Raw genomic sequence first — 126857 nt, forward strand, 5'->3', positions numbered from 1 at the left:
AAGAAGAAGAAGAAGAAGAAGAAGAAGAAGAAGAAGAAGAAGAAGAAGAAAGGAGGAGGAGGAGGAGGAGGAGGAGGAGGAGGAGAGGGAGAGTGGGGAAGGGGCAGAGAGAGAGGGAGAGAGAGAATCCCAAGCAGACTCTGTGCTGTCAGCGCTGAGGCTAACATAGGACTCCATCCCACAGACGAACTGTGAGATTATGACCTGAGCAGAAACCAAGAGTCCGACACTTAACCAATAGCCACGGGTCAAGGTGTCCCTTGACTGGATCTTTTTGAACATTATAAACCACGCAATAAAGCAGGTTTGGATGGTACATATTTATTATACTATCAGTCTGTCTAATGGAAGGGTATGATACACAATTAGGGTGTCCTAAAAATTTTTAGCTAAATGATTCCTTAACTTTTTTGACTAGCAAATCAAGTCATATGCCCCTTCTTCATATCAGGTGGCTTCTAAACTGCTGGAAATAGGAGAGGCCCTCTGGAATCCATCTAATGTGGGAGAGAAGAGAACATCCACAGGCAAGTAATGGTAACATCATGTGGTAAAGCCACATTTGGATAGATGATAATAATGGTAGTGACAGTTACTGTTTATGGGGTTCCCACTGTGTGTCTGGCATAATACTAGTCAGTTACCATAACTCAATACATTTAATCGTTATAACAACTCTTTAGGAAAGGTGTTGTTACCCCAATTATGTAGATGAGAAAGCTAATGCAGTGTGGTTCAGGGTCACCCAGTTAGCAAGTGGCACAGCTGTTTTATCAACTTTTAATTTAGGTCTGCCTGACTTTAAAACTACTAATCCACACTGGGTGGCTAGGAGGCTGGGAGAGGTAAGAGGGTAAAGGTAAGCTAGTAAGAGCTGGTAAGCTGTTAAGAGGGTAGCTGAAGAGTGACTGATTGATTTCACAAGGAAGAGAGGTGAAGCATCACAAAGGAGATGAATTTGGCCTTCTAGAATGAGTTAGGTGAACAGGAAAGAAAGAACATTTTAGGGGTGCCTGGGTGGCTCAGTTGGTTAAGGATCTGACTCTTGATTTTGGCTTAGGTCATGATTTCAAGATTTGTGAGATGGATCCCCCTGCCACCCCCCAGTTGGGCTTTGCACTGATGGTGCAGAGCCTGTTTGGGATTCTCTCTCTGCCCCATCCTTGCTCTTGCATGCTCTGTTCCCTCTTTGTCTCTCAAATTAAATAAATAAACATTAAAAACAAAAACAAAAAAGAAAGCATTTTAGCAAGAGGCCATATAAGCAAAGATATGGAAGCATGTTGGATTTGGGAAACTGTGACAGACTGGCACAGTGTGATGGTGGCACTGAGCATATGGAATGGGGCTACAGTCCTTGTAAGTGGATTAGTGTGTCCCAGCACTGGTACGACCGCCTCACTTCACTCATAACCTCCACTGTGGACCATGCTGCCTTGCCCCATCTGACACTGCATTTCCAGTCTGTTTCTGCTTTCCTCAACTCCTGATACTGTGCCACCTGACACTTAATACTGCCCTTCTGAGAACCCCCCAGCTTCCCTTCCTGATCATCATTATCCCTCCAACAAGTCTACTTCCAGAAATTCCAGACAATTGACCCATCCAATCTAGCTTGAGACGAAGGACATTATCCATGTGCTATCTGCCTCCTAGTCCCAGAACTGGGCTTAGACTTTACCCTGTAGGTCAAGAATACTTAATGTGGGATACATGGACCAGATCCATGGAATCATGAACCACTAGAATTCTAGGAAAAATACCGTCACTGAAATATTAAAGGAAATTAACGCTTTCATTAGATTCCCAAAGGGAATACTTTCTCAAAAGATCAGAGACCAAAAATCATGCACTGTTCAATAATGTAGCCAGTAGCTACCCATGACTATTTAAATTATCTAAAATTAAATAAAATTAGAAATTCAGTTTCTCAGTCTCACTAACCACATTTCAAATGCACATGTGGACGTTAGTGCAGATTATAGGACATTTCCGTCATTGCGGAAAGTTCTATTGGACAGTACTGGCCTAGATAATGAGGTGCCACTGAGGGCGGTAAAGAGGGGAACCACATGTGGTGTAAAAAGCTAGCTAACAGCAAATGGAGGACAGATCGGGGAAGGGTAAAGCCATTAGTCAGGGAGGCTCTGGAAGGAATGGATTTCATACAGTAGGTTACAAGTGTGAGTAATGGAGAGGAGGTTACAAGTGTGAGTAATGTGTCTGAGCACTTGGGGAAGGTCTGGATGGAGGATAGAGGCAGAGAAAGAAGTCAAAGCCAACTCTAAGCTTTCTAATTTGGAAAATGCCCACACATGTTCCTCTCTGGCCTCCCTCTCCTTCTACTGCCCCCTCGTCCTCCTTAATACCCTGGGCCATATCCTGGGTCCGGACCCTCACCTCACCATCTTCTCTGCCTAGAATATTCTTCCTCCAGGAATCCAAATGTCTTCTTCCCTTACCAGCATGAGTGACTAGGAGATGGGGAGACAGTGACTGTCACAGAAGCAGGTGTGAGGGTGAAAAAGCTGATGAGTCATTCTGCTGATGTGAGTCTGAAGGGGCCAGTAAAATGCTGAGTCATCACAGATCAGTGCCAAATATTCACTGAGGAAGGGCAGACAGTCACTACCAGGGAAGCATCTGGAAACAGGTAAAATTGCTCTCTCACCCCAGGTACTCAAGGCCCTCAAGTATTCACCATCATCTCAATCTTCTCTCAGGAAATGTCCTGATAAACTCAGCAATACTAAGTGCTAAAACACTAATGTGTACAGTATGTTAGCCAACTCAAATGTTTTTCATTTGAATGTGGGAAAGGGTTCTAAGCTCTAATACTGAATCTCTAATGGTGGATTTTTATGCATTGCTTTCAAATCTAGTGAGAACACATTTCCCCTACGCCTTCTACTCCTGATGCCTCATAGGTGGCCTTCCTTATGAGCTGACTAAAGCAGTTTGTGAAGGGCATTTAGCAAAGGGTGGACAGACAAATTCTTTGTGACTAACTCTCCATTACTCAGAAAATGTAAATGGATCAGAAGTCCCATCCCCTCACCCTCTGAGCATGTTGGTAAGCACAATGTTACTGTATAATGCGAAAATTTCCAAATAGAACTAAACTCAGGTCTATAAATACACATGATTAAGGCTTCAAATATAGCACTGCTTTATTTTCATGGGGGCTATTTCTGTGTGGTGATTGCCTGGCTGATTTGCAATTTCAGAATACAAATGGCTTTTCTCCATAGCTAATGGGAAACTTGGCAGGGTGCTGTACAGCCAGGCCCTCCTGAAAAAGTCTGTTAAATAGTGGTAAGTGCTCTTCTTCTGGATTACATAAGCAGAGCTGACAAAAGGCAACAGTACAAACCCAGAGCCTGCTAAAATGAGATAGTGTTTGTTTGGTTTCTCTTCTTATGCTAGAGGAATACCAACTCATCTGGTAATAAATCATGAAACGATCACGAGCACTTATCCCTATGATATTCTAAACTGAATATACTATGGTACAAATTAGGAATAAATGCCAATGGAGATCTCTCTGACACTGCATTCACAAGTAACTAAAAAATGTTTCAATAAGAATGATGTAAATAAATTCATAACCATGGGGACTGAACCAAAAATCAAGTGCCTGAAAGCAACAAACTCTACGGCTGTTATAGGCAAAACACCGAGTAGATTTTATTATCTCCATCTAATAGGGAGAACAGTATAATTATGATCTATAGTGATCTCAACACCATGAAGCAACTTTTCTAATACCACCACAGACAGTACAACCTACCTCTGAGCCAGGCCCTTGTAGATAGATACAACAAAATGATTATATTTTGAAGCAGTTTAGAGAATGATGCGCTTTGGAGTCAAAGTTCAAATCCCAGTTCTCTCACTTATATATTTTCTGACTTCGGGGACACCTGGGTAGCTCAGTCGGCTAAGTGTCCGACTTTGGCTCAGGTCATGATCTCATGGTTCTTGAGTTCAAGCCCCACGTCGGGCTCTGTGCTGAGAGCTTGGAACCTGGAGCCTGCTTCAGATTCTGTGTCTCCCTGTCTCTCTGCCCCTCCCCTGCTCATAATCTGTCTGTCTCTCTCTCAAAAATAAATAAACATTAAAAAAATTTTTTTTAAATAAATATTTCTGACTTTGGATAAATAATGGTTAGAGAAGTTTTCTCAAATGTACATGGGGATCTTAAATACCTATGTCTTAGGGCTATTGAGAAAATCAAATTAGAAAGCATGTAAAAACACAGTATCTGGCATGTTGTAAATACCCAGTAAACATCTTTAATATATTGTCTAGAAGTCTACCTTCAGTGTCTCTCATTGATTTGTGGGTCTCCTCTTCCTGGCTCCATGGTCTCTCTTCTTGGAGAACCTTGTGTGAAAGAAACAGATCTAGCTAGAGTAGATTTTCTCATCAAGATACAAATTTAGGAAAAGAGGCGGAGTTAGTGTGAAGTAAATAAAGGTTAGGTTTTAAGACTCCTCTCTTGGATGGCCCCTTCTAAGACCTTATACCTAATTTTGTATTCATAAATTTGCATCTTTTTTCTTAAATATGCCCTTAAAATTGTATATGCTTTGGGCCCACCAAAACTCAGAAGTGCTCCTGTCTATTGCATAAGCTCTAAGCCCAGCTGGCAGCAGGTCTGACCCAAAGCTGTGGATCACAGGGCTGGCCCTGGGTGTTCTACTTTCACTTTCTGCTAATGAATCCCAGGATTGGTCAGAGATCAGGGATAAGGCCACACTTGCAGGCGGGGTCTAGAGGTTCCTTGATGAAGAGAAAAGCCAAGGGAGATTGATGTGGGAAACAAAGGCAAATGAAAAATTAAATTTCCTTACTGCCTACATCCCATTGATAAGGCCTTGAAACAGGCAGAGTGATCTTCCTCTGGGAGCTCAGCTACCTTGATGTTGACACTCTGGTAAGAACAAAAGGGAATCTTAGCCCAACTCTCCAGGATACTGTGAGTCTACTTTAAACATATAAAAATTCCTTTGGAAATTTTCTTTATGTCTACCCTCACAAGATATATGTTGACAATCATACTCCAAGCTTATGCCCCCCAATCTGAAGGGTCGCATGACTGAGTTTTTGCTAAATGGTAATTCATGGCCATTTCCTAACAGCAGCTAGCCCCTCAAGGTCCTGGAAACCTTGTTTCCAAATTCCTTAGAAACTTACTCTATCCCTAATTCCCTCCCAACCTGAAGGTATATAATCAGTCACCTGTCACAACCCCAGCGCAGCTCTTTCTGTCCACGGGTTCTGTCCCCGTGCTTTAATAACACTACCTTGTTGCACTAAAGATGTCTCAAATATTCTTTCTTGGCCATCAGCTCTGAACCCAACATTTCAAACCACATCAGTATCAGGAATGAGGCAGGGTGTGACCAAGCTGAGGATTAAGGATAATTTTTCAGCAGAGACTTAAAGTTTAGTAAAAGAAATAAGATATTACAAAAATAGGTACAATAAGGCCTTAAATCAATGTTTCTCAAATGTGATCCAGGCTGACTCTGATTCAACAGCTTGACCAATACAGAAAAAGCTAGATTAAAGAAAAATCTGCTAGCAGTTATTAGAAACCTGCTGAGATACCCAGGATTTGAGGGAAGGAGAGCTTACTGAGGTCATCCCAACTTTTGGCACATTATTTTACTCCTAGGGACATGCAGTGGACTGAATGTGTCCTTCCCAAATTCATATGGTGAAATCTGAAGCCCCAGTGCCATGGTGTTTGGAGGTGGGGGTGATTAGGTCATGAGGGTGGAGCCCTCATGAATGAGATTAGTGCTCTTACAAAAGGGACCACAGAAAGCATTCTTGCCCTCCTTCCAACATGTAAGGTCACAGTGAAAAGACTGGGTCTTCACCAGACCCCAATGTGCTGGCACACAGATCTTCGACTCTCTGGCCCCCAGAACTGTGAGAAAGAAATGTGTGCTGTTTGAGCCACTCAATTCATCTTATTTTTGTCATAGCAGCCCAAATGCAGTAAGATAGGGCATTTGGCAATTCTTGGTGCAGGGCAAACAGCTAAGAAGTCAGCAGGAACTTGATGGGACTGGGAAGATAAATACTGAAGTCTGAAGCTGCCAAGGCAATTGTAGAATCAAGATCCTAGACAAAAGTGGGATGCAAAAATGTGAGCCCACCACCAGCATCAGTTTTCCTCAGGCTATTTACTGATTAAGTCGTGCAGGACAAGAGGCTTGGAAGCCAAACAAATTGGGTAAAATAGCAAAGCAGAGTTTGGGGTTGTTTCATAATGCTACGGAGACAAAAACGGAGTTCAGAACTAGCCAGGGAAGACTGACTGAAAAAATATCCCAGGCCTTCACTTCTAGAGGACTACATCCTAATACTGAGGGTGAGACAGAGCTACTCTGATATTCCCAGAAACAGCAAGCCAGTCTGGGAGAGGTGTGGCCCCAACTAGATTGAGGCCATCTGTCCCCTGGCTGTGAGAGAAGAGGGTAAGCCCTCTCTGCGGGGAGAAAACACCAACCAGAGCCAATGCAATGTTTCATATACAATGTCAGTCACTCATTAGAGAGTTGTGTGTACCACTAAGAATTTAGTGTACCAGATACATTAAGATAACTATGATTTATATGTTACAGAAAAATACAAGACAGAGAGTTCCACCAAAGCAATGGAATTTGTTGGGGCACCTGGGTGGCTCAGTTGGTTAAGTGTCCGACTCTTGATATTGGCTCAGGTCATGATCTTGCGTTTGTGAGACTGAGCCCCACATCCGGTTCCATGCTGAGCATGGAGCCTGCTTAAGATTCTTTCTCTCTCTGCCCCTCCCCCGCTCACGCTTGCTCTCTCTCTCTCTCTCTGAAAAATAAACATTAAAACATTTTTTTAATTAAAAAAATAAAGGAAGACAACAAAATTCAAATATTCAACAATATAACATTTGTAACTTCCAAGATCCAATAAAAATTTACCAGGAATGTAAACAGTAGCAATTTTGGCCCATAACCAGGAGAAAGAAAACAATCAACAGAAAAATGCATCAATGCAATTCACCTCATTAACAGAATAAAGGAGAAAAGCTTACAATCATTTGGATGAATACAGGAAAAAAATTTGTTAGAATTCAACACTCATACATGTTGAAAAAAAACACTTGGCAAACTAGGAATAGAAGGAAACTCTTGAAATCTGATATTGAGTATCACAAAACCTATAGCAAACAATGAATAGTGAAATATTGAAAGCTTGGCTCCTAAGATTGGGAAGAAACAAAAATACTCATTCTGACAACCTCTATTCAACATTGTGCTGAAGGTCTTCAATAGGCCAATGAGGCAGAAAAGGGAAATAAAAAGCAGATAATTAAAAAGGAAAGAAAGCCTTAAGATTATAAACAGAAGCCAAACTACCATTTTCAGAAGTGACATAATTATGTATGTAAAAAATCCAAAAGAATCTATAGTCAAACTCTAAGAAATAATCAGTGAATTAAACAACTTTACTACATACTAGGTCAACATACAAAATTATATTGTATTTCTATATATTAGTAACAAACAATTAAAAACTGTAATAAAATGTCATCAAAAAGCACCATTTATAAGAACATACAAAAATCAAAAACCTAGGAATAAATTTAATAAAAGATGGTCAAGACCCTCTATAAAAAATTATAAAACATTATTGAGATTAAAAAGCTTAAATGTAAAGTAGTACCACATTCTTAGATTGTAAAGATGTCAATTTTCCCCCACATTGATTTATGGATTCAATGTAATCTCAGTAAAAATCCCATCAAGTTTTGTTTGTTTTTTTGTAGAATTGACAAGATGCTTCTAAAATTCATACAAAGATTAAGAAAGGCCAGTATCTTGAAGAAGAATATAGCTGCTGGATATACACAACCAAATATCAAGATTATAAAGTTAACAGTAATTAAAACAGTAGAATGCTGGCACAAGAAAACTGTAAAAATGAAATTTTAGAAATAGACCCACACATAAACTATCTTTTGATTAATAACAAAGATGACATTACTGTGTAGCAAGGGAAAAGATGGTCTTCTAATAAATAGTGCTCAACTGATCCCTATGTCATATCATACAGACAAACCTATTTGAGAGGGCAGACACATAAAGTACATTCTGTATGATTCCATTTATATAAAGCTCAAAACCAAAACTAATCATGGCAGAAGACAAAATATTTATTTGGATAGGGAATAATGATTGGTAGGGGGCTTGCTAGGGAATTTCTGGAGCTGATAATGTTCTGTTTCTTGATTTGGGTGATGATTACAAGATTATATTCACTTTATGAAAACGCATTGAGTTTGTTCACCTGACTTGTGTACTTTTCCATATGTGTAATATACCTCACTAAAAAGTTTACTTAAACAGAAAAAAGAGGTCTGTACATGGCTGGCATCAGAGCCAAAGAAGTTTATGCATTTCACAAACAAAATACCCTCCTTCTATTGTCATTTTTTCCTAAAAATAAATGTCAATATTTCACACGATGTTTCTAAATGTATCCCTTAGGATCCCCAAATGCCTACTGGTATGTAGCACTTTCTGCAAGGTCCCACTAACTTAGGAACTCCTCATAACTGATACTTTCAATCTGTTGTGAGATTGCCAAATGTGATGTCAGAGATCTTTGCATCCATTTGACCTACATTTGACATTTCAGACTAGCCAAGTCAAGGTCAGGTGATTCTTGTAACTTAATTCTAGACAAGGACCAACAGTTTCACTTCACATGCCCAATATTAATAGTACTATGGCAATTTAAGAGAACTATGTGACCAATTTAATTCCTTAAGTATTGATGACAGCTGACATTCATCACTTCAAAGCGAGGGCTATATTTCTACAGAGGAGACACATTCTCTACTTGCTCAGATGAGCCCATTCATCTACTAAGAGTCCAAGTAGAAGGGCACTTGGGTGGCTCAGTTGGTTGGGCATCTGAGTAGGCTCAGGTCATGATCTCACAGTTCGTGAGTTCAAGCCCCACATCAGACTCGGCTGCCAGTGCAAAACCAGCTTTGGATCCTCTGTCCCTTTCTGCTCTTCCCCTGCTTATGCTCTCTCAAAAATAAATAAAACTAGATCAAGAGTTGCAATGGTAGCTTCTAAAAACTTATCACAATTGATTTTGTAATTGTATAAGAGCGTCTTGCTTTGAATTATTTAATAGAATTTTACTCCTGGGAACTTCAATTCACATAGATTTTCTTACAGATCCCAAGTGCTCTAAGACTGGGTGTAGTAGGTACAGTTAAATTGGGAGGCTGAGCCAGTTGGTGTATAATGTTAATTGAAAGTGCAGGTTTTGGTAAATCTTATCTTTCCCTTTATTGTATGTTACACTTTAAAACTGTTATTTTACCTCTTCTGACTGTGCTTAAAAATAAAAAAAGCTTTAGCATTTCAGAGGCACAGATTATGTACTAGAGTTCCTTCCCATTTTATGTTTCTTATACCTTTTTCAGAATAAAACAAGTATTAATTTGGCTTTTACCCATAAATATAAACTTATAAACATCAAAGCATGTTTTCTATAGATCTCTCATCTTCTAGCCTGATTTTTGGCAACCTCATATCCTCTCTGGAGTTCTAACACGAGAGGAATTCTTTAATAAGCCTGCTTTACTTATGTGCGGGGTGTAGGTATTGCTCCTTCTACTTTGTCTCAAGCAAATAAGTTTGTTTGTTTATTTTTGAGAGAGAGAGGCAGAGAGAGAAGGGAGACAGGACATCATGACCTGAGCTAAAACCAAGAGTCGGACACTTAACCGACTGAGCTAGTTAGGTGGTCCTCAAGCAAATAAGTTTAAAGAACAGCATGGCACGGGATTTTCCAGAAAGTGGGAAGATGGTTCTACCCCAGTTCAATTAACTATGGTGTCCTAGGCAAATCACCAATGCCTTTGTGTTCTTACCTACAAATTAACGAGGTTCTTTCTGGCATTGGTGCCTATCACACAGTAGGCTCTCAACAGTAATGCACAAGAATTAAATTCTTTCAAAGACATCTTCCAGCTTTTTTGTATATTTAACCCAATTAATTTCTGTGAAAAGTAGTAAACCAGCAAAACAAAATGCAAATTAACTAGGCCTACTCCTGTTCCACTATTATTCTCGGGCCAGTCTGGGATTAGAAAACCACACTGGAAGGTACTCCGGAAGCAAAGGGGTAATGAGAATACAGTAGTACAGGAAGCACACTTATTCATGAACAACTGAACTAAAAAGGAAAAAAAAAAAGACCTTCCCAAATGGCCAAAATGAACTAATGAACCAAAGTAGAAAAAGATAGTATTTGATACAACCAATTCTTATCCAGAACTTTTAATTTTTTCAAAATGTCAGTAAAAGCAGTTTCTCAAAACAGCTGTTTATACTAAATCAGGCATCTCCCAAGAAGCAGCAGCTACCACTGAGGCTCTTGAATTTAAATGCACTTCAAGAAGAAGTGTTAGGTGAGTGTATTCTGTAAGTTAAAGACAGAGAGGAGAGGCATGGTGGGCACAGTCATCTCTGGAGATCAACTGAGAGGATTCAACATGTCTAATGCAAGGTAACTTTTGGGGTCCTTTATGTTAAATGTTCTCAGGAAGGAGGAGTTTTGTCATTTCCTGTATTTGCCTTTATTTTCTTGTATTATCTCTGGCCTACCCTTCTTGCCCATTCTTTTCCCTTCTCGAAACTTAAACTTTTTGAAGAAACACGCATTTAAAGGGCTGAGAAAACAAGACATATTGGAAATAAGAACTGTTCTTTCACTGCTCGGTAAGAAATGAGAAAGGTCTAGTGTGAAATACTGGAGTCTAAAATTAAAATCTAAACAGAGAATGCTCAGTGACCTTTTCTTAGGAGGCTTACATGAAAGAATGTCATGGCACACTGATCAGATTTGTATTCATTTGCATTTTCAGGATGTTGCTATTAATACATGACACTCAACAAATTACACAATATGACATTTTGTACCAATCACTTCACCTCTAGTTTTTTCTTCAGCTCTGTTACTTCAGCCTCTGGTTAATTAGGAAAAAAAAGTTAAGAGCCTTTTTTTGTTTTTGTTGTTTTTGTAGGGGAGGAAAAATTTTACCTTGACCTTTTTAGGGTTGGTGGCTGGGGCCTGTGAATTAAACCAACAAAAGACAGGTTAATAGAAGAGGCATAAAAATGTAACTAATGCTTTCAACTTTACATCCATTTTGGGTAAAAACCCCAAAGAAGCTGTTAGGCTTAGAAGTTTATATACCATCTTAACAAAGAGGGATAAATGCTGAAGCAAATAGGCAAACAAAAAGGGGCTTGGGGCTTTTAGAAGTGGCCAATTGAGGGCAAGTAAAAAATGCGGAAATGGATGAAGAGAAGGGTGATTTTAGTAAGGTTTATGCGGACTCAGCTGAGTGCCATCTGTTTCCAGTAATAAAGGTTACTGTCCTCTTCCTAGTACAGAAGAGAGGGGACACCTTGACAAATGAAAATTTATGTCTCTTTTATGAAGGGATATTTATGCCCTGAGTTTTGGCAGAAGCAGAGGACAGACAGTTCTTCCTGCATCTGCTGCTTCTCAATGGCCTTTAGCTCAAAATAACCCTTATGCCGAAATGGCACATTTCAGGGTGCCATATTATAATCCCCTTAATTTTCTAAGGGGGAAATCAAAGTTCAAATGCTCTGGCAAAGATATTGTTTCCCAAACCGTGTTCTGCAGTTAGTTCCCTAAGATGTCTTATTTAAAAACAAAAACAAAAAAGTTGTATGTTCAAAGAATTTGGGAAATGCTGAGTTAAACATGTTTTTTTTTTTTTTTTTTTTTTTTTCCAGCAGGAGTTCTCAGGACCTTTAATTAACTAACAATGCACTACGTTTCTGCAAAACGGGAATAATTCACTGTGTTCCTCAACCTTATTTGACCATGTAGCATGTTTTTCAAGACTAGTGTTTTCCCGTAACATATGTTGAGAAGTAATGGGATTAGCCACCTTCGTATGTAATGCAGAAGTTTGAACAGCCATGGAGTAAGTATAAGCCAAAAGATGGGAGAACTGAATAAAACTGGCACAGTATCAGTCAGCAGTAACCATGCTACATTCTGAGTCCTGCTCCAGGGGACTAAGCTCTGGTTTGTGTCCCTAGGAAGCAAACCAAAGTGTGCAAAGCTTCTGGATCCCATTGAATTAAATCCCCTCCTCGGACACTGAAGAGTACCAACGGATGAAGAAAAAATGGTCTCATGTGTTCATTCCATCCTTGGCTCAGTACAGCTCCAGTTGCATTATTCTTAAACATCTATTAACATGATTGCTTCATAATTACAAAGGCTAACTGCCAAGCCTTTTTCACAGGAAGCAAGGCACTGCTTATCTTTAACTGCTCTTCTGGCTCACGCAAAAGGGTCAGCTTTTTAAAAAAAATCTCATCTTATGTTAACCGAAGAAACATCTCTAAAAATGTCATCTGAGCTGCTGCAAGATAAAAAAGAAAAAGGACATTTGAGGCACAAAGCTAACTAAATGCAACAATTAGAGGATTTGGGGTGGGGTGTACAGGATTCAGAATTGACGGAAGTGATCAATACATCAGAAGCATGATGGAACCTAGTATCATCCCTCTGGTTATTCTGTTCTGTCAGAATTTTCATTTCAGCAGAGACCATCTTCAGTATTGTGATCCTCAATATACTGATTCTCACTCCCAATCAGTAGACTTGATCTTTGATCCTCAAATGTCAGCTGCTGCCACATGTCCCCTTCATCATCTTCCATGTTCTCAGAATAGGGGCAAAGCTAAGCACCCAAGTCAGAAGACTGGTTGGCAATTATCTTCTATTGTCTCAAAAATGTGTGTGTGGGGGGGGGGGGGGGGGGGACGGAGAGAGAAGGGCTAGTATCTGCTGAACACCCACCCAGGTGCAAAATATTTTCACAAATATTAACAAATAAATTGTCATTAACAGACCTTTTTTCAATTTTGAGAATAAAGAAACCTGGGGCTTAAGTTATAAAATGTATTCAAGGTCAAACCAAATGTTGATAAGCAAATGAGGTAAAATTTGAGCCAGGTCTGCTCAAGAGTCCAAAGTCTATTTTATAGTATCATGCAGTTTCCTGATCATAAAAAAACCTCCGTTTATATAGGAGCACAAATGACCCACTTATGCCATTTTTCTCGGTACCTAGCACAACATCTCAACTTTTATCATGACACTAACTTCAAGAGGCCTGATAATGTTTAGATCCTCTCATTCATTTGCCCAAATCAATGGAGCTATTTATTCTCAACTGTTGGTAATGAACTTTCTTAACTCAGCATTTTGTGGAAAAAAGTCTAAATACTTGAATTGCTTCATTTCATGCTCATTCACTTGCACACATCTTTTTGGTCTGCTTTTAAAAATAGTTTCCAAAATCATGACATATTCAGATATGGCAAACAGGATGGAGGGCAATGAGAACACTAGTCTGAAATGGTCACATGGCTAGAGTACCTGTGTCTGTTGTAATCCCAAATGGAAAACTCTTGAATTTATGAAGCAATCATGCTTGTGTTTTTGACTGAAAAAAACAAAACAAAACAAAAAACAATGAACAAAACACTGCCCTAGGACTATAGACTTGGATTCTAACCTGTTCTTCCATAGTTGCCACCTTAGTTAAGACTATCTGACTCAGTTTCCTCATTAATTAAAATAAAAATAGATCTCTTAAGTTCGTTTAAAAATTCCAAAATTCTATAGTCAACTGCAACTCACTGATCGTTCCTGTGAATAAACAATTTAAAATAATTCAAATCCTGGGGCACCTGGGTGGCTCAGTTGGTTAAGCGTCTGACTTCAGCTCAGGTCACGATCTCCTAGTCTGTGGGTTCGAGCCCTGTATTGGGCTCTGTGCTGACAGCCTGCAGCCTGGAGCCTGCTTCAGATTCTGTGTCTCCCCCTCTCTCTTCCCCTCCCCCGCTCATGCTCTCTCTCTCTCTCTCTCTCAAAAATGAATGTTAAAAAATTTTATTTAAGTAATTCAAATCCCAACACTATCATCCCTTCTAAAATTCCTTTGACAAAGGCAAAGGATTCACCCATCTTCCAGTTAAATTTTCTTTTTATCGTGACTGAAAATCAAGCAGCAGAGAAAAAAGTAAGTCACTAGCTAGACAGAGTGATATATAGTGTTTGCAAAATGGTTTACTTCATGAGAAAGCAGCCCAACAGTTTGCTTATTCTGGTTGCAGGTATCATGATTCACATCCTCTAACAGGTAGAGAGAAACATCAATCTTTTCCATGACACACAGTAATACAGTAAAGCTTCTTTCTCTCTTGCTTAGCCTGATACTAGATATTCACAGATGAAAGTAATTCTGTGAGTCCTATTCCTCATACAGATGCCCAAAACACCTGCTTCCAAATTCCTATAATCAGAGAAATTATGTAACAGACTATCTGGCTCATTCCTTACTCTGGTAACAAATAGATAAAGACTTTCCAGTATAGTTTCCTTGGCGTTTCCTTCCCCTCATCATCCCTTCCCTTTCCTTTTCTTGTGTTCTGATGAAGGAAGACACCGTGTAGTAGGAGAGTCTGACTCATCTCCACCACAGCCTGGGAGAGTTGAGCAAACACTAGTCAGTCAAAAAATCATTAACTTGACTTTCTTGGTTTAATTTCTTTATAAGAGTTCATTCCTTCAATACATCAGGATTAGAAGCATTTCAGTGGCAGTGTGTGGTTCTTGCCTATTTCCTCAAAGGTTCTTTGTACATGGTCAAACCTTTAGGTAGATGCACGACAGGGGATACTTTGGGGGAAATGCTCCGTGTTAGCCACTCTAGCAGACATCTAAATGGGGAAGAGAAGTAGTGGGCAAGTTCTCCCTACCTTATTCATCTCTCTTCTGGCCACCACGCCCAGGAAACTTCATAAGCAGAGGTCCCATGTCAGAAAACATCAGTCACACTATTAATTTTACCATCACAGAATCTATTCTACCTTTCATTCACATTGAGGACAGTATAGTAACCTCAGAACAATGCTTCTCAAACTACAAAGCGCATATAAGTCCCCTGGACACTTTGCTGAAATGCTGATTCACATTTAATAGATCTGGGGTAGAGTCCACACTGCTGCAATTTTAACAAGGTTCAGTGGATGCTGATACTTCTAGTTTGCAAATCACACTTGAGTAGCAAGGTCCTACTCTGCCCTCCCAAATCTAGAGCACATTTTACCTTAAGGTCTCCTTGTGGCTGGTTATCTACCAAGAAAACTAAACAGGGCAGAAGATTCAGAACCTCTGCATTGTGAGAGCTCTATCCTATATAGGGGAATTGGGTTCACTGACTTTCACTGCCCAGACTCTGGATCTTTCTTCCTGCCCAGACGGATTTGCCAGATCTTCTTGATCAGCTGAATGACATACCCTGGCTCAGCCTTACCAGCTTGATTTGATGCCACTCTGCCAGCAACTCAAACATTAGGAACACTTGCTAAAATACAAATGCCCAGTCCTAACCCTGAGATTCAGATTTATCAGGTCAAGAGTGGCCCCAAGAATGAACAGACACTCTAGGTGGTTCCAATACATTATGAGACTTTGGGGCAGGAAATACATGTAGCCTCTTTGATCAGAGAAATCTAGACCTATCTATGGCTGTTAATGCCTTTACATCAAGGAAGACAGCCAAGAAAGGTAAGAAAAAAGGAATCACAATTTGAGGATCTGATACTATAACAGAAGAAACAACTTCCTCCCCAATTTGAACACTTACTTAAGGGTGCTTATGGTTGATTTCAGTGTATTTGATCCCCTTCTTTAGAGAAGTTCACTGAAAATGTAAAGTATGTCTTATATATTCTATAGCAAATTCTTTTAATGTAGGTATGAATAAGATATATTTGGTTAATTATAAAAGGAATGGCTATTTGCCCTTCTGACTGAAGAAATGAAACTGAAGTTGCTCATACACATACAATTTTCTTTTAAACATATCCAAGAAGACAAGCACGGAGATCAATTAACAAAAATAAGGACTTAACATTAATTAGTACCCTTAAAATAGCAGAAGCAAATATAAAATACAAAAAGCAGCTTTACTTAGACTTTATGAATGAAATGTCCTCCCTAAGAAAGGCTACAGTTGGACTACTTGGTCTCTTCTGAGGCAGGTGTGACATGCTGGGGGGTGTTAGCCTCTGCTGGTACAGCTGCAGGTCCTGCCATAGAAACAGTGGTATCAGACACAGGAGGGACAGCTTCTGGATTGGAACTAGCTCCTGTGTGATCGGGGGTGGTCTCAGTCTGAGAGGCTGAGGATTCTTGACTGGAGCTGGCATCTGTGAGACTGGACAGATCAGCCTGGGGAGGATTGGCCTCTTCTTCTATTTCTAGTTCTGTTTCCTGACTTTGAACTTCCTCAGCTTCTTCAACCATAGCAGGTGGTAGCTGTAATAAAGTCTAATGAAAAAAAAGAAAACATCAATATGAACTCAAATGAAAGAAAAACACTGGCTTACAAAGCTAAACTCTCACATTAATGTTATTTTCTTAATAGATATCGTTCAATCTACAGTTTTCCAAAACACTCCTGGCCATATTATAATACAAACGTAACAACTCTGATGACAATGCCTAGGTCTTCCTGACTCAAAGATCAAAGTACATATTAAATCTTCAGAGAAGAAAATAATATAAAAATTGATAAGGTTAAAAAAGCTAAAAAGCAAAAATATCTGCTATAACACTTCTGCAAAAACACTGGCTCGTTAGGACTGACCGACAACAGCTCAAGAAAGGGCCAACTTTAATCAAGGAGCCATGTGAGGGGAGGAACAAAGCCTTCAGACAAAACCATGGCCAAGAGGGAACAGCATGGTACAAAGCTTCTGTCTCACTCCACCAGAACACTGGAGCAGCTCCACATGCTTAGCCTTCCCTTTAGAACAGCTACAATAAAAAAGGCCAACCATGACAAGTGTGGGTGAGGATATGCAGCTACAGCTCTCACACACTGCTGTTGGCAATATGGTGCAACTACTTTGTAAAAACAGATTGGCAGTTTCTTAAAGAGTTGGACACATAGGGGCACCTGGGTGGCTTAGCTGATTAAGCATTGGACTCTTGATTTCATCTCAGGTCATGATCTCACAGTTGGTGAGTTCAAGCCTCACGTCAAGCTCTGTGCATGGAGCCTGCTTGGGATCCTCTCCCTCTCTCTCTGCCCCTCCCCTACTCATGCTCTCTGTCTCAAAATAAACAAATAAACTTAAAAAAATTTTTTTAAAGTTGAACACATATTCACTCCATTATTCAGCCATTCTACTCCTAAGGAATTTACCCAAAAGAAAATACAAAGATTTGTGTAAGAATGTTCACAGGAGCTTTATTTGTAATAGCCAGACTTGGAAAGAACCCAACTGTCCAGCAACAGGTCAATGGGTACACTTGGTACATCCATATAATGGAACATTATTTGTCAATAAAAAGGAAATGACAGTATACCGATTGACAGGAAGATCTCTGGGGCCTGGAGAAGGTGGGAAAGGGACCGGTGAAAGATCAGAGGGGTTACCAAGGGGCACTAGGAACCTTCTGGAAATAATTAGTATGTTCATTATCTTGATTGCAGTGATGGCTTCACAGGTATTTACATATGTCAGAACATACTGAATTATATACTTAAATATGTAGAACTTATTGTTTGCCAAATTCTATCCACATAAAGGTGTTTTTAAATCTCTCTCTCAAAATAAATAAACTTTAAATAAATGGATGTTACATGAATAACAACAACCCTGTTTGGTTTAGCTGTTTTCCCACAGCAATCAAATACTTTAAAGGTATAATCTCCAAAGGCAAAGATTCTTTCTACAACAACAACAAAAATAAGACTGAATTTTGAGAAAACTCACCTGATGATAATGATGTGTGGTCTGTATCAAATGCATGTACATGTTATATACAAAGTTTGCCATCTGGGGCATATTCTTTATTATCTGTACTTCATGAGGTGGCCTCTCTCCATTCTAGAAGAAGGCAAAAAGAAACTTAAGTACAGTAAGAAAGTTAATATGCTAAAAGCGAACATTCTAGAAGCCCATGTCTTATGTATAAGCACTAGGGTTTGGAGGACATAAGAACAGTAACAGGACAGGGTGCCTGGGTGGCTCAATGGGTTAAGTGTCCAACTCTTTGTCTTTTCTTTTTTTTCTTTTTTTTAATGTTTACTTCTGAGAGAGAGAGACAGACCATGAAGGGGGAGGGACAGAGAGAGGGGGACAGACAGAACCTGAAGCAGGCTTGAGACTCTGAGCTGTCAGCACAGAGCCCAATGCGGGGCTCAAACTCACAAATCGTGAGATCATAACCTGAGCTGAAGTCAGATGCTTAACCAACTGAGCCACCCAGGTGCCCCAAATGTCTGACTCTTGATTTCCATTCAGGTCATAATCTTGTGGTCATGGGATCAAGCCCCAGGTTGGGCTCCTCCCTGGTTATGGAGCCTGCTTAGGATTCTCTCTCTCCCTTTGCCTCTCGCTCATGTTTTCTCTATTTAAAAAAAAAAAAAAAAAGGACAAGAAGGACAAGAATAGTCACAGGACATTAAGAAACAAGTGTGAGTGACTGGGGCGCCTGGATGGCTCAGTTGGTTGAGTATCCAACTTTGGCTCAGGTCATGATTTTGCAGTTTGTGAGTTCAAGCCCCACATCGGGCTTGCTGCTTTCAGCAAATAGCCTGCTTCAGATCTTCTGTCCTCCCTTCTCTCTCAAAAATAAATAAAAGATTTAAAAAAAAAAAAAAAGATGTTAAGTGTGAGAGTCCAATAAGGACTTCAGAAAGAGAAAGTGATTCAATTTAAATTTAGTAAAAGAGACTAGAAGAAAGCTAAGAGTTACTACCTTATAATACAATTTCAGGTTGGTAAGTAAAATTTATGAGTTTTGGTCTAATTCATGCAGAAGAGTAAGAGATAAATGATCAGTTGAATAGAAAGAAAAATCAACATTGTCTAAAGTATTGTCTCCAATACCTTGTATGCAACAAAGGCAATTTTCAATTTTGTTCAGAAAGAAAATATTAAACCTATTTTTCTATTTTTGTTTTTCTAAAAATAAGCTAATATTACTGGTATTTAATATATAGACTTGTTAGTCATAAGGGGGAATATTCAAGAAATTTTTCCCTAATAAAGCATATGGTCAAATGCTAGTCTAAAGTGCAAATTTTGTGGTATCTAAGAACTCTTTGGGGGAGACTTAAATTGTGGGAATCCCAGATTCAGTAGGTCTGACACAGAATGAGGTGATTCTGATGCAGTCGTTTCCCACAAAAATCTGAGAAACACTGCTCTAAAGTGGTAAAGCATGAATGAAGACAATAAAAAATGTGCATTTCTTCCTAAACCATCCTAGAATAAAGATGAACAACTTTCCTATTTATAGTCAACTCTAAAATATTTTATAAAGTCTCACCCTTTCTCACTGTAGAAGCAATTCAGAAGACTATAAAGGTAAAAAATTTTACCATAAAGTAACAAATTAAGGCATGTAACATCAGAAATATGAAGTGTATTAAATGGTATTTCTCAGAATTAGGCAGGACGGTAGTATTACATGTAAGTAGGTGTTCTTTTGATAATGGTCACTTTCTGCAATGGTTACCACTTCGGTGTGCCAAGACCGCCATGCCGTTACAACTATGAAATACTACCTTTACAACATGGAAGGCTTTTTGTTTGTTTTGTTTTTGTTTGTTTGCTTATTTTCTGGTGGCTCTGCTGGGAGCTGCCTCTTCTGAGACGCAGCACTAGCGGCACAGCCCCGCCCAGCTCCAACACTGATCTCTTGAGCAGAAGGTGGGGAGATGCTCTCAGGTAGTCGCCCAAGGGCTTGACTCCATGGTGTTGGGTAAGGCACTAGTTTTTAAGCCTTCTGTTCATTGGTACTGCCTGATCTCCTCCACGTGTCTCCAGGTGTGTCCCTGCAGCCTTTGGATAAAAAGACTGCCTCAGACCTTGTGTTAGGAATCTGCCTGTTTAATAATCAGCCCACAAAAGAATGAGAAGTTCAGAGCCATAGGATTGTGTCCAGACTTCAGAGGCTGACATTCAAGGCTTTACATGACTCCACCCCCTCATATCATTCCACCCTCATCCTTCTATTCCTCTACAGAAGCATTGCTTTAAAAAAAAAATGCAGTTAAAAAAAAAAGTACTCAGCCTTATTATAAAACAAACACACAGCATTTAATCTTTTCTTCAAGAGGGGGAGTAGGGGGGGCAAATAGGTGTACTGTGAACATTGAAAACAGCTTTATTTAAAACCCAAATGGATCTCTAAGACATTGCATTAAATGAAAAATGCAAAGCTCAAAAGTGACAACCTAAAGATTAATGAGTATGCTAACCTTTATGTAAGAAAGAAAACAATATAAAAAAATAATCAGGTTATTTGCTCCTTTATGCAAAAGGAATGTAGGAAGCATAAACCAGAAATTAAAGGGACTGGTCACCTTTTGGGGTGGGGGTGGAAAAGGGGAGCAAAGATGAGAGGTTTAACAATGGTAGCAGCGATGAGGAGGCAATGACATTTCTGAGCATGTCCTTTGTTAAGTGTATGTGCTTTTCCCTCTGACATTCTCCAAAAATGTAGGTAAGAAAGGGTTCTCAAGAGCTAAACCATTTATTACTCTGTTATCAAGTAATTAGTTAAGTTCTCCTTAAAAAGCTGAAGAGAGGCAGTACAGTACAGTGATTAACAAGGATGATTCTGGAGTTACACTGCCTGGGTTTTCAAATCTTGGATTCTCCATCTATGAGATGCATGACCAAACTACTTAACTTTGCTAACCCTTAGTTTCCTCATATGTAAAATGGAGTTAATAAGAAACCTTACTGAAAAGGACTATTAGATGAAGTGAGATCATGCATGTAAAGAACTCACTGCCTAGTACCTAGTGAGTACTCAATGTTAGCATGTATTGTTATTTTGTGCAGAAAATCTAATTCAGTTCCACAGTGTAAGGAGTGCTCTAAACCAGTGATCGGATAATCTATGTGATGATGTTCCTAGCTACTGTGATCATCTGTAAGAGAGCACTGCTCTATACAGCGAAGAAAGAGTCCTACCTTTCTACTGGTTGGGAAAGGTTCTGTTGGAATTATATGCAAATGAAGTGGACGGGCAGTGAGCTGGCTAAAAGCTGGCGTTAGCTCAAAACAGTTTTGGAAGAGGGATACTCTTGCGAAGATATACAGTCCAAGTCTGGCTCTAGACATGGCCACCACCAAGCGACGGACATCCCTTTGGAAAACAAACAATATTAATTAACATAGTTCAAGATTAATAACATAAGTATGCAGCTTGTTTTCTTGTTTTGTTTTTTTTTTTAACATATTCCACTCATTATTTCTGTTCAGCTATGGCAATAAAAAGTTAAGCTTCTTAAAAACTTAATAGAATAAACATTAAGTTAATCAGTGTCGTGTGACTAGTTAAACCAAGTAAAGTTAATGCTTTATCACTGACCTCTATGTTTTTGTTTTTGTGAGGGGGGAATCACGACCAATGCACTGATTAAAAGATCTAAGTAGATATAGTAGTATTATGGTACAAGAAGTCACGTCTTAAGAATGTGAAAAAGACAAAAGCACTAGACAGTAATAAAAAAAAGGTGGAGACTGCACGAGGCAGTATTCATGTATTCATACTGTGAGTTTTGGAGACATTTTAATTACGTAAATCATGATGATGCCGTATTTAGACAGTAGCTATAAATAAGCAAAAACAAACTATTTTAAAATGCAATAATTCTGAAACAATTTCTTGAAAATTACATCTTTGTTTACTCTTACATAAAAGTTATCAGTCTAATGGAACCTGATGAGCGGGGCTAAGCTCCAAGCAGATTTTGACTTAAATGACAACATTATGAGAGCTTGGAGAATTTTTTCTTTATATCCACCAAATAAAATAATAAAATGAACTCTCATTATAGTTTTTGCCACTAAGTCATATGAGATAAAAGTTTACACAAAACTAAATGGCTGCTTTGTAATAAGAAGGTATTATTCCCATAATTCTCTAGCACATAAATACATCACAATAAATGATAAAAATAGATTATTGTTTGTTTTGACAATTCTTAATCCTGGGAGAACAAATGGTTCCTTTATCCTCTAACAGTGAGGCTGAAAGACTGTGTGAGGAAAAAGTCAGAAATCCTATGCAATGAGAAATATACTCTGAAGACTATTTTTACCACCTTCTTAACTCTTTTAATTTCTGACACTGTTTCCAAAAAACATCATATATTAAGATTTTATAATAAAATTCTGTCTCTGCTACTGAAAATTAAAAAGTAAATGTACTAAATATATTAAAGATTCAAAAAATTCAGATGCAATGACAATAGTTAACTACATAAAGAATCTGATATTGTTACACTCCAACAAAAAGCTGCTAAACCAAAAGCTGCCATACCAATTAATTATACTTTAAACTTAAAAAAATTTAAAGCCACTTAGCTACAGAAGTTCAAAATTGAAGCAGATAGTAAAGTTTAATAATATAAACATTTTTCCTTATGTACCTCAGATGGCCCACTGCCCTGGTTCGTACTAGAGAAAGAAGAATATAATCATTCTGTTGACCTTGAAATCTGTCAACAGTTGTCACCTAGGGAGAAAAAAAATGGAAAATATGGTATCTTTTCAAATGCACCATAACAAGACTTTAGAGAGATCATTTAAATCATATGCCAGCACAAAAATCTTATCATTAGAATAATCCCAAGAGAAACATGATCATATACATGATCATATACTTGGAACTGAGAAAAACAGTTGATGAACACTATGAAATAAATCTCAGGAACCAGATTAGACTATGTCCCCATGTTATTTACACTTACAGCACTCATCTTTACCTCTGCTGACAACGAAGTAACTATCTGTAGAATTAACAGTCTTCCCCCACTAGACGACCCAAGTCCATGGACACAGGTCCTGTTTATCTTATTACCTGGTATACCAGTTTGATGCCCAGCAACATAACCTAGCATTCTCACTTAGGATTTAATGGTGTACAGCACAGTGATTTCAGAATTCTTCACATCACGCAGTGCTCACCACTGCAAGAGTACTCCTTAATCCCTATCATCTATTTAACCCATTCCCTCACCCTCCTCCCCTCCGGTAACCATTAGTTTGTTCTCTATAATTAGAAGTGTTTCTTAATTTGTCACACTTTTTTCCCCCTCCTTTGCTCATTTGTTTTGTTTTTTAAACTCCACATGAATGAAATCATATGGTATCTGTCTTTCTCTGACTTATTTCCCTTAGCATGGTACTCTCTAGTTCCAACCATGTTGCTACAAATGGCAGGATTTCATTATTTCTTCAATGGGTAATATTCCACTGTGTGTGTGTATGTGTGTGTACACATCTTCTTTATCATCAATCCATGGACACTTTGGCTGCTTCTGTATCTTGGCTATTGTACCTAAGTGCATATATCCCTTTGAAATAGTGTTTTTATATTCTTTGGGTAAATAGCCAGTAGTGCGATTGCTGGATCATAGGGTAGATCTATTTTTAATTTTATGAAGAACCTCCTTACTGTTTTCCACAGGGGCTGCAGCAGTTTGCATTTGGTTTGGGGCTACCTTGAATAAAGCTGCAGTTCATGTATAAGTAGATTTGTGAACATGTTTTCATTGCTCTTGAATGACTATCTAGGAGTGATATTGCTGAGTTGTATGGTAAGTGTATGTTTAACTTCACGAGAAACTGTCAAAATGTTTTCCAAAGGTGCTGTGCCACTTTACACATCCACCAGCACTGTTCCAGATTCAGAGTTCCAGTTTCTCCACATCCTTGCCGACACTTGGTATACTGTCAACCTCGTCAATTTTAGCCAATCTACTTGGTGTGTCATTGTAGTTTTAATCTGTATTTCCCTGACAATGAACGATGGTAAGCATTTTTCATGTGCTTATGGGCCATTCCTATGTCTTCCTGCATGAAGTACCTGTTCATTTGCCATTTTGTATTGGGTTGTCTTTATTTAACAATGACTGTCACAGGAGTTCTTATATTTTGGATTTAAGTCCTTTGCTCTTACACGTGGATATAACCCCTGGAAATGTGTTCCCAACCTGACCATGTGGAGAGCTTGTCTGAGAAATGGGTTCATACACTGAGAATGGCAGAGCAGAAGGATGGAATGAATCTTGGTCTTTGATGACATGATGGAGTCATTTCTGTAACCCAACCCTGGAGCCATTCCATTTTCGTCTTCTTGTGTGAGAGAGAGTAACTTTCTTCTATTATTTCAGTTAAGCTTTTGTGTTATAAATAATAAAAGGACTCGGATACCGATGTTCTACTTCTCAACTCTCTGTATTTCAAAGCTATTAGTTTCTACTTCCACGCTCCACATTCCTTATGGAGTGGCCGGTGTGTCCTTGTACTCTTTTCAACTGTCTCCATTTCTGGGTTTTTGTTTTATTTTCTTCCAGCTCACATTTCATCTCTTCCCGAGTTCTTCCATTTCTCTGCTTTGTAGCCTTCCCTCACAGAAATGATTACTTCATTAAGCATTTTAAAATCCACTGCCAAGTATGTATTTGATGTTTTCATCTGTTCCAGGACAACGCGTTATCTGAGGCAAACGTCTTGTCAGTATGCTTTGTGCTAGGTTCCTTTGTCTGACTCTCTCATCACTGAATAAGTGGATTTCTTGGATTAGCTATGTGCAAGAGGTTAAACTGGGGTGAGCTGGACAGTTTCCTAAAGGCTGCATTTTCACAACAGAAGGTTCTCATTTCCTCTGCTGCTGTAGAGACGAGTCTACTTTTTGGCGAACATGAAGGCTTCTTTGAACCAATCTGGGACCAGGAACACTTCTAATTCCCACATCTATTGTTGAGTAATAAGAAGGTGGCTCTTACACTTCAGAGTGTGCCACTCACCTTCAGAAAGTGCTTTCAAGACTGGTCCCCTATATTCTCTTCTTCCCACATTTTCTTTCTGTTCTTGGTCACCTGATCTATGTCATCTCCCTAACAATGGAGTTTGTCTTCTCCTTCCATTTTCCTGTTACTCTTGGATGATTTCCAAGAAAAAGTGAGAGCACTTTGATATAGCCATGTTTACAACCAAGGTCTTAATTTCATCATTAGTAATATATTTGTTATCCTTAACTTTCAGCCTTTTATTGATATAATCAAGTGTCTTCATATTTATTTGATATTACTCCATGCCACATAAAAAACTTAAAAAATATAAAAATAATTGTCAGGTCTGATGGTACTTTACAATCTTCTCTGATTCTCAAGAAAAAACACTCTCCCACACACATACAGTAAAAAGCAGTACAAATTATACCTTTGCAAAATAACAAAATAAAAAGTTCTATAATTTCTTTTTTCCTTTTTGAAGGTTTCAATTTTGATGAAATGCAATTTGTCAAAATGTTTTTTTTTTATGAAATTTATTGTCAAATTGGTTTCCATATAACACCCAGGGCTCATCCCAAAAAATGCCCTCTTCAATACCCATCACCCACCCTCCCCTCCCTCCCACCCCCCATCAACCCTCAGTTTGTTCTGTTTTTAAGAGTCTCTTATGCTTTGGCTCTCTCTCCCACTCTAACCTCTTTTTTTTTCCTTCCCCTCCCCCATGGGTTTGTTAAGTTTCTCACGATCCATATAACACTGAAAACATATGGTATCTGTCTTTCTCTGTATGGCTTATTTCACTTAGCATAACACTCTCCAGTTCCATCCACGTTGCTAAAAAGTTCTATAATTTCTATTTCTATTATAACGGTACATAAATAATGTCATTTCATTATCCTTCATTTTACCAACAAAAAGTTTCAGGATCATTTACTTCTGATTATCACCAACAAAAGTCTTTAATGTGATAGCTGAGACAGAAGTTCACAGTAAACCAACAACAATCTCAGCTAGGACTGCCAAAGAATTATTTATAGTTCCTATTATTTCATTTTCTCACATCATGAAAGGAGATAGCAAAGAGACAAAGTAGAACATAAATAACTCATAATAAATACAAATTTTTCCACTTGCCAACATGATGAATAAGAGAACATATAATATTCATAAAATTACCTTATTTGGTCTTCCAATCAATGGATTGCTTCCACATCGTCTATTGATGATGTCACGAATAAGATGCTTTTGCCCATTATATGTTGTTAGAATACTGATCTTGTCAGCAGGGTAACCAAGTAAACACATGTACATAAAAAGTGCCACTACATATTCTGCTTCTCCAAGATTCTGTAATGTAAACATAAACAGATTATGTCTTTATTTCCTTTCATTTCAGTGTTACAGAGAGAATGGCAAACTGGCACAACTGTTGATTTATTACAATTCAAGAAGTGACATTAACTTGGATAACTGAACACCTTCTGTAAAACTGAGGGATAATTCTATCCTACATTAATAATGATAAATAAAGAGTATATGGTAATTATTTCTCTTTGATATTTGGAATATATCAGTGATATATGGAATAATCATAAAATAATTTACCAACTTAACGGCTTAATATTTCTGGGACCACCACAATCATAATAAAGATCAATAATATTCTGCTACAATACACTGCAACTGTAGGTATGAATGAAATAGTAACACAAAGGAGCAAGGTAACCATCTAAGAAGCCAGCAGAAAAATCCAGTCTAATAGCAGTGGACTCTCAATTGGGGTGCAATGTTTTCTCCTTTTTCCTTATTATTTCCTTGTGTGTTTTATGTTTGGTCTCTTCTTATGGTTGCCACCTCTACCAGACCACTTTAAAGTGAGAAGAGAATGCAGCCTCAAATTGGTCAGTCTGGCTTACATTTATGCTAAGCTGAACTTGAAAGCGAGGAAGCGAACCCAAAGCTTTGTCCAGTTCAGTAGCGACTAAATCAAAAGCATTAGAAGACAGAAAAAAGTAAAATGAGAACATAAAACACAACATGAAAATCAAAAGAGAAAGACAAGAAGCTGGAAGCTGGGTTTCATGTAAAGGCAAAAGGAAAATTCTGGAAGACCTTCAGAAAAATCATTTATATTCTGATTCTGGGTTACACTCACAGCTTGAGTTACCTCTTTCATTTAACTTTTCTAGTTCTTTGGAAGACAGGAGGGAAGAGAAGCTACATGACTGTAAATCTGTTGTCTGTACTGATAGTAACTACATTTATCTAAACATCAGCTCTAACATAGGTAAAATCTTTTGATGTATATGCTGCTGGATCTTTAATATAGATTATCTGTATACACTCCTATGTTTTGTTGATCCTCTTTAAAAATAAAATGGGGGGGGGGGTGCGCCTGGGTGGCTCAGTGGGTTGAGCACCTGACTTCGGCTCACGTCATGATCTATTGGTTTAAGGGTTGGAGCCCTGGGTCAAGCTCTGTGCTGGCAGCTCAGAGCCGGGAGCCTGCTTCGGTTTCTGTGTCTCCCTCTCTCTCTCTCTGCCCCTCCCCTGCTCATGCTCTGTCTTTCTCTCAAAAATAAATAAACATTAAAAAACAATTACTATCACTTAAAAAAATAAATAAATAAAAATAAAAATAAAATGGGATCCTATACAACGTATTTTGAAACCTGACTTTTTTTCATTTAATATAGCATAAACATTTTCCCTGTCAGTAAACAAAGTTATAATCTTAGGATTCTTAATGCCTATTCATTATTTCATTATATGAAATAGGTAATAATGTAATTACTCCCCACTGATATTTAGGTTGTTTCTCTTTTCTAAAATACTATGCAGTAAAAGAAAAAAGATATGATAGATATTTTAGCATATAAGTCTTTGCAAACTTGTCCAATAATTTTTTAGGATAAATTCCTTAGAGTGAGAACGCTGCTTTTAATACATACTGACAGTTCACCAAACTGTTTTCCTACTAGCATTGCAAGAGTATAGAATTTCCGCAAACCAACTCCATGCTGAGTATTACTGGAGGTGAAAATACGGTCCGGTAACTTATAGCTGCTACGAATCTCTTTTTTTGCGTGAAACACAATATTCTTGTCCTTACTGCCTTTGTCTGTTTGGGTGTTGATTATTTTAAAAGGTGACTTATAGGAGTTCTGTATGTATGTTCAGAATTCAAATCCATAATTTGTTAAATCTTAAAAATAAATTTTATCTCCAATCAATATTTTTCTTTATGACGTCTACTTTTGGTAACGAGTTTAAGGCCTTTCTCATCCCAACGTTACGTATTCATCAGTATTTTCTTCTTTCTAGTGTGTTTATACTTTTTTTTCTTTGATGTATCTTTATCTGAAATTGAAAATTTTTGTGTTGTGTATGAGGCAGGGACCTAGTTTTCCTTTTTTCAATGGCTAGCCAAATGGTTTGGTATCACTGATTTAGGTAGTAATTCAGCTAGGCAAATGCAAAATAAACCTAAAAATTTTATGTTTTTTCTTACCTGATAAAAATAAGGATTAGGTTCAGACTCTCCCACTCCTTGAAAATCTTCTACATTGATGAGCTGGAAGTCATAAAGCAAGCCGGCATTTGCTGTACTAAACTCCGGCAAGAGCTGTACGTGGGGTAAGTTTCCCAGATTCTTGTATCGCCAGTTGTAGAGGTTACACAAGCTTCCGAAAGACAAATCCCACCCCAAACAGGAAACGTTAATAATGTAAAATCTTCTTCTAATATACATAAGGGGGTTCCTAAGGAACTGTGCTGTTCCTTTTAATTCTCATGTTAACCATTTTGCTCTCATCGTTTTAGCAATGATGCTTTTTCAACTTTGCCTCCCTGCTTCAAGCAACCAAGTCAGGTCAGACTTGGTGATACTATAGAGATGAAGCTCTATTGTGTACTCTGAGGTAAATGTTATCTTTAATCCTTAAATTAAAAAACCAGGAAAAAAAATCAGGGAAGAGCCTGTAACTTGAGGAATATTTTGAGGTAATTATGAGATGGGGCCTATATACTCAATATAAATAAGAACTGGTGTGTTTTCCTCGTTTACCTTTTGCTTTAGATTTCAAAATGATATTAACTGTATATCTTCTGGGGGCATAAAGACAGTGAAAGTGACAGAGAAAAGAAGCCCTCAGTTCACAAATCACATACATTAATCTTAGTGAACGAAGTGCAGGAAATTACTTAGTTCACATACCACGCTTTTAAAAGGCAATACAGGCACTTTCAGATTTGTAGACGCCAAGTTCCTAGACAGCTGGGAATACTAGAGTCTCTACAGAATATGCTATCAAATACTTGGATTACGGAACAGGGGTCCTTAAACAGGGAATACTTAAGGCTCCTTTACCTTGCTCTGGCTCGCCCTTGAGCATCAAGGTCCACAGTAGGAACTCCAACACGGACAAAGCGAGTGAACAGAGACTGCTCCATATTTGAATACTTCTGAAAGGCCATATTCTTAATGACTGGAGGTAACTGGTGATGATCACCAATCATAATCCAGCGTTTCAGTCGGCTAAAACCATCTTGAGGATTCTAGAAATGAAAAGTGAGGAGATAACAAAATACTCTGATTAATATATTATCCTATTAGTCTCCAATTTATCATACAAGAGTCCTATTTACAAAACAGCTTTATTAGCTTACTAATTCTCATTCACCAGCTCCACAGAGAGACATCTGGCAAATGTACAGAATGACTTGTGAGCCACAAACAGGTGCCATCACCCTCGTGGCTCACAGTGGGTGAGGGAGGGTGGAAGGATTGAGAGGGCAAGCATGAAATTAACTCTGCTTTACCAGGTAGGGCAATCCAAAGAGGTCTGGAAGACTCTGGTCAGAATTAAGCAAAGGGTACACAGAAAGAAACAGATGCCCAAACAGGGAAATGGAAGGATGTCAGAGTAGACACCTCATATCACAATTACGCTGAGAACCAGTTCTGAAAAACTCCAAAGCAGTAAAAATTATGTCTTTAATATTTCCCACAGTATTACTTACATTTCCTGCTTTATAGCTCTCCTTGTTCCTTGAAACATACCCTGACAAAATGCATTCCAAGTCCAAAATAATTTGGCTTATAAAACAACTTTTAGAACCCAATTTATCTATGAATTAAAGCAGTCTTTATTCTTAAACTGGGATTCCACATTTTGTTTTTAATTCTTCCATAGTAAAGACTATGGTACAGTAAGAAACATTCTTAAACATCATCAGTTGGCTAAAAAAATTTAGGCATAAAATAAAGAAAAGCAATGTACTCAGTGAACATCAAAAACAATTCTAGAAACAACTCTAACAAAAGAAATGAAAAAATAGCTCATCTACCCTCCAAACTGCATAACAACGTAATTTTCCTGATTAAAATTACTAAGCCTTTTCAAAACTTAAAGATAAACTATGAATTTTTAAATAGTACTCCCGGAAACAAAACAAACTACTAAATAACCACTGAACAGATTAAAGGAAGTTTACAGGCTTAAAATAGATTAGCAACCATAATGAAGTTAAAGAGAATATGTAATTATGGCAATTAGCACCCCAAAACTGTGTAGCTTTTTGACACCGCCCCCCGGAATTCTTCAAACTCTACTTTCTTTGTTTCAGACCTCAGTCTCCTCCTACCTGTAGAAGAAGAGGTATAAAAGTTTCTATCTCCAGAATCTGCGCAGCCTCTTCCATTAAAATGTTGTCATACTGAGAAAGGGAGAAAAAAGGAAATCTTGTCAAAAAGGCAGCTTGAAATCTAAACAACTACCACCATAACTGTAACAACTAGCCAAAAAAACCCCAAATAATATTAGACAAAAATAACATCATACAAATTATTCAAACATGATGCCCCTGGTTTTCTAGTTCAAGTCTTAGACCTCAGGGAAATCCTCTAAATAAACAACTACCTTGAGGAGATCTCACAGATCATTTCTTGCATTGCCCATCAACTTAAGTTATTTTCAATTCTGTTCTTTAAGTTCTACATAAGCAAGAATCAAATTATGATTATATATGAGGTCATTTCCATTGATACTCTTACCCTAGGTAGTATTTGGGAGCATTTATTTTTCCCTTATGAATTCTACCCAGCACATGATAATCCACCTCTGTTGTATCCCTGGCAATTTGTCACCAAAGCATGAATTTTATCTTCAAAACTCCCTCTCCATTTCTACCACCACGACCACTAAAATCCAAGCCACTTCTCTATTGCCAGAAATCTCTTTACTAGCCCTTCCCCTTCCTGGCTTGCCTCTCATAAACCACTGATACAACAGGCATCAGATCATGTCACCGACTGGTTCCAAATCCTTCAATGGCTTCTAATTGTCTTAGGAAAGAAATCCCTGAACATGGCCTGCACGAGATGTATTAATAAGGGCCTATATTCAATTTGGTCTCTGTCTTCCTCTCCTACCCTTCTCCTTACTAATTACACTTTAACCATGTTGACCTATTTCATTTTCTTAGAAATGGCAAAATGCTCTGACTTCAGGCCCTCTGTAATACTATTCTCTCATTTTTTTGTTTGCTTGGCTTTTTCTTATTCTTAAAGTACCAGCTTAAAACCCACTTTATCCAGGTCTTCTCTCACCTCCAAATCTAAAACTGATTTCACAGAACTCTGTCCATTTGTCTCACAGCACATCACGATTTGTAATTCTATCTGTATATTTACTTGTTTGGTATCTGTATCCTTCCACTAGCCCAGTTTCTGGTAACGCCAAGTACTGCACACTTATAAAATAATGAAAAATCAAGTCTTTCTCCAACATAAGGAATTTTCCTTCTTTCTTTCATGATTACTTACATCTGCCCAATTATCTGCTAGATCTATTCTCGACATGCTTTCCTTCCCCTCCACTTCTAATTCTGATTGTTAGTGTGACATCCCCTTCCTTGTCTTATTGGTAAAATACCTTCTTTGAGAATCTCACTAAATACAAATTAGAGTTCCTTTTTTTGTGTGTTTTTAAAGTTTTCTCCTCTTAGTCTGTTTTCTAGAGAGGCAGAAGGTAGGAACATATATTTACTCTTAATGATTAACTAACCCTCTGCTTTTAAATGGATTGTATTGTTTATATATACAGTACTAATTAATTTCTGTGCTATTAATTTTTACCAAACTCTGCTTGTACCTATTTGTTTGTCCAAGATAAGTAGCTAAGATGAATTTCCATTGGATATCCAATGATGAAAGTTAAGGTTCAATTATATACAGTTTTCTACTGAAAATGACTAAAGGGTTAGGCATGTAGATGGGTGTCTTCTCTAGCTCTATCTGATGCTGAATTTCCCTATTACAAGGATTAATTAGGTCATCCCTGTAGGAGCTTAGGAGGAGTTCTAAGAGCCACATTTTCTCACAAGTCTCTGCATGGACTCTCAGGATAATAGACATGATATGAAAAAGAGTGGGAGCAGCTCAAAGATGTTTTAAAGAGCCTGCTTTCTGAAAAATAACTGAAAATCTAATGCAATTTAACTTACCAAAAACATATCTATAGATTATACTTTGTAAAAGACGATTTTAATCACCAAGCAAGATTATGACATAACCGTATTGGGCATATTAAGGCAGGAAGAGAGTATATGACTGTGCATGCATGTCCCCGTGGGGACAGCACAAGGTCAAATGACAAAGTCTAAAAGGGAAAGAAGAAAGGAAATACTAAAAGAGTTGAAAGAATGGTTGATTATCAGGGGAGTAAGGGACTGACCTTTCTTAATGTTAAGTAGCTCTGTAAGGTTTTTAAATGTTTAAACCACATGCAGGTGTTTAAGTTTGATAAAAATAAAACTTCAAAATTGAAAATATAAAAAAATGTAAGGAATACTATTAGCACTCATGCTAACTACATACGAATAGCACAATTAAATAAATGATTAATGAAAATTTGATAAGCTACAAGTAATGCTTTTTAGAACGTGCATATGAAAAGCTGCATGACACCATAAAATGTTATTTATGATTTTGCACCATTTCCCTTGTTATTAAACTGATAGTATTTAATATCAAATAAAGCATATTTTATTTATTTTAACAATTATTTATTTATTTTGAGAGAGAGAGGGAGCGTGCAGGAGGGGCAGAGACAGAGGGAGAGTGTTCTCAAGAAAGTTCTGCCCTGTCAGCGCACAGCCCATGCCGGGCTTGAACCCACGGACCGTGAGATCATGCAAGAGTCGGACACTCAACAAACAGCCACCCAGGCACCCCAAGTATATAATGTCAGTCCCAGAAACAAAATATTTAGGTGAAAAATTCTCACTAATAATTTGCAAAAGGGTAAATTCACACCACTCGTGTAAGTTCACAGTACCTTTTCATAATTTATCGTACTTGTGTTACCTTGCAGCTGAGGAACCTTTTCATCCAAGATAGCAACTCTTCTATCACCTTGAATTTTTTTAGCACTTACCTTCCAGTGAGCTCACAACATTTAAAATTTCTCAGTTACTTTCATTAACAACAAATGCCTTGCTAACCTTGAATTCAAACCAGTACACAAACCCTAATTTTAAACAACAGATAAACCAGTTTCAGAGAAGTGAAATGATTTGCATTAAAATCAGAGTTTAGGCCTGTATCACTAGCAAAGTCACAAAGAGCCTGCAGATTCAAATTTACTGCTCATTTATTACATTCTACTTTAAATGAGTCATAGGCTATCAGGCTATGGTGCCCATTAACTCTGTCTTTTATCATATGATGAAATCATTTTAATAGCTCATCCTACAATCTAAATGAGGATCCCATATCCTTATATGGAAAGCTTTTCGTCTACTGAATGAACAAATAACTGGGAGTGAATGTGTACTCAAAACATGAATAATGCAAGCATATAAATGTCTAATAGGTGAAAAACATTGTCAAATGTTATTTTTATAGGTTTTAGTTCTGTTTGGAGATTTTTTAACATAGTGAAAACAGATGAATTTACCTTAACAGACATTAGAATTTAGTTAGACGATCATGGTCATAATGTTATTTAGTGGCCATAGGTCCAATAAGTAGACTTAGAAAAATTAGATTTAGAGTACACTAATCATGTAAACATCCGAGGTTATCATCATTTTCAGAAGAGACGTTTTTAAGTAATTTTGAGTGTGAACTTCAGTCAGAGGTAAGCAATCTCCAAGGAAAATGGCGTAGGTAAAAGAAAGGAAAGGGGAAAAAGGAAAAGAAAGGAGAGGAAAGAAAACACTAACAACTGAACAGATGATGAACTAAGGAACTAAGTCTCTACCTTGAAACCTAGCTTGACTAAATCATGTCGTTTTAAGGCAGCATGAGTACAGGTCATAGCAATGATTTTGGCTTCTTTCACCAAAAGGTATTTAGATCTGTCCAGTCCACTTCGAAGCAGTTCAGAAGCTCTGAATTCCTATGGGAGTGGGAGTCAGTGAGAGACTATGTTAGGAAGATAAACATTTTATGCATACATTCCTACAATCCAGTTTATCAGAATTAATTCTTGATGAGCTAATATAAATAAATCACAAACTAAGCCTAATGAATCATAATTTTATTCATTATTAGATACTAATTGTGTTCAAATAATAACTGATATTCAAGCTATAATTTAGGCTGTTTTTGTATAATGTAAAATATTTACTGTATCAATAAGATTACTGAATAAAACATCTATCTCATTATTTATTTTACTCAAGGTCCCTCCATGAAAACTATTTCAAGTATTCATAACAAAGGGAATTGAACGCAGGGGTCTGGTTTCACAGGTGAGAGAAGCCAGTCAGGGAATGGTTGAAGTAACCCAGAGATTAGCAATAGTACGAACCATTGTAGAATCTGACCATTCCTAGGCTAGGATAGACAAGGGAAGGAGGCAGTGTTGTCAGAGCCCAGGGACTGGGGTACCAGAACAATCATAGTGAGCCAGGCCAACTGAAACTGGAGCCATGGAAGAGATGAAATCCAAGGCAGCTGGTGGAGAAATATCCTAGCTTCTCTTTTTCTGCCACATTTTTATTGGCTGAACCGAGCCAGAAGTCAGCTGATAAGGGAGGGCAGGATCAGCCCCACCTCTGACCATGGCAGAGGATCCCCCACAGAGCAGAGTAGAGGATGGACAGCAGATGCTGAGTGAGGAGCAAACAAGCTCAAGCAGAGTACCTAATACAAAGTTTTTAAAATCTGAACATTATGTCATACTTACTTCCGACATTTTGAACATGTTTGTTTTTTAAATAATTAAAACGATACAGGTACAGGAGAGGTATGCTATTTAAATCTCTCCCACCCTCTCCCAAGACACCTACTATTATGAATTAAGTATATTTTTTCCTTTTACTTTCTGTTTATGTAATCATAAGCATACTCTAATATTGTTTCATAGGTTCTTAAAATTTATTATTATACTGTATATTTATTATTTTGTACCTCCTGTCCATCCACCCATCCATCGACCTACTCATACATATTTACTAAACATATACTATGTGCCAGATACTCTTCTAGGAAGAAGAGTATTTGTATCTAAAAGGTACAAATAAAACAAAGCCACTGCTCCTTTACCTGGAATAATCCTGAATCATCCTACTGAGGAATGTGAGCTTGAATGTGATCCCTTTATGCTATAGTCTTCAAATGATGTTTTCCATAGGGAATGAGAAAAGTAGGAAGCACAAGGGGGCTGGTATAGGTGCCTGGATTCCAGACATATTTTTCTCTTATTTTACCTTAATACTCAACATAAATCAACCTGGCTAACAAAGCAACCTCACTTTTTGCCACTGGTCAGAAGGCATAAAGAACATGCCTTTTGGCCATGTGGCAGTCTCAGATTCTAATTCAAAGAAACACTATTGAATCTCCTGAGGGAAGCATTCCTTTCTTAAATTAGAAGACTTTTACACGAGAAAAGTAAAAATAATGGGGATTCAATTCATATCTTAATTTTTACTCACTTCTTGAACTAAAACTATAAATGTTTTCTTTTTCTTTTTTGTTAAGGGAAAATTTATTTTGAGAGAGAGAGAGAGAGAGAGAGAGAGAGAGCAAGCTCACGAGCAGGGGAGGGGCAGAGAGGGAGGAAAAGGGAGAATCCCAAGCAGGCTCTGTGCTGTCAGCACAGAGCCCGATGCGGGGCTTCATCCCACAAACCATAAGATCATGACCTGAGCTGAAATCAAGAGTCAGAAACTTAACTGACTGAGCCACCCAGGCACCCCTATGAATGTTTTCAATAATCTCACTTAAAAGTAACAATCTGGTTTGTAACATGTGAATATTCCACATTTACTTCATTAAAAACAAAACCCGAAACCCAACTAAACTCAAAACCTTAAAAGGAAAGTTAAAAAAAAACTTGAGAATCCTTACCTCAAGCTGAGTAAAGATTTTCTTAATGTGCCTGAAACATCCTTCAGCAATTTCCATGTCTTCTTCATAAGATCGGCCTTTAAAAATGGGTTGAGGGGCATTTGCAAAGTATTCATGAAAAGGGAAGAAAGTGGAGACTTCCGTGACATCTGGCAGTGTATTACCTTTATTTTTCACTTTGCTGATATATTCTTCCCAACGAGACATGACCTATAAAAAAAAGGGACTTGACTTCAAATTTCTCAGCTAGTTATTATACTTTAAATGATAAAATAAAAGAGATATCTAATAAAAATAAAGACTTACTAAGGGAAAGAAAAAAAAAAAGCAGTCCTTGACCCAACAGGACTATTTCTTATCTGAGTCACTGACAGACTGCCCTTCTTTTATAAAAGTGACCTTTAAGAAAAAGGTTCTTTAATAAAAATGTAAAAGCTAGAAAGAACCTCAGGGTCATCTCATGGGACTTTTTGATCTTAGACATTTCAGACTCTCCATGGATGCTCAAAACAGTATTACTGACGCTTAAAAAACAAAACAAAACAACTCCTAAACAAAGAAATTTTTTATTTTTTCATCTCAGTTTCTCTCCATATATGGGAAGTCCCACTTTAGCACCATTTAAGTAAATTTGGCATTTCCAACCCTTCTCCCAGACCCTAATAATTTTTCCAATCCTCTTTTGTACATTTACAATGAACTTCTGTTAAACTGAGTATGTATCTGAAAACTCATTTTATGACTTTGTGATAGAGCTCGATTATATCCTGGTATGTTGTACTATGCCGCTACCATGCAGTTCCCGCTCTATCTCAATTTTGGTAATTCTCCTAGCCTTTTACGTTTATAACTTCAGGGTTTCTCCAAGTGTGGTTCTTAGGCAGAACATCTGAGAGGCAAAACAAAGATGTAGATGCCACCTCTTACTGAGAGAGAATCTCTGGAGACAAACTTCCCAATCCTCCCATCCACCTCCCCTCCTGCAATACACTTTGTTCTCTGCATTTAAGAGTCTCTTATGGTTTGCCCTCCTCTGTTTTTATCTTAAAATAACTTTCCCACTGTGATTCTTACGTGTTGAAAATTGTTAATCTATACTGTTAATTTTTAAAAAAATTTACAATTGTTAATCTGTACTGTTAATTTTTCCCAAGTCGATTACTTAAGCCTCCACAAATGTATAGATTATTTCTCCTACTTTTAAAGGTAGTTTTCACTGAGAGCCCAATGATTTTTATTTTGTGCCAAATATACATTTAGGCATGATCTTTATTCCACTATTCAAAGTTCTAAACTGCCTGAGTCTAATGCAGACAGACTACTTTGCAAGATGATGTATATCTTCTCTGTGTCACAAGGAACCATGAAATCTGATCATTTTAAATGGACTGAACTGGTTAGGGTGTCTACTTATGATGAACATACACCCATTCTTTCAAATACATTTTAAAATTTCAATGTTACAGTTGAGACTTAAAATATATGAGTAACATGAATACAAAAAGAACAAATAATGTTATACAAAATTCTCCATTATATGATTATGCCTTACTCTGCTTAAAATTATTAGCAAACCAACTGATTATTAAGGTTTATTTCTGTTCATTTTTTATTTAGCTTTCTATTTCTCAATGGTTCTCACACCCCAAAAAATTAACCCTAAGCAAAAAAAAAAAAAAAAAAAAAGCACACCTTTACACTGAAGTCAAAAGAATTTTTAACTTAAACCCCTACTTTTGAAACTGGCTGTAAAATATATTTCTGTAAATTTGAAAGGAGAATGTGTTTTTCTTCATTAGTTGATTAACGTGAAGAGTAAAAGTAGGTTACAGAACTGTACTTTGTTACCACTGGGTAGTTAGCATATTTAGTTGTCTTTCCACAGTAAAGAAAACAAGAGAGACTAGAAAATTTGTCAATAGCAAGAAAGAAAAAAGTAAAAAAATTAAAAAGTAGCAACACTGGCCTTTCAGTGAATGCGTCATCAAACAGTCATTTAGTCAAGAAAATCGAAGTTAACAGGAAATACAAACACTTAATATTCACAAATATAGCTTTGACAACAGCATAAATTTTAATCTACTCAACAAAAAAGCTTTCAGGAAGGACCTCAAGAACCTATCCCAGTTTCCAAATGAAGACCATATGATTTAAAAACTCTTAATCTCCTACCTGATATAAGAAGAAATAGCCTGCAGTTTCACAAGTATATGAAGCATCTCCTGGAACCCCTAGACTCTTTTGCAAGCGTTTGACTTCTTCTAAAAGTTCTATTCTTCGAGCCAGGACATAATTAACTCTTCCATACCTAGAAATTTCAATTAAGTAAAAAGCAAAATTATATAAAGAAGAGACTTTCAAGGAGACTGTCAGAAAAATATTTAAGAAAATCATAGTAAAAACCATAAATGGCCAAATAGAAAAAAAAAAACTGTAGAAAACACTGTTTTTATTTAATAAAAGTGGTAGTTCTTGGATCAGTGCTGATCTGCAAACATGTTAGTGCTCTGTGAGGAAGGAAAATCAACTACATCACTAAATGCACCACTTAATACACCATTCTTTTTTGCTCCCCTCACCTCCATAACAAGACCTTCACAAAGAAGTACAGTGTATTCTGGTGTTAGTTCATCTTATCACAGACCAAGAATACATAGTTTATGGAATGGCTGCTTTGAATAGCACTGTTTTACACTATCATAGAGATAGATTAGTTCTAAAAGCTTTGATAAATAATTTTAAAATGTATTTGAGGGCGCCTGGGTGGCTCGGTCAGTTAAGTGTCTGACTTCGGCTCAGGTCATGATCCCACAGTTCATGGATTCGAGCCCTGCATCGGGCTCTGTGCTGACAGCTCAGAGCCCGGAGCCTGCCTCGGATTCTGCGTCTCCCTCTCTCTCTGCTCCTCCTCCGTTAGCGAGCATTCTCTCTCTCTCTCTCTCAAAAATAAAGAAACATTAAAAAAAATTTTTTTTAAATAATAAAATAAAATGTATGTGAGTGGGGCGCCTCGGTGGCTCAGTCGGTTGTGTGTTTGACTCTTGATTTTGGCTCAGGTCATGACCTCATGGTTCGTGAGATGGAGCCCTGAGTTGGGCTCTGTGCTGACAGCTCAGAGCCTGCTTGGGATTCTCTCTCTGCCCCTCCTCAACTCATGCCCCTCTCTCAAAATAAATAAATAAAAACTTAAAAACAAAAAACAAACAAACCCAAAACTATGTTTGATCATTCTTTGTTGTCCCAGCATGTACCATTGCACCTGAATCTACTATGTTCATAAATATTTGCTAAATGAGTAAGAAAACTGAAATTTGAAAAGTACCTGGCCCAGAGGTATGTAGTTAAGGAAAAAAAGCAGTGTATCAGAACTGGATCCCAAAACCTGTACATACTCTTTCCACAATAACAAAGTGCCTTCTATAGCCTTTTAACATTATTAACAACAACAACAACAAAAAAAATTAACATAGTGTAAACACTGCTGTTCTCATTTTTAAAGACTGGTCAAAGGAAGAAGTCATGTTCCTGAATGCTCCACAGCTGAAATTCACCTGAGGAAGCAAGAATGATTGAGAATAAAAGGGCTATAAGACACAGTCTATGTTTAAAGAATTTCCCAACTCAGAAGGATATAAACATCACAGCAGGTAACTTTTTTCAGAAAGTTTGCTTATCTAGACCTTAAAGCATTTTCTATAATAAACACTTTAGGAATGAGGAAAAAATTGAAGATGCTTATAAAGGAGTCTGTAATAAAATGCCAAAGTTCTTGTGATATAGGGTTAAATGTAAAATAGACAATGGAATTCTATGTACTACTACTTATTCTATTATTCCATAAATCTAAAACTATACTAAAAAAAAAGTCTTAATTTAAAGAAGCAATGTATACAATTGTCAATAATAGCATGATCACAGCTGATTATTAAAAGGGTGAATACCAAAGAGTTGTTTTGGAGTAGTGGAATTATGTATGACCACTCCTCCTCTATCCCACAAGGTTTGAAAATTTTTCTTTAGGCAAAATGATATTACTTTTACTATGAAATGATACTGTTTTTCCTTTTAGTTATGAAAAAGGGAGAGAAATGAAAGAACATGCCCAATGCAGCAAGCACATACCTACTAATAGAGCCAGGGCTTGGCTTGTGCATCAGAAAGCAAAAACTATTATTTTCTTCGGAAAGTTGGTATTACCTGAAATCCTTTTTTAAGTTTTACTTCGGTTCTGTTCTAATATTCTTTAAAAAACTATAGACCCTACTGCAGTGTAATTATAATACCACCTTTATGTTCACTGAATGCTGGATTATTACATTTTACAGTCTAGCCCACTTCTGTAAGTTTAATATGAGGAAATATCCATGGCAAGAATTCAGAGAAGTAACTTTGGCTAATCCAAAATTAAGAATCTAGAGCCCCAAATATAACTTAGTGTGTGTTATTCTTTGCCCTATGACTTTTTAGAAGCTAACAAATGTTTGGTGAGCTCTGTAATACAAGAACTCAAAATAGATGCAACATAATAATTTAACACTCCTTTAGCTCTTTTGATGTCTATGATCAATTTAGTCAAAGGTCATGTTCAATAGCCAAAGGCTGTATTAAATATGTGCAGCTGTTTGTTATGACTATTGTCTGAAATCATGCTTTAAAAATGCATTTCAATATAAATGAAATGAGCTATTATAAACAAACTTTGAAGGGGAAATCTAAAATACTAACAGTAGGAGAAATTTCGATTTGTAAAATTTTAGTTACTTTGTAATATGTAATGTTAAACATAAAGTCCAGCTAAATGGCAATTAAGTACCTGTGATAATACTTAAAATCTCAAAGCTTATACTATCATTAATCTCTAATTGTGTTTCATTAAAGAACCAACTTCTTAATTGGTGCCTAAAATATATGCAAATTAAGTGTCTGAATGAAATGTGAAAAGGAATCACGGAAACTTGTACAGTTTGAGTTGGCAACATTAAAAATGACCTCAATAAATAGAGAACAAATGGCAATCTGCAATTTTAAAAAGATGAATAAGATAAGTCTCTTTACTGAAATAACTGTACTCTTCAGGGAAAAAATGGCATAAACAAACAGAACTGGAGCTGAAGGAGATGATGATGTTTAGGTCAACTATAAGTAGTTATGCTAGAATCTTTCAGAATTAAGTTTGATTATTCATGGCTCTTGTCCCCTCGCGTTTCTTCAATAAAGAAGAGGAAGGGAAGGTTAAAAATTGTTTTGTGTACCATTTCAAAACTCATCCCCGTCTGCTCACCTGCTGAAATCTTTCTCTGTCTCCAGCTCTTCTTCTCCATGACCGAGACGCAGCAGGTGGCGCTCATCAATGTCTAGAGCCATGATCTTCTCAAACAACTGGTTCAAGGCCTGGAGAATAAAACAAAAAGGGTGACAGTGAATTTTAATGAACTGTCAGCCTCTTTTAAAAGTAACAAAAACCAGGGGTGCCTGGGTGGCTCAGTCGGTTGAGCGTCCGACTTTGGCTCAGGCCACGATCTCACAGCTCGTGCGTTCGAGTCCCGCGTCAGGCTCTGTGCTGACAGCTCAGAGCCTGGAGCCTGCTTCAGATTCTGTGCCTCCCTCTCTCTCTGCCCCAACCAACTCACATTCTGTCTCTGTCTCTCTCAAAAATAAATAAACATTAAAAAAAATTATAAAAGTAACAAAAACCAACATTTAGAAGGACAGAAAAGAATGAACACTGCCTAGTCAGATAAGAATCAAATTCAAAACACAGAAGAAAACAAGTATTACACTAGGTTACTTACAATGTAAACAAAATAGCATTTTTCTTGATTTCTGATATTGCTGCCTACACATACTTGGCCAAATGAATGACTGAAAACCATCTAACCACTAAATCTCTGCTTCCACTAATTTATGAAAGAAAGAAAAACTATGGATCAGTTTCTATTCTCCCCAAATAGTAACAATTACTGAAATAATTAATAAACACACCAAGATTTCACTCCACAGAATATCCATGGGTTGTAGAAAACTGACACATTTTTGCAGCTGGAAAAGGACTCTCAGGCAGTGAGTGTGTAGAGAGAATATGTCAAGAAGACCACATAAGGGGAAGGTAAATTGCATCATTCAAATCTTAGGCCAAAGGTCTGAAGTTCTCTATACAACAATGAACAGAGCACTCATTAACTGCAAACTATGCTGATGGAGGCCATCTAGAAGCACTCCTTTCTACCTATAAAATAGTCGTGTTTAGGGCTCCCTCGAATCTTAGTATCAATTACCTGAACATCTACAGTTACAGCGTTTTGTAGACAGGCAAAAGTTTCATAGTATGGAAAGATACATTAAGAAAGACATCATTTAAAACTCAGCCAAATGTCTCTTTTAATTTACCATCACTCTAACCCTACCCATAAGCCAACATCCAGTCTCATAATGTAAATACAGATATCTTTTGCTATCAAAACTCTAACAATTAGAGCTCAGATTGAAGAAATGAACATAAATTTTCAGAAAAAAATTCCCCAATATTCAAACTCTTGATGCTCTCCATCCAAAACCTGAGATCCAATGAATCAGACCACATAGCATTCATCACTGACTAGCCAAACTCAGAAACCACAAAGATTTAGAGAACAAAAAATACTATCACACTGCACTCAAAAAACCCTGCAAGATCTCATTATGAATTAAAGTAATACTGAAGAACTGCTTGCATTAAGTATGCAGATGAAGATCTGACAAATGAAAAGCAACAAATCAACAACTGATATCAAGGATGATATGATTATCAAAGATCATTAGCAAACAACGAAGTCTTTGGCTACCTCTATAAAACAACCTCTATAATTGTAATATACAAGTCAATCATGAGTAGAAGAGTCTACAGAAAGTCATTATCAGGTTATGACAAAACTTACTAAAAATACTGTTAAAACAACAACACATGAATTATTCTTTATTCATTCTGAGTCTGGAAAGAGGTAAGATTATTACAGACTAAATTTCATTAAATAGAAGAAAAACGGCATAATTTGTAATTACATAATTTGTTTCTTTTATTAAGCTTCAGTCAGCTTTCTCCCCTGCACAATTTTAGTATACTGTACAATAATGTCACCATTACTTACAAACTTCAAAGATATAAAAACAAGTGAATGAATTGGATAGCATTAATTTTAAAAACCTATAGACTAAAAGTTGACAAATAATAGAGTAAGTGACATTTAGCATTCTAAAAATCCAGTGCTTCTTTGTAGACCAACTCTTAAAGAAGTGGTCAACTGAAATCACCCTTTAGAGAACCATAAGTACCTTTAGAGGTTAGACTATACTGCAAGTTTCATGATGTTCTGAGAGCTTCCTGTTACGTTATACAGAAGAGCTAGTAAAGGTCAGGTGTCTTACTCATTTCTGTGACACTGAGATTTAAAAAAAACTACCACAGCACACACATAGATGTAAAGATCATTTTTCAGACAGTATTTATGTAAAAAAGTTGGTTTTTATTACATTAACAGTTTATAATGCCTTATGTATTGAATCTACAACATAAAATAGTCCTTCCATGTAATACAGATATTTATATGTAGACTTCATAATGAAAGAAAACTTCATCTAGTGTTGATACATTTAAGCCTTAGTCTTTTGGTAATATTCATTCTACTAAAGGATGAAAAATGTTACCAGTAAGGGTTAATGCTTTCAATCTCAAAGTAAAAGCTTTAGCTTTGCATGGAAGACTGGGGGGAAGGGAGGCGTGTGGGGCAGAGGCAGCTTAATTTAATCCAAATGTTTGACCATATATCCAAGTATTCTTCTTAGCTTCCCACATTTTGACCTTCTTTATTAGAAATAAAAGATTGTTTTTATATTTTCCTCATATAATCTGGTCACGACCAGTAACAATCCAAGAGTTACTCAATAGGAAACACTATTTCAGTACTGTTGTCCCTATGATCGGGTTATCATACAAGTAGGAATCTCCATTGTGCCTTCATTCATCCCCCCACTCCTTCTTTACCTCCTCTACCATCCATCGTATCTATGCGTGTGCTCAGGGACACATACACACTTACCTGATTAGAATGAGTAACAATCAAAGTCCTCTGCTCTGGGAAATTATGGTAGATGTTGGATATGATCTGGACTGCCACATCTGTTTTTCCAGTACCTGGTGGACCCACAACCTAAAAAGGAGATGAAAACACAGCAAACTACTAAGCTATCATATTGTTAGAAAACAGACATTCTAAAACTGAAAGAGAAATTAAAAAAACTGCCAGATGAGTTTAGTAACAGAATGGACAAGAGAGTCAGTGAATCTGAAACAGAACAATAGAAAACACCCAACCTAAAAAATAAGCAAAAGAAAAGACTGAAAACAAATAAAGAAACAGAGCCTCATGAATCTATGGCACAATACTAAAAGGTCTACGTTTATGTCACTTAAGTCTTAGAATAAGAGTAAAAAATGTATAGTACAGAAAAAATATATGAAGAAACAATGGCTGAAAACTTCTCAAATCTGGCAAAAGACCAAAATCTACAGACTCAGGAAGCTCAGCAAACTCCAAAGAGAATAATTCCAAAGAAATCCAAGCCCAGACACATCATAATTAAATAGCTGAAAACTGAAGAAAAATTCTTAATAGCAACCAGAAAAAACTGATATATTTATGTATAGCAAAAGGATGTTTCAAATGACTATGGGTTTCTCTCACAAACCGCAGAAGCCAGAAGGAAGTGGAATAACATTTTGAAGAACTCCAGAATTCTATGTCCAAGTGAAAATATCTTCAAAGAATGAGGATGAAAGACATTCTCACATGAAGAAAAACAAAGATAATTCATTGCTAGCAGACCTGCTCTTAAAAGTGGTAAGAGTTTTTCAGACCGAAAGGAAGTGACATCAGAGAAAACTTAAAAATATCAGGAATGAAGGATAAACAGCAAATTTATAACAGCCTATTCATTTTTCTCTAGAGTTTTTAAAATATGTTTGCTTTTCTAACATTGCCTGACGGTATTTTCAATGTACGTATGTGTAATACACATAACAACTCTGACATAAAAGGGAAAAGGGAAAGGGACCTACATGGAGGTAAAGATCCTCTATTCAACTTAAGAGACAAAATACTGATTCTAAGTAGACTGTGAAAAACTAAGTATTTATATTGTAATTCTCTAGAGCAGCCACTAAGAAAAATCTGTGTAAGAGATACAAAAGAACACAATAGATAAATTAAAATGAAACACTAAAACTATCTAACCCAAAAGAAAGTTTAAAAAAAAAAAAAAGAGGAACAGGAACACAAAACAAAGGAAATAAAATAAATAATAAAGTGGTAGGTCTAAATCCAAACATATCAACTACATTTAATGTAAATGGTCTAAACACACTGATTAAAACACAGAGACTATCAGAATGAAGAAAATAACGTAGCCCAACTACATGCTGTTTACAAGAAACTCACTTCAAATATAATATGTAGGTTAGAAACAAAATATGAGAAAAGGTGTATCATGTGAACACTAATCAAAAAACTGAAGTTGCTATATTAATATCAAAGTATATTTCAGGACAAAAAAAATTACCAGTGATTAAGAAAAACATTACATAATAAGAAATGCATCAATTCACCAAGAAGATATGATAACGTATATGTACCTATCCATAAAGCTTTAAAAAACATGAAGCAAAAACTGAATGAACTGAAAGGAGAAATGGATAAATATGTAATTGTAGTTGGAGACTTCAATAATCCTCTTTCAGTAATCAACAGAAATAGTAGGTGAAATATCAGTAAGTACAGAGAAATACTGAATCAAATGAATCTGACATATGTAGGACACTGCCCCCCAAAACAATAGAATAAACACTCATTTCAAGTGCACATGAAATATTCACCAAGACAGATCATATCCTGGGCCACAAAACAAACTTGAGCAAATTAAAAAAACAAAAAATTGAAATCACACAACGTATTTTCTCTGAACATAAAGGACTCAGAACAGAAATTAGTAAGTGGAACATAACAGGAAAATCTCTAAATACTTGGAAATTAAAGATAGTTTTAAATCAGTTGTCAGTAGACTTCTTCTGTAAAGGGCCAGCAGTAAACATTTCAGGCTTTGTAGGCCATACAATCTCTACTGCAAGTATTTAAACTCTGCCGTTACAGCACAAAGCTGGACAGAGGCAATACGTAACCAAACAGGCATAGCTATATTCCAATAAAACTTTATTTATGAACACTGAAATAAGTAGAAGGCAAAATGTCCATATGCAAACAATGCCACAATTACTTATGAACACTTAAATTCAGTTGTGTTTTTGTGCTTCAAATACACTCTACACATTTGATGCTTATCTTATCCAAATCCACGTAAAAATATGTGGAACAATGCCTTTCTTACCATAGTTAGCCCAGGCTGCATTCCAGCACGGATGGCCTCTATCTGTGTGTGAGTGAACTGAATTGTATTACTACAAATAAGAGTAAATAAAAAGTTGGTTAAAAATACAGATGAACAACATTTAGTAAAAATTAGACAATAACCAGAAGTCCAAACGTCTGCTCTATATATGCCCCTGTTCTCCCAATCTCTTCTTTTCCTCACCCCAGCCCTTCAAGTGAGTGAGTGTGTGTGTTGGAGGGGGTTAGGGTGGGTAGGTGGGTGTGCATGTATGTGGTAAAGAAAAAAAAATAACAGATCTATTCTCTTAACAAATTTTAACTGCATACTACAGTATCGTTAACTACAAGCACAATGTTGGATAGCAAATCTCGTACTTTTACATCTTACATGACTGAACCAGTCTCTTCTAAATGATTTCCTTCACCCCTACCCCTCTACAGACCAACTGAAACTGAGTGAATCTTACAGAAAGAAAAGACTACAGTTATTTTTCAATACACTTAGCCCAACCAATATCTCACTTGGAATGTCAAAGTTCCAATTCCCAATGTAATACCAAATATAATGCCAGTTTAATAGTCCTGGCAAACATGCATGAGGGTAGCTGCTACATATAGCACATGGCCATGAAGTAAGAACACTGTGCTCAAATTAAGGTAGCCCTCTAACATTTATTGTTCATAGGACCTGAAAATGTTTCTTTTGGAAATATGACTACAGAACGGCCAAAAATGTCTGAGCTATCTAGCTGACAGAATACAAGGAAAAAGGGTCCAGAAACCTAAGTTTCCTGGGATTTTTAAAGGATAAGTAAATTTTTAAACATTATTAATACAAAATAGCAAACTATTATTCATTATTACAATTAACATAGATAGTAAAATTACCGTTTGGGTTGGTTATAAGGATAAGGGCCCCTATTGGGAATGACATGAGGTTCAACAATTAAGGTTTTCGCCTCTTCGGAGTCTTCATCTTCACCATCTGTATCTTTCCTTTTCTTTCCTTTTCCACTCCTTACTGGAAAGGTTATCCTACAAGACCAAAATGTTTGTTCATTTTTAGAATTAACAATTTCCCAAGCACCTACCTTGTGCATGACATTGTATGGAGGATAATCAGATCAGAAAGAAACACGTATGGCTTAACGGAACTCACTATCTGTACACACATTCTGAAAAGAGCAGACATACAAGCACTAAAATGTGTGTTCATGGAGTTCAGATAAGAAAAAGTCAGCTGAACAAGGGAGAATCAAAGAAGCAGGATTTACATACTTATGTCCATGCACTGTAAGTGCTTTACACATTGTCCCTCCTTAAATCAGAAAAGGCTTCATGGGAGGGATGGCATCAAAGATGAGTTTCAAAGAACTTAGACATATAAACATGGGAGAGAAGCTAGTCTAGGAAGAAGTAAGACTATATACAGGTTCAAGTACAAGTGGCCAGTTTTGCCAGAATGGATACAATAGAGAAAACTAGACAGACAAGTTGGAGCCCTATTATAACACTGTGGAATATCAAGCCTTTAAGGCAGATATACCAGTAAGGGTTAATACTTTCAATCTCAAAGTAAAAGCTTTAGCTTTCCATGGAAGACTGGGGGTGGAGAGGGGCATGCGGGGCAGAGTTCTTAGCTTGGGGTCAGGGATACCTCAGGAGGTGACTCTCCCTAGGCACCTGGGGAAATCAACAAATACCTTAAAATTAAACTAAAAAAACTAATTCTCTGTGTGCGCCTTTTCCACACAAGAGAATTCAGGGAAGAGTGAGGAGTTGCATCAGGTTCTTTGTTCCATTTCTAGTCACAATTTAAAACCAAAGCTCCTTTAACATTACATATAACTATATTGCGAATATTTAAATTTTGTGGAGTAAGAAAGCTTAAAAGAAAAACAATTTTTCCCTGAAAAAACAAAAGAAAGTTCAATATCCCATGGGTGTGTCCATTAATTAGGAAATATACCAGATTATGCATAATTTGCAAAGACATATTTTTTTTAATGTTTATTTATTTTGAGAGAGAGTGGGAGAGAAAAAGAGGCAACATACTGGTGTGAGTAGGGGAGAATCAGAGAGAGAATCCAAAGCAGGCTCCGCACTGTCAGCACAGATCCTGATGCGGGGCTCCATCTCACGAACTGTGAGATCATGACCTAAGCTGAAATCAACAGCCACACACCCAACTGACTGAGCCACCCAGGCGCCCCATGTTTCTTCAGTCAAATGCTATAAATATGTTTATACAATACTCTTCAGACAACAAGCATTTACTGATCCCTTACTAGATGTGAGGCTACTTTTATTATGGGCTTAAAATAGTTGCTGTACTAAGAATGAGAAACAAGTCAAATAAAATAAATGTATCCCTGTCACTACATGGTGAAGGTAGAGTGCCCAAACAAAATCAAGACAGTCAAAACGTTAGCTGCAGTCTGATGGCCTGAGGTTGGCTACCGAAAGCCTGAAAGGAATATATCCAGTGCTGACATTACCTGAAAGGCGGGATCTGCAGAGCTGGGTCATCCACAGTTACTTTGACATTATGACCAGGAAAGCTGCTTTTTAAATGGTCAATGGAAAGAAACGTATCATTGAAATCAAGAGTGGCAATCTGATTGGGCATTTTTGAATAATGTGCACTACTTGGATCCCCATAACCTAAAATGATGTCATGTAGCCAGTCAGGTACCACGCAATCAGTATTCATCAGGTTCCGAATGGTCTCCAGCACAGCCTGTCAGTGAAAGGAGAGAAAAGAGTTGTGTCAAGAAGACATCCCAAACATTTGCACTTCAGTGGAATGCAGAGCCGGCTGCACTAATCCAGAATTCCCGAGTGTTTCAAGGCAAGAAGCTATTTTCTGCTGACAGGTGCTTGGCTAGACTGAATCAACAGCTATATTTTCAGCTGATACCATACACTGAGTTAAACAAAAGACCAAACTTAGCAAGAACAGTTTATCCGTTAGGAGTTGATTTAGACAGAATGTCATAAATGAGTTTACCACTTGACTCCTGCTGGACATAATGAAAATCTGATCAAGACTATACAACAGCAAGAAAACATTATAGAACAAACCCTTAAAGCGGACGCTTCCTCTTGGAAACTCCTGGAGCTTTCTCCTCTTTATATTCCATAGTTCCTCAGTGCTAAGACAACACACAACCAGAAGCATATCAACATATGCCTCAATTGTGAAACATACCATAATTTAAATATATTAAAATTAACACTGTTAGAAGAAATAAGAAATAAAAAGGAAAGCAGACAAATGGTAAAAATGAAATGTCAAATTTCAAAATGGAAGAAATATTCTACAATAAAAAGTCATTATAGTAGTTAACATATACATGGTCAAGGCAAACTCTTAGACTTTCCAATAATTACTTTGACACAGCGATCTATCTCACATATGAAAATCAGAAGGCTAGGCTATTAATTTCAAGGAATAAAATAACCAAACCAACCATTTTTATATCATAAATGCTAAATACTCCAACAGGATAACAAAGTAACAGGATGGCATACGTTAGTCACACTCTCATCACATCACCTTGTTTTATTTTCTTGTACTAATCACTACCTGAAATTCTCTTTTCATGTATGTAGTTATCTGTTTGTCATCTGTATAATCCCCACTAGAAATATCATTTCTATGAGAGCAGGGATCTAGGAAATTTGACCATGAGATGGGTAAAAACACTGGATGGACAGATGAATATGTTCACATAATGATGGATAAAATGAGAGCTCTACTCTCTAAGAAAATTAAAATTTTAGTAGGGAGATAAAATATGTTCTTAGCAATGACACTACACAGCAGAATATGGCAAATGGTAAAGAATATTCCAAAATACAATGGGAACACAGTTCCGAGTAGGTGAGAGATGCATGGAGGGGAGACTTTTGACCTTAGGCAAGGTTTCATGGAGGAAGGTGGCATTTCAATTTAGCTCAAAGTAAAGGATCTGTGAAGGAGCTTTGGTTTATTTCATCATTAATGGAAAGTCACAGAAATGTTTTGAGAAGCAGAGTGAAATGGTCAGCGGAAGCACATGAAAAATAGGTGACTGACGAGGAGAACAAAGGTAGGGCAGAGTAAGCTATGTAGTGCAACTATTCAGGCAAGAAATAAAATATCCAGGTCAGAACAGGCTGTATGGACTGGAAAAGAGAGAAGGAAATAAGGGATGCTGCCCAGGTATATAACAAAACACCAAACACACCAAAAGAGCCTTCGTCCTTTCCCAAACACAGGTTGAGTTAATCACTGCCCATTTCTTGGATAGGAACCTGAATGCCTTTTGATCTTCCATGATACTTTCTGGTTGTTGTTGAAGTTTATTTTTTTTTTTTTAGTAATCTCTACACTCAATGTGGGGCTCAAACTCACGACCCAGAGATCAAGAGTCACGTGCTCTTTCAACTGAGCCAGGCAGGCGCTACTTCCATGGCACTTTTACCTGCATCCTTCTTATGACTTTTGGTACCTTTAAACACTTCAACTTAGTTATCTGTTTGTATTTTTAACTTCCCTTATTGGTAGTCTAAACTCTCTAAAAGTATAAGCTGTGTCTTACTCATCTTTACTGACTCCATATAACTCAGGACAATGCCAGACACACAGTGGGCATTAAATAAACCGGTCAAATGAATGAACACAAGGAACTTTTTTTCATTTTTAGTACAGTGACTGAAATCCGGTCATTACTGAGAAACAGAGACCCTGCCCTCATAGACCTGCATTCTAATGGTGAAGTCAGATAAATAACAAATATATAACCAGCAGGTATAATAAAAGCTGTGAGGAAAGATACAGATAATTGGATTAAGACTGATGAGAAGGGGGGATGCCACTTTCGGTGGGGGTTTCCCGAAAAAGCTCCCACAGGAGGTAACATCTAAGCAGAGCTGCCCACACAAAGTGAGGGAGCGAAGCACGTAAATCCCTGGGAGGAAGACTGTGTTGGTAGAGGGAACACCATGTAAAAAAGGTATGGGTTATTGAAGAATAGCAAAAAGGTCAGTGAGGCTGGCATGGACTGAATCAGAGATAGGTGTTAGAAAATGATGTTGGGAGAGGTGGCCAGAGGACAGATAATGAAGGGGCCTCCTGGATTATGGCGGTAATTTTCTACTGTGATGGCAAACCATTAAAAAGAGCTGAACAGGGGTACCAGGGCATAATTTGCATTCGGTCGCTATGTGGAGAATAGCGTAAGGGGAGAGGCGGTCAAGAATGGAAGCAGGGATGTGAGCGATGAAGGTATCTTCGACTTGGCATCAGTGGAGGTGGCGAGCTAATCAAACTGACTGATGGACTGGATGTGCAGCGGGAGACAAAAAGAAATCAAGAGTACTTCCACTGTTTCATCTTCAACAACAGGGCTAAATGGAGAATAGATTCCTTCATATGTGAGGTCTTCTTTTTATAATCATAAGAAAAGGAAAAAAAAAAGATGATAAAGCGATAATGTAGAAGCACTGTTTTGGGGGAGAGAATGAAGAAAGGCACTTGTGCCGAAGCTAGCATTACCAAATGCTAAAAATCGCTCAACGTTTACGTTTTGTAATACACTTTCCAATAATAAAGAATCTTCTTTTATCAAAACTCCTTGTCTCCATTAAGTTATGAAAGTAAAACTCTCCAGCCCCTAAACCTTTCTTTTCCTGCTAATGAGTAAACAATGAACATGTTTTATCACAGCAATTCAGAGCCCTGAGGTATCACATCTGTATTTGTAAAGTGATTTGGAAGTACACTTACTTTTGATTTAAAAAAGAACTCCCAGTAAATACATAAACAAGCAGTTTCTTTACCTCATACTGGCCATACTGAGTATCTAATATACCAACAGCAAGGAAGGAGTCTGACCTGGCTTAATTTATATTTTAAGTTTCTACACTCATCAAAAGACAACACAGATTTAGTAAATAAATTTTCTTAAGTTTTTATATTTAGTCTATAGGGAAAAATTTAAAAGAACTGTTTAGAATCAAAAGCAGTTGATCATTTTCTTAACGAATCATTTTTACTTCATATCTATGTATTTACGTTTTAGAAGTTATTCAAATTAAACATAGTACTACTTTTAGTTACACACAGCTTAAAAATTACCTTAAAGTTATTTTCCTTTGGCTTTCTCCTCATTATGATATTGAAAGTTTCGTACACATCTTCTGCCCCATTTTGTATAGTATTGGTCATATCTTGTTGATACTGGTTTGGATCCAAAAACACTCTAAATGTCCTTGACTCTCCTCTAAGATTGGGTCTTGGCTCAGGTCCTAGACATTTTGAAAAGATTTGGTAAACGAAATACACACTTTTCAAGTATCAAAATAAGTCAGCAGTATTCCTTTTCTAGAAATGATGAGTAAACTGTCCAGAGTTAACTCCAGTCATTCCCCTGAGTAGATGCTAAGAAGCTGAAAATATTTCCTCCTTTTCTTAAATTCTTGCTATTTCTTTTCCCAGAATAGTCACGTAATGTTTATGATGCAATGCCACAGACTGCAGTTATCTATGTCCTCAAACAAAATAAGAGCCCTAGAAGTCAAACAACTTTGTCAGTCACTCATAGCTCCTACCACCGCCTTACTTGGCTGATTACTTTTGTCATCCACATACCATTCCTAATATCACCAGTGTGAAAGGAAATTTCCTTTCTTTTTGTCTTAGACCTCTAACTCTGGTCCCGATATGTGGCCTTATGTTTATTCCACCTTTCCCATTTTCTCTTATTCTAGTAATAAGATTAGTTTAATTATCAGCACTTTTGAGCAATGGTGCAATCTTAAAATCACAGGTGGTAGAGGTTAATTCTAGTTCTGAGAGAAGTTTAGTAAACAAATTGGAAAGTAAGCACTGGACACAGATGCATATATAATCTAACAGCTGTACCAAGTCAAGACAACGTAAGAAAGAATTCCAAAGAAAAATCAATGATAATCAATGAGAGAATTTCAAAGAAAAATCAATCTAAGAAATCAAAGAGCTGACTAACCCTGTAAGATGGTATTTCTAAATGGGTAATGTCTGCATCTTAGGTATGACAATTCCTTAGACAAGGCAGTTCTGTTTAGATGTTTAGCATCCCGAGCCCCCATTTGTCGAATGCCAATAGCTCACCCTCCCCAACCCTACCCCGGTCATATGACAATATAAATAGCACCATACATTTCAGAATAAAGGGTAGTATTAATCCCAACTGAGAGCCACTGCTACAATGAATCAAAACAATAAAACTTAAAACACTAGGCAAATATGTCATAAGAGGTGTTTAGAGGTTTTAAAAAGCAATACTGCAAAGTATTACAAAAATTTTAAATAAAGGTAACTTCAAAAGATCCTGTCCTTTCCAATATCTAATAAAAAGTTTAGAAACCATATTATTATTTCTAAAACTGGGTAGTAGGTAACTTACACATATTTTATACATAATCCTTTTGTGATGACTTATTATGTAAAACAACTAAAAACTACTACTTAAGATGCAAAAAGGAAAAAAGGTGAAGAATTTTATCATTATGTACACACTCTCTTTCAAAAATATAGATCACCATACCGTCTTCAATGACACGCCCTTTATCATCTAGCATGCCCTGGATTTCACAGCCTCTGACATAAACCAGGCCAATCTGCTCAATAAAAGGTCTCCTCCGGTCAAACTTGGTACCATACGGTTTTGTGGGACGCACGGTAATTAAAAAACAGACATCATGCTTACGAAGACCTGGTAAAACATAAAGATGCTTTCACTTACTAGAATGTTCTTGTTTTCAGTCTTTTGTTGGCAAATTCTCATCCTCTTATCTTTGGAATAGAGATATAAGAAACATTTAAAATACCAGATGCGATCGATGATTACATTTGCATTATAATATAATTACGGGTTTTTTCCTATCATCTTTAATACTCAATGTCTGACAGCAATAATTAAACGAAAATTTCTCTTTATATTAAAATTAGAAACTTTTATGCCATGAATACGTTACCGAATAAGCCCTCCAAGTCATGTTACAGCTCCAAAATTGGATGCTCGTCATCATTCTTATTTTTAACATTCTTAATAAGTAACCAAATATATGGCTGGCATATAGTCCATCTATGTCATATTCAGCAGGTTTCTAACATCGGTTTAAACTATCCATCACTGCCATTCCAATAACAGTTTAACTGCACTCCCCGAAAGAGGTCAATTCAAGAATAATTTAACAAGGCACAAAAGCATTGTTTATAGATACCATCCTGAGAACATGTTGAATATATAGTTTCGTTTGGCAAATGCTTAACATTTTTAAAGGTAAATGTCAAGAAATAGGAAACTTGTGCCAAAGTCCATAGCTTCTTAATCATTACATCAAATACTAGACTCAACTGAATCCCCCGCTCTACTAAAAGTAGACACATGGGAACACAAGGGACGCAAAATTAGATCTCATATCATGTAATGTCACACCACTTAACCTTCATTTCTTTCCTGATTCGTTCTGTTAGCCAATGTAGGACGTAAATGCAAACTTAAATGGTCTGCTTGCTTATAATCTTGGTAATAAGATCTACAACTAAATCAAATCAGCAATTTCAGTCAGTGCGTGGTTAACAGTACTGGGACCATTCTGGTTTGTTTTAATATGGAGTGGGGTTTACGTGTGCTAGAAACAATTCAGATTCTGATAATAACTTCATTGCTTATTTCCCAACAAATTCTATGTAAAGAAGCAGGAGAAGTGATGAGAAGGGGAACTATTCTACTATCTGAGTTGTACTGCCTTTAGGATTTCTGATCTGCACAACTCATTACAACTTCTAAGTCTTAGAGTCAAAGTGGCCCTGAGAAGTAATTAGGTCCGGGGCACCTGGGTGGCTCAGTCGGTTGAGCGTCTGACTTCGGCTCAGGTCATGATCTCACGGCTCTTGAGTTTGAGCCCGGCGTCGGGCTCTATGCTGACAGCTTGGAGCCTGGGAGCCTGCTTCAGATTCTGTGTCTCCCTCTCTCTCTGCCCCTAACCCACTCGCATTCTGTCTCTGTCTCTCTCAAAAATAAACAAACATTAAAAAAAAAAAAAATTAAAAAACAAAAAGAAGTAATTAGGTCCCCACCAATGTCACTTTTTGGCACCACTGATGGATGACTGCCTATTCCCTGTTAAAGCAGATCATTTTACTGTGGGACATCTCATATCTACATAAAAAACAAACAAACAAACAAAAAACAACTTAGAGAACAGCTCAACTATCTTTCTCCTTCAACCATCTGTATGTACCTACTCTGTCCTGGCTGTGCCCTCTAGAGCAGAATCCAGCATTCCTGTTTCATAATTCAGTTTCCTTAATTTTAAATGGGGTATTTAAGGGCCTGAGCTTCATACCTTTTTGAAGGAACAAGAAGAATGCTTTATATATTCAACTTAAACTCTTCAAAACTATCCTGTTCCTACAGGACAATATTCATTAGTACTTATAGAACTCCCCTCTGATTTTTTGCCTCCATTTTCTATTTAGTTAATCCATCTGTGATCAACACAGGGCCTGAATTTTGGCTCTGGCCTCCCAGGAAACACTTTTCTCCCCACCATGCCCCATAATAGGAAAATGAATATACTGTTCTATAGTACCCTACTGTTCCCTAACTTGTTCATCAAAATTGACCCATTAGATTTCTCATTCCATCAGAGGCCTGTGTTTAAAAGAATGAAAGAGAAAAAAAAAAGACTATTTAACGTCCTTCTGATAGAAGCCTCCAAAGTAATAAAGGAAAGGAGTTTAGGTAACTGTGTAAAACAGTGTTTATTTTAATACCTCCTTAAGCGTCAAAGGTATTAAGTATAAAACCTTCTCCAGCAACTTAATGCCTTTCTTAAGGTTCAGCAACAATAAAGGTGTACATTATTCTAGATGTGTGATGCACTAGATTAGATTGGAACTCTTTTGAAGGATACAGGAGTCACCAAAACAATCTGTTACAACTATACCCACTACAGTGGCCATCTGTTAAGCATCTGGCCAGCTTTGCTGCTGAATTCCTTCAGAATTGCTGGATAAACATCATATAGTCCCTAAGGTTATAAACAGCTATGTTGGGAGTAGTAATTTCTGAAAACTGATCCATTAAGGGACTATCCTTTTCCTTCTGGCATGCCAAGAAGGTGGATGGAGATGAAATCTGCCAGCTACTGTTTCTCACAACAGGACAGCAAGCAAGAGCTCTCATAGACAGCTGGGGGAAAAACATAAAAGTGCCACTTAAAAATTAGTTCACGTGCCATTTCTGGTACAGGTGTTATCAATGTTTTAACTCTTTATTTGTCTTACTAACTACGAACATATTTGCCTCTACATAAAATTCACAGTGACACGGAACTCCTGTTCCTAAAATCTTGCCTAGGAAAGAGCAGGGGAAATAAGTAATTCAATTTCTCTGCATCTATTATCTATCCTTGAATACATTTAATACCACTAATTTTTTATCTGACTTCCTCCCTTTGGTGCAAATAAACCATTATTTCTCTCTGAGTTGTTTTCCCAGATCCCCTTAGAACTGCTTTTGAGTTTGTCTAATTTTGATATCGTGTCTTTATTTTCCACCAACCATATACATCCCTATTCTCTTCACTCTGGCTGCTTTATCTCTTAAAAATACCAATTTTCCATAATAACTCTGCATGTGTACAAGTTATACATGGGCTGTCCCCCCCTTCTTTAGCAAACAGTAATATTTTAATTCTTTTTATACCAATCCTACAAATTCATAAATATCATCTTACTATATGTGACATTTAAAGAGTTCTCATCTCAGCTTCGCAAACAGCAATTTTCAAAATACTGTGATATGTATGCTCTTTTATGCTTTTTATTAAAGTATTAAGACATTTAATGATTCTTATATGATCCTTGTTATTTTTACTACTAATGAATATAAAGACAATGTTTAGAAGGGTAATATTTAGTACAAGTGTTTTGCCAATTTTCTAAGTGAAAATCTATAAACTATAAAGGCAAAAGGTAGCTTTACTTTTTGAAATAGAGAATTACCTTCCCATTCATCTTTGATATGATCTCTGACATTCAGATTGATGGTAACATCCGCACGAACTCGGGTTGGCCAGTTTTCACCTATGTTGGGCTTGGCAACCTCAACCACAGTGAAAGCGACAATAGGCTGGGCCATTCGTGCCCAGCCACCAAACACTACACCACCATACTCAGACTGCCTGAAAACCAAAAAAGTGCATGATTACTCAAACAAAAAAGGACTTTTCCCCAACTTTGGGACAAGTACAATTAGTAAGGAGGAATACATGTTTAGCTCCTAACTAAGCCCTGACATTAGTAACTCTTACTAATAAACTTAAAAACAAAAAAACAAAAAACAAAAACCAAGTCCCAATATATAAGGAATATATTCAACAGTATGAATTGGCAAACATGGTCCAGTAAAGAAAGGGACAAAGGAGGAGGAGCCTACACACACCCAGGAAAAAAAGGTAACTATATACATAAGAGCAGAGCCATGCTGTCAAAGAATAATCTATTATAATGATAGAATAACCTAGATTATAATAATAATCTAGCATAGTTAGCTTTAGTTTATATTCTTATCCTCTTCCTCTTTTCATCAAGATAGTCACAACTATTTCCATTTTATGTATAGGTATTTCTATAAGCTGTTTTAGAACAAGCTAGAATTTTAAAAATTAAAACCAAACCAACAAATGATTAATATCTATGCAAATGCTTGCTTTAGGGCGTAATAGTTAAATCATTTAAAAGATGCTGCCATGAATTAGGGGTACAAATAAGCTAGTTGTAATAATCAGAATCAGTAACATTCAAATACCCATTATTTCTTCTTAGTCTAAGTAGTGCTTTAAATTTTACATTAAGTAGTATATCTAGGAAATCTGTAACATAAATTCTGTAGCCACACTCCCAAACTGGAAAGCACTGCCAAAACTAACATGCTTACACAGATAAAGAAAAGCTATATTCCATGTAAAGTCTTTGTGTTATAAGAAAAAACCTACACATTTTGTAATATCAAAGAGTAAAACTAATTAAAAACAAATGTTCTGCATCCAGTGACTTGCTTAGTACAATTTCTAAAAGGTAATAACTATCACCTCCTCCATTTTTTACAATTTTACTACAGTATTAGTTTATACACCATAAAATCATTCACTGTAAATGCACACATTTCAATGATTTTTGGTAAATTTGCAGGGTTGTGCATCCATCACCACAATGTAATTTGAGAACATTTCCATCCTATGTATAAAAGATCCCTCTCATCTGACTACAGTCAATCCTGTTCCTACACCCAGGCAACCACTAATCTATTCTCCCCAACTTCTGCTTAGAAAATCTACCTGCAACATGAAGCATTAAAGAGGACAGATTTCTGCCTGTATGTTGCTCAGTGGTTTTAGCAGCCTGAAAACATGATCATTAGAACCATGCACTGAGTAAAAATGCCTCTCTTCTCCACCTTCAGCACACACGAGCAGAAAGAAGTCTGGCCTCTTTTTAGATCTCATCTTTTTCTTTTAATGTTTATTTATTTTGAGACAGGGTGGCGAGAAAGGGGGACAGAGGATCCAAAGTGGGCTCTATACTGACAGCAGCGAGCACAATGCAGGGCTTGAACTCACAAATGCAAGAATCATGACCTGAGCCACAATCGGAAACTCAAACAAATGAGCCACCCAGGTGCCCCTAGATCTCATCATTTTTACGAAAATCTAGAAAAGTTTATTATCACAAGTTAAAACTCTCAAAAATGATATTTTTCCTCCTTAGCAGAAAATAATGTAAGTTAAAAAAATTTCCTTTGTTAATAGACCAGAAGAACTCTAAGTATTTTTGGCTTATTTGACATTTAAGTAAAATATAAGTGAATTCTATTTGATAATCTGCTAATTAATAAATCCCTAGTTTGCAAAATGGCCAAAATTAGGTCCAGAATCTGAGCATATACACGCAAGGTAACCATAAACTGAAAGGAAGCTTCCGATCAAACACTCCCCCCGGGGTCCAAACAATAGGCAATAATTTCAGCAAAGCTGTGGGCAGGGATGATCAGCCAGTGAGTATACAAATCTCACAGTGCTAGCCTGCCTACTGACTCAACTGATTATTAAGTCAAAAATACTTTATGTTGTGTTTTATAGTCTCACCCAGAATAACTTTTCACATAATAATTAATTAAAAAATAGAAGTGTGTATGAAATAAAATGTGGAAGTGAAAAAAATAGATCATAATCACAGTGTCCGTGTAGCTCTCTGTAATTAGTAAGGAGAGAAGCCTGAAAAATACCTGCATCAGTTCATATTCAAAAAGTGTTAAGCTTTGCATACAGAATGCAGCATAATTATATGTGCACGCATGGTAGGACTATAATAAAAATTCATTTTACAGAATTAATTTTACTAGTTTATGGTCACTTGTGGTATATAACTTACCCTCATCAATTTCATACTTAGAATCAAATAATAAATGAAGGACATAAAGTCATGTCTAAAACGCAAAACTAACCTCCACAAATCTCCTAATGCACAGCTGCTTCCAATAATTAGAATGAAAGTCTTTTCTTAGCTAATGGAATTCCAGACATGAGCTAGCAGGCAGGGAGTTTAAGCAGAAGACTTCATCAAATAATAAGCCCTACTCACAGGCCCCCAAATAAATACTGATTTAGTCTCTTCAAGGTAATCTATGGATGGAGGGCCAAGGAAGACTTCCCAACGTTCCATTCCATGTGATGCTCAGCAATGCTCCTCATCTCTTGTCAGGTCCTTTAGAGAGGCTAACTGAGGTACTGGTGACAGCCACAAGAGCAGCTGGGGTAGCAGAAGACCCCTTTATTATAAGCTCCCAGGACTTAAACTGTCCTGCCCTAGTATAGGCCGGCTGGGTCAGCCCATACCCTCCCTCTTTACCCTTTTACTCATGTTCAACCTACTCTCCTCTACACTTCTTCCCTGTCCCCAAGAATGATGACCTCTCCCCGCTTATCTTATTTCCAGTCCCCCACCCCCAAGGATCCAGATACATATTTTATATTTTATCACTTTTGATATACTCTAATCCACATTAGAGAATTTAGGGAATTTCTCAAAGAGTAAATTTACAGAAATCAGACAATTTCTCAAAGAATAAATATCATATTTTGGAGGGCATCTACAAGCCAGGTATACTATTTCTAAACACACTTATGAGGTTTCTGACAGAGGTATGTCACAGTTTGCATCTCTTCACTACAAATGGAACCAATTTACTAACCATGGCTTCATTCTGCTGACACTATCCTCGATGTCCTGCCTAATTTCGTAAGTTGATTCTAAGCGGAAGAGATTAAAGTTCCTTAGAAGGTAATCATGGAGAGTCAAAAATTGCAAATTCAACTTGGGAAGAGCAAGACAACCTGAAAAAGAAACAACATCCACATCCAAATTATTCTCTTACTCAGACAGCTGTACTATGTATAAAGAAATGTACCACAAATTTGGTAGAGTCTAATTTAATGTTTAATATGCTGAAATACAGCATATTTGATAAGGTCCTATTTTTATTTTCACACAGAACTGAAACCAGGTTAAGAACTATCTATTAAGAACTGGAAAGGAAGAACAAATCTCATTAATACATATAACCACATACCAATAATTCATATACAATCTTCTAAAAAATATTTGAAGATACTTAAAATTAATATAGTCTCAAGTAGTTTAAAAATTCTTCCTTTACTAATTTTTATTTGGCAAAGCTCAAAGTAATCAATGACCATAAACTAACCCCATGACAAATTTATCGCAGAACCTAATTAGCATACTACAATGCATAAATCTATCTCCAGTGGTCATTACTGTGCTCTGAATCTCGTCTTTTGGCTAGACTTTAAGGATACGGCATTGGTTGTTATTCCTGGAGTTACTTCCATTCCCACTGTACCGAAGCAATAATGAACCTAATAGCAAAAAACATAAATAAAAAAATGGGGGGCACCTGAGTGGCTCAGTTGGTTAAGCGACCAACTTCAGCTCAGCTCATGATCTCACAGTTTGTGAGTTCGAGCCCTGCATCAGGCTCTGTGCTGACAGCTCAGAGCCTGGAGCCTGCTTCGGATTCTGTGTCTGTCTGTCTCTCTGTCTCTCTCACTCTACCCCTCCCCTTCCCCTGCTCATGCTCTCTCTGTCTCAAAAATAAATAAACATAAAAAAATTTCTTTTTTTATTTCACATCATTTATGTTCATAAATTCTGATTTATAATCTGACTCAGTATCTTTCAGGCCAGAGGCTAAGGGAAAGCATCTCTTTGAGAGCACAATCTTATTAAAAAAAAGAAAAAAAGAATTAAAATGTCACCATTCTGCAACTGTCATTGAGTTAACAAATCTAGCTGTTAAGCAGCAATGGCAGCTAACATCATACCCACAAAAACAACCAGACATCATATGCCTCTGATGAAAGAATACAACACTACCAAGAATCTTGCCAGAGAGAAAACCTTAAGCCTGATCAAGCTTCTGCATTCAGATACCAATCTGTAAGAAAAATAAAGAGCAGAGGGACATACTCGGGTGTATACTGAGTAGTCACTAAAAAAAAGCTAGACTGTGGAACAAACAACTCAGGTTCTTCAAAACAAAAGGAAGGGATATGAGGTACTTGTAAAGTAAAAGACATTTAAAAAATGTGCACGATTAACTATCATATGTGGATGCACAATTCGGTGATAAAACTATGAAGAAATATATAGTGATTACTATGGAAGTGAAGACATGGTTACTTTCAAGTGGAGGCAGAAGCAGTAACTAGGAAGGAGCTTATAGGAGGGTTCTGGGATGGCTAACATGGTGGTTATTTCTCTTATGACACTTAGTTAAGCTCTATATTTATTCTGTGTGGCTTTCTAGATCTGTGTTTATTAAAAAGGTCCAAAAAAGGGGCAAAAGATTTTACAAGAATTTTCTTTACAATTCTTACAATATATCTATTTTTATATCTGTCCCAATTTCTTCCTCTCCCTGGGAGCTAGAAGCAGTCTGTATCATGCAGTATTAGCTTTGATCTTTGCCTATTTATTATCAGCAGATGTTGAGCCCCCAAAACACAGGGCCATCCATGGTCACGAGAGATCAATGGCATGATATAGTCAAGGGTCTGAAAACAGCTTAATTACAGTGGCAACTAATATTGTTCTGAAATACTTTCTTTCTATGAAAGCTGAAAAGATTTAAATCCCTTTTCCTTTAAGTTCACCGGAATGAAAGAAGAGCAATACTTTCTATACCTGGCAAAATGTTTTATATGCTGACCAGTGTGACTGAGTAGCACCAAAAGGTACATGTATGACTAGGTCTATGTTTAAGAAAATATAAGCTATTTACTGCCAAACAAAGTATGAAGTGGTATCTGCTTTGTAGGAACTGATTAGAAAAGAGATGGCATACATCCATGGTCATAAATGCTTTTAGCATGAACAAACTGGAAAAAGTGAGAAAACAATGCACTGGCCATTGTAAGAATGAAAAAAATAAAAAATGAAGACTGCCTATTCTGAAATCTAGAAAAACTTTGGTGTGGGTTAACTAAAGTTACGGCTTTAGGACAGGACTCTGAAATATCCATTTTAAATAAATGTACCACTGGTGAGGTCTTCAAAACAGCTAAGCTTCTCATAATGATGCCATTGTTCAAAAAATTTCCTTAAAATTTTTTTTGAAATATGCCTTCAAAATATGTCACAATATACTTCAGCATATACTCAATTTTGGCGAATTCTCATCCTTAAAGGATGAACAAAAGCATTTAGGAACAAATCTGCTGAAATAGGTAAACAAACCAGGGAATACTATTTTCAATCAGACTAGGGGTTTATTATTAACTAATGACAATTTTTGGTGGTCATTAACTGGCTTAACAAGGAATTCAGAAGAACTTCTAAAAAAGGCTTTGAAATAAAACACTACCAAACAAAACCTATTACAGTGACATAATGAAAGCTACACTTCCTATACTATTAGGTTCCTTACAGTATTTTTATTGCTTATGGTCATATGTTATGAAGGATGACATATGTACATGACATAAAATATGTACACACGTGCACATCTGAGGACATGCACATACACACATTAGGACATGGTTAAATTTAATAAAAATCCTTAATGCTAAGCATTCAAATACTGAATAGTTTCCAGCTTTAAAATGACTTGAAGGTACCAGAATATTATCCTAATGTATGTAACAGACAGAAGTACTTTCAGTTACCTATGATAAATTCTAAATTAAATTTCCTGGCACACCTGAATCCCGTGCTTCTCTGGCTTACCTTCCCCAGAATAGTATTCAGTTGGGACAATATTTTCATCCCAAATGATTTTCTCAGTTGGATACAAAGGCATCTGGTTCAACTGCTGAATCTGAGAAATTCGACGTTCGTGACGAGATACCTAGAAACAGGTTCATGTAGAAAGTCAGAAGCATCTTTTGTTAAAATGATTTATGGAGAAATTCACCATAAAGTTTGAAATGAGAAGTTTCATCTCTTTCAGTTATGGTAGTACTTAGAGGTTTTTCTTTCCTTTTTTCAATTTCTCCATAAATCAAAGATGAAAGAGGCACCCATTACGGTGAGCTTTGTAATCAGATGGATCTGAGTTCAACTCCCAGAACCTCTATGTATGAGCTACATAAAAACTGGGCAAGATACCTCAACTTCCCTGATTTTAGCAATCTTTCAGTAAAACAGATAAAATACCACCTACCTCTCAGGTTTCTTATGAAAATGAAATAGAATACTGTAAAATAGCATCAAGGTGCCTTGCACATGCCAGCACTTAGTATTCATCAATGTAAGAAAAAAATGGGAGCCCTAAGTCCTTGATTAAAGTTTTTATTCTTATACTAAGTAAACAATATGGAAAATTTTGTTTATTAATAACCTGGTCTCAGCCTTCCTTGTAAAATGAGAGGTGGACTTGATGGCCTCTATGTAGATTTCCATTGTTAATATTATAGTACTCCTCTATTTCAAACACAGAAATAAGCTTGTTCCCTAATTAATATGTTAAAATAATGATATATTTGAAAAATGTGTCATGTTCTCTTCAGTAGAGATAGTATTATTTTAGGAAAGAAGACAGTGTGATATCATCTAACCAATATGCATATTTCAACTTCTTCATCATTATTCAGATATTAGAAGAATCCAAAGCCTGAGGAAATCGTTTAGGAACAAGAGGAAATGAGAGATAACGCTGTAGCACTATAAATTTTCAAATTTTTAAAACTGTTTTCTTTTTGGCATAAATATTTCAATTTCAAAAATAAAATCTTAGCTCTAAGACTGTAAAAGGCATAAAATCAAGCCTTATGTTTAAACCTGTTTTCCATTAGAAAGATTCCTAAAGAAATCCTCATTTCTTTGTATAGTAAGGATTTATTAATAATCCCCAAACCTGACTTATGAGAAACGATTTTACATTGTCAGAAAATAGGACAAGGAATTTTTAGAAAGCACTTGGCACTCGGAAATAACGAAGAAGGCAAAGATGGTGACCCGAGACATACATTTCACACAAGTAAATATATCAATAAAAAAGTATTTTCCACACATGAATTAATTTAAAACTCCAGGAATTTCTCTCCAAATGGCACTGAAGCACCTGTCACCAGGCTTAAAACATCTGCTATAATGGTTTCTGGTAACTATTCCCAAAGTAGCATATCTTCTTCTCTACAGTAAGGAATTGTATTTTATACCCTATATTAAAAGTATTAGCTTGGAATATATGTCACAAAACTGTGTGCCCATTATGGCTCTATGTTAAAAGATGTATATATACTCTTACATAGTGTATGTCTGTAAAGTTATAAAAAACATACTAAAAACTACTCAAACTATAGCAGAGGAAGGAAGTCCTTTAGGATCTTTTCAATAGCAAACAGAAAACAAAAAATTAAAACAAGGTTTTTGTTTTTTTTTTTTTTTTTTTACTCTTGACACTAGCAAAAATTGGGATGACTCATAACACCCAATGCTGGTACAAGCTTAAGGAGATATACTCTAACACACTGTTGGTGGGAAATGCACCTTTTTGAGGATAATTTGGCTGCATCCTATCTTTGAAATAAGCACATGTTTTAATCAAATAATTTCACTTCTAGGTACCTCTCCTAAATGTCCCCACATAGGCACAAAGAGGCATGTGCCAGGATCACATCATTATTTGTAAGTGAACATTGCAAACAACTTAAATATTCATAGTGTAGACATAATTACTCATACATTTTATGATTTTACTAAAGCTAAAAGTAAGGTATACTCCTTTCCCTCAAATTTTTCTGTGAGCCTTAAAACTGCACTTAAAAAAAAGAAAACCTTAAAAAAAAAAAAACCTTACCAAAAAAAGTATTAGTTTGAGAGATAAAGTCCACTACTTTCCAAAATGACTGAAAAATCCCTTAGAATTCTTAAACCACTAAGTCAGTGATAACTTATTTTCTTTAAACATTCCGGAGTTTTCTAATGATAAAGGTATACATCAATATTCAAGGTACTTTAAATAACTTTTAAAATACACAGATAGACAGATATGAATACATATGTATTACCTGTGTGTATGTAACTGTGACCTCTAAAAGGCAGGAATGGTGTCAATTATCTATGCATTCCCCATTGCCTGAATCCAGAGCCTGACAAAGAAGCTGTTCATAAATGTCTGTATGCAATGAATTCATGCCATAAAGCAGTTGTGAGAGGTAAAGTCTTGAGAAAAGAAATCTAACAGATAAGAAAAGAAATCTGACAAAACCAAATGATGATGTAATTGTAAAATAGGTAGCAACGATCTACTTACCCTTTAGCCCTGGAAAAAAAGACATACCCAGGTCTTTAGGTATGATTCAAAATAGTAGGGAAAATTCAAAGAACATTAACATTTACCAGCAATTCTAGAAGAAATTCTTTATCAAAAGTTGTGTCTTCATTTTTAGGAAGAGTTGGTAACAAGCAGAGGTATGATGCCACCTGGTGGAGTGTATTTGAACTGCAGAATAAGGAATATTCAGATCAAGAGTATTCTATTATTTAACCCTAGTTCATTTTTGAAACACCTAATTTTACACACGGCTTAAAACATTTTACCTAGAAAATATAATCGTACGATACAGCAGAAAATTAAAAAAAAATTACCAATGAAAGTTAATCCCCTTAATGTAGGCTCTCAAATTGTCGTCTGCATACCTCTATGGTCCCTGAGACCCTTCTAGGAAGTATGCAAGAAAAATACTATTTTATATTAATACTAGGACATTATTTGTTTTTTTCCACTGTCTTTACCTACACAGTGTAAAGCAATGGTGGGTAAACTGCTGACATAGGGTAAGGTGGTGGCACCAACCAGGACTGTAAGTAGCCATAGCATTCCTCACTACCCCATGCAGAGTAAAAAACATTAAGAATGCAATTAATGAAGCAGCAAAATTAATATATTAACTAAAATTAAATTAGTAATTAAAATTAATTATTAATATAATTAAATTTGGACTCTTGACTATGCTTTTAAAAAATTCTGTGTGACAGAATGGGATGCACACATTTTGCACACAATTTTTGCTTGAAAGAACTGACAAACTATGGTTATTCAGACCTGAATAAATGGCAAAAAAATTTCAAATCTGAACAAACCAGTAACTTTAAGGAAAACAACTGACAGTATTTGTTACCAAAGATAAAATCTGAACTGCCAAGTGAAAAACTGGAATTCTAGAAAACTTGCATTCACCACCGTGAGCTGAACAGCTTTCCATTACTTAAATACGTTTCATCACGCTCCCCAAATTCCCTCACATACTCTATCCCAGTCCCTGGTAACCACTAATCTGCTTTTGATCTCTATGACTTTGCTTTTTCTAGAAGGTCAAATAAATGGAATCATACATTATGTAGCCTTTGACACTGGTTGCTTTCATTTAGCATAACGCAACTAAAATGCACCCAGACTGCATGTCTGTAATTGGTTCCTTTTTATTGCTGAGTAGTATTCCATCATATGGGATGTAGCACAGCACGTGTATTCACTCACCAGTTGAAGGATATGTTTTTAAAAGATAACTATAACTAAAGCCACTATATACATTTCCACACAGATTTTTGTGCAAACACAAATTTTCATTTCTCTTGGGTATATCTGTGAGAATACTAGATTGTACAGTAAGTACATGTTTAACTTTACAGGAAACTCAAATTTTTGCGAACTTTGAATTCTTATCAGCCATGTATGAGAATCCAGCTTCTCCACATCCTTGTCATAAGTCAATACACTGCATGTTTTTTTTAAACAATTCTAATAGACATGTAATGGTATCTCATTATGATTTTAATATGCATTTCTCTAATGACTAATGATACTAAGCATCTTTCTGTGGCGTTACTGAAATGCATTATCTTTGGTGAAGTATCTGTTCAAATCTTGAGCTAAATTTTTTTTTATATATATGTGAGAGAAAGAGAGTGCAAGTGGGAGAAAGAGAATCCCAAGTAGACTCCACAGCCAGCACGGAGCCTGACCAGGGCTTGATCCCACAACCCCAGGAACATGACCTGAGCTGAAAGCAAGAGTCGGACACCCCAACAGACTGAGCCACCCAGGCACTCCTTGAGCTATTTTTAAATTGTTTTCTTATCACTGATTTCTGAGACAGCCCATCATCAGATACGTGTTTGGCCAATATTTTCTTCCCCTTTGGGGTTGTATTTTCATTCTCTTAACAATGTCTTTTCAAATAGTAATAGTTTTAAATTTTTATAAAGTCCAACATATCCATTTTTTTTCTTTACGGACTGTGCTTTGGTGTCTATGGAAATGTTTGTACAAACCATAATCACACAGATATCCTGTATGTCCTATTAGTTCCCGTTTTGATAAATAGGTCTATGACTCACTTTGAGTTAATCTGTGTACAGAATGTGAAGTATGGGTTAAATTTCATACCTTGCATAGAGATGTCCAACTGTTCCACTATTGTTGAAAAGATTATCCTTTCTCCATTGAGTTGCTTTGGCATCTTAGTCAAAAATCAACTAACCATATATGTGCGGTCTATTTCTGAATTCTATTTTGTTCCGGTGATGTCTATGTCTGTCTGTCTTTTATTCAATACCACAGGGTCTTGACTACTGTAGCTTTACAAGCAATCTTGAAATTCGGTAGTGAGGATCCTCCAACTCTGTTCTTTTTCAAAATGGTTTAGGCTGTTCTCATCTCTGCCTTTCTATATTAATTTCTGAATAAGCCTGTTAATTTCTAGAAAATATTCTGCTGGAATTTTGATTGGAACTGAATTATATCTATGGATCAGTTTGGGCAGAATTCATACCTTAATTGAGTCCTCTCATCCATAAGAAAGGCAAGTATCGCCATTTCTAAAATTAATTCACTTTAATTGCACAGAGTTCCTTAATATGGTTTCAGATACCACACTAAAACTAACGTTTAAGAAACTACCACTTGTCAAGTTTTTATATTGTATCAAAGAAAAATATTCACAATCATTTGAAAAAGCTACTGAAATATATTTCCCTTTTGCATAAGGCCTGATTTTCTTCATTTACTTCAACCAAAACAATCTCACAATAAATGAAATACAGAAGCACATTTGCAAATTCAACTGTCTTTAAGTCAGACATTAAAGAGATTGCAAAAGTGTAAAACAATGCCACTTTTCACTATATTTTTTTTAATTTGGGAGAGTATATTTTTCATTAATAATATGTATGCTAACATAATAGGCTTTTAATTAGCTTTTTAAATAAATTATTTAACATTTTTCCAGTTTTAATTTCTATTATAGCAAATATAATGGCTATAATCCACATTAAAAAAAAGGTTTTTAACATCATCTATAATTTACAAGATTGTAAAGAAGTAATACGGGCAAAAATAAATTCCCCATATGGATTATGCAGCTATGTTTAATGTAAAAAAAAAAAATCTATAAAGGTGTTTTAAAAACATACTACTTTATAATCTTATGGGGAGGAAGGCCTTCTAACATAAAACATTTGATATTGTTGTTAAGAAGACTTGACATATAATTTAAAAATTGTAAATGCTGTAATAACAAAATATACCAACACAAAATCTAAAGTGAGAAACTGAGAGAAAATAATTACAACACAAACTAGACAAAATATTAGTATGCAAAATAAAGGTTCTTAAAGAAATCAATATGACAAGCAATGAAATACAAAATAGCAAAAGATAACAAGAAAGTTACAGACAAAATGCAAATGGCCAAGAAAAATAGAAAGATGCTCAATTTCCCCAACATAATCACAAAATGCAAAGTAAAACAATGACGGTTCTTTTATCTTTGGACTGGCGAAAATTAAAGACTAATTTACCTAGCTGGTAGGGAAAGAAATAAATCCTCAAATTCTGTTGGTATAACTGGTACATACTTTTGAAGGGAATTTAGCAATATATAACAAATTTTAAATACATAACCCCTTTGAGTCAGCCATTGTGCTTCTGTGAATCAGTGACAAAAATTTTTACATAAAAATAAAAAGGATGTTGTTCATTAGTGAGTCATTAATAATGGCCAAAAATTTAGAAATTAAAGATTTGTCAATTGGAGAGTGATCACAAAATAATATGGCAGAGTTATTCAAAGGAACTTTCTGCAGTTCATTAAGAGAATGAAATAATTCTATGTGTCATTATAAGAGTTATTATTTGGGTGCCTGAGTGGCTCGGTTGGTTAAGCGTCCGACTTTAGCTCAGGTCATGATCTCACAGTTTTTGAGCTCGAGCCCCGCATTGGGCTCTGAGATGACAGCTCAGAGCCTGGCGCCTCCTTCAGATTCTGTGCCTCTCTGTCTGCCCTTCTCCCACTCACGCTCTGTATCTCTCTCTCAAAAATAAACATTAAAAAAAAAAAAGAGTTATTAAATCTTCTTATGAAGATTCAATAATCTTCCAAGTTAATCAACTTCTAAGTTAAAGCCAAGTTTGTTTCATTTTAGAGATCCATAATGAGCTAAACATAATTTCTCCCAAGAGTTAAGGACAATAGGAAGATAACAGAGCACAGTTAAAAGTCTGGTTTGAGGGGCGCCTGGATGGCTAGTTGGTTAAGTGTCTGACTTCGGCTCAGGTCATGATCGCTCGGTTTGTGGGTTTGAGCCCCGTGTCGGGCTCTGTGCTGACAAGCTCGGAGCCTGGAGCCTGCTTCAGATTCTGTGTCTCCCTCTCTCTCTGCCCCTCCCCTGCTCACGGTCTGTCTCTGTCTCTCAATAATAAATAAACGTTAAAAAAATTTTTTTTTTAAATAAAAAAATAAAAGTTAGGTTTGAATCCTATCTCTGCTGCTTACTTGCTATTTGACCTAGACAAATGACTTAACAATTCTGTGTCTCAGTGACCTTATACCTAAAATGGTACCTACTCCTCACACGAATGAAAGTCTTGAGGATTATTTACATACTTAGCAGAGTGCCTACCACGTGGTACAAACGTATTACTACATTTTCAAAAATGTGTATTAGCTGAGTGCCAAAGAATATTACTAATTTCATAAATTTTAAACACACAAAAAGGTTTCTAACTCATACCTTTGATGTCACATATGAACATTTACTGATATGACTGATGGGATACCAGTTTTATGTTCTACTTTAAGAAAACTTTATGATCTAGGAAAAATGTTTAAGTTATGAAAAATATAAATTTTGGGACGCCTGGGTGGCTCAGTTGGTTAAGTGTCCAACTTCGGCTCAGGTCATGATTTCATGGCTCATGAGTTCAAGCCCCATGTCCGAATCTGTGCTTCCCTCTCTCTCTCTGCCCCTCCCCCGCTCATGCTCTGCCTCTCCAAAACAAAAATAAAAACCATTAAATTAATAAATATTAATTTTGCTCCCAAAATAGATGATCAATAATTATAGCGAAGTGACTTAACGATACTAACTGCTGGAGAGAAGCATTAGTTTTAGTTGTCAACAAAGCGAGCGGTGCAACAAGTTACATTATTTAAGATAGTGCAAAATGATTAAAAACACAAAGAAAATTAAAATTCAGTTTTCTTTCCATGTTGACTTACCTAAGTGGTCCAAAAAACTTGACCAAAGATTCCCGAGTATCTACTTCTGCCACATTTGAGAGTGCAAAATCATAGAGTTCAGGGAAATGTGCAAAGGCAGCTCTCTAGAAAACGGGAAAAACAAAAACAAAACTCAAGAACTAATGTCTGCATATTAACAATAAACTACAATTTATATACTATATAATAAAAATATCAAAAAATATATTAATGCACTTCTGTTTCTTATATGCTTCTCATATGTGACCTCTGCCTTATTTAGCCAGAAGCATTCAATACAATGGGGGAAAACCAGAATTATTCTAGCAGGAACGCAAAAACAAAGAGTCAATGTTCAATTTTTTATTTCTAAGTTGTATTTTGAACATACATGAAACAGCCAATGAAGCTACCTTCACTGACAGGAAGGGAGAGAAATAAAATACCTGAAGAGATAGCTTGAGGGAGAAGCCAAAAGTACAGTGTGTTTGTGCTTTGTTTTACTTAGGAACTCTGGAAAGAAAGGACTTCACAGGGTTAACACCCCCAGCCGACATGGGGTAAGCCACAAGAAAACAGAAATAGTAGCACTACAGTGACCGGGTAAGAGTGTATGTGATAACATCCCTAGTCTTCTCAATGCCCATGTGGCACAGAGAAATCCGGAAGTTTTCATGTGCCCCACAGTGGGATGACATAAAAACCTGCCAAAGTTACTGGTGAGCATGCCATAGGGTTACTACAGGCAATGGTGAAATGACCCTGCAACCCAAGCCTGAGAGTGAACTGTTGAAGCTAGGAAACGAATGGGAGTCAGCTCTCTGGAGGACTCCAGCATCACCAAGAGCAAGAGTGTGGCCTCGTCAGCAAGGAGATAGCCAAGCTCCTCAGGAATCATCATGCCATGCCTGTGCCAAAAGAGCAGACCACAAGCCGCGCCAGCTGTGGTTACTTCAAGGGCAGAAGCAGAAGGACAAAAACACCAATGCTCTGAGCAAAGCAAGAAAAGACATGTTAAGCTGTGCAGGTCACTCTTCTTCCAAAACAATGAGGCTATCTCAATGCTTCCATATACCCAGATGCCATTTGGGGAAAGAAGAGGGAGAGCAGAGAGTCCCTGAGAGATAGTGGAATTGATTATGAAAGACATTTTGAACTTAAGTTTGACTCTTTCCCCAAAGAGACTGAAACAGAAAGCACTGAATTTCTCCAAAGTGACAAATAAAAGCTTCTTTCTACCACCAGGAAGGGCAAGAGCAAGAGGAAATCAAGAACAGAAAACAAAGGTACTCTGTTGACACAGCTGAGCTGTACTGGCCAATTTCGGTCCCATTACGTGTGTTTATCTTTAAAATTTATAAAACGCTCACACATACTTTGTCGGTACATTGGGAATACTCTTTCATAAATAAAACTGGTAAGTATATGCACCAAATTGGCCCAGTAATTAATCAAACATTTCTGAGTGTCAAATATCAGTATCTTGAGTCTCAAGATTGAAGACTATGAAGAAAGCCATTTTTTTCCCCATGAATTCATTAGAAATAGTAATATTTTAAAAGTTATATTTAAAAAAATTTTTAAAGTAATATTTTAAAAGTAATATTTTAGAAACTTACTTAAAAAATAAATAAAATATTTAAATAAAATATTTAAAAGTAATATTTTTTAAAAATTTAAAAATTAGCATTATTTTAAGTATTTAAAAATTTTAAAAGTAATATTTTAAAAGTTCAAGATGAAACACTATTAAATTAGTAGTTTTTTATACCTGTACTACATGAAACTACATTATTTATGAACCAACTTGATGGGAGCAGAAGCACAGGCTATACTGCATTTCAGTCACCTGGAGAGAAGTGATTCTGTCATAGTGAATTGTGGTCATCTCATTCTCTGTCAGAGCGTTCCCAGTCTGGTCGTTAATTTCAAAACCAGTATAGAACTTAAGCATGTCCAAAAGCTGAAAGGATACATTTACATTAATAAACTGTGTGAACATAAGAACAAGAAACCACAAACAAAAACTACTTATTATAAAGATTAAGTAAGTCTGTATACCTTCTCCGAGGTGCTGGAAAACTCTGGAATGTAAACACTGCAACAAACACTTCAGAACATATCCAAACATGTTTTATTTGTGTGAGGAAAAAGTATGTTTCTTGTGAATAAATTGTTAAGAGTCTATTTCATATACACGGTCTACTTCTACAGAGAGGAACTTAAATTGAAATCCCACTACTGAACGGACATTAAGGATTTAATCAAAGGAAGCCAAACACTTAAATGGAAAAAAACAAAGTACACCACTGCCAATTTATGGAACTACACCACTAGAGGGAACTCCTGAGGTCCTTTACTTAGGTAGGCCACTTAATACAGAATTTTCTGAATGAGGGTTTTGGAATTCATAATTGGAGATATTCTTCTCTGTGTGCTGCTACTATTAGGGAAATGCAGCAAGGTGAGGAAAGCTAAGATATTTATTCCTCTCATCAGTCTCCACAGCCATTAAGCCCTTTCTTTGGCTTAGTTCCTGCTGCTATAATGAAGGCCTGTTTTCCCCAGAGACACAGTCTACTGGCTACATTTACCCCAAATCTTCATCATTATTGATTCTAACCTATGGCAGAACAGATACTAGAATTTTAGTATGTTTTAATGTATGTGGCAAATCACTGGATAGAAATTTAGTAAGAGAATGAGAAAAAATATAGATACAAGATAAAAGAATTCTTAAAAGAATATATAAGCACACAAAAATTATATCTCCAACTATGATCTCATTGAAAGGCAAGTATTAGGAGTTTGGTAGAAGACTTTCCTGAAGAGGTGATGCGAAATAGGAAATGTGAAACACTATTACTTCTTTCTACTCAAGGTAGCAAATGAAGTGCACTGCCATGCTCTCAACGGTTTTGGTCACCACCATCTTATGGAAAGACAGCCATGAGGAGGGCCTAGTTCTCTTGAAATTAATGCTCATCATCTACTGTATTCCACAGTGGTTACTAACATAAAATATATGAGTATGTGGGACTGCACTGCCAAAATCCTAATTTAGTCCAATAATAAAATCACATATGATTAATCAAAGCTCTTCATTCATTTGTTTTCTATACTAAGATTTGATTTTACTTTAAAATGACTAATTGGGAATTTACATTACTTAATTCAATATTTAGTAAAATTTCCTTTATATCACCACTGGCACTCTTGGTTGCATGGCAGAAAAAGAATCAATTTAGAAATGAAAATATGTTCAGATATATCAATGCTCACCTGGGAAAAAAGATGCCCATCCTCTTCTCTATGAACAAGATTGGAAAGGTAACAGTGAACCAAAAGGTGGGAGTCATCCAGAATGGTATTAAACCAGCGCCTTGTGGGGAGGAGGGCCTAAAAAAAATAAATACCATGGCAATAAATCTGCATGTTCTCTGCAGCTAGAGGTAAACTCTACTGATTCTTCACTCAGAAGTGTCAATCATGTACAAAGTACCCTCTAGTCTCCCAAAAGACACTGTGCACAAAGCAAAGGGTCTGGTCCATGTGTAAATAGGCGCAGTGGCAATGTTTATAAATAAAATACGACATTAGAAGAAATTTCACAGATAGGAAAGCCAGTAGTTTTCAAACAAAATCTTCTATGAAATCTCAATATATTTTGGGTATAGATTTAAAAATGGTGCTACTAGGGGCACTTGTACCCCAATGTTTATAGCAGCACTCTCAACAATAGCCAAATTATGGAAAGAGCCTAAATGTCCATCAACTGATGAATGGATAAAGAAATTGTGGTTTATATACACAATGGAATACTACATGGCAATGAGAAAGAATGAAATATGGCCTTTTGTAGCAACGTGGATGGAACTGGAGAGTGTGATGCTAAGTGAAATAAGCCATACAGAGAAAGACAGATACCATATGGTTTCACTCTTATGTGGATCCTGAGAAACTTAACAGAAACCCATGGGGGAGGGGAAGGAAAAAAAAAAAAAAAAGAGGTTAGAGTGGGAGAGAGCCAAAGCATAAGAGACTGTTAAAAACTGAGAACAAACTGAGGGTTGATGGAGGGTGGGAGGGAGGGGAGGGTGGGTGATGGGTATTGAGGAGGGCACCTTTTGGGGTGAGCACTGGGTGTTGTATGGAAACCAATCTGATGATAAATTTCATATATTGAAAAAAAATTTAAAAAAAAATGGTGCTACTCTGAGAGAAAAGGGACTGGGGACCCCTATATGGAGACTTCGTCCTCCATTTCCTCTTACCACATCGTCCTCTGACAGTCAGCAAGACAATGCTGAGACACTGTGATCATCAGTTTGAAAACCACTAATCTAATCAAATATCCTCATTTTATAGATGAGGTTATTGAGATCCTCAGAGGCTATAAATTAGTTACTGGCAGAATGAGAATCTGAATGAAGATCTCATGCATGGCTGCAAGTCCAATACTCTAATACGTATGTCAAGAAACTACCTTCTCTCTCCAGATAAGAAATGAACACAAAGGATTTTCTTTCAATTTCCTGCATTAAAGAGGGAAAGGAAATGAACTCAGTCTGAATTATACCAACTCTGCATCTGAACTCTCTGTCAAAATCTTGCACCTAGTATTATGAAATCTTCTTCAAGGATCTTAATTTAAAAAATTGACAATAGCAGCTATATCTTTCTTCACCAACAATATTAGGCACATTTAGAAAAGTGAGATTAAAGAGATGCCCATAAATCCACAATTTCAGCCACTATTAAAAACTCCATGATGGGGTATTAAAATATGATAGAAAATAAATTGCCACTGCTGGACCCATATTTAATAACTATACTACATGTTTTTTTCTACAAATAGCAGCCATCTGACAGTTATTTGAAAACTTAAAGAGCCAACTGCATTTTACTTTTGTTTCCCTGTTACACATAGAAACAGGTAAAATCTAAGGCCTGTCGGAGGTAATGAAGAAATATTTCACATATTTCACAATCATATGCTTAACCTTATCCACCGTAATGATGATGTAACAGGAAAGTCACTGCAAATTTCTTACCTCCAGATCAATCATAAGTTCAATGAATCTTTCACAGTAATGAACTTTGTCCATAGTGACAGGTTCTGGACATAACAGACAGAACATGTTAAAATTTCCTTACTTAGAATCTACTAAGAACTTATCAAACTCAACACCCAAAAAACAAATAATCCAGTGAATAAATGGGCAAAAGACATGAACAGACACTTCTCCAAAGAAGACATCCAGATGGCCAACTGATACACAAAAAAATGCTCAACATCACTCATCATCAGGGAAATACAAATCAAAACCACACTGAGATACCACCTCACACCTGTCAGAATGGCTAACATTAACAACTCATAGATGTGGAGAACAAACTGAGGGTTGCTGGAGGGATTGTGGGAGGGGGGATGGGCTAAATGGGTAAGGGGCATTAAGGAATCTACTCCTGAAATCACTGTTTCACTATATGCTAACTAATTTAGATGTAAATTAAAAAAAAAAAATAATAAAAATACTAATATTAAGTAAGTGACTTAGATTATCAGTATATGACAAGTTTTTCTATACACTTAGGCTGGGAGTAACATTATGCCTCAAATCAGGTATAGCTGATGTATAGCATTAGTATCTATTCCTCACTAAATTATAGGTATGATTTTCAGTTGTAAAATATTACTTGGAAGGTTGGCATTTATAAGTAATTCTGTTCTACTGTAGTGTAAACAAAGCAACAATCTCTGATGCAAAAATATAAATATGGTATATCTACAGAACTGTTCTTAGATTATATCCCATTTAGGAAATAAAATATTAACAAATGATACACCTTACATAGTATATATACACCTTTATTAAGTAAAAAGTATTCTATGTAGAGCTTGCAAACCCAACATAATGTAATTAGCCCCTCTGGATATACAAGCGTATCTCCCTCCCTCTGTCTCTCTGTCTCTCTGTCTCTCTCTCTCACACACACACACACACACACACACACACACAAATACAGTATAATCATGGCATATTTTTATGCCATGTACATAGTCTACATAGTATATATTTGTATTTGTTTCATCAATAAATAGGGGCCACATTGGAGGGAATATCTTTCCCATTTTGCCTGATAGCTTGTTATCTCAAAAATCACTGTCTCCTGTCCAATCAGTATTTGATGCTGTCTAAAAACACTATTCAGTACCACAGGATAAATGCCATGTGGGTCTGTGACTGACTTGTTCAACATTGTACCCTAGCACCTTGTTCAGGATCTAGGTCTTGCAAGCAAACTCAAAAAAGATTTGCTAAGTAAATGAATATTTCAATAACCATATAAAAAGAGAGGAGAGAGGGAGAGGCGGAGGGAGAGAAAGAGAGAATCTTAAGCAGGCTTCACATTCAGCACAGAGCCTAATGCAGAGCTCAATCCCATGGATGACCCGAACCGAAATCAAGCGTCAGACACTCAACCAACAGAGCTTACCCAGGCACCCCAAAATATGTGAATTTTTAACGCAGTCATAATACTCAGACTGGTCATATATATGAAAAGGGGAGTGCAGGTACATTGTCTTTATGATTTAAAACTGTTCTAGGAGCAGTTTTTAGATTAGAGGCTAGTCAATACTATAGGAGCATCTAAACCACAACTTCACAAATAAGCTGAGAGGAAGAAGATAGTTACCAGAAGGTGGCACTGATTTCAACACAGAGATAAACTTCTGGATGAGTTGTGAAAGGAATCTTCTTTCTTGGTAGGCTCTAAAATCAGAGAACAATGTTGACCAAATTGTTTTTGAAAAATAATTATTTCAAAAGTAAAATTTAAATGCTGAACAAGCTTTTCTTACACTATTCAAATGTTCACTTCTCTCTGAAATTAGGATCATAATTTGAACACACACCTGCTTCTTTGTATGTATACACAAGACTATGTAAAGAAAAGAAGAGCCTCATTACCGGCCTAAATGAGCCAGCAAAGAAAACACCACTTTCTCTTACCATGTTACTGTGAAGGTTTTCACTTGAGATTTAAAGGTCAGAACTTGAAATTTTCAAAATTTCATTTACAGTCTGCCCTTAACATTCAAAATTTAACGTTTAAGTATACAGTTAAAACAAGCAATTTTATACTTTAGTATATTTTAAGTATTATATATAATAGAGTATTACAATGTCTAAAACTTAAATGCTGGTTTAAAGAACAACTTTCTACTCATTACTAATTTAAGATGCACTGTGTACCAGTCAATCAACAAACATTCACCAGGTATTGGACAGCTGTAAATGATTATGCCAGTCCTGGGGGAAATACAAAGGAGGGGAATGACTACATGACCGGAAACAAGTCATATAACATGACGATAAGCAGTAACACAAATCAACATGTAATTACTAAAACTGGCTGACATTAAATGAGCACTTACTGTGTCAGGATCTGAGCTGTGTTAAGTGCTTCACTCGAATAATCTCATTAAATGCTGACAACAGTCCCATTAAACAGGTACTACGGTTCCAATAGGTTCCAACTGAAGAACCTATTCTTTCTTAAAAAATTTTTTTTTTCAACGTTTTTTATTTATTTTTGGGACAGAGAGAGACAGAGCATGAACGGGGGAGGGGCAGAGAGAGAGGGAGACACAGAATCGGAAACAGGCTCCAGGCTCCGAGCCATCAGCCCAGAGCCTGACGCGGGGCTCGAACTCACGGACTGCGAGATCGTGACCTGGCTGAAGTCGGACGCTTAACCGACTGCGCCACCCAGGCGCCCCAAGAACCTATTCTTTCAACAACTACACATGTATTTTTTTAAAAAATGTTTTAATTTTTATTTTTGAGAGAGAGAGACAGAGAGAAACGGAGCACAAGTGAGGGAGAGGCAGAGACAGAGGGAGACAAAGAACCTGAAGCAGTCCCCAGGCTCTAAGCTGTCAGCACAGGGCCCAACATGGGGCTCAAACCCACCAACTGCGAGATCATGACCTGAATTCAGATGACCTTAACCAACTGAGTCACCTGATGCCCCTCAACAACTACACATATTTTAACTATTATACCAACAGCTGGAGTTTCAATAAAAAACACACAGCGTGGTTTGAAGTTCAGAAGAAAGCACAGTGGCTTGAAGTAGTTGGTCCAGAAGTGTTTGGAAGGTTAGCCTTCAATAAAGTGGAGTGGAGGGGAAAGGGTACTTAGGGAAGGAATGTTGAAGAAACAATCAATACCCAGGGATTTGGGGGAGTCACAAACAAAACAGCTGGAGGTTTCTGAATGCCACTGCAAGGAGTTTAGAGCTTCTCCTCTAAGAAGGAAACCACTGTAAGCTTGTGAACAGGCAAAGCTTGTGAATATGGGAAAACCACAAAATTTTCTATGAAGATGGCTAGTTAGACTCGTTGTGGGAAAGCTGGAAGAAACATCAAATAGGAATTCATTGTAATGCTTTAGTCAAGAGGCTCTGGAGGCTTGAATTAAGATGACAGCAGTGTGAACAGGCAAAAGAGAGGAAGGACAAAAGATCAACAGGATTGGCTGACTGGATATAAATTGCTGGCCAAAGGACTGGAATATTCCAAGCCCAATTTCTGAAAGAATTAAGAGAAACTGGCCAGAAAATTAACTTTAGGAGGGAAAACAATGAATGTTACTTAAGCGAAACTGGAGTTCATGGCAAACAGAAGTACAGCTAACCCTTGAACAACACAGGTTTGAAATGTATAGGTCCACTCACATGCAGATTTTTTCAATAAATACAGCACAGTACTGGAAATATATCTTCTCTTCCTTATGATTTTCTTAATAATATTTTCTATTCTCTAAGCTTAATTTACTATAAGAGTACAGTATATGATATACAAAATATACAAAATACGTGTTCACCAACTGTTATCAGTAAGGTTTCTGGTCAACAGAGGACTATTAACAGTTAGGTTTTTGGGAAGTCACGAGTTACATGAGGACTTGTGACTGTATGAGAGGGTGGCCAGTGCCCCTAATCCCTGCCCTGTTCAAGGGTCAACTGTATACAGCAAAGAATTATTCAAAGACAGGGCCAGAGAGATTTATGATTAAATCATGTTGAGGTAACAGGAAGAGTAGGTTTAAGAAAAAATAGTCAAGTAATGCAGATGCCATGCGATTAATCTAATCAAGAGGCTGCTGGGTGGGAAGACACCATGAATAATGAGACTAGAGTTGGAAATTAAAGAAGGAATTTTCCTACCCTGTCCCTAATATTTTCTCCTCGTGGCTCTCACTCCCACCCACCCAAACTCATTTTTCTGACATGTAGCTTTTCTTAGTTCTTCCTGTTTTCAGTAACCACCAGCACAACTCCAGGTTCCATTTCTTTTTGTCCTCAACCCTCTTTTCATGGTTTATGTATCTCACTAAATAATCTCATCCATACTCATGAATTTAATTACCAGCTACACATGTATAGAGTACTCTCCAGAGTGGATCAAACAATAAGAAAGAACCAGAAAGTCATCATAGGTCCAAGGGAAGGGAGTCTTCAGCCTATATACATATGCAGAAAAAAAGCAGTGAATGGAAAAGAGCAATAAAAGATGGAGACACGGGGTGCCTGGGTGGCTCAGTTGGTTAAGTGCCCAACTTAGGCTCAGGTCATGATCTCACAGCTCGTGGGTTCGAGCCCCACGTCGGACTCTGTGCTGACAGCTCAGAGCCTGGAGCCTGCTTTGGATTCTGTGTCTCCCTCTCCCTCTGCTCCTCCCTCACTCATGCTCTGTCTCTCTCTCTCAGAAATAAACATTAAAAAAAAAAAAAGATTTTAAAGATGGAGACAGTGCAAGGGGTATTGCTGCACTAGTCACCGAGTTGGCCTCACAGAGAGAGAGAGAGAGAGAGAGAGAGAGAGAGAGAGAGAGAGAAAAGCCTCTTTAAGAGTATGTGGATCCTTCCCGTTTCCTACTAATAGCACTTTGTGTGGTGAAATAAATACTTGCTATCAGACTTCCCCAACTCATAATAAATACTACTATTAAAAGAAACCATAATCCTCACCTGCTTTTTTAATCCTTATACTTGACTTATCTTTCTCCCTAACATGTATCACCATCTAATACACTATATAATTGATCTTTTTTTGGTGCTATCTGCCCCCAACTAGAATGTAAGCTCCACAGAATAGGAACTACTTCCATTTCATTCTCTATTATGTCCCCTATACCTAGAAGAGCACCTGGCAAAATGATAAACATTCACTATTTGTTGAATGAATGAATAAATGAATGAACAAATGAATGATGGCTGGAGTGTATAAAAGTCACTATTAAGAGTAAGGGAGTGAGAAAAAGAAAGAAAAGTTGATTGATAGCTTGAAGATTGTGCAGAAAATTGAAAAACATCCATGACAGACAAACTACAGTCAAGAGGCAGGGAGAGGATCAATGATATACTTATCACTGGAGCAGAGAGAAGAGAAAGAAAAACATGGTAATGTTGTTGTTTCCCCTTTAGACCTTTATGAAAAATATTCCTACAACGGTAAAAGCACTTCTTATTTATTTAGTTCAGCCTATATAAAGGAAACAACAAACCAATCAACATCATCTAGGACTTACAACCAAAATAATCAACCAATGTGGAACAAAATTTTGGCAACATACTGTTCTCTTGCTTCTGGATCCATCTTTTCATCATTCTTTTTAATCAAGTTCCAAAATTTTCTTAGCTTAGGGGTCTTTTTTAATTCTAATTCCAATCGTGCCTGAAAGAATGATGTGATATTAAATCACCAGTAACCTCAAAGTTTACAAAGGTAAATATTAGATCAACTATCAGCTAGTTTTCTAATGTGTGCATACAATATAAAGCAATGGGATAAAACCTGACAGCAACATGACAAAACCTGAAAACTAAGAAACTAACAACTCTAATTTTAAAAAAACTATTTAATTCTAACAATTGTTACTAATAATGTAAAAAAAAAAAAGAAACTGCCTTTTCTTATGAAGGTCATAAGCTCAATAATCAATTAAATTTCTTATTTCTAAAATGAAGGATTTAAATTTGAAAAATATGAGCATTAACACTTATTAGTAAAATCACTGAAGTTTGAAAAATGAGTCTAAAACAATGAACATAGAAACAGCTGTCACAAGCAGACAAGGAAATGTCCATATGACTACATTCTTTCTAATGGCACTTATCAGTTAACTTAGCATTAAATAATTAGCTTAGCACTAATTATTTATATATGCCTGTTTTCATCACCATCAGCCGGTACCTATGAATGAACTTGCATATTTGGCTCTATGCAAAAACCCATATGCAGGAAATGGTATTTTGAATAAAGTACTATACTAAAATTTGACAGTTATAACTTTACTCCCCAAGATCAGTTAATTGGGTTTTGATAAAGGCACATATTATCCAATAAGTATTTGATGAAAAAAAGGAAGTCATTAAACATAATCCAGACCTTCTCCTATAGCTATATGTACATTCTAATCTAAGAAAATAAAATATTCTAGTCTATATTTAGTCTCATCCAAAGGCACACGCAGAAATAATCACCATAGTTTGCTAAATTTATCCCCCTTCTTTATGAACTCCATAGATATTATCTTATTTTACCTTATAATACTGACATGAGGTGAAATCTACTAGCTTGCAGATACATAAAAACTTTAAAACTGAAAAAAACTGCATCCATGACAAATTAATGCATAATAAATACATTTTCTAAACAGGAAAAGGGGTTTTTGGCCACCATTTTATACCTATGTTAAAGCTACAAAGTCTAAAACCACATTTTCCACTTGTAACACACATACGCCTAAGTTTCTGAAGATACTTACCGGCTGTAAGCCCATCCACATTGGGAGGGAGATAAGCTGCTGTACTTGACTCCGTATCAAGTCTACTTCCTGTTTAAGGCACAAAGAAAACAAATTTATACACACATCAGTATTTTAACTTAAATCTTTACATAAGGAAATACTGTCTTGTTAAGTCCCAGGGTGAAAACATGTCACCAATACTTTCAAATTAATGATATTTTAATATTAAGAAGCTTAATACTTTTCAAAAAAGATACAATCTTCACCATTTACAGATTCTGTATTTGCGAGTTCATCTATTCACAAATATGTATTTGTAACCCCAAATTCAATACGCCTAGTGCTGTCCAAGGGCGGCACAGATCAGTGAAAAATGCTAAGTTGCCCAACATGCAGTGGTTACAGGCTTGAGGTATTCAGCTGGGGATGAACAAGGTAATGATCCGTCTTCTTGTTTCAGCTCTCATACTATAAGGAAGCATCCTTTTCTGTGTGTCTGTTCAGTGCTACCTTTCTCACATTTTTATGGTTTTTGTTGGTGATTTTGCTATTGTAAAGCACATGGTTGAAGTGCTGGTTAGTGTTCCTGTGTGCAAGAAGGCTGTGATGTGTCTTATACAGAAAATAAGTGTATTACAGAAGGCTCATTCATACTTAAGTTATAGTGTTTCTGGCCATGAGTTCCATGTCAATAAAGCAACAATATATATTACATAAGGTGTCTTTAAACAGAAACACATAAAACAAGATTATGTACTGATAGAATGATGAAATGTTGTGACATTGGCTTGTAGGCACCCAACCCTTTATTCTCCCTAGGAGCAATGGTTCAATTTTAGCTAATTCAGTGTCGGCAGCTGCCTCACAGACCTAACTACCACAAATAATAAGTACTGATGGCATGTTGAAAAAAATAAAGTATTTCAATACTAAACAAGTTTTTCAGTTAACTAAACCAAGTACCAAACTACTAATACTAATTTCATCTTGTTTTTGCTTAATTTCTGATAATCATGTCTATATTTACATTGACGTTGTTTAATCAATGTTAGAGGTAATAGTGGCATCCACTGGGGGCATAAATCTTTTTTTTAATGCCTTTACAAGATTCATTTGAGGCAGGACCTAGAACAAGCAATAACTACCCATCTATCAACATTCAGTCTTCAGGATAATTAATTCTCCTGCATGGGTCTAATGCACTCTCAGCTCAGCAGTACTTATTTTTAAATAAATAGGTATAGACCTTCAGATAACCACAGCAGAGTAGTGCAAATGAAATATTAATTACTGTAAATATTTAATTCTTTAGAAGGATGAAAACTGCACCTAATTGAGTGAACTCAAATTAGAACTCTCCTTCTTGCCTGCCAGCCATGAAGCAGGACGAAAAAGTAATAAAGGTAGTTTTTGTGTGCAACTTACGGCACAGATCTCATTATGCAAAGTTCATAAAAACCAGATTCTTTGCTGCTCTATCTTTGGAGAATTTCCGCTCCTATTACCATTTTTCTTAAGAAAAAAGGAGAGATCCAGTACAAATCTATTTTAAAAAGTGAATGGATCTTCTGAAATGTTTTTATTGAGAAGTGGCTAAAATTAAGCTTTTGGCATTATCCATATTCCCCACTACCATTGGATGAAGAGTTGGCTACAGAGGTAATATCTCATTTATGTTCAACTTAAAAAAAAAACTAAAATAAAAAATAAAACCACCACCAAGAAAATCTGAGTTTCCTCCAAAGATAAAGTAAAATTACCAAACTATTGAAGCAATGATCAAGAAAAAGCAGTAAGACCGTCTGTTCATGGAGTGAAAATTCACCATCAGTTTCAGCTAATGCTGCTTTCAAGATACACTTAAAAAAAAATGGGAAGTGATCTGGCTTCTTCTTAAAAGTCTGAAAAGAGAAAGAATAAAAATTTAATTTGAAATGGCTTGCAAGCCCTCTCTTTTCTCCCTTAAAAAAAATTGGTCATTCTTTAGAAGTCTTTAACAAAAGCAAATAATTGCAAAAAAGACTATTTGCTTATTTATAATTAATAGTAGCAAGTCAAATACAGGTTTCTGGCAAGATCATGAAAGAGTTGCAGAAAATTTCACCTAATAAAATAATGGGGTTTTTTTTTCTTGTTTTTTAAAAATATTTTTATTTTTTCATTTTTTTTTTTTAAAGGAATCTCCACACCAAACAGGGAGCTCGAACTCAGGACTCCAAGATTAAGAGTCACATGCTCTACTGCCTGAGTCAGCCTGGTGCCCCTAAAATAATGGCTTTAATTCCTTTATTTTTTTTCTTTTATGGATTATGTTCATATTTAGCTTAGTCTTTGTTTTCTAAGAATCTGAAATGTTTTAATTCTTATGACTTAAAGCAAGAAAAACAACATCTTTAGCAAAAGTTAGTTTCCCACTGATGACTCTCAACGACAGCCTCTCCTGCTTTGTATTAGCTCTTTACTTTCAACATGAAAGTAATATTTTAAAAAAGTAAATTAGGTAAATACATTCAGGTTTTCACTGAACTATGCCCCCCATCTAGTTACTTCCACATCCCTCTTCTTTCATAGAGAAGTGCTCCAAATGTGTGGTATACACTAGTTGTTTTCATGTACTTCTCTACAAGCTTCCACCCCAGCACTCCCCTGAATCTTTATCGCTATCAAAGACAATGGAATCTTACCAGCCCCCTACCCTAGCCCTCTACAATGTGCTGAGGGTTCCTCTTCTCTTGCTGCATACACAGCACTATTCTAGGGTTCTAATCCCATTCTTCTTTTCTCCCTCCCATGACTTCAAAGACCACACACTAATGATTCCAAATATATATCTTCAGTCCAGATTACTCTCATTAACCCTAGATCCCAAGATTCCTCTGCCTACTAGACAATTTCATCTAGATAACTGAAAGGCAATCTAAATTCAGGAAGTACAAAACTCAATTCAACAATTTTGTACCCTTCAGAGTATTTCTCAACCCTCTATGATTACCTATCTTGGTAAACGGCAGAATCATCTATTATACTCAGTTGCCCAACCCTGGAAAATTATTGAAAATAACACCCTTCCCTAATACTAATTATTCAGCTATGAAATGCAGCCAATTCTACTTTCTAGAAAATCTGTGTGTAACCTCTTTTCTTAATCTGTATTTCTCTTTTTCAAGCCCTAGTCACCAAAATGGTCATTTTAACATGCAAACTGATCAGGTCATTGTTTAGCTCAAAAAAAAATCTTCCTTCTCCCTTCCTATAGTAGCTTGAATAAACTTCAAGAAATATCCAAGACCTTTCAATAGTACACAAAGCACAGTTTACTTTGGGCTCTCATCTGCCCAAAGATGGCACTTATTTAATGAATATTCGAGAGAAGGGTCTATGGGTTTATCTTAAAGAATCTAACATTTTCTTAATTCAGAGACCATTGCCACAAAAAGATGACAATTACCCATGCCTTTTTTTTATTTAAAAGAGTTGATGAGCTGACAATTTTATGGCAGCCAAAGAAAACCTAGACTTTGGATCTCTACTGAGCAAGCCTCTATTACACTAGCACAAAGAAAAAATGTCTATTAGAAATTTCTAAAAGGGAAAGCAGACTCTAAATCAGGGATAAAGAGAAAACTGAAATTACAATATAAACATCTGTCTTTACATTGGCAACATTACTGTACGTAAAACTACAAATATATACTCCCTGTTGTGAAAAAGGACACTGAAAAATATTATCCTATTTGAGCACTATTTGTGCTAATAATACAAACTTCATGTTAATCTCAGGCAAAAGTCTTTATAATCCATGCCATTCTTCATATCAAGCACAAAACAAAAATAATTTCACTTTCATAATTTTTCAGTTCATAGTAAATTAGTTTGAACAATGTATTGAAACCAAAAAACAAATAGCATTTTTCATATATCCATTTTTTTGTCAACGTTACTTTATTATTGGGTGAAGTTTTGTTCTAAAAGTATTATTTGGGGGCATCTGGGTGGCTCAGCAGTTAAGTGTCTGACTCTTGATTTCAGCTCTGATCATGATCTCAGGGTTCATGAGTTCGAGCCCCATGGAGGGCTTTGTGCTGATAGTGTGCAGAGACAACTGGGAATTCTCTCTCTCTCTCTGTCCTCCCCCCACTCGCTTTCTTTCTCTCTTTCTCAAAATAAATAAACCTAGAAAATAAATATATAAAAGCATTCTTTATTATCAGTAAAAAGTTCTGCTACTCTTTAATCGCTTAAAGTGAGCACAGTATGAAAGCTACAAAGTAATTTAAATCTGTTACCTCCCATGCAGGGACATTTTCTCTGAATTTCTCATTCACCATACAGCAGATTGACATTAAATAGGCCTTGCTGGACACCTCTGGAGAATAATTCATCCAGAGGTAATTTTCAAGATACTGGCTGTGAAGAGTAAAAAAGCACAGAATATTTCATTAGTTATCACCACTCACTATATGTCACTCGCCTGGAAAAGCGTTAATTATCTAAAACTTTCTGAAACTTTTTAAAAAACTATGTAACTTGAGAATCCTTCACAAATTTACCTATAATCTAGGTCACTACCTGCTACAAACTTATATACAGCAATTGCAGCTTTGTAGAATGAGAGTTTACACTTTCAAGGCAGGAAGACAGCAAAGATTACTAACGTATGTAATTATCACCCTCAGAACACTGGATATTCCCTAAGTCTCTCTGTGAAGTAAAAAGCCAAAATGATATAATGGGCAGGTTCAGCACATAAATGTATCTAAGACCTTAATACTACCTCATACAAAGACCAACTGACTTCTAGAAACTAAAGAGATTTAACAATCAAAAAGAAGCTAATTTTAATACCTAATTTACTAGGTATATTCAACATAAGTCAATTTACAAGGTAACTAGCATTTTCCTCTTAAAATACCAAAATTCTTATTTTAAGACCGTGGTGAAAATATTCCTCAAGAAATTTAAGTATTTCTAATTTCTAAAATACAACTTAAGTCTTTTTTTTTTTTTTTTTAATCATTCAGGGTAGTTATAAACGTCAATTTTTGTACAGGGGTTAAAATACCCTCAAGCACTAAAAAAAAGCAAGGTGTTTTATTCCCACTTTAAATCACTCCGCATGCATGCTGCAATCACTCACATATGTGTGTACGTATGTATGCACACATGCAACCATGCACGCACACCCACCCATAGTTAAGTGTTTATACTCCTCTACAGCACTGTAATTTTTCTACTTCCTCTTATGCTTACATCAGTATTTCCACAGGTCTATCTTTAGCAATACTTAGTTTATTTAGAAGAATCTTGAAAACTGAGTAAGTGGAATTTTACCTGAAATAATGGTCAAGAGGCTCCAAGTAAGATACCTGAGTGCTCTTTCATAAATAATATGCACAAAGTTTCATTTCATTCCTCTCTTACAAGTATAAATTCCTTTTTCCTGAATTATACCCTTCAGAACGTCTGTCAACAAGTCTGTTAGTGTTAATCTATCTGTCTGAAATTTCTTTATTTCATGATAGTTTAGCTGGTTATACAATTGTTTCTGGGTTGTTGGTGATTTTTTTCTTGTATTAGTCTCATTCTATTCCATTCTCTATTACTACAACTGAGAAATCTACAATCTATGCGTTCTTTATGTTTTTTTTCCCCTCTAGCATACGGTAAGATCTTCATTCCATCTTTGCCACTCTTCAGTTGCTCTATTCAGAATTTACTGTACTTCCTGAATCTAAGACTCACATATTTCAACTGTAGAAAATTCTCAACCACCATCTCTTCTAAATTGCTACTCCTCTTTTCTAAATCTCTTCTGAAATTGATTGGACTTTCTAATTTTAGCCTTTGTATCTCTAAATTTCCGTTTATATTGTCATCCCTATTTCTCTTTGCTATTATCTAATTAATTTCCTGTATTCCAATTCACTAATTTCCCTCTTACCTGTGTCTAATCTGCCACAGGCCTATGTTGTTTTATTGTGCGTTGTTTTATTCATTGCAGATGTCGCATTTTTCAAATTGAACGTTTGTGGCAATGCTGCACTGAGCAAGTCTATTAGCACCATTTTTTCCAACAGTATTTGTTAACTTTGTGTCTGTCATGTTTTGGTAGTAAGATTTACCAAAAAACTGACAACAGGATATTTCAAACTTTTTCATTATTGTTATATTTGTTATGGTAATCCATGATTAGTAATTATGACTTGTTGAAAACTCAGATGTTTAGCATTTTTTAATAGTAAGGTATTTTTAAATTAAGGCATGTAAATTTTTTTAGACATAATGGCACTGCACACTTAATAGACTACAATATAGGTACTATAAATATAACTTTCATATGCACTAGGAAACCAAAAAATACATCTGCCTTGGTTTATTGCAGTGGTCTGGAAATGCCCCTGCAATATCTCCAAGGTATGCCTGCATTTAATTTGTCCATTGAATTTTTAAATCTCAAACGTTTTTACTTCCATTTTCTCCAAATCTACCCATTTTTAGCATCTTGTTCCATGTTCACATATTCAATTTCTTCTTTTATACTTATAGTAACTTTAAACATACTATTTGGTGGTATATATAAATTATTTAATTATCTCAGGTCCTGGGTGGGCAGGGTGGAGAACGAATTCTGTTCTTTCAACTTGCTTATAGTTGATTCTTATCCTAATGTGCTTTGTAATTGGGAGTTTGAACTCACCTTTACCAGGGTTTTATCTATGGGAATTTTTGTGCAATACAGTTGGAATACATAAGTGTATATTTGTTTCTGCCACATGCCTCAGAGATATCACTGGCTTGCCACAGTTTTTAACAGTAATGTTTTATTTTGGGAGTTAACTAACAGCAAACTCCAAACCCATTCTTTACATTTTCAGATGAGGAATCGAGGCTATGAGAGTAAATGATTTGCTCAAGATGATACAGGTATGTGGGTGGGAGGATGGGTGAAATAGATGATGGGGATTTAGGAGTGCACTTGTCATGATGAGCACAGAGTTGGAACTGATGAATCACTATATCGTACACCTGAATCTAATGTAACACTGTATATTAACTATAGTAGAATAATAATAATAAAAAAGGTATACTCCATCTTTAACTTCGTCTTTAAACTCACCTAAATTCCAAGAGCATTATCTTTCTGATGGCAAACCTAAAAGTGTAAAAGTAAAAATAAAAGTGTTTAAACAGAAAATACAAACATTTCAGAGTTACTGATGCAGATGCATTTTGGAATCTTGTGTTAATATTGACTCACACAGCAGAATAATCATATTTTAATATGCATTGAGAAAAGCTAAATTTGCTTTTATATTTTTTCTTTGTATTTCGTCAGGGTATTTTATTTTATTTTTAAAACTTTTTTTCTTTAATGTTTATTGCTTTTTGAGAGATAGAGACAGAGTGTGAGCAGTGGAAGGGCAGAGAGAGAGGGAGATACAGAATCCAAAGCAGGCTCCAGGCTCTGAGCTGTCAGCACAGAGCCTGATGTTGGGCTCGAACCCATGAAATGTGAGATCATGACCTGCCCCGAAGTTGGAAGCTTAACTGACTAAGCCACCCAGGTGCCCCCCATTTTATTTTTAAAACCAGAAATTACTTAAGTGAAATCTTTTTCATTTTTTTTTAATGTTTGTTTATTTTTGAGAGAGACAGAGACAGAATGTGAGTGGGTTAGGAGCAGAGAGAGAGAGAGAGAGAGATACAGAATCTGAAGCAGGCTTCAGGCTCTGAGCTATCAGCACAGAGCCTGACGTGGGGCTCGAACTCACGAGCTATGAGATCATGACCTGAGCCAAAGTTGGATGCTCAACTGACTGAGCCACTCAGGCACCCCTACTTAAGTGAAATCTTATCCTACTCATATAACAAACACAACAAGCACCACAACACACTGAAATATAACATATAAGTTAAAAAGGCAACTAATTTTTTTTAAAGTTTATTTTTGAGGGACAGAGAGAGGGAGACACAGAAGCAGACTCCAGAATAAGGCAAATAATTATAATGAAAACACAGATGTTCATCATTATTCATAACACTGGATCACAACTGCCAAAACCTAACCTATCTTAATTTCTTAGCATTGACCAACATTCTTTTTTTAAGCTTATTTAGAGAAAGAGAGAGAGAGAGAGAGCATGTGCGTGCCAGAGCATGAGCAGGAGAGGGGCAGAGAGAGGGAGACAGAGAATCCCAAGCAGCCTCCACACTCAGTGGGACTCAAACCCACCAACCATGAGATCACTACCTGAGCCAAATAGTCAGATCCTCAACTGAGCCACCCAGGCATCCTACCTGAAAGTCATGCCCTCCTGAAAGTACAAGAGACACATGTATCTATATCACAAACACAGGAATCAGATTTTTCAAAGGTTTCATAAGTTTTGACATTAAGTCTACAAAATTAGAAAATTGTGGAAGGAACAACAGGTTTTGGCTAGGATGAGGAGAAAGGGAAACTCTTTTGCACTGTTGATAGGAATGCAAAGTGGTGCAGCCACTCTGGAAAACAATGTGGAGGTTCCTCAAAAAATTATAACCCAGCAAATGCACTACTAGGAATTTATCCAAAGGACACAAAAATGCTGATTTGAAGGGGCACATGCACCCCAATGTTTATAGCAGCGCTATCAACAATAGCCAAAGTATGTTAAGAGCCCAAATGTCCATCGACTGATCAATGGATAAAGATGTGGTATGTATATGTATGTGTGTGTGTGTGTGTGTGTGTGTGTGTGTGTAGCGCGCGCGCGCGCGCACACACACACACACACACACACACAAAACACGGAATATTACTCAGCAATGAAAAATAATGAAAATTTGCCATTTGAAACAACGTGGATACAACTAGCAGGTACTATGCTAAGTGAAATAAGTCAGAGAAAGATATCGTATGATTTCACTCATATGTGGAATTTGAGAAACTCCACAGATGAACACAGGGGAAGGGAAGTGAAAAATAAGATAAAAACAGAGAAGGAGACAAACCATAGGAGACTCTTAAATACAGAGAATAAACTGAGGGTTGCTGGAGGGGATGTAAGTGGGAAGACGAGTTAAATGGGTGATGGGCATTAGGGAGGGCACTTTTCAGAATGAGCACTGGGTATCATATGTAAGAGATGAATCACTGGGTTCTACTCCTGAAGTCAACACTGTTCGTTAACTAACTTGAATTTAATTAAAAAAAAAAAAGAAAAGAAAATTGTGGAAGGAATATTAGCTCTCTTTACTGTCTATTTTTAATACAAGTATTGTACTTCATGCATAAATGATGCTGTAGCTACCAGGTAACTCTCCAAAGGCTGGTTCAAATGTCCACTAATTTAGTTTTATCATTTTGTATACTGGAAATAAAGCAGTCAGACCAGAACACTGCCACTAGATAATATTCTCCAGCTTAGAAAGTTAAATGTCTATGCATTACGAATTTATAATACGCCAGGAGACCATTATCCTGTCAAAATCCTGTTCCACTGACTTCTGATCTCTTAAATAGTTTCACTAAGCAAGTAGTGTCACAGAACTTTAGTGAGAATAAAATGCAGGTTTTTATTGTGCAAAAAAGCACAAAGATACAACACTGGCAAGGTACTGGCCTCTACAGCCAGCCAGGTCACTGAGTGGATACAACATCTTGTGTGTCAGACACACTAGGTCTCCTTCCTTCCAGCTGCAGACATTTCACTTTAATAGCATGCTGGAGAACAGAATTCACTCAGTGCCCACTATGCACAAAACTGCATGCTTCATTTCGTCAGCCAAATAGGACCTCATGATGAAAGAGAGAAAAAATACCAGCACATGAGACAGAAGACAGTATTCTGGTCATGATTCAGTGTTACCCTGACAACATCTTTTAAACACTCTGGGACCCAGTTTCCTCATACTCAAAAGAGGCAAAGTGGCCCATTTATTTCTGGATGACTAGACAAGAAAAAAAGAAGTCATGGGTCAAGATAAAACAAAAACACTCTGAAAAACACTCAATTTCTCTTCTAGCAATTTCGGCCATACTCATTAAATTTGGAGTTTTATGCTTCTGCCAATAAGTTTTGCTATTGTAATTGCCCACTGCTTCTTCTCTTGGGATATGGTTGTGTGAAAACATGAAGTCTAAGGTTGTGGCAGCCCCCTTGCAACCATACAGGGAAAGCCAAAAAAAAAACCACACCTGTGAAAAGGCTGATGAAGGCCCTCACGTGAACTTCTGAACTACCCATTTCCAGATTTATTATAAAGTAGATGATTAAGGGGTGTCTGGGTGGCTCCGTCGGTTAAGCGTCCAACTTTGGCTCAGGTCATGATCTCATGGTCTGTGAGTTTGAGGGCCGCATGGGGCTCTGTGCTGATGGCTCAGAGCCTGGAGCCTGCTTCGGATTCTGTGTCTCCATTTCTCTCTGCCCCTCCCCTGTTCATGCTCTGTCTCGCTCTGTCTCAAAAATAAATAAACATTAAAAAAATAAAAAATAAAAAATAAAGTAGATGATTAAAAAAAACAAATAATAGTGAACAAAAGAGGTCAGCCACAAAAGAGTGTATGCCATGTGGTTCCATTTATTCAAAACAACCAAAACTACAGTGTTCATGTTTCCATACTTACATTTTACAGTGTTAAAGCAAAAGGCTATGAAAAGGCCTCTGGGATGCTGACAAATGTTGGCTTTTATTAACTTGGTATGAATGATAATAATTCAGAAGGCCATACATTTCTGTTTTATGCTCTTTTCTGTGTTAAATTTCATAGTAAAGGAGTTTAAACATTTTTTAAGTCTTTTTTTTTCTTTATTTAAGTAATCTCTGCACCATGTGGGGCTCAAACTGATAACCCCAAAATCAAGAGTTGCATGCTCTTCTGATTAAGTCAGCCGGGCCCTCTGGGGTTTAAATATTTTAAATGAAAACAAATATAAACATGGGCAAAAGTAAACTACACAATAACTCACTTTTTTCCTGCACAAAACACACTTAGATGTACTCATAACAGAATTAACAGCCATAACCAAAGTGTACTGGTGAGGGGAGTTCTAAAAGGCAACAGACCCTGTACTACTTAAGAACATAGTACTGGAAAAGAGTCAAAGAACCAGGATTTAATACCTGGCTCTTCCTCTAAGTGAGAAACATTTTGAGCTAGCTACTTAACCTCTCTCTGTACTGCAGTTTACTCATCAATAAAATGAGGATAATAACAGTGAGTAGCACAGGGTTATAGTGAGGAAAAATGACCTACTATACATGCAAGGTGCTTAGAACAGAATCTGGCACATAGTAAGCACTCAACAAATAATAATTACGATTATTTTGAAGGCTTTAAAATTAAACGGATGAAAATATGTTAAGACACGCTTGCCAAATTTGATAATGGTAAGGATAGCAAATATGAATCAATCACATGGCTTATTGGGCAATATATTTTACTACTTTTGAGATCCTAAAAGTTATCATTTATACCATGAGAATATTAAGCACTGACTGATTTATTTCCCAGATGCCTCCTTCAGAAATAGGGTTGATATGCAAAAATGCATATTACAAGAACCTTAATGTAGAATACTAAAGAGTACCTTATGGCTGGCTATAAGTGGCCTATTTTGATAGCCTACAAACAAGTTAATAATCTTACATCAAGTCATTTCCCCAGTAATGAAGATGCTATCAGCACATAACTCAGCAAAACAGCTTCCTCAGGCACTAGTCTAAAAAATTGTCGTTTAAAAATTTAAATAAACATCATTTACATTAGGGATAGGGATTAAAGACTATGCTTATCATGATGAAAAACATATATACGTTATAGTTTCTGTGTTATGGAAGTGCATTTAACTTTTTGAACTTTGAGATTTGGAAGCAGAATGTAATCAGCTTACTTTCATTTAAGTATTCAACAATGTATACATGACGAGAAAATGGCTATTAAGAGAGCCATAAGTCCTAGTGAGTCTGGCCAACAAGTTACTTCCTTCAGCAACTAAAAATAATGTAGCCAAATATATAACTTATAAATCACTGGCAGTGGTTATTAGTTACATAAAAACTATCTTTAAGGAAGAAATATTAATAGCTAAAGTTAAATGAAACAAACAAAAAACAAGCAATTACTATCCACTGGAATAAAAGCCTGTTCTGAAAAAGACAGAAAACTAGTTGTGAAGGTCCAAGATAATTTTCAGATTGGTATATCCTTAATATGTAAGAAAAAAGAATCCTAGAATTTATCTACCCATTCATTTAAGTTTTCTCAGGCAATTTCATCCATACCCAATGCCAGACCAATAAGACATATGTTAAATTAAATACCTGCTCAAATGTTCATACATTCAGAGGATTCCCCTGATCATTCAATCTAAAAAAGCCCTTGTCACCACCCTAAACACACTTCTTTTTTTTAAGTTTACTTATTCATTTTTTGAGAGAAAGAAAGAGACAGAGTGTGAACGGGGAAGGGGTAGAGACAGACAGGGAGACACAGAATCCAAAGCAGGCTCCAGGCTCTGAGCTGTCAGCACAGAGTCGGACGTGGAGCTCGAACCCATGTACTGTGACACCTGAGCTGAAGTTGGATGCTCAACTGACTGAGCCACCCACACGCCCCAGGAGAGAGAGAATCTTAAGCAGGCTCCATGCCCAGCATAGAGCCCAACATAGGGCTTGATCTCACGACCCTGGGATCATAACCTGAGCCAAAATCAAGAGTTGGACACTTAACCAACTGAGCCACCCAGGAGCCCCTAAACACACTTTATTTTAATTCATAGCACTTACTACCTGCTGACATTATATACCTCTAAATTTCCTATCTGTCTAGACTGGAAATAGAACATAAGCTCGGTGAGCAGAGACTATCTGTCATGTTCACTGTTGTACCCTTAGCATTGAAATGGTGGTTCATACAATGTAGGCTCAACCTTGTCCTCTTCTGAGCTCTACACAGAGATACCCAATGGCTTATTCTACATCTCCATCTAAATGGCTCTTTAGTACCTAGAATTCAACATTTCCAAAAGTGGACTATGATCTATGCCCAACCCCAGCCCTAATGACAATAGCAGAAGTCAGTAATGGAATCACTCACTAATCACCGGGCAACCTGAGCCGAAAACTTAGAAGTCACCCTTGATTACCCCCTTTCCCTAACCCACCAAGTCCAACGAGCAACTGTCTTTTCACTTCTATCTCAATTTGGCACTCTTCTCCACCTTCAAACATCATTCAAGCCATCATTATCGTGAACCTAACTACTACAATACTCACCCTTATTTCCAGCTTCTTATCAACTCTAAATTCTTTTTTTAAAAGATCATCATCACTCTTACAACTCTTAACTGGCTTCCCATTATTCTTCAAATAAGAAACAAAATCTAACATGGTCTTTGGCCCTGTCTCCTTTTACATGCTCACGAATCAATCATTAAAGCAAAAACAATTAGCCTCTCATTTTGACAATAACATGGATTTACCTTCACGATATTTAGTAAAATTAACCTTCTAGGAATCAAACACATGAAAAATAACAAATCTGAGATTTTAAAGTTTTGTTACATTCATAACCTAAATGTTTTCATTTCATATTAAAACACTTAGGGGTGCCTGGGTGGCTCAGTCAGTTGAGCGTCCGACTTCGGCTCAGGTCATGATCTTGCAGTTCATGGTTTCCAGCTCCGTGTAGGGCTCTGTGCTGACAGCTCAGAGCCTGGAGCCTGCTTCGGGTTCTGTGTCTCCCACTTTCTGCCCCTCCCCCACTCATGCTGTCTCTGTCTCTCTCTCTCTCAAAAATAAACAAACATCAAAAAAAAAAAAACAACACATTTAGTCAACTGTTCTTCTACGATACTCACTGGGCATCCATGTCTGCAGGTGTAAATATAAAAATATGCCTCAAATACATTAGTTTAAAAAAAAAAAAAGACATGACATGGAATGGTGTGTAGAGTATAAACTTTCTGTATTTAAAAAAAAATCAGGGAGGGGGCTAGATACAGATATATATGTAGATAAATTGAGGGTTAAAGGATAGGGAAGATTTTTTGAAACTTACCTCCTTCTTTACATTGTTCAAATATAATTTTCATTTTTTATTTTTATTACTTTATATATATGCTATATGTCATTTATAAAACGTATATTTTACTACTTTGTATAAAGTATTATTATGTATGTTTTACTTTTATAATTTTTAATAATATTTTTATAAGATTTATCAAAGAAAATTAGTATTAGTTCAATTGAAATAAAATCTCCATGTTTACTGTCCCTCACATTTCATCAGAAACAAAATAAACCTGATGGGATTTAATCCCTCTAAATGAAGTCAAAAATTAGGAAGCAAGAAAATAATGTATGGCTCTTCAGCAGCTACATATAAAGTTTTTCTAGCCACCATCTCCCTGATGACAAAATCTAACAGAAAAAAAAAAGGTCCAAGTTATGATCCCATTTAGTTTAGAAATACAGAAGAGATCCAATTTGATCCCACCTAATCCCTATGTATGAAAATTAAACTCATTCTTACCTCGATTTGACAATCTCTTTTTCATATATATCTTCAATGACCTGTTATCAAAAATATAAAAATGTTTAATATTTCAAACATTTTTTTTATCCTAAATTGATAGTTTTCTATCTATTACTGAGTTACTGAGACTACACAAAATAAGTTGGTTTAGGATATCAAATACTACTGAAATAATAATTAAGAGATCTTTATAATCTCATCACATTCCTCAAAATGTAAAATAACAGAAAGCAAAGTTGTAGAAGAAGATAAATAATAAAATATGTCTACATAAAAACATTCCTATAAACAATCATTAAACGATACATTCAAGGCGGCTCTATTGTGAACGTCTAAGATGACTTATTCATAATATTTCTAGGAAAAATAAAAATTCACAAATAAGAATATTTTAAAAAACTTAAAAGTGTATGTTACCAGACTCCATCTAAGAATCATAACAATGTACTTTCAAAAGCCAGACAGTAAACTAGAAGTGTGAAGACATAAAAGAAGCAGATTACAAGTTGGTTTTCCAAATACACACAATAAAGCCTCAGAATTTCAATTCTTTTAGGTTAGTGAGGCCAGGATGCTGTGATACTTCAGAATTCAGCATTGATGTTGGAAGCCTGGTTCAAATCACCCATTTTCATTGCAGATAGCTAGAAACCTTGCCTAGGACAGCTCTAAGGCTCACTTTCCCAATCTACAAAAAGGATCTACACAAAGTATCCCACAGGGTTGCTACACAAAGTATCTACACAAAGTATCCCACAGGGTTGCTATAAATAAGATACCACATGTAAAGAATTTAGTGCAAATGTTGGCATATGGTGAGTCTTTAACAACAGTTACCAGCAGAAGTAACAGAAATGCTACTAATAATAGTTAAAAAAAATCCTACTGTAAAATTATGAAGTCCTTTAACATGTCATATATTTTACTGTAGCTATAATATCTTTTAACTGCTCAAAGTTATTTGTCACGCAAATGTGGGTGATAGAGGGAGGAAGACAGTGAGGCAAACAAGTCTTATTCAATTTAGAAAAAAATTTCTGTTATTGCTTTTCTTTTTATAAAAATTCAAATTAAATAATAAAATGAAAGGCATAATCTTTAAATACCAACCTACAATAAAGTTCTTATAAACAGATATACATAACTTCATTCAGTTATTATAACTAGTGTTAACTAAAATGATCTGGATATAATCTTTGAAAATCTAAATATAGAGCTGAGCCTGGGTGGCTCAGTCAGTTAAGCATCCGACTTCAGCTCACGTCATGACCTCATGGTTCACGGGTTTGAGTCCCGTGCTGGGCTCTGTGCTGACAGCTCAGAGCCTGGAGCCTGCTTCAGATTCTGTGTCTTCTTCTCTCTCTGCCCTTCCCCTGCTCGTGCTCTCTCTCTCTCTCAAAAATAAATAAAAACATTTTTTAAAAATTAAAAAAATAAAAATATATGAAAATCTTAACAATTAGGTTCAACTCAATCTAGTTGCATCATTAAAATACTCTTGTTATTAGTGAAAAATGACCCTAGGAACCCCCAGACAACATATACAAACACAAACACATACAAACAGCATATAAAATAAAGCAATTCTGGTAGTAATTAAAGTGATCAACACATACATGTTTATGAATACCTCCTGACGAATACAGGGATTACAGGCAAAACAAAAATATATTTACAAATGAAACATTTAAGCTCAAATAATGTAAGAAATTTCTGGTTAAGGGGCATCTGGGTGGCTCAGTAGGTTAAGCGTCCAACTTTGGGTCAGGTCATGATGGTTAGTGAGATCAAGCTCCACACTGGGCTCTCTGTTGTCAGTGCAGAGCCCACTTTGGATCCTCTGTCCCCCTCTCTCTCTTTCTGCCCCTCCTGTCTCTCTCTCTCTCTCTCTCAAAAATAAAGTGTTAAAAATTAAAAAAAAAAAAAAAAAAGAACTTTTCGGTTAAGTTCAGTGTTACCAAGTGTGCCTAAAGCATCACAACTCAATTTACAATGGCAGAACCTAAAGGGAGTCTTCATTAGCTGACCCTTGAACAATGGTGCCAATCCCCCACACACTCAAAGGTTCATGTGTAACTTTGGACTTTCCCCAAATTTAACTAGTAATAGTCCACTGTTGAACAAAAGACTTACAGATAACATAAATACCACATTTCATGTGCTATATATATTATATACTGTACTCTTACTGTACCATATACTGTATGTTATATATATATATATATAGTATATACTGTATGCTTACTGCATATACTGTATTACACACTGCTAGAAAAAAGAAAACGCTACTAAGAAAACCATAAAGGGGGAGCCTGGTGGCTCAGTTGGTTAAGCATCCGACTTCGGCTGGGTCATGATCTTGCGGTTCGTGAGTTTGAGCCCTGCATCAGGCTCTGTGCTGACAGCTCAGAAAGTGGAGCCTGCCTCAGATTCTGTGTCTCCCTCCCTCTCTGCCCGTCCCCCACTTGCACTCTGTGTTTCTCTCTCTCTCTCAAAAATAAATAAACATTAAAAAAAAAAATAAGGAAGAGAAGATACATTTATAGTACTATACTGTGTGTGTATGTATATATACATACATGTATACACAGACCCATGTAGTTCAAACTTACATTGATCAAGGGTCAATACTTGTTAAATGGCATGCAATGTTATCTCTGTTTCATTTAAAGATCTCTCTTTTAAGAATCTATTTCAGGGGCTCCTGGGTGGCTCAGTCAGTTAAGTGTCTGACTCTTGATTTTTGGCTCAGGTCATGATCTCATGGTTGGTGAGATCAAGCCCTGCATCCAGCGCAGTGCTGACAGTACAAAGCCTGACTGGGATTCTTTCTCTCTGACCCTCCTCAGCTCCACACAAGCATGCATATGCTCTCTCTCAAAAATAAGCAAAAATAAATTAACACAACAAACAAAAGAAAACAAAACATTTCAATGAGAATGAATCCTACATTTAGGAATTTTTGTTTTCATTTATCCTAAATTGTTCCAGTTGAACCATAAGTCCATTCCCTTATTTAAATATTACTGGTCTTTAGTTACCTAATCCTCTACCCTAAACAACTCCCACTGCTTCCACAATTTTTACAAATTTTTATCTCAGTTCATCAACCTAAAAATTAAAAAAAATATATCTTCTATCCTACATGTACTGTCAAAAATTGTACAGAAATTCCTGTATATTTACAAAGATATTCATTACATGGTCATTATAATAATGATAAATTTAAAATAATCTAAGAATCTATAAACAGGAAAACAAATTATACACACAATTTTTGAAAAGCTTAACACAGTAAAATGACAGTAGAGGTGATCTCTGGGTAGTGATTTTTATTTTCTAATGTGTAACTTCTACATTTTCCAAATATTCTAACATGAGTAATTGTTAGTCTGATAATTAGAAAAGTGTAATTTGAACTTAAAAAGAAATCATGGAATGCTTCTGTTGAATTAGCCCTTAAAAAAAGAGATACAAAGAACGTACCTATTCAAAAAGAATGTTGTAAACCAAAAATACTTACCTTTATATCAAAAGGTGATTTTTTCTTGATATGCGGAGCCCAGTATTTACATGCTAACTGCAAAAGTAAATAGTATAAACAATAAGTCACAGGTTCGTATCATTGTCGAGCACAAAGACTGAGATCATATATCAATAAGCTATTTTTTAACAAACACTACAGGCACTGGGGGACAGAGTAATTCTACTTTCTAAGAGGACTATATGGGCAAGCAGGCAAGTTAGCATCCTTGGCCCCAGCCCACTAAATGCCAGTAAGGCCCTGCGCTGCACTCTGTCATTGTAATTTTAAAAAACAAAATATACTTTTCTAATCACTGCTAAAGAAACGGTAGGACCCAATTAATAACCACAGTCAAATATGTTCAGCTAGAGATAAGAAAACCCAGGAACCTCCTAGAAAGAACACCCTAGAACCTACAGATTAAGTGAGCTACCCAAGATTACAATTAGTTAAGAGTTGAGCCAGTATTAGAAAAACAGATTCAAAATCTTCAGTTATATGTATAAAACAATAACCTTCAAGTGATTAGTGGACACATGTAACAAAACCTAAAAAGTTATCTATAAGCGGATTATTACAGAGAATAAAAGAGCTGGTATAGTTTAGCAGATTTGGTTTCACTTGGAAATCGTGAATTCTAAACACATACATTCAATATTTCCAGACATTTAGCTGGATTGCATAATATTATACTCAAGAAAAAAGTGGTTTTATTAATATATGTTTTTTAAAGAAACTCAACTACAGGGGCGCCTGGGTGGCTCAGTCAGTTAAGCGTCTGGCTTCAGCTCAGGTTATGATCTCACGGTCCGTGAGTTCGAGCCCCGCGTTGGGCTGTGTGCTGACAGCTCAGAGCCTGGAGCCTGTTTCAGATTCTGTGTCTCCCTCTCTCTGACCCTCCCCCGTTCATGCTCTGTCTCTCTCTGTCTCAAAAATAAATAAACGTTAAAAAAAAAATTTTTTTAAAGAAACTCAACTACAATCTCTTCAAAAATGAAAACTCTAGCAAGCACCAAGACTCAATATATTCATAAAAAAGTGAATCTGCACAGGGTCTAGTGTATTGGAGGAACTCAAATAATAGCTGATGGACTGATGTATGCATGTAGGCATGTGTGCATGGATGAATGAACAAATAAAATAAAATCTGAAATGGTTACCTCTTCTGTGAAGCTTTCCTCAACCCTACCTGATGGTGATAATTACTTCTGAACTCTACTGAATAGTCTTGTGTTTCTGTATTATTATTTGATTGCTTATCTAGCTTTCCTGCCCATTTAACTGGAACACTTATGAGATGGGACCCATGTCTTCTTTGCTTCTATAGCTAAGCACTTATCACAGTAAACACACTCAAAGGGCCTTTCAAGCAGTGAGGACACTGGTCTTGACCAAGTCTCTCCAAACCAGTAAAATAACGGCCCACTTATGTGATACCTTACTAAACTATCAATCACCCTCCAACCTGAGAGAAAATACTTCACCCTCAGTTATTCTATGCTAGTCTCATTTCCTTATTCCACTGCCTATGACATCTAGCCATCTTTTCTTTACCTCATACCATCAAGAGAACTGAATCTGCTCTGTTTTTATGATTCAGGGTCTTCCAAACAAATATGTAAATCTTATCTTCTGATCCAAACTGCTTACTGTAAATATATGATACAGCTTTTCCCTTAGGGTGTAACCTGTGACCTCTCCAACACTACCACCTCCAGGAATATACTGCCCTCCCCAACACTCTCCAGCCTCACGCAAAATAGAAACTCTTCCCAATTCCCACTTAGCATAGCCGCTCTCTCCTCTCAAAAATAAATAAACATTAAAAAAAATTAATTAAAAAAACCCCAAACTACTGTATTGAGAATGAAATCCAAACTTATCTCAGCCTCCAAGTGTATATGATCTGATCCCTACATACTCTCATTTCATACCATTCTCTTACTTTTTAAAAAAAATTTTAAAGTTTATTTTTTTATTTTGAGAGAGACAGAGACAGCATGAATCAGAGAGGGGAAGAGAGAGGAGAAAGAGAATCCCAAGCAGACCCTGCACTGTCAGCACAGAGCCTGAAGTGGGGCTTGAACCCACTAAACGGGGAGACCATGACCTGAGCAGAAACCAAGAGGGGGACACTTAACTAACTGAGCCACCCAGGTGCCCCTCTCTCCTGTCTCTTATGTTTGCTATCCTGGCCTTCTTGATATTCACACCACAGGGCATTTGCACTTGCTATTCCCTGGACTGTTTTCCTGTTCTTCCCAAAACTGGCCCCTACTTTGCAGTTAGGTCTTAGCTCAAATGTTACCTCAGCTAGGACTTTCCTGACTGCCTTTCATACACCCCACCCCCATCACTGTCACAACGCCGTTTCATTTTCCTGACAGCACTTATTACTGTTTGAAACTATACTGCACCTTTGTCTGACTCTTCTCTGTAAAATGCAAACTTCTTAAGATGAGGAAACTAATAAACGGCTTTAACCACAAAATGCAGGTAAATGGGAAAAGGGAGATCTAATCTAGTTAAAGTTGTCAGGAAAGCTACTCCAAAGTAACGTAGATGGATGACAATGAATTAACCATATAAAGGAAGGTGGGAGAAGATGAGGATTCTGAGCAGAAGGAACAATGCTGAAAGACCAGGAGGTAAAAGCATGGCAAATTCAAATACAGGCAGTTCAGTGTGGCTGAAGCAGAGTTAGAAAGAGAGAGAAAAATGGATGTAAGCACAGGCCAATACTTTGAGGGATCCTAGTCATTACCCTAAGGAAAATTATAACTGTTTAACGATTTTAAGAAGGTAAGTGATATGATCAGATTTGCATTTGCGTAAAATCACTGCCAGCAATATGAGCAATATGAAGAATGGGCTGGAGGAGAACAAGAGGAAAGACAAAAGATTTGGATGCCTAAGTCCAGAGAGAAAACAAGGGCGACGTGACTTAGTCTACAGAGAAGCAGACAGATTTAAAAGATACTTAGAATAGAAACATGTAAAATGTAAAGATTAGTTATGCTGCTGAGGGCCACAGGGCTGTTTCCCTAATTACAGCCAACCGCGGTTCACAATGCAACACAGTAAACAGGTTGTAAATGCACGCTCTCGGATAAAACGATTGCTCTCGTCACAGATGCATCTACTTGGAGCAGGTGTCTTGTCAGACTCTCATCACTCCACTCAAAGCCTAGGTTATTCTACGGCTAAGAAAAACCCTATTCCGCCCTCTCTTAGCCATTATCTCTGCTACGAAACTTTGCCAGTCTCAAATAGGCTAGGGTGCTGTTTCTTCTGCGAAGAAACGAGTGAATGAAGCGACGAACGAATGCCTCCTGGGTGCTCCCAGTCCCAAGGAAAATCCCACCCCCCAGGCCTTGGGGCCTCGACATCTCCTCCCTTCACACACACCAGAGTCGCCCAAGCGCACCTGCGTTACGAACTCCGCGTTGATCTGGGACACAGTAGGAGCCACGATTTTCTTGGGCTGAGCAGGGGCCGCCATGGCAGCACTCTTACTACGCTCCAGTGGTAAGGAAAGGTCCGTAGGAGGAACGGTGAACCCGATACACTTCCCCTAACAGGCAGCCACGGCTGCCTAATTCCCCGAAGCAAGGGCCAGCCAGCCGGTAGGTCCTCAGCCTTCACAGTCCCACAAGAAACGCGTACAACAGCCCGTACATTTCCCCGGAAGCGGAACTGAACAGGGACGGAAGTTCGTGTAGGCGTTGGGTCTGAGCTAGAGAAAGCAGGGGCTTCGGCCTCCTCCGCATGCTCCCCCTAGCGGACATCTGAGAGAACACACCCAGCAGTCTGGACCGGGTCTCAGTGATAAATCTCAGGTAGGTGGTGTTGTGAGGGTTTTTCGTGGTAGAGTTAGTTGCAGAGGAGGGGGGAGACTTGACGAGGGGGTTCTCTCCACCCTAAAAAAAAAAAAAAAGAAAAAAAAAAACCAGCCTGGTATGCAGGGCTCAGTTTTAACTGTTTTTAACAGATTCATGGAGGTATATAAATTGACATACAATGTACTGCATGCACAGATTTAGGGTGTAAAATTTGATCCGTTTTCAGTCATACGTCCGTGAAACCATCACCAAAATCAAGATAATACGCATATTCAACGCCCCTCAAAGTTTCCTCATGACTTTTGCAATCCATCCCTGTCGCCCAGATAAGGGGCTAAGAGGTTAGTGACTGAAGAGGCAATGGAGGAAGTAGGTGTAAAATGCATTTTCAACATAAAGGAAAAAAATATAACAGTAACCTGAGAACAGATAAGACTGACGTTGTTTGTCTTAAGGGCTATCTCTTTTTACTCTAAGCGCAGTGGAAATTTTTGATTGCCTATCCTCCCTTCTTTCCAAACACAACTTCAAATTTGACCATTATCCATATCCATACTGTTTTATATTGTATATGTAAAATAGAAAACATAAAAAGATGCATTCCCTTGCTTTCCAGAAGCATGTAGTTTTGTTCAGTGATTCTCAAAGGGTAGTAGTCTCAATATAGCAATAACAGCTAACCTGCATAAGTGCAAATTCCTGGGCCCATCACCAGACATCAGAAACTCTGAGGGTGCGGTTTAGTAATCTGTGCTTTTAACAAACCCTTTACATGATTTCAGTGCACACTAAAGTTTAAAAACCACTGATCAACAGTGACAAGAGTTATGAACGAAAAGCAGTGCGAGCATAGGGGATGGAGTGTTTAAGGCAAATCAGAAAAGCTTCCGAAGGAAGGTGTAACATTTAAGTTCAAACTCAAAGCATGAGTAGAAACTTGCCAATGTATATGCAAAATATTATGTGTTCCATATTCGTTTAATAATACCATGGCGCCATTTTTCTTTTCAGTTCTTTCCCCCTCCTAATGCTAACAGAACTCCAGCAGTTAGCCCTGAAACTTAAGCTCTTCTAACCAGCAACAGAAAGCTCGACAAGATAGGAATTAAATGTTCTTTCCCTGATTGTAAAGAGCAGATATTCTGTACCATCAAACACACCTTGGGGCGCTTGGCTGGCTCAGTAGGTGGAGCATGGATTCTTGATTTCAGAGCTTTGAGTTTGAGCTCCTGTGTTCAGTGTAGAGATTACTAAAACAAACAGTAGTCCTTGAAAATGTTATTTCTAACAAAAAATTCTCATAAGTTACCTGGACTTCGAAATTGTTGCTATGTCTTAAAACTGTAGTTCTAATAGGTTGTCTTCTGTAACATGTAAATTGAAATATTTTCAGGGTGCCTGGCTGACTCAGCCAGTAGAACACGTGACTCTTGATGTCAGGGTTGTGAGTTCAAGCCCCATGTTGGGATAGAGAGTACTTAAAAATAAAAAATAATAATAATAAATCAGTTCATCATTTCAAAAAAAGTTTTCTGCAAGCTAGTTTTAAACTTTAGTTTTCCCCATAATTATGGAAAACCAAATAAAATCCGGCTCAACTAAATTTAATCTTTGAGTAGAGTGTGAAAGTCTGTATCTAATTTAAAATAATAGTAGGTAAACCAGATGGAGACAAGAATATACATGGGAGGAACTAATTCTGTATTTCTTTAGTACAAATCTGGAAAGGAAGGGCAGAGGATAAATGGTTAAGCAGGTAGATCATGTGACATGAAATGGAGTTAACATATCCTTTTGTAGGTGATAAGAAGGTATCAGGGGCTCCTGGCTGGCTCAGTCGGTTAAGCGTCCGACTTCAGCTCAGGTCATGATCTCGCGGTTCATTAGTTTGAGCCCCGCATCGGACTCTGTGTAGACAGCCGAGTCTGGAGCCTGCTTCAGATTCTGTGTCTCCTTCTCTCTCTGCCCCTCCCCTGCTCAATCTCTCTAAAATAAATAAACATTAAAAAAAAAAAAAGAAGCTATCAAAGAAATGTAATAAAAAGGAAAAGTAAAAAATAAGTTGGGGCACCTGGGTGGCTCAGTCAAATGAGCGTCCCACACTCCTTTTGGCTCAGGTCACGATCTCACGGTTCTGGGGTTCAAGCCCCATGCTGTTAGCGTGGAGCCTGCTTGGGGTTCTCTCTCTCCCCCTCTCTCTCAAAATAAATAAATAAACTTTAAAAAATAGGTAAAAATGGAAATGATTAAATATCCATGTTAGGAAATTCAGTGTAGAAGGTGGATTGGAGTGGGCCCAGGAAAGTGTTTGGCAATTGGTACCTTATGCCAGTATTATGTGATTTTCCCTTTTTAAAGAAAAAAAAAAAGTCCAAACTGTATAATTTGAAAGTTTATTTTTAAAATATTCTGAAATTTGAATTCTCCAAGACTCTTAATCACCATCTACTTTCCTTCAACACACACACATTTTGTCCTAAAATTGTTGGCCCTACTGCAGTACAAAACAAGAAACAATAATTCCACTAACTCAGCCAATCAAACTACTTCAGGAAGCAATCATGCTATAGCCTGGAATCACCGAAACAAAAACATTTTAATAAATCTCCTTAAAGATATTTATAAAGTTTATTTTTTCAGAAAACCAAAGTGATTGATTCAACAATACCAACAGTTCTAGCATGCAGCAAATCATGTAACATCTAATGTTTAATCTTCTTATGGATGTATACAGTTTACTTTCATTCCTATAAAGTTTCCACAAGAAGCTTGCAATGATAAAGGTAAATAAGTATTTTGTTACAGGTACTTCAAATAGCACTACAGTACATCTTTGACAAAATTTGTACAATATCCCAACTTTCAATATGAAACAGCTTAAAAAGGCATGGGCCAAAAAAAAGTATAGTAGTTATCACTTAAGTAAAGAAAGTCTAATAATCATACAAGCACAACACTATTAGAACTCTCCCTGTTTGGGTTGGGAAAGGACTAAATGAGACATTTACTTCAAATAAAATTACATAAATAGTTTTGGAAAATCCCAAAATACATAACTTCAGACGAAAACCCCTTGAACCTATATTCTTGGAAAACAGGAACTAGTTATTCCTTGTTTTTATGCAATAGGTATGTTCTTGAAAAGTTTTGTGTACAGCAAATTCTGTAAACCATCATGTTGCCTGCACTGGAGGAACATATCTGAAGGAAATCTAAGATAAATTATTCTTTAAAACATGATTCTCCTGCACATTTATACATCACTGAGCATTCTCTGTACTGTTGTTTTATGTCTGTGTATTAAACCCAAGGTTCTCAAAATGCGTTTGGAAAAGAAGATACCAATGTCCCCTCCTCTCTCCTGCTACACAAAGACAATTTTTAGAGTATGACACAGAGCTTACAAAGCAAAGAATGTTCATTTTATCCATTCTCAATAGAGGGCTTGCCACTATATTTGTGATAGGACAAATACCCACCTGTTCTTTTAGAAAGCTAATGGTTATTTTCTTTAATTACTAAGAAATCTCATTCTTAAAGATTTTACTAAAAAATCGCAAATATGAAGGACAATTTGTGATTGTGTAAGTCTCTTATAGCTTAAGATTCAATATTTCCCAAATAATGACAGTGCTGTTTAGAAAAAGGATACCCTCAATTCTGCAAGCACTTTATTCCTATATGGGAATAATTACCTTACTTATCAAAACAATTTATGAATTATCAAAATAATGTTCTTTAGCATTAGACTCTTGCAAGAAACATAGACTTAAAAACTAGAACTGGACCTGGGACATCTGGGTGGCTTAGTTGGTGAAGCCTCTGACTTTGGCTCAGGTCATGATCTCACGGTTCATAGTTTCGAGTCCAGCATTGGGCTCTGTGCTGACAGCTCAGAGCCTGGAGCCTGCTTCAGATTCTGTGTCTCCATCTCTCTCTCTGCCCCTCCCCCACTCATGCTCTCACTCTCTCTCAAAAATAAATAAACATTAAAAAAAATCAAAAAGAAAATAAACTAGAACTAGACCTACTTAAGTCATATAACCACCCAATGCATGAGGCATTAAAACAAAGTTTTACTAAAGTAAATCAAAGTCTTAGGGAGATGCAGATCTAAAGGGGAGTCTTAAGTCTACAGCTACTGCTGTCAATCACCAAGTAAATAGATTAATTGCATTTATTCCTCTGAAAAGATAACACTGCATACAGAACATCAAAGAGATTATGGCACTTGGACAATATTCCTGATAAGTAAACATGGTAAATGTATACAGGTGCATACTAACTTCTCTCCTACTTTTAAATTTGGGAAAAACAGCAAGCTGGGCAAAAAACCAATTCTAATCACTTGTGGAAAAGGAGGTGAAGCTACCAGAATCCTAAGAATAGCTTGCAAAAGACCAATGAAAATAATACTGTGATTTTCTCATCCATCTTCACTTTTACTGCTTTTGTATTTTTTACTTACAAGAGAAAAAAATTTTGCAATGGAATTTGAGCCATAGGTGGACAAAATTATGCTTTCGTGTGAAATATAAAACAAGTAAAATGTAGTGGGGCTATTTGCTGCAGCTAAAAACCAATTTTTACCTCTCAGTCTTAAGGAGATGGCATGCCTTAAGGAATAAGTCCTTTAAAAAAAAAAAAATGAATGAACTGAGTTATTGTACCACATCTTGGATTTATATTTTCAGTACAGCCAAAGTATATATTAAAATAAAATAAATGCTTACTGTGTGGCATCAAACCATGTTCTTCCCCCTAAATTTAATTTGGCTGTTCCTAAAACATCCTATTAATTTTCTACATACTGTATCTTGCTTCCTACTATGCAGAACAAGCAACTGCCTATGAAATCACCCAACCTAGTGAAGGCCTTTTGGTAAAAATACATTTAAAATGATACAGGCTTTAAGACCAAGATTATCAGAGACTACGAATGTGTTACTGGTTCTGTCAGTTATGTAACTGAATTTGAGAACCACTTTCTCTTGTGGTTAGTCACTCCTTAAAGTGAGTAAGTTGATGTCTCTTCCAATGAGGAGCCTGTCTGAATGTTTTGCCACAGACTGAGCATTCAAATGGCTTCTGCCCTGCGTGAATTAGATAGTGTCTTTCCAGTTTAGATGGAGATCTAAAACTCTTGGAACAAACGCTGCATTGGTAGAGAAGGCCATCATTCCTCTCCGCCCGCCCTGAATAACCACAACAGTGACCGTGATGGCTCTGCTCTGACTGCAAAAGTACACTGGAGAGATAGGGCTGCCTGTTCCTATAGGGGGGACTAAGAATGAAATCCTCCGATTCTGCCTTAACTTTTATTTCTGATATTTGATCTGACTCTGAGGCCTCATATTTTTGGAAACCGGGAGTCTGACATTGTTGGGAAGCATTATAGTTAACATTATCACCTGGATGAATGAGAAGTTGGTTCAAATTTTCAAATTCTACTTGGCAAAGAGATCGTCTATAAGGAATCTTATCAATATGAGTTAATTTGTGTCTTTTTAAATGAGCTGACTGTCTAAAAGATTTCCCACAAACATTACAGCCAAAAGGCCTCTGTCCAGTATGAATTAAATAGTGTCTTTGTAGTTTGGATATAGAAGGGAACACTTTCTCACATTTGTCACAAGGACACATCTTATGTCCAGTATGTAGGTTTTCACTTGGAACTGAAAAACCACACTGAAGCACTTCACAGTTATTAAAGAATTCCTCACCTGATGAACCGTAGATAGATACGTCTTTATTATTCGCTGAATTATCTATAGTTAACATGTTTTCTGTCGTAAGGATACCTTTCAAGTTTTTACCCACATTTTGGTTCTGGAAGTGTTTTTGCCAAGAAAATGGCAAAGTCAATGTTTTCTTCTTTTTATTGCCAACTGTCTTGTATGTTCCATGCTTGCCAAGAGGACCCATAAATGTTCTCTGGGTTTGTTCAGGGCTCTGCTCACCAGAAATAAGATCACAATTTTCCAAGAAATTGTTTTTAAATACTTTTTTCTCAGATCGAAGATTATCTAATTTCTTACCCCCAGCACGTTTAAGTTTAGCCAAGATTTTTTTAACAACGGTTTTATAGTTGTGGCTTCTTTTGAGCCTGCTTGGCATTTTGCCACCTCTGGCAGGAAAACACTTATGTCCATTGAGAATCTGCTCTGATTCAAAACACTCTTCACACTCTGGACACTGAAAAGGGACGATATAAACAGAGTGGACATCAAGTGGATTATTCTCCTCAGATTCACCTAAATCACCATTTTCCAAACTATCCTGCTTTGCATTTAATTTATTAGGCAGCGGGCATGATTCTGGACTCTTCACCTTTAATGAAAGAGTCTGAAAGGTCTTATTCCTGGTATGGATTTGTTTATGCTTCAGAAGTTTGCTTTGAATCTTAAATCCTTTTTGACAAAAACAACATTGAAAAGGTCTTTCTTCTGAATGCGTGAGTTGATGAATTTTTAAATGAGTTGACTGTCGGAAAGACTTACTGCACAGGACACACTTAAAAGGCCTCTGACCAGTATGAATAAGTGCATGCCTATCAAGTTTTGATTGTGATGGAAACATCTTGCCGCAGATCGTACATGCATGAATATTCTTTCTTTTCTTTGTAGGGCTGTATGCAGGATCAGATTTAGAGCACGGGTGTAACGCCCATCTTTCCTCTGTGGTAAAAGTATGATACATCCCATATACCGGCTTTTCTTGCTTGGCCTCCAGCAATCTTCTGACCTGTTTAACGTCATTCTGGTAGGTTTCATTGTGAAGTTGTTGGTGCTTCACAAACGTCTTCAGATTTTTAAAGTGGCGTTGACAAATGCTACATTTAAAAGGCAGATTATGAGTTAGTTGATGTCTCTCCAGATGAACCAGTTGTCTAAAAGTTTTATGACACACATCACATTCAAATGGCTTTTGACCAGTATGAATGAGATAATGCCTAGCTAATTTTGATGGCGTTTCAAAGTGCTTGAAGCAAATATTGCAAATATATGGCCTGTTTCTAGGTAGTTTGTTGGCTACTACACACTGTTGAATCTTTAGCATTTTTAAATTGTTTTCAGCCATCATATTCTTCAGTGATATACTCTGATGAACTCCATGTTCTTAAACTCCACAGATGTCTAAAAATTAAAAATAAAAATGTATTAATTTAAAACTTATTCATATGAAAAGAAATAATTTGTCTTTTGGCTAAAGATATTAAGGGTAGAGAGGAACCTGGACTTTTTCTATGTTTATAAGTAAGTTAATAACTATTTTAGATGAATACTTTAGAATCATAAAACTAACTTCATACATAGAAATGATGAGTCTTTAAATTAAAGAAATCTCTAGGGGCGTCTAGCTGACTCAGGAAATAGAGCATAGGACTCTTGATCTCAGGGTTGTGAGTTCAAGACCCAAGTTGGGTATAGAGTTTACTTAAAAAAAATAAAATTAGGAGCGCCCGGGTGGTTCAGTTGGTTCAGCGTCTGACTTCGACTCAGGTCATAATCTTGCAGTTCTTAAGTTTAAGCCCCACAATAGGCTTTTTGCTGTCAGCACAGAGCCCACTTTGGATCCCATCTCCCTCTCTCTGCCCCTCCTCCACCTCACTCATGCTCTCTCTCTGTCAAAAATAAATAAACATTAAGAGAGGGAAATTAAAAAAATAAATTAAAAAAATATATATCTAAAAATCAATATTAGTTGGATTTCTAATTGAGATAATGCATTAAAAGGGGACTGAAATGAATTTCTTAACATTAAATAGACCTTTTAATTCCAATTTTCCTAGTTCTCTAGTAAGTAGCTTTGTCAGTATTTGTTTTGTCATTTAAAAAAAATTAATCTAGACAGGTAAGAAGTGTAAGAATTAAAATATAATACTAAAAATAAGATGTATTTGCATTTAATTATAGCATACCATGGGCACAATCTGAGAAGGCTATGTTTCAGATACCAAAGTTGGATTTCTTAGCCACCTCATTAACAGTATTTATTTTTTTATTTTTATTTTTATATAGAGAGAGTGTGAACGGGGCAAAGGGGCAGAGGGAGAGAGAGACAGAATCCCAAGTAGGCTCCATGCTCAGCTCAGAGCCTGATGCAGGGCTTGATCCCATGACCCTGGGATCAACGCCTGAGCCTAAATGGAGTCAGCCGCTCAACTGACTGAGTCATCCAGGCGCCCATAACAGTATTTACTTTTAATTACTTCTTTGGACCAACAAAGACAACATGGACAGCTGGGAGAAAATGGCCCAGATAACTGGGGTTCTAGTCCTAGATTTGTCACCATATGATCTCAGTGGCAGAAAGAAAGAAATACAGATTCTTCATCTCTAAAATGGGAAAAATGCCTCCTGGCCTGCCTACCATATCAAGTTGTGAGAATCATGGAGATAATGCATCTGGATGTGCTGGAAAACTGTGAAGCAATACACAAATGTAAGGTATTACTTAGCTCAACAGTAATCAAATTTTAAAGCTTTATCCTTGTCTGCATAATTTTTTAGGGTTTCTACCTAAGAAATAAATACATTAACTAAATTTGTAGTTATGTCTTCTTTGCATTTTGTTGTTCAGCTCTCAAAAGACATGTACAAAAGCAATGAGGCAAATTGGCTACTTCTATATTTATCAATGGCTAAGTAATTTGAAAGTTGAGTGTGGTTCACTTTTCAGACAATATAATAAAAGGATCATTTTGGTCTTGAAGTTAATATGAAGATAAAAATGGTTTCTCCAATATCCCCCTGGAGGACACATTCAAAAGTTTACCAGGTATTTTCACAAAAACCTATCTTCCCTTTTATCAGAAACCAATTTTCTTCTAATCCTTTTACTACCTTAAATAAGGGGATCAGAGATTTAAAAAAAAAAAAAAAAAAAAGCTCCTCTAGCTTTCTCATCTAATGTATTTTCTCGTTGAGATCAGAAAGTTGATCAATCTACCAGAAACTCCGCGTTCTTCTTTCTGTCAGCTGATCTTGCGAATATTCAACATATATGCTATTTGCTATTAACTGCCTTGTCCTAGAAGACACCTTAAACACAAAGTCACAAACACACCCACTGTGGTTCTCTTCAGCAATGTGAATTAGAAACATGCAAAAAATTCATTTACTGAGCAAGTATCTTCTACCAGTTGCTTTATCTCTGTTTTTCAAAGTGTACATCGCTACCCACTAATGGATTATGAAATCAATATAGTGGGTTATGATCAGCAATTTTGTTTAATAAAAAGTAGAATATATCAGATTGTATTACAAATAGTAAAGATAAATACGGTTTTGTGAAACTTCTGTATAAAGATTAAGAAAGTTTGTGAAAGCTGTTCCTGGTGTTATCTCTTCAGACAACACTAGACAGAGGAACCCACAACAAATCAATCACTTTATTCAAAGTAACCAAATAATCTATTAGGTAAGATTGGGCCCACAGGATGAGACAGGATTACTAAGGAAAGCAACAGTATCTGATTTTCTTCACTTGGCCCATATAACCCCCCAAATTTATCAAAAAATTTAATTAGAGGCCAAATGGAATATGCCACACTAGTCTATACAAAATAAAAGACTCTGACTACAAGCCACTATATTAATTTACAAAATGTACTATATAACGCAGATATCCATGTTAGTGACAATCAGCTGTTGGTGCTATTAATATGCATTTTCACTACACGGAGTTACTGGTGAACAACCTCCAAATCCCTAAACATGCTAACACAGCAACAGTTTTGGGTATTAAAATTAAGTCATGAATCCAGTAAATTGCCAAGAACTTGGCAATTTATTTCATTCCTGTCGAGCTATCAGGTGTCAAGGTGGTCAATTAGGACAATGAGTCAAAATGAAAGTAATAATCAAGCCTTTATTCACTTACTGCCACAGTGCAAGCAAAAGGCAAAACAAGTACTGGTTCCCCAGGGTCCATTGAACAGAACTACACTAGGTGAGGATCAGATGGATTTGGTGCACACAATCTCTCTGCAGAGGAGGCCAGAACAAAAAGGCTTCTGCCTCCTCATGGATCTGTGGGCCAGGGGAAGACGAAGGAAGGGAAGACGAAGGAGTGGAAAGGTCCTGAGTCAAAACGGAGAAAAGTACCTCAAGCAAGTCCCTCCCCCCACCTACCCAAAGAGGTCTTGGTGGGCACAGAGGCACCTGGGAAATACTTCAGCCAAGATCTTCAGAATGGAAGTACCTGAGCCAACAATGCAATCTAGTATAAGCCTGGGTAGCAGGAGGGAAGGAGTGAGTCCTTGACTGCAACTCCCCCCAGAAACTGGCCATGCACAAGTCTGGTGTGAAGAGGGCAGTTTCCTCCAGAAGGCCAGCCAGCCAAAACCATGCAATTGTCTACAGTCGGGCCTGAAAGATCACACAAAGGATTCTGGCCTACAGCTGACCTCCTCGATTCCTACTGTACAGTTTTCCTCTTTAATAGTTTCCATGGAATACTCTTGAAAAAATCCCACATTTGCACCACATACAACAACCATCTCCGATTCTAACAAGGTTCCTATGCCAGAAAGTGTCTATGGCTGATCACCTACCACTAGCACTAAAACTGTATTCTGTTGTCACTTGCCTTCACACCATGTGGGAAAGCACTTACTGGGAGCCCTGTACTGTTGGAACCATTGGTGGCAACCAGTGATCTCATCTGCTATTTATAAGCCATAGCTTCGGGATCCCCAATGCTCCAAGTGCAGTACCCTATGTACTTACACAGGGTGCATATTAATTTGATAAAGCTCCAAATCCCACTTCAACTGATTCTCTGTGCTCTCAATTGATATTTTTGTTGTTGGTAATCCCAAAGAAGAAACAAACAAACAAACAAGACCAAGCCAACACCATGTTCTTTTTCCTATGTTAAATTGAAAATAAAAAAAGTAAACCTCAGAGGTTCAACCTGAAGATTATTCTGACAACTGCAAGACAACACTCTGTTGGAAGACTGTAAAAACCGATTTAAAAAATTCCAAGACGCTTCCCGACTGAAAGCCTGTTGGTTTTTTACCCTTACCTAACACCATCAAAGCGAAATAAGGATCTCACAAAAAGCAAGTGAACAAAAAAAGACCGGAGAGAAACTTGGATCACTTCCAGCTGGGGAATAATCTCTGGCGACATTGATCACAACCTTTCCTCCTTTGTGGCCGCTTCTGCCCCACTTCCCCTGGCCCACTCTCGTGGCCTTGAACCCTCGCCTCTCGTCCCAGAGGGGCTGAAATGGACAGAGGACCCTGACATCTGGCCGTCGCCCTAATCGTCCACAACCAATAAGCACCTAGGGGGTCCAGCCGAATCCAGAGACTGCAAAATCCCACACTAGGAAAGGAAGGGTGAAAACTGCTTTGGCCGCAGCCAGGGGAAAAATGCCACAGGCGACTCGACCCACAGCAGGGGAAAAGCATCCTTTCTGCGCCTTCCTCTAGGAGACAGACTGCCGTCCCCCATGAGACGCAGTCGGGAGGCGGGGAAGTGGAAAAGGAAAGGGGCTAAGGTGTTGGCGCCCCCGCTGTGGGTCCCCGGACACCTTGGAGAGATCGAGGCAGGCCCGACCCTTCCCGAGGATCGCTCCACCTCACACACGGACTCCTCAAGTCCTCCTCACGCACCTGGAGCTGGCACGGACCGGGTAGGCGCGCATCACAGGGCCCAGACGCCGCGAAGGCTACGGGCGCACGTCCGCAGGGCTGGCGCGGCGACGGGCTGAGCGCGCAGGCGCGGCGCTCGGGAGCGCCCAGGGACGCGGTCCGGCTGGAAACCGGCTCCCCCCACCCCAGGGCCGCCCTTCCTTAGGCGTGGTCTGCCAGGGGGCTGGGTGGTGGTGGGTGGGGGCTCCAGAGGTGGGTCCCTACCCCCAGCGCCGCCCACACCGCAGTGCCCTCGCGGGCGGAAGAGAATAGACAAGTGGAGAAGGGCGTTTGTTGAGATGGCTCTGACAATTCGAGGAGATGAATGTAAAGTGCTCAACATAGTGCCTAGAGCGTAGTAAGCCCTTAAATAGCTTTATCATGTATTACTTTTTATATTAAACACAACTTTATAAAGTGATAGGATCTCATTTTAAAAATGAGCAAAATGAGGCTGAGGCGATAAGAAACACACCATGTCACACAGCTGATAGATGGTAGAGATGGAATTTGAACACAGGTAGGCTAGTACTAGACCTGAACTTTTAATTCACTACTTCTTCCCAAATTATAGATCATCTCTGTATTGTATGTGGACACAAGTAAGGGTTAAATGTTGTAGTTAAGTTACAGACTTGGGTGGCACATTATTATTGAATAAGATGTTTAAGATGTGAATAAGATCTACCCGAAATTTTAAGTACAAAAGACATTGGAAAATTATTGTGGATTTTTGCAGGTTCAGACTGTAACTGTCTCAGCTTGAGAGATGAGGTCATGAGGACAGGTAACAAGCACATTTTCTTTCAACTGTAAGTAACTTCCTGCATTACTTTTCAAGGACCACTGACAACAAAAATGGTTATTTCTAATGTCGATATACGTTCCTCTATTTAAAAAGGAAAAAGTTGGGCCAGTGAAAAGTGTCTATTTTCCGTGTGGTAACATGAGGAAATGGCTAATAGAAAATAAGCTTTTGCTTTTTATATAGCAACCTTGGAGGAGTCACATTTGGAAAAGGTTGAAGCCCTTACTTTCAACAGAAGCAGAGACAGAGAGAGGAGGGGAAAACCTTTAGGTGTCCTAAGTACTAACCCCAGTATGGGGACTCTGTGTGTTCAGATAACCCTTGGGGACTTGCTCCATTCTGCAGCTTCTCCTGGAAGTTCAGCTGACTAAACCATGCAAACAATTGCATCCATCACCAGCCACATAAATCCTCAGGAAAGATATGAAACTGTGAGAGAATATTACGTGAGATTTGGAACCAATGGAGGGTGCATTGGCTGCAAAATACATAGGCCTTTGCACCAAGAGCCTGAATTTGGAGTGTGGAACACAGATGAGACATGAATAAGCAATTCTCCAAGGCCACATACCCTACATCATAACTTTCCCCCATTCACTCTGAAAGCCATCTCAGGAGCCTTCTGGGGGAAAAGGAGAAGTTATCACAAATAGGTCATCAGAAAGATTTCACTGATCAGGTAAGATTTGAATGGGGACTCAGCAATGGGTACAATATGGATAAACAGAAACTGTAACGGCAGGATAGAACATTGTAGGGAGGGATGGTAGTGACAAGGAAAAATGGCAAGATATACCTTTGAGTTAGTATCTTACCTCTGCAACTCACTAGTATATGTCCTCAAAAGTTACTTAACCTTGGGGCACCGGGGTGGCTCAGTTGGTTGAGCATCCAACTTTGGCTCAGGTCATGATCTCAGGGTCCGTGGGTTCGAGCCCCACGTTAGGCTCACTGCTGTCAGCACAGAGCCTACTTCAGATCCTCTGTCCCCCCCTCTCTGCCCTTCTGCTCGCACTCTCACTCTGAAAAATAAATAAAAAACTTTTTTTTAAAAAGTTATTTAACCTTTCTGAATCTCAGTTCCCTCATCTGTAAAATGGGGATATAATTAATCATTCATTGGCATATGAATGAATCAATCAACCAATGACATATCCTGTACAAAGTGCGAAAGATTCATTTCTTAGTATATGAAGTCCTTGAAGTCAATGTAGTTTTCAGCTTAGAACAACGTACAAGGAAGTACAATGTGATAAGAGAAGATATGTAGAGGGCAGGAGGGAGGAGGAGGAATGTCTAAAGCTATCTGGGGCTTCAGGTGGAGACTGTCTTTGAGCTGAGGCTTTTTTTGTTTTTATTTATTTTTTAATGTTTATTTATTTTTGAGACAGAGAGAGAGACAGAGTGTGAGCAGGGAAGAGGCAGAGAGAGAGGGAGACACAGAATCCGAAGCAGGCTCCAGGCTCTGAGCTGTCAGCACGGAGCCCCACGTGGGGCTCTAACTCACCCAACTGCGAGATCAAGACCTGAGCTGAAGTAGGGACACTTAACCAAATGAGCCACCCAGACTCTCCTGGATTCTACAAACTTTTAATTAATAATTGTCTACATTCCATCTGTCATTCCTCTATTTCAGGGAATATGAAAATCCTTTTTTTTCTGCATTACCCCCAAATGTCTTTATTTCTTGTGGTACATGACACTCACTGAGGGTCCTAAGAGGCAGTCCCCAGTTCAGATCTATGAGAGACCCTGACTCAGTGGAAGTAGCAGTTATAGAAGGAATCTTTCATCAGCCCTGTACTGAGTTGCATTGTGTCCCCCCAAAAAGATGTGTTCAAGTCCTAAGCCCAAGAACCTGAAAATGTGACTTTATTTGGAAATAGGGTCTTTGCAGATAGAATTAAGGATTTTGATAGTAAGTGATCCTTGGTTTGAGGTAAGCCCTAAATCCAATGATGATTTGCCTTATAAGAAGAGGAGGGGCACCTGGGTGGCTCAGTCGGTTGAGTGTCCAACTTCAGCTCAGGTCAGGATCTCACGGTTCATGAGTTCAAGCCCCACATCCATCTCCCTGGCGCTGTCAGCATAGAGCCCGCTTCAGATCCTCCGTCCCTCTCTGCCCATCTCCCACTTGCGCTTTCTCAAAAATAAATAAAACATTTTAAAAAAGAAAAAAGAAAAGGACACAGAGACACACACAGACACGCAGAGGAGAAGGCCATGTGAATAATGAGGTTTTGGGGTAATAGTGGGTGAGGTTTGTGGGGTCAAGAGCTGACGGCCAAGAAAGAATTCTTGAAGACGTCTTTGGTGCAAAAAGATGACTTTATTAAGGCATGGGGACAGGACCCATGGGGACAAAGAACTGCCCTGGAATCCTGTGGAGAGACTGGTTATATATTTGGGAGTTGGGGGAGGTTTCTAGTGAGATTTTCATATGCTAAAGAAGACTCCCAGGATAGCGGAGGACTAGCTATTGTCAAGCTAAGGTGGTTTTCCACCTAGCAAAGCATTAGCATTGAGACAATAGGGAGTTCCTGGAGAAAGTTTTACTCTGCCAGCCTCAAGTATTTGTCAATGGGCTGCAGGTTATAAGGAAATTTAGTTCTATCTGCCATTTCCTTCTGCCTGTGTTTCCCACATCACTATGGAGGGGTGATGTTGGGGCTCTAGGAAACTGAGCTTGATAAGACTGCCTTTTTCTTGTAATCTGCTAAGATTTTTGTAAACTGATGGAGACTGAGGTCCTTTAGTTTTTCCCCTTTCCTTTGATCTGGGGTAGCCAGGAGAACCAGAGGAATATCACACATATCCCACCTGGGGGTGGGGGTGGGGTGTTGGGGGGGTGGTTTAAGGCCTGTCAGCTTGCCTTATGCTCCCTTATCATGGAGACAAGAAGCTGGAGTGACACAGTCAGAGGCCAAGGAGCCTCCAGGCTACTACAAGCTAGGAGGGGCAAAGAAGCATTCACTCCCAGATCCCCAGAGGGACCTTGGACCTGCCGAAACCTTGATTTCAGTCTTCTAGCCTGCAGAACATGAGAATAGATTTCTGTTGTAAACCATGCATTTTGTGGCCCTTTGTTATGGCCATATGAATGATGAGGCTTTTGGGGTGATCATGGAGTTCATGGGGCCTGGAGCCCTGAAAACTGATGTAAGTCCAAATATTTTTATTTATTCCCTTGACATTTATTGAGCACACTTGTGTGCCAGGCAGAGAAACAAGACAGGCAAAGTCCTTGCTCTTACGCTGGCCTACATTCTGATAGTGATGATGATGGGAAAGATAGGAAATAAGGAAACAATAAATAAACAAGATAATTTCTGATGGATAAAAGGACTATTGGGACAAAGACAAAATTGAGGTGTCTGAGTGATGAGGGAGTGTGGGGCAAGCTGAGGGCAAAATACAGGCTGGCACCCCACCCCCACCTGGGTGGAATATGTATGATATTCCTCGGACACCCCTGGCTACCCAAGAACAAAGGAAAGGGGTTTAAGTGCTTGCTATGATGATGTGGGAAACTAAGGCAAATGGAAAGTTAAATTCCCTTACTGCCTACAGCCCATTGACAAGTCCTTGAGAATGGCAGAGTGACCTCCCTCTAGGAGCTCAGCTGCCTCGATGATGACACTTTGCTAGGGGCAAAAGAGAACCTTAGCTTAACATTATCCCAACCTTGAGGATCCTGTAAGTCTACTCCCTTTATCTCAACTGCCCCAAGATATATGCTGACAGTCATACTCCATGCTTATGCCCCCCCCCATATATATTTGAAGGGTCTCATGACTCAGGTTTTATTAAACAATAATAAAGGGTGTTTCCCTACCAACAGCTAGCCCTTCAATGTCCTGAAAACCTTGCTTCCAAAATACCTTAGAGACTTACTCTATCCCTGATCCCCTTCCAACCTGAGGGTATATAGTGAATTACCTGTCACAACCCCAGTGCAGCTCTTCCTGTCCCAATGCTGTAATAAAATCACCTTTTTGCACCAAAGACATCTTCAAGAATTCCTTCTTGGCCATTGGCTCTGGACTCCCCCATCACCCCAAAACTACATCATGAGGACTTCTTTAGATTAAGTAGTCAGGGAAGGTCTCTGAGGATGATGAGGGAGCCAAAGGCAAGCTGAGACCAAGGCAGAAGCTAACACCCCACAACTTCCCCTCCCCAGGTGGGATATGTGTGATATTCCTCAGGCACTCCTGGCTGCCCAAGAACAAAGGAAAGGGAAAAACAAATAACACAAATAATTTATCACAGTCATGCGGGACATGAGTCTCCATCAGTTTACAGATGTCTTAGTAAATTACAAGAAAAAGGCAATTTATCGATAGCCTAATCTCCAGAAACCTATACACTCAGTTTCCAGGAGCCCTAATATCACCCTCCCCTCCATAGAGATGTGAGGAACAAAGGCAAGAAGAAAATGATAGATAAAATTAAATTTCCTTATAACCTGCAGCTCATTGACAAATATTTGAGATAGGCAGAGTATAACACTTCTCTAGGAGCTCCCTATAATCTTAATGTTAATGCCTTACTAGAGAAAAAAATAATCTTAACTTGACTTCCAGTATCTTCTTTAACATATGAAAGTCCTTTCAGAAACTTCTCCTTTGCCTTTACTTGCCCCAACTCCATAGTATATAATCAGTCACTCCTCACAACCCCAGTGCAGCTCTTTCTGCCCATGGTCCTGTCCCCATGCTTTAATAAAATCACCTTTTTGCTCCAAAGATGTCTCAAGAATTCTTTCTTGGCCATCGGCTCTAGACCCCCACCACCACTCCAAAATTGCATCAAAGAGATGACATCGAGCTGAAACCTGAATAATAAGAAAGAGCTAGTGATATGAAGATCCATCAATGGGAAGGGTGTTGCAAGCAATTGATCCAGCTGGTGCAAAGGTCCTCAGACAGGCATGATCTCGCTGTGATTCAGGAACTGGTAGGAGGCCAGGGGCTCTGAAATGACATTCAAGGAGGAAGTGTTACAAAATTAAATGAGCTCAGAGAACAGAGGAGTCAGATCTTGTGTAGCCTTGTAGACCATGGTAAAGGGTTTGGGTTTTATTCCAGATGCAAGGGAAAGCACTTGGAAGGGTTTAAGAAGGTCTGATTTGAATTTTTAAATGATACCTACAGCAAGTTGAATTAATTGAAGGAGTATGGAGAGATTGCATTGTGTCAATTTAGCTAAGCTGGAATTAAGTTTCCCAGAATTCCCTTCCCTGCATGGCTCAGAGTTGTCAAACCTCACAAGAAGATTTTTTTGTTTGCTTTTTGTTTTTAATTTACATTCAAGTTAGTTAGCATAAAGTGCAACAATGATTTCAGGAGTAGATTCCTTAATGCCCCTTACCCATTTAGCCCATCCCCCCTCCCACAACCTCTCCAGTAACCCTCTGTTTGTTCTCCTTATTTAAGAATCTTTTGTTTTGTTCGCCTCCCTGTTTTTGTATTATTTTTGCTTCCCTTCCCTTACGTTCATCTGTTTTGTATCTTAAAGTTCTCATGTGAATGAAGTCATATGATATTTGTCTTTCTCTGACTATTTTTGCTTAGGATAATACCCTCTAGTTCTATCCATGTAGTTGCAAATGGCAAGATTTCATTCTTTTTGATTGCCGAGTAATGCTCCGTTGTATATACGTGTGTGTGTGTGTGTGTGTGTGTGTGTGTACCACATCTTCTTTACCCATTCATCCATCGATGGACATTTGGGCTCTTTCCATACTTTGTCTGTTGTTGATAGCACTACTATAAACATTGGGGTGCTTGTGCCCCTTCGAAACAGCATACCTGTATCTTTTGGATAAATACCTCATAGTGCAATTGCTGGGTTGTAGGGTAGTTCTATTTTTAATTTTTTGAGGAACTTCCGTACTGTTTTCCAGAGCGGCTGCACCAGTTTGCATTCCCACCAGCAGTACAAAAGAGATCCTCTTTCTCTGCATCCTTGCCAACATCTGTTGTTGCCTGAGTTATTTTTTTTTTTTAATGTTTATTTTTGAGACAGAGAGCATTAGTGTGGGAGTGGCAGAGAGAGAGGAGAGAGACAGAATCAAAGTAGTCTGCACATTGTCAGCCCAGAGCCCGATGGCAGGGCTTGAACCAATGAGTTGTGAGATCACGACCTGAGCTGAAACCAAGTCTGATGCTTAACTGGCTGAACCACCCAGGCAGCCACAAGTACAATTCTGTACACTATTTGGAAGTTAGAAAGAAGCAGTAGCCTATTGTTTTTACACTTGGAAGATGGGAGCAGAGCACAGGCACTCTTGCAGTAGATTTACATTGTTGTAATCTGCTGACTCACCCTCCTGGCCTGGGGCAACATCTGGCCCACAGCTCCTTCAGCTCCTGCCAAATTTTATCCTTCAGCTTCTCGAAGTCCTGGGCCAAGAGCATATTCAGTCCCATGACTAAGGGCATCAGCTTCTCCTGTGGGACACATGCCCTCATCCAAGTTGGAGGACTGGAAGTGATGAGAGACTGACAGTCTTTCCGATTCCAGTCCATCCTTGTAGATGTGTAGAAGCTTACCCTCCAGGTTCCAGTTGATTCTCACATCTCCTTCTCCTCCTTCATATTCATTGTCCCTTTTAAGTGCCAGAGCCTGGGGGGGTGTGGGGCACATACACTGTTTTATCAGCTTCTATAGTTGTGTGAGGCCAAAGCGCTATAACAAACTCATGTATATATAATATATACATATATATAGGAATTTATTTATATACTTTATTATGTATCTATATTTAAATATTTATATAGTTATATAATGTGTATATATTATATTTATATAAATACATTTTATGTATTTAATATGTGGTATATATTTTGTATATTTAAATTATATTTTATATTTGAAATATGTGTCATTTTATATAAATATTTATTATATATATGTATATTTTTTAAAGAACAGAACTTTATTAGGTTTGTTTAGCACACAGTAAGCTCATAAATTTGAAAACCATCTGTATGCCCTAGATTCTCACATCTGAAGCTCTACTCCCAATTCTTTCTCTGTCCCACATAGCCTACTCTGTATTTGGTAACTCCTCCTGGCTATCCCACTGAAACTTCACAATCAACATGAACCAAAATTCATTTATTATTGATTATGTCCTCTGAATATCCTTTAAATTCATTCATATGTTTCACATTAAAATATGATCATCATTTTCTCTCTCTGTGTCCTGGATTTTTCCAACAAAGCCTCATTTGGAATTTGCCAAATCCAAATTTTTTTCTCTTCCCTCCATGTTTTACTCAGAAACTAGAGTGGTCTTACTATACCCCAATTAAATCGTGTCAATCCTCTATTTAAAAATATCTTGAGTTACCCATTTTTTTGTGGAAGAAAACTCAAATGTCCTAACTTTTCTTCAAAGCCTTTGCTTTTTTAATTCCAGTATAGTTAACATACAGTGTTATGTTAGTTTCAGGTATGCAGTATAGTGGTTCATCAATTCTATACATTACTCAGTGCTCATCAAGGTAAGTGTACCCTTAATCCCCTTTACCTAGTTCACTCATTCCCCCCACCCCCCTCTGGTAATCATCATTTCTTCTCTGTGTTTAAGAGTCTGATTTTTTGTCTCTCATTTAAAAAAAAAATATTTATTTATTTTTGAAAGAAAGAGCGTGAGTGGGAGAGGGGCAGAGAGAGAGAGAGAGGGAGACACAGAATCCGAAGCAGGCTCCAGGCTCTGAGCTGTCAGCCCAGAGCCTAATGCAGGGCTCGAACCCATGAACCATGAAATCATGACCTGAGCCAAAGTCAGACGCCTAACCGACTGAGCCACCCACAATGCCCTGTTTGTCTCTTTTTTGTTTGTTTGTTTGTTTGTTCATTTATTTTGTTTCTAAAAATTCCATATATGAGTGAAATGATATGGTATTTGTCTTTCTCTGACTGACTTACTGCACTTGGCATTATACCCTATAGATCCCTTCATATTGTTGCAAATGGCAAGATCTCATTCTTCTTTATGGCTGAGTAATATTCCATATTTTTACATATACCACAACTTCTTTATCTATTCATCTATTGATGGACACTTGGGTTGCTTCCATATCTTGGCTATTGTAAATAATGCTGTAGTAAATATAAGGGTGCATATACCTTTTTGAGTTAGTATTTTTATTTTCTTTGGGTAAATACCTAGTAGTGGAATTACTAGATCATATCATAATTCTATTTTAATTTTTTTATGCTATAAATTCTGTATTAAGAAAAAAGTTCAAATAAACATTACACCACAAGAAACTAGAAAAAGAAGAAACTTATCTGAAATTTAGTAGAGGAAGGAAATTACAAAGAAAAATCAGAAATAAATAAAATAGAAACCAGGATAAACAATAACCTAACATTGAAAGAAAGAAATGACTGTTTTTTTCCAAAAAAATAAACAAAATTGGCAATACTTTACATTAACTAAGACAAAACAAGAAGACTCAAAAACTAAAATAGGAAATAGAAAACAATACAATAGATACCACAAAAATACATAGTGTGATAATAAATTACTATAAAGTTATGTACTAACAAATCAGATAACTTAGGGAAAAAATCCAGATAATTGCTAAAGTCATATAAGTTACCAAGATTGAATCATGAATTTTGAATCCAAGAAATAGGGAATCTTCTTAGACCAATAGCAAGAATGAAAGTTGAATTAGGAATAAAAAAATCTCCCAGCACAGCAAAGCCCGAGACTACATGATTTCAGTGGTGAATTCCACCAAACATTTCAAAAAATTATTATTTTTTTTTTTTAGTTTGTTTATTTATTTATTTATTTATTTATTTTTTATT

At 37.1% G+C, this 126857-nt stretch overlaps 2 protein-coding genes across 3 annotated transcripts; both read right to left on the minus strand.

Moving 5' to 3' along the window:
• Positions 1 to 6919: 6919 nt before the first annotated feature.
• AQR (aquarius intron-binding spliceosomal factor) lies at positions 6920 to 105637 on the minus strand. 2 transcript variants are annotated; one of them, XM_049613287.1, is made up of 35 exons: positions 105153 to 105637; positions 101723 to 101779; positions 98197 to 98237; positions 90796 to 90831; positions 87965 to 88085; positions 85439 to 85579; positions 83697 to 83765; positions 82503 to 82603; positions 78557 to 78633; positions 76909 to 76973; positions 75137 to 75253; positions 73704 to 73817; positions 71876 to 71979; positions 66714 to 66816; positions 64098 to 64218; positions 61045 to 61186; positions 57798 to 57976; positions 54328 to 54495; positions 52878 to 53047; positions 49252 to 49493; positions 47642 to 47788; positions 46752 to 46821; positions 44411 to 44521; positions 41620 to 41729; positions 38511 to 38646; positions 36339 to 36548; positions 34243 to 34380; positions 30623 to 30694; positions 29346 to 29533; positions 28488 to 28659; positions 26153 to 26323; positions 22607 to 22692; positions 21144 to 21318; positions 17928 to 18041; positions 6920 to 16473 (listed from the first exon to the last, which is right to left on the minus strand). In XM_049613287.1, the coding sequence occupies exons 1-35, from the start codon at positions 105225 to 105227 to the stop codon at positions 16162 to 16164; spliced, it is 4455 nt and encodes a 1484-aa protein (XP_049469244.1). In that variant the 5' UTR covers positions 105228 to 105637; the 3' UTR covers positions 6920 to 16161. The 2 variants fall into 2 exon arrangements, with proteins under 2 accessions (XP_049469244.1, XP_049469245.1); XM_049613288.1 differs by lacking the exons at positions 6920 to 16473; positions 17928 to 18041 and adding an exon at positions 18864 to 20003.
• Positions 105638 to 109596: 3959 nt separating this feature from the next.
• ZNF770 (zinc finger protein 770) lies at positions 109597 to 117311 on the minus strand. Its single transcript, XM_049613289.1, has 2 exons — positions 117197 to 117311; positions 109597 to 112703 (listed from the first exon to the last, which is right to left on the minus strand). Exon 2 carries the CDS (start codon positions 112648 to 112650, stop codon positions 110569 to 110571), a length of 2082 nt encoding a protein of 693 aa, XP_049469246.1. The 5' UTR covers positions 112651 to 112703; positions 117197 to 117311; the 3' UTR covers positions 109597 to 110568.
• Positions 117312 to 126857: the final 9546 nt, after the last annotated feature.

Source organism: Panthera uncia (genome assembly GCF_023721935.1).
Source record: "Panthera uncia isolate 11264 chromosome B3 unlocalized genomic scaffold, Puncia_PCG_1.0 HiC_scaffold_1, whole genome shotgun sequence".
Classification (NCBI taxonomy): domain Eukaryota; kingdom Metazoa; phylum Chordata; class Mammalia; order Carnivora; family Felidae; genus Panthera; species Panthera uncia.

Excerpts from the sequence above, each read along its gene's own strand:
- AQR (XM_049613287.1), bottom strand. The coding sequence starts at position 105,227 with ATGGCGGCCCCTGCTCAGCCCAAGAAAATCGTGGCTCCTACTGTGTCC. Across the intron at positions 90,832-98,196 it reads AAAGAGATTGTCAAATCGAG|GTTTGCCATCAGAAAGATAA; the intron begins GTAAGAATGAGT and ends TTACACTTTTAG. Across the intron at positions 47,789-49,251 it reads CTGCAGATCCCGCCTTTCAG|GATAACCTTTCCAGTAAGGA; the intron begins GTAATGTCAGCA and ends TTGGTCTTGTAG.
- ZNF770 (XM_049613289.1), bottom strand. The coding sequence starts at position 112,650 with ATGATGGCTGAAAACAATTTAAAAATGCTAAAGATTCAACAGTGTGTA.